The sequence below is a fragment of the Nothobranchius furzeri genome, chromosome 11 (genome assembly GCF_043380555.1).
Source record: "Nothobranchius furzeri strain GRZ-AD chromosome 11, NfurGRZ-RIMD1, whole genome shotgun sequence".
In the NCBI taxonomy this organism is placed as follows: domain Eukaryota; kingdom Metazoa; phylum Chordata; class Actinopteri; order Cyprinodontiformes; family Nothobranchiidae; genus Nothobranchius; species Nothobranchius furzeri.
The window spans coordinates 49,400,722-49,544,900 of NC_091751.1; the positions used below are offsets into that span (position 1 = coordinate 49,400,722).

General features: G+C 40.4%; 4 protein-coding genes across 6 annotated transcripts; 1 reads left to right on the plus strand and 3 right to left on the minus strand.

The window, feature by feature from the left end:
- The first annotated feature begins 232 nt into the window (after positions 1 to 232).
- On the plus strand, positions 233 to 59,274 carry pth1r (parathyroid hormone 1 receptor). 2 transcript variants are annotated; one of them, XR_001572802.3, is made up of 14 exons: positions 233 to 1,356; positions 31,362 to 31,464; positions 39,311 to 39,421; positions 44,116 to 44,237; positions 46,157 to 46,251; positions 50,688 to 50,874; positions 54,624 to 54,777; positions 55,149 to 55,209; positions 55,905 to 55,971; positions 56,078 to 56,172; positions 57,168 to 57,309; positions 57,639 to 57,680; positions 57,755 to 58,335; positions 58,437 to 59,274. XR_001572802.3 is itself a non-coding variant. In XM_015956677.3 (13 exons), the coding sequence occupies exons 1-13, from the start codon at positions 1,288 to 1,290 to the stop codon at positions 58,115 to 58,117; spliced, it is 1,611 nt and encodes a 536-aa protein (XP_015812163.1). In that variant the 5' UTR covers positions 233 to 1,287; the 3' UTR covers positions 58,118 to 59,274. The 2 variants fall into 2 exon arrangements, 1 of the variants encoding a protein (XP_015812163.1); XM_015956677.3 differs by having other exon boundaries at positions 57,755 to 59,274.
- Positions 59,275 to 68,558: 9,284 nt separating this feature from the next.
- Positions 68,559 to 82,740, minus strand: tmie (transmembrane inner ear). Its single transcript, XM_015956680.3, has 4 exons — positions 82,118 to 82,740; positions 77,432 to 77,549; positions 72,704 to 72,853; positions 68,559 to 68,845 (listed from the first exon to the last, which is right to left on the minus strand). Exons 1-4 carry the CDS (start codon positions 82,226 to 82,228, stop codon positions 68,586 to 68,588), a joined length of 639 nt encoding a protein of 212 aa, XP_015812166.3. The 5' UTR covers positions 82,229 to 82,740; the 3' UTR covers positions 68,559 to 68,585.
- Positions 82,741 to 103,952: 21,212 nt separating this feature from the next.
- Positions 103,953 to 110,069, minus strand: ccdc13 (coiled-coil domain containing 13). Of its 2 annotated transcripts, none has more exons than XM_015956681.3 (14): positions 109,878 to 110,032; positions 109,319 to 109,467; positions 109,099 to 109,247; positions 108,877 to 109,019; positions 108,736 to 108,810; positions 108,522 to 108,635; positions 108,150 to 108,254; positions 107,906 to 108,076; positions 107,656 to 107,832; positions 107,387 to 107,566; positions 107,194 to 107,300; positions 106,990 to 107,052; positions 106,796 to 106,918; positions 103,953 to 104,154 (listed from the first exon to the last, which is right to left on the minus strand). In XM_015956681.3, the coding sequence occupies exons 2-14, from the start codon at positions 109,462 to 109,464 to the stop codon at positions 104,040 to 104,042; spliced, it is 1,668 nt and encodes a 555-aa protein (XP_015812167.3). In that variant the 5' UTR covers positions 109,465 to 109,467; positions 109,878 to 110,032; the 3' UTR covers positions 103,953 to 104,039. The 2 variants fall into 2 exon arrangements, with proteins under 2 accessions (XP_015812167.3, XP_054597265.2); XM_054741290.2 differs by lacking the exon at positions 103,953 to 104,154 and adding an exon at positions 105,785 to 106,530 and having other exon boundaries at positions 109,878 to 110,069.
- Positions 110,070 to 112,448: 2,379 nt separating this feature from the next.
- On the minus strand, positions 112,449 to 114,794 carry higd1a (HIG1 hypoxia inducible domain family, member 1A). Its single transcript, XM_015956682.3, has 4 exons — positions 114,663 to 114,794; positions 114,128 to 114,205; positions 113,881 to 114,015; positions 112,449 to 113,298 (listed from the first exon to the last, which is right to left on the minus strand). The coding sequence occupies exons 2-4, from the start codon at positions 114,198 to 114,200 to the stop codon at positions 113,243 to 113,245; spliced, it is 264 nt and encodes an 87-aa protein (XP_015812168.1). The 5' UTR covers positions 114,201 to 114,205; positions 114,663 to 114,794; the 3' UTR covers positions 112,449 to 113,242.
- Positions 114,795 to 144,179: the final 29,385 nt, after the last annotated feature.

A 144,179-nucleotide genomic window follows, 5' to 3' on the forward strand; every position in this document is an offset into this window, starting at 1 on the left:
TCCAGGAGGAAAAAGTGGTTTGGCAGAGGCCCTGCGATCTGAATGTGGAGTTTGTTTAAAGAGTGAGAAGAGAGAGAGAGAAAAAACTGTCATTTTGGAGTCGTGGGTTATTCCAACGCAAGAGCGGACGCACCAATCAGAGGTGTGAACGCTCCACCCTACCTGCCTCTTTTCCGTACCCACGCCTCTCCCCTCACACACACCCACCCTCCCTTTTCCATCCACATACTCACTACTGAACACGACCTGCCGCTTGCCACATCTGGAGACGCTTCCCAGCGCAAGAAACATCAACTTTTTATTACGCAGCGCACACAAACGCTCAGGCGACCTATCAGTGCGTCAGGGCGAACGCTGTCTTTCTCTTGATAGTAAGTAGAGATCCTTGAGTAAAAGTCGGCGTTTTCTCTCTCCTCCTCCTCCTTATGGCTTTTTTGGGTATATTTTTCCATCACCATTGGTAAACAGAGCCCGTTTTGCGCTTTGATACATCTAGACATGTTGGCGCGTCACGCGTAATTAAAATTTTTGGACGAATTCTGTAAATAGCACGTGATTTTGTTTATTGTAAGCAACGGAAAGCAAAGTTAGGACGTAAATTTAATCGAATGGGTCACAGATAAGTGCTTTTTTGAGTAGGTATGTCATAAAATTGTTAATGTTTGCATTTAAATGCAAAAAGTGAAGTCTGTCTGAGATCCTGGCGTCCGCAGCGCGTTGATGGTGACATGAGTCAGAGAGGAATGAAGTTGTGAAATTCAGCAACCACCGGTGATGGACTCAGCCTTATAGCCGCTCTTGTTTTATTTATTTAGTTTTATTTTTAGGGAATCCAGGTCTGATTTTTTTAAAGAGAGACTGTAAGAACCCCAAAAGTGCACACAGCTCCATACTGAAGTGTTTAAGTTAGTCTGCGGGGAAATAAAAAAAAAGACCTAAAAATACAGCGTTGGTTTCTTCCCTACAAAGAATCATTTGAACTTCCCACCGCAGAGGGAGCGAGCGACATAAATAGTTCTGACATGTGGATGTAATTTCAGAGGAGAGAAAAAGAGACAGATGCAGAGAAATCAAGCGAGCGGGCTGAACCGGACTACATTATAGGAAATGAAATAGGAGATTTACTCAGTTATGATTTCACAAGCAGTCAGAAGCAGCCAGAGGCCAGATGGAGTAAAACGACGCTCCACTTTGAAGAGAGTTAAGTAGATTAAATCGCTGCTTTTGAGCTTCATCTTTTCCATCGGTGAGGAGGAGGAGGAATCTTGGAGGTGCCTCGGGTCCGGGATGGCATCCTCTCTGATGCTCCATCATCTGGACTTTCTCCTCATCGCGCTCTTCGGCAGTCTATGCCTGGTAAGTCACCCCATTCATTAACAAGTGCAGCCTTTTTATTACATACACAACAATCATGTTTATTGGGATGCTGCACATGAGAAGTGTAGAGATCCAGATGTGCCTCCTGATCTCTGACAGCATCAAAACAAACTGTTCACATGTGATTTTCTGTACATTCATCTCAATTTCACATGGATTTGTAAGGTCATTTATGTTTTGCATGCACAAACTAAATTATTCACATTGGCCTTGTATTTCTACTAAAGTGCTCATTTTGCAGTAGCCTATGCATTCAATTAAATCGGTTATCAAATTAAACGTTTTTAATCTTTTAGATTTGAATTACAACAGAAACATCGACTGACTTCTTTTTTTTTAGTGGCACATGTTGCGATTAGACTGAAGATGCAAAGGTTTCTGCAAAACTCTTGTTCTTTAATAGAGGTTTGTGTCAGATCTGCAGCATCATGTTAGGTAAATACTTTATTACCTATTATTAGATCATGTTTATTATGATAATTTCACATGTTCCTTTATCAGAACGCTAACAAACCTTTTTAGGTGAATGCTAGTTGGATTTTGTATTTCACACAATGATGGTGTGTGCTGTTTCGATCTGAAAGCCATCAACACATTTCTATTATGCATAATGAAAACTCCTCATTCAGAATGTAATCCTGCACTCTAGTGAATGTGACATCATAATATTTATGTTATGATTTGACACTTTTACTTTCTACTCACACATAACATGATGCTTCATTGAAGCAAGAGCCTCAAAACTCCCTTTGATTCAGCTGCATGGACGACTTCTGGATGATATTGTGATTTTTAAATATTGTTGTAGCTGTATCCATAAAACTTGTCTCAGTCACACACACACAAACACACACACACACACACACACACACACACACACACACACACACACACACACACACACACACACACACACGCTGGTTCTGTGTGTTTTGGCTGAGGCTGTCGTGCATTCAACAGGCAGTTCGCCCAGGCTCTGAGGTACAGCTCATTTTCCCAGTGATGTGGTTCATCACTGCACCACAGCGGACCTCTGGGCTCGTTGGTTTAGATGGCAGAAGAAAACAATTAAAATATAGCCGTGTATTTATAGCTGATTCGTCATTAAACGGTTCTGTCTGTGACTGATGTTTACCCGCTTTTTAGCAGATGTTTTCTTAGTTGTTCTCTCCTCCCAAAGAAAGCACGTCTCCTCCAAACTGTGGCCGTCTAAATGAAGAGTGGAAAAACTGCATTTAAAGGCAAACATTAGGCTTCTCAAGTCCAGACATCCAGTTGTCAAACTGCAGGACGATCAAGAAGTCGGCACGAAACGGAGGCAACGTTAAGTGCTTCATGAATAGAAACATCAACACGCATATGGGGGAAGCATCTCATTTTGTTTGGAATGCACATCCAGCATCTTAATCCAAACGAGCTGACACTAGGCGAGGAAAAAGTTGATTGTGTTTTACACCTCAGCCAGCAAGCTGCAGTGACAGCAAATGGACAAAGCTCACTGAGCCTTTTTTCAGTGTGACATGGCTGCCTCGCTCTGTTATTATATTTATTAGGAGGAAGCAGGGCTTTCAGGAAATCTTAGTGGGGATTTAATTTGTACCTCATGACTGTGTTTTTCTCAGTGATGACTTGCATGTGTTTGGATTTTTTGTGTATCTGCCTGCTTTAGCGGAGCTTTAAATAGGAAAAAAAAAAGAGAAAAGAAATGGGATGTATTTTGTTGAGTTTTAGCACGATCTAATCTGAAATCATTATTATCGAAAAAGTCAGCGGTGTGGTTACAAATTTGGTTTAAAATACCAGTTCTCAGGAATATTTGTTAGTTTATCACTGAGCTGAGATGACTGATGCAGAACTATTAAAATCACAGAAGAAATATTTTATATTTTTCTCCATAAAATAGCTTAGTTGAAGGTGATGGACACAATCAATCAGTTAGACACTCCTGGATCATGCCTGCAGCCTGCAGCTTCATCATAATGATTGCAACAACAGAAAAATGCACAAACAACTCGTTTTCTGTTATGAAGCCTTCAGGTCATCATTTTAAAGCCTTTACATTATAACCATATGAAATGCACACATATGCACCCTCATAATAACCTGTCTGTATACTTTCATCTACCTCTGTCAAAGTTTCCCCTCGCAGAACTTTGCATTGCAAATTAGTGTTGGATAATCTCTGCTCAATCTGTCATTGCTGATTAGGGAATGTAGATATTTTTAACACTAATTCAAATTAACTCATTTGCAAAACATGCTTTAATATGAAAATTATTTCCACATGTCTTTTCTGACTGATATTTAAATGATTTATGCTGATTTCAACGGTTTATTAGGTTCTGTGAGCATCTGACATGAGTTAGAAGATGAAACACATTCAATACAGGATTCCACAAATCTGTGGGATCCAATCTAGAGGAAAACACTGTATTATTATTATTATTATTATTATTATTATTATTATTATTATGCATCTAGGACATAATAATCAATCTGATCATGAACTGTTTTAATCAGACGTTATTGTTTGACATGCTTGCAATGGTTTGAGTAAATCTAATTGGTTTGTTATAATTGTAATTATGATTATATTAATTACAAATTGCATGTGCATCTTTGAAGCAATTGAAGTTGAAAATAGAAAGCCCCTTGAATGCAATGCTTTGGCACAACTTGCCTCATTTTGGTAGCAGCGGTTTTTGCTCTATGACATTTGCACAATACATGCAAGTGTTTGCATCACCAGATGAGCTCCTTTCTGCAGGTGATTGGTAATGATTATGAGTAAAATCTTAAAATGATGTGAAAATAATAACCAACATAATTCAAATTGGTACATTTTCTCTTGCGTATGAGTAGACAGAACATTTTCTACACCTGTATTATGGGAAAATTTCAATTAGGAACAGTATTTCTAACTGACTAAATGCATGTTTAGTAATTTGATTTTATACACTGACGCAACTTTATAGTTGATTTTTTTGTCATAAGAAAAAATGCACAGAATAACTAAATCAAATAAGTTTTTGATTTGTTTAGCAGGATGTGTACAGTCATTTTATATATTATTCAGTTAACCACAAGATCAATTTTAAAATTCCCAGGACAGACTTTATTATAGCTGATCATCCACATCATAAAACATTTCATTAAAGTCTAAAATGCACATCCTCCTGAAATCCAACACATTTATCTCCCAATATTAGTATTAGATATGACACATTTGTTGTTTATTGAGTCATGCTATGAGAAGTGATAGACAGTGGTTTATTATTCCAAGAAATCAGATGTTGTTACTATAGGAGCCGAAACAGATTATCAATGAAGATCAGAGGGTGGTTTGAGGTAACGGTAGTCTGAAAGGCAGTGAGATTTTCAAGTGAAGCTACACAGAAAATCTCCAGGAGATAAGTCATTTAGGGTCCTCGGCTGATATTTTTCATTTTTTAATGAGACCTAATTTATTAAAGGCAGTAAAAAACACTTCAATAGCGACACATCTAAATTGGCAAAGAGCTAGTTGGCCTTCAGAGGTGGCTGGTTGTAAGGTAGCAAGCTTTTTATTACTCTGACTTAATTAACTTAGTGACATGATGGATGAGTTCAACTCCAAACCACCCAAGTAATAGATTATACAAAAAACAGCAACTTTAACTGTCAAAGTTGCTTTTGATAAAAGTGATCTGACCCACTTTAGATTAAATGTGACACTTTTATTCTCTCTCTCTCTCTCTCTCTCTCTCTCTCTCTCTCTCTCTCTCTCTCTCTCTCTCTCTCTCTCTCTCTCTCTCTCTCATATATATGTTTATATTAATCAATGAATTAATCGATTAATCAATCAATACATTAATCATTTGATCAATCAATACATTGAAAGATAGATAGATAGACTGATGCGAACTGGGGTCAGTTATTAGACCCTGTTAGAACACAAAGGGTTCACATTGACCTAAAATGTGCAGGGTCAGCGACTCTATCAGTCACAATGAGCCCTTTTCTCAAAGGCAAATCCTTCCCTTGTTTCTACTTAATACGCAGAACTATATGATGAAACATGGTGCAAGTATGGAAACCCCATTGAAAAGAGACTTTTTGAGCACCACTAAACAATAAATTGATTTAAGTCAAGAGGTCACATTGACACATAAGTTACCCTTGCCATGTTTGATGATGCGCCCTCTTGAATACATTTTGTCTCAGTGTCTATTTTCAAGCATTCAAGTTTCTATTATGTTTTTAGTTTAGTTTGGTTATTTCAGTAGCTTTGGTTTTCAGGATTATATTTGGGTTTTTCCTCTGCTTATTTCTGCTTCTCCTTAGTTCAATGTTTTCACCTGTGCCCAATTCCCACACACCTACCCCTCGTCTCCTATCACCCAGCGTCTGTACATATACACCCTGCCTGTGTCTCTCTGTGTTGTCGGCCCATTGATGTCAGCGTTTTTGTCCCCCTCTAGTTTCTCAGGTTCTTCGTGCCTTACCCTCCTTAATGAAATGAATTTTTTTTCTTACAACCTCTCCTGCCTTGAGTCGTTCTGTGTTTCTGCATTTTGGGTCCGACCTCCTCCTACCTAATTGTGACAGTTTAACATCTCATAACAAGGAGAATGCTCTAAGGATTGAAACACCAATGTCTCGCAGAAACTTTGATTCTTGTTCTGAAGAAAGAAAGATAGGAGAAAGCATCAGAGAGAACTGCTTTAAGCTTTTTGAAGAAGCAGTGATTTATCAGAGAAACACATTTTGGTCAAGGAACCCTCCACGTCTCTTGGATTTCTTGTCCGTGCAAATTTGTGGTACTTTCGCTTTCTTATTGAGGTGCAGCTTTCAAAGTAAAAGTTTACTTCCTGTTTGTACTTTTTTACACAGAAAACTTTGAAAACTTTTTACGTTAATAAAATGCGATGCATAAAAAGTATGTCCTGATATTGCATTAGACCAGTTTCCTTTGTGTGGGAAATCTGGTGGGTGTTTTTGTGTTAAGCGCTTGTTACACTTAAACACAATCTCTCAGTATGAGAAGCTGTCAGTCAGTTTCCTTGGCAATGCGGTATGCATGGCAGAACTGGCAGAATAATTTGTTGATTTATGCATTGTTGTGCGGCCGTTTCTCCTCCGTTGTGCCACTGCTGCTGCTGTGCTTCCTAAAGTTAAACATCAAGAACTGGTGTAATGAGCTTGTTCATTCTGAACGTATGACAGCCATTTTACCGTTACTGCCTTTCTCATTACAAGATATTACAGACTTTATTTTGAGAAGCATTCTCAAAGTCCCATTAGTCATCACACACTGGTGAAATTTATCTCTGCATTTGACCAATCCCCGTAGTGAGGGGTGAGCTGCAGCTGTGGCTGCACTCGGAAACCATTTGGTGGTTTAAACCCCAAATCCAGCCCCTCAAAGGCATTGGGTCCCATCGTTAAAGACTTTCGTATGACCCAACTGGGATTTAAACCCTACCTCCCAGTCCCAGGGTGGATACTTTCCCACTAGGCCACTGAGAAGGTTATTAATACGAGATATTGCTGCTACATTTTTCCTTGCACTGATGGCAATCTGCTTCCGTATATTTGCATTCTGCTGATTGTGTTCTTATATAAGTGCAGCAAGGCAGGTCATCTGGCTAGAACTAGGCAGTAATATGTGTGTGTGTGTGTGTGTGTGTGTGTGTGTGTGTGTGTGTTTCTTTTGGACCCTGCCTCTCACTCAATGACTTCTGCAGGTTAACACCAACTCTTAATGGCCCTCAACAGGATTATATAAGCAGAAGGAATAGATATTCTTTAAACATTTTATATGCTTAAATTTGTTTTAACTAGTTTATAAGATAAAAAACATTTTGACATTAATGTATGGAAAAGAGCTTGCAAATTCCTCAGATTAAGTAGCCATAGAGATATTATTAGACAAATGCACAAACTTCTGCAGTTTTTACAGATTTTGTGTAGAGCAGATTGCTAATTACATTAGGAGAAACACAAGACCAACATCCAACTGGTTATGTCAGTCCATCAAAATGCACCAGTGAAAAACTAACATTAATTTATAATCTCACACATGTGGGCTCTCATTAGCTAGAGCTACTGTGTTCAGGAAAGAAAGGAACCATGATTTTGGATGTAGTCCTAAGAAAATTATGTGAATTATTGAAGAAAAAAATCCAGTTTATGCTCATTTTTGTGTTAAATGATAAAAAAAAATAAGTTTTCTCTTTAATTAGTCAGAAATGAAGCAGCTTTTAAAACTGAACTTCTCATCTCACTAAATTCTAAAGATGAAGTTTTTAAAGGCCTCATTAGTCTCACCTCTTTTATACATCATTTATACACAGTTTAATATAACATCTAAAATACAGTAAACCTTATTGTCATACAGCAGAATAAAACATACTTATGAAAAAAAATCAAACATCAGTTTCTGATGATAATGTGTCAATGACTGAAGGAATGTAGATACGTTTTGTTTTCAAACTGGGGTCACAAATCGTTTTTCTGGTGGAAGCAATCTATTTTATACAGTGGCAAATGATAAAAGCCTATATATATATATATATATATATATATATATATATATATATATATTGGTAAATGTGTAAAACAAAAATGATTATGAATGGCGAAAGTTTTGTTACCGCTTGTTGCAAACCAGTAAATGCATTTTGTCCTCATAGGCTCCCATAGTAGGAAACATGGAGTCTAATATGGTGTTGCCCAGAGACTGAGACCCGCTCCCATGAATTTTAGACACAACTTTTATGGTTATATGTTACGAAATCGCCAATATTTTTCAACAACTGGGCATCTTTTCATTTATTTTCAACAACACTTTCATGAATATTTCCAGACATTAATGATAAAAACTCCACATTGTCTCTTTAAGTTTTGATCCATCTTGTAGGATAATGTAATCTATTTTATTCGATTATTATAGATTAGAATTTATACGTTTTTATCTAAATTGATGGTACTGGAGATTTTCTTTATCGATCCAACTCCTTATCAATTCCAGAGTAGTTCAGTAGGTGGCAAGAAACATGTACATGGTCTCCTGATTTGAACTGTCAGTTTATTAATGATAAATAATCAATTGGAAAGCTCTTTCCAAATTTTCTCCTCTATACTCATTGTGAAAGCAGAGTCATCTTCTAGCTTGGTGTAGCATAGCTGTAGCTTTTGCAGAATGGGAAAAGTCTCACCACAGGTCAGACTTTAATTGCTGGAGTCTGCTGGAGTCTGCTAGTGTAATATATTACACTAGCAGCTCCAGCTTTCTGTGATATATATATATATATATATATATATATATGTATATATGTATAAATGTTATATTAAACTGTGTATAAAACTCTAAGTCATCACATATTTTGTGCCCAAAGTATTTTGCATATTTGTAGTGTTTCCTCCCCGTGATGAAATATTGCCCTGTTTTCATCCTATTGTGTAAAATATAACCATACCACCAAGCGTTTGCTCCTCTTAGGCGCCATGTTTCCTGCTTCCGAGAGCTACGCAGCGTGCATGGTGATGTCATTCATGCTGACTGGAATTGATGAGGGGAATCATTTGCAAAAGTGAAAAACAATTCCAAGGAATTGAAACAATGGGAACCGATTCTCAACAAAGATCTAGGTGTCAATTCCCACCCCAGTCTACATTGATTTTGTGCACTTTTAAACTTGATAGAGTAAAATGGCTTTAATACTCTTTAACACTTTTTTTTATTGTGTCAGCCATATATGTCTTGGGCTTTTATGTATGCCCCAATAATGATCTTTCTCTGTTTTCCATAGAAATCTTAGTAGAAAACCGCAAGATATATACAATATTTTTGTTATTGTTAATGCTACCATCATTATGAAGATCAAGTCTAACAACAAGAATTTTTGTCTAAATGTGCTACATGGAAACATTTTACCGGTTCTGCAGACACAACAATATTTGGTGTATCACAGACCCGCCCTGATTGGTCAAATGGGACCATGGTGATAACTGATGATTGATTGGGTGAAATCCTGTGATTCTAAGAGTTTGTGAAAATATACAATGACATCATTTATGATGTGAGAGGAAGGGTTTGAATATAGATGCTGGTTCTATAAAAGGTTAAGGAGAACAACAAAGTTAGGCAATCTGCATAAAAGACCCCCCCCCCCCCCCCCCCCCCCCCAGTCCAACCTCAGACCTCTTTTCTGTCAGGCAACAGCACTGGCCACCACTTCAACCACGTTTCAGTACAAAACAAAACAAAAGCTCTTCTTAAATCTTAGAGGTCAAACACACTCCTTCTATGATGATTCTTAATTAAGGATTAAAATAGTGTAATCCTCAATAACCCTGTAAAATGTCAACAATCCAGCAACGTTATTTTTTAGCTCAAGTGCTGTTTTAATTGTTTTGAGTGTGTGTGTGTCACACACCCACACGCGTTGAGAAGCTCTTGTGATTCAAGTTAAATACATTCACAGAGCAGATTTGATGTTTTATAGAAAGCATAGAAGAAAATAGGAGTCAGCTGTTCTCAATATAATTCACAAAAACTATTTTCATCAGTTTCAGCCATTTTATCTGCTAATAGTAAAATTAGCTTTTTAGTTTGATACATTTGAAAACATTTTTACAGTTGGGAAGTTTAAAAATTCCAGCTCTGGTTTCTGTGAAAAAAAATAACAAAAGGTTTTCCTAGAATTTCTAATATTTGCCTGTAAATCATCAAATGAATAGACATTAATTTTAATCCCCTGCATGGAGTGCATGGCCCATGCAGTCCGGTTTGGGACATTGATCTACCCGACACCGGTCCCCGTCTGTTTCAGGGGTTAGAGACACTGATGGGTCTGGAGCAACATCCCTGTCAGGTGGAGAGTCAGACTGGACACCTGTCAAAGGCACTGGTCCAATTAGACCAGCTCTAGAATTCCTGGGTTTAGTCGTGAGACCATCACCTCCTGTTGTCATCACCCAGTTGTCAACATGGAGTGTTCCAGTTAATCTTTTTGTTTCTCTTCCTCTGTTATGTTAAATCATGCTTTTTTTCTGTTTGTGTACTTCCAAATATCTGCAGCTTACTTTTTGATGTACTGTCCTTGTACTAGTACTACTTTACAGGTTTAAATAATCCATGAATCAGCTTTCAGGATTGTGATTTAAAAAGGACTTTAAACATTCAGGTTTGTGCCAAACTCTCTAGAGACCTTCCCCTCTGCTGCTGTCCTTCCGCCTCCAGTTTATAAAAAGTCCTTGAAAATAAGTTTGACTGTGTTTGAGATACTTTAACAATTTAATTTAATAATATAAATTTGATAATTGAAGATCATACCCTGCAACAAAGAATACTGGAAATAAAATGGCATCATGAAAAACACTTTAACATGCAGAGATGCTGTTCTGCACGAGTAGGATGAAAACTGTGTAATTTTCAAGATGGCATCTGTGTGTGCATGCATGCGTGTGTGTGTTTGTGTGCATGCATGCGTGTGTGTGTGTTTGTGTGCATGTATGGGTGTGTGTTCCACTTGCAAATCCTCGTTAGATTTTTTTCTAAAGGTATTCATAAAGAAACATTTCCGGGCTCTACATATTCTTACTCCCATGCTTTCGTAATTATAAACTCTTACAATTTTTCCAACATACATTTTCTAACGTGACAGTCAGATCTGGTGTCTGGAACTCAAACGTTTTACTTCCTTTTACTGTAGCCGAGCTTGAACGTAACCCTGAAAGTGAAAAATGACCCATATCCTCAGTTCCACAGAAAATCTATCACGCTTACTGAAGGTGAGGAGGTCAGGCGAGCTTTTAGGTTTAAAGTATTGATCGTGCTCGTCGTATTCTCAGTTAAATCCTTTTATTTTCCACCCAGAGCCACAGAAAAACACAACTGAAGGTTTGCGTCTTCTACGAGCAGCTTTCAGGCAGTCGTGATGTTGGTGAAGACTGGAAGCACTCTTCATGAATGTCGCATATTTGATGCGTATGGAGGTGTGAACCTTCCCAGCTGCCGTACTCGGCCCGTCACAGTGGACTGTGAGCTGCTCACCGTCTTTAGCATGTTTGCCCGAATTTTCCAGTGATGAACATGGGATCCAGCTCACAGAGGCAGCTTGTTGCGGACCCCCATCCCCCCCCCCCCCCCCCCCCACACACACACACACACACACACCCTTGCCCACATCCTGCATTTCCTTACAGAGCTCTTACATTTAGTGTGATAAATACTAAGACAACTGATGAAATGTAGGAATTCTTGAGTTGCTCCATTTTATTTTTTATTTTTTTGCTTTTGGGTATTGACTGACATATTGCTCCATTTTTGTGGGTTTTGTGAGTCAGACTCATAACGTCTGTGTTAATTGAGGAGTCTTCTGTTTCAGCAGCATGGTAAGATTATACCTGGGCTCTGGAAAGGGTCTGTTTTCTTAACTTAGATTGACCCCTGCCTTTTTTTCTTCTGTTTTCCACATAAAGAATGTGTAACTCAGTGACCTCACTCCCTTATAAAACAGCAGATTATTAAAATGTTGCTCAAATAAACAAAACACTGATTAGTGAAAGTTAGACAGGTGTTTAGTAGCTGTGGTGCAGATTTCCTTAAAGGACACATGTTTGGATTCTCCCAGTAGCTCAGTTGGAGCTGACATGTGAAATCTCTCTCTCTCTCTCTCTCTCTCTCTCTCTCTCTCTCTCTCTCTCTCTCTCTCTCTCTCTCTCTCTCTCTCTCTCTCTCTCTCTCTCTCTCTCTCTCTCTCTTCCTCTTTCTCTTTCTCTCTCTTTCTCTCTCTCTCCCTCCCCCCCCCTCTCGCCAACATGTGAAATCTCCCCCCCCCCTCTCTCTCTCTCTCTCTCTCTCTCTCTCTCTCTCTTCCTCTTTCTCTTTCTCTCTCTCTTGCAACACGTGAAAACTCTCTCTCTCTCTTCCTCTTTCTCTCTCTTTCTCTTTCTCTCTCTCTTTCTCTTTCTCTCTCTCTCTCTCTCCCCCCCCTCTCTCGCCAACATGTGAAATCTCTCTCTCTCTCTCTCTCTCTCTCTCTCTCTCTCTCTCTCTCTCTCTCTCTCTCTCTCTCTCTCTCTCTCTCTCTCTCTCTCTCTCTCTCTCTCTTCCTCTTTCTCTTTCTCTCTCTTTCTCTCTCTCTCCCTCCCCCCCCCTCTCGCCAACATGTGAAATCTCCCCCCCCCCTCTCTCTCTCTCTCTCTCTCTCTCTCTCTCTCTCTCTTCCTCTTTCTCTTTCTCTCTCTCTTGCAACACGTGAAAACTCTCTCTCTCTCTTCCTCTTTCTCTCTCTTTCTCTTTCTCTCTCTCTTTCTCTTTCTCTCTCTCTCTCTCTCCCCCCCCTCTCTCGCCAACATGTGAAATCTCTCTCTCTCTCTCTCTCTCTCTCTCTCTCTCTCTCTCTCTCTTCCTCTTTCTCTTTCTCTCTCTTTCTCTCTCTCTCCCCCCCCCCTCACGCCAACATTTGAAATCCCCCCCCTCTCTCGCTCTCTCTCACTCTCTCTCTCTCTTCCTCTTTCTCTCTCTTTCTCTTTCTCTCTCTCTTGCAACATGTGAAATCTCTCTCTCTCTCTCTCTCTCTCTCTTCCTCTTCCTCTTTCTCTCTCTCTTGCAACACGTGAAAACTCTCTCTCTTCCTCTTTCTCTCTCTTTCTATTTCTCTCTCTCTCTCTTCCTCTTTCTCTTTCTCTCTCTCTTGCAACACGTGAAAACTCTCTCTCTCTCTCCCTCTTCTTCTTCTTCTTCTTCTTTCTCTCTTGCCAACATATAAATACCAATTATATATATATATATATATATATATATATATATATATATATATATATATATATATATATATATATATATATATATATATCTTTCCCCACCACCACACACACACACACACACACACACACACACACACAGAGAGAGAGAGAGAGAGAGAGAGAGAGAGAGAGAGAGAGAGAGAGAGAGAGAGAGAGAGAGAGAGAGAGAGAGAGAGAGAGAGAGAGAGAGAGAGAGAGAGAGAGAGATTGAACTGAACAGCTACCAGTTTCATTTTACTTAGCTAAGAATTAACAGTTAGACTATCAGGAGTAAGTCCTTTAATTAGAAGGAAGAGTTGGATTTCAAAAATGTAATCCAGTTGTTTACGCAATTTGGAAGCGGTTCAGATTCTGGGGTTGAGTGTTTCCATTGCTAATGCGTGAGGGGAGGCTAGTTTTCTTTAAAAGACCTTTTTATTAGGTTCACAGAAAAATTCTGAAGCTTATGGGTTTTAAGTATGCATTTCACAGTTCTAAAACTTTCCAGTAAAAGTAGGGAATACTCGCAGTGGCGTCCAGCAGTGGAAGCCTTGTCCAGTTTAAATTTAGATAACAGTGTGAATGCTGGCTTGAGTTGTGTCAACGCCGGAGGATTTAACACTTTAGCCAACAAGCACAAACCCCAACTTAGTAAAGACTCAAAGTATAACATTTACAGGATATTATACTTTTATAATCCAAAACTGATATTGTTTTTCCCACTACTACAGATGTGTTGTTAATTGTGTATTTAGGTGAAGTTTCACTTTCAGACCAAAAGCAGTTTCTCTTCCTGCTTCATGGTGTCTGCGTTGAGTTGTGGGCAGGGTGATGAAGAAAATAATGTTATCATAAATTTGGCTGCATTGAAGTAGTCTTTTTATTTAAAAGTTAATGACATTTATTAATTTATTAATATATTTTTGAAAAGACGTGCAACATTAATCGTAATTATTTAAAAATCAAAAGCGTTGCCTTTGACAGGCACAAGAGCACTGTCTAAAAGACAAAGTCCTATTTTTGCTAATTAACTACACCTGAATTCCTTTTGATGCATCTTTGTTACAGTGAATTAGGGATATGGCAGGTTTCATCGCCTGACTTCTAATGCTTCCTCTTCCCTATAATTCTGAGTAATATTTGATTAAATAACGACAATTTCATTCAAAGATCGCAGCTGCAGTTATGTTGGAAATTTCAGGTCGGCAACAGTTCTTCTATTTGTCAGGTATAATCTGTGTCCGTCAGCATTTTCTTCACTCACACGCCTGAGCATCTTCATTCATTCCTAGATCCATTAGCATGTGCCTGTCGGATAAACACCAAATGGTTTAAATGCATTTATAATGTGATCTGCTACATGTGTCTCTTTGGTTACAATCCTGAAAGGTTTCAGTAAGTCATTTAACAGCTATATTCAATCAGATTTGTAAAAGAAAACCAACTTCTTGAGATGAAAGATTCACCAAAGATGGAGTAATCATTGTTAACACAAATGAAATTATAAAAGAGATAATTATTAAACATAGTTCCTTCAAGAAATATTGAGAAAAGACTTTAAAGGTATTACGTAACAGGAGTGTTTCTAAGGTGATGGTATTTTGCTGCTCATTCCGTACGCCCAGGGATCATTAAAACCATGTTGCTTCTGTTGCTGTTTGCCTCAGAAATCAGATGCTGCAGAGGACAATCAGTGCTTTTCCTCCTCCTCCTACCTGCACAGCTGCACTCACGTGGGCTGATCACCTCATGAGCACCATAAAAGGGAGAGCTGCCAGGAGGAAGGGGGAGACTAGATCTGTGCCAGTTCTCTCGTGTGCGCCATTTGTTTGTTTTAATGGCTTTTAAATGGGTTTTAGTTGTTTAAGCTTGGTGAAGCTTAACAACTTTTAGAGGTTTTTAACAGATGAGGGGCCAGAGTGCTGGTTTCCTCTTGGCTCCCAAACTTGTGTTTAAGTCAGTGGACTTTGTTTTGTGAATGTTTGGGAGCATTCAGATGTCTGTTTTAAACATAAACCCATGGCCATTTTAACAATGTGTTTTAAGTACTTTTAGATTTGGAGCTTTTTGTCATTTTAAAATCCCTTTAATAAAATCAATGTTTACAATTTCCACACCTGAAACACATGCCTGTGTTACTCCCCGTTCTTCTCCTTATCCACCAATAGAGGACGTAACACCAGAAAGTGTGTTATCAAGCTCCCAGAGCACCGTGGGGACGTTTAAAAAATAAGTTGGAAAGGTTCATAACAACCTGGTTATGAAAGAAAATATGATTTTCAGAAATAATGAGTGTCAACATATTTGTGACATAATCTGTATTGTAGTGTTGTTGGGCTGCTTTTGAAGGGCTCATTATGGAGTATTTGTACCACTTTTTTCATACTGGCATAATAATAATTATTGGAATACTTTTTTTCTCCAAAGATCATCAAATAGACAGTAAATATTTACATATATTTACTCTATGGGTAAATACAGCTTATAAAAACCAGTGTCCCCACTGAGGGACATTGAAGGGATTTTCTTTTCTATTTCGTTTCTATTCTTCAATCTGAAGCCTTTCCTGTTCCTGTTTTAAAGTAGGTTAAATCTTTTTTTCACAGACCAATAACAAAAACAAAAATATAGTAATTCTCTTAAATAAAAATGCAATATTTCAGCTATTAACTTTCATACTTTGGAGCAGAAAAAGTGCATAAAACCACAATAATTCAAGCTCAGATAGCAGGGTATCCGCAGGTCCTTAAAAAGTCTTAAATTTCCTTTTCCAAATTTAAGGCCTTAAAAATCCTTAAAAATGACAAATAATCCTTAAATAGAGTTTCCGAAGGTCTTAAATAACCAGAGACCCAATGAACAAGATTCTTTTATTTCTATAAAAATTTAGTGAATTTCTAGTTAGTGTTCAGCATTTTTTGTGTATGATATTGGCGTAAGCTGAACCATACACATTCAGCTGGTTGTGAAAGGAGGCTATTTTTAGATGAGCACATTAGCTGGTTAAGCTAGCGGGAGCTTGCGCCATGGGGAAGTGCAAGTTTAATGGTAGCTGGATGGCTAATCCCATGTTCGCGACGTGGTTAGCACCGGTTCCAGGCAATAGCTGGAAATTATAGCTTAAATGTAATTTAATAAAATTGCTTAAATCTGGTCAAAGTGGCCTTAAAAAGTTCTTAAAAAGTCTTAAATTTGGCACTCTTAAACCTGCAGATACCCTGGATAGCTCCACTGTGACGCTCACCTGTTCCAGCCAGATACCTACATCTCTGGTTGGGCTATGAGCTGAGGAAGGTGTTCCTCAGTGAGACTCCTGTGTTTTGTTCATCTTCATCACAGACAACAGTTACTCACACAGGTGTGTGCTGCTGAGCATGGAGAGCATTTCAAAAGCTAGGTGTTGGGTCAGTGTGTCGGGGAGGAAAGATAAAAACTGCAGCAGCCACAGAGTCATCCTCTGACTTGAGCGTGTCGCTACACTGGAGTCTAATCAGCATGTGGAGGTTGGTTGGTGAGCTGGCCATGTCAGCCGCGAACGGACTACTGAGCGGTTGAAATCTCCATTTGTGTACTTCAAAGTCGGCAAATTGCCGAGCAAACTCACTTAGGAGTGTTTTCAGTTTGTCCAAAACTGAGTAGAGTAACACTGCTAACGCCGAAGGGTAACACTGCTAACGCCGATACGAGTAGCATGGACGCTAATGACTGTAAACAGAAGGAGGGGACGCTTCGACTGATGCATCAATGCCGCAAAGCACTATAGGAATTGTTGTCTTCGCAGCAAATATTTGTTCTCATAGTCTAAATAAAAATAGACTGCCGGCCAAATTTGGCCCGACGGACACCTGTACTTTAGATGGTCTCTCAGTCGGATCTCAGTTGGCTTATAGAAAGAAATAGACTTTTTCACCATATTCTGATTTTTACAAGTTCCCCCAAAGCTTATTTCCATTTTAGCTTTTAGAAACTGTCTTAAAAATAAAATTTGCACATTTTAAATAATGAATAATTTTCTACAGTAAAAATTGCAAGACTTCTCAGAATGTGTGTAAAATATCATTCAATTAGCTTATTAATAAACAAGGGACCTACTGATGAATGCTTGAGTTTGGCTATAGTCATCATGCTCTGGGTAGTTTAGATTTGTTCTTGTACTGATTTGTGTCTGTTTTTAACTGTTATTATATTTCATGAATAACTTCAGGTGTAACAAGTTTGAGGGTTTTTTTTTCTCTCTTTTTAACATAAGACATGTTACTCATCACATTCTACCAGTTTATTCATTGTAACATTGCCTGTTTATTAATGCTTAGATGTGTTCCACATGTATCTTTTGGATTTAGATTGTACACCTATCACTAATGTGTTTTAGTTTCCTGTCGTGGTTTCATGTGTTTATTCTTTGTTTTTATTTTTCCTGTTTGGGAATCTTTCACATCTTCCAGTCTCGAGAGTAGGGGAGTTTGTTGGTGATGCATCTCTATTATGCCTCCATCTAAAAGAAGCACGTGTTCAAAGATAATCATAAGAATATTAATATAAATCAGCTCTGCAGACAAGCTTAGCATCTTGACAGTGAGTCATCTACTAAACAGTGTTCACGATTCAATCATCAGACGTTTCTTTTAAATGAATAAAGTCTGTGTTTTAAACAGTATTGTACATTAGAGTTGTCCATGACACAATGGTTAGTTGGTTAGTGGAGGTTTGTTTTATGTTAAAAGTGTTATAACAGATTTGGAAAAGGTTAATCTAAAACAAAATGAATAAATTAAAAAAACTTAAAAATAAACAAAAATAAATAAATAAATAAAGTGATTTACTCGCATTTGTCTAAAAACCTCGGATCAAACCAAAAGAAACCATTGGACCATCTGGTTGTCAGTCTCGCCAGACCGCCGTACTTCCCAGGGTTCTCCATTCATTAGGCACTCATGTATTTATCAACAGAACACTGTCGGTGTGAGAGTTTCTCTGCTCAGTATTATCAGAGAAAGAGAAGCAGCCGGCTGCTACCACTTTAACTTTAAGACAAACTACCAGAGTCCCAAAAAAAAAACAGCATCTGAAGTCATGGACAGCAAAAGACGTTTGGACCTAGAAAACAGCGACTGGTGTTTAGTGTTCTCTCGTTTCCTCCAGCATTGTGGGTTTCTGGTTCTGGCAGAAGCGTCTCAGGGAAGATACCCGAGGAAAGATGTGAGCATTCTCTGACCGTGTTTGCATTAAAACTTAGCTTTTCTGTGGATTCGCTGTAGCAGCTTTAAGCATTTTACAGTTTGTGTGTTGGTTTAATTCTAAATGGAAAAACAGGATTTAAGGAAAACATTTAGGGGAAGGCTAAAATTGAACAATTTTCTTGTAGTTCTGAATCAACCAACTTAAACTAAATTATCACCAAAACAACCCAGAGAATGTTCCTCCGATATATTATGGTTTACACATGTAATAATTTACTGTAGCTCATCTTCGTCTGATTCCCTGTGAAATATTATACACAAGGAAAGAAAATTATAACAGATCAAATGATTTAATATCTCAGGAATCTGGAATTGGGACAGTGCGTTTTATTAAATCTGGCATCACCAGAACATGTTACTTTCTCATATGATGTTTTGTTGTTGTTTGATGTATTTTTTTTTTGTTTATCTTATTTTTTCAGAAAGAGAACTTTATTAACACTCACGTGTCTACTTTTTAAATCCAGTCAACATGCTGTAGATTTTCTAAAATGTGTGCAGCTATTGATTAATTCATGGGTGTAAAATTATTTGTCTTTCTTGTTTTGAAAGAATAATCTAGAAATAAAAACAACATTTACTCGATGATCATCTGTGCGAGATTGACTCATGACATCATTTTTAATGAGTCAAACCAGAAGGGGGCAATGCTAGCAGCCAATGTGAGAGAGCTTGGATAATTAAAGGCTATCTAATTAGTCCAGGATTATCCGGCTTCATTTGGTAGGGGGCCACAATCAGGAGCCTTTTAGAAAATGTGTCCTTGTCCTAGTTTAAGCAGACAGCAGGATACTTCGTTTGCCTTCAGTTCCCAGTGCACTAATGGCTGATTGGAGTGTCACCCTCTACGTATTTAACCATTTAATCTCTGCTCAGATCTTTCCTGACCATTGATGATACGTGGAGCCCTCTTTTCATTATGTTGCACCAAGATGACAGTTTTTCCTCAATTTATTGCTGCTTTAATTGAGACAGTAAAGAATACAGAACATTATTTTAAATGTTGTCTTAATAGATTATAGTCAGAGCATCATCAATGGCTCAATGCTGATTTTTGTTATTGTTGGGTCTCTTACATCCTTAGGAGTGGCATTTAGAGTGTCATACAACTTTTAATCATAGGAAGGTTTTACGTTTAATAATATCTTAAACTGCTGTTGTACTTTACTTTGAAGAGCAACATATGATGGTTTCTGGTTTTATGTGTGCAGTGGTGCTGTATAGGGGGGGAGTTAGGATAATTAGTGCCCATGACTGACAGGGGGTCAAAATTTGTTATTTTAATTAAAATATATATATTTAAATTTATAATGAAAGATTTTTCACCAAAAATTTCTGGCGGTGCTCCTGTAAGCATGCCGCTGGCAGTAGTCCCCTAATGGACTGAAAATGGCCATTGCAGTCTTGCATATTTACAAGTATAAAATTATAGTATTTTCATTAAAATGTAACAATCAAGATTTGGCTCAATGTAAAAAAAAAGGTTTACTTTTACAAACTCAGGATGTTCACGTTAAAGTCAAGTGTGTATTTTCCCTGGCGATAGACGCAGTAGATACCTAAATCATTGCAAGAATTCATTTTGTTCAAATTAGACCTCACCAAGAGGTGGCCATTAGGGTAAAAAATCCTCGGGAGTGCAACCTCCAGCAAAATAACAAGATCTTCATGTACCCTTTCATCGCTTGCAATGAGTGAAGACGTAAATGTGTTAAAGAACAAAGTTTATTAATGCTGAAAGTTTTGTAACCATTTGTTTTAAATCAGTAAATGCATTCTGTCGTCACGAGCTTCCGTAGACGGAAACACTGCATCCAATATGGCGTCGTCCAGAGACTCGCTCCCATGTATTCTAGGCCCGATGTTTATGGTTATATGCTATGAAACCTTGAGAAAGTTTTCAGATATTGTGCCTTATGTTTCTTGTGCAGTGGCACAGCTCATCATGAAAGTTTATTATAAAATGAACGAGTCCTGATGATTATTGCATACCCATACGTTCTGCTGCTTTCTTGCATCATGTAATTGATTATCTCAGTTGCTGCTGGTCAGCGTAATTGGCAGGTTTTTGAGTAGACAAGCATCATTTAATGGAATATTCAACTTGTAAGGTATTTGTCATTTCAAGATTTTACAATTAAAATAAGGGATCCTGTGCTACACAAAATTCCAACACACGTTCTTCAAAGTAAAATCCAATCTGAGATGTAAACACATGATCCTCCCATGAGAGAAGCTGGGAAGTCAAATGAGAAAGTAAGCCTCAAACACATTCTCTCTAGTGCAAAAGCCATTAGCCTATGGGTAAAGTTTTGAAAAAAAAAACGGCAGGCGCATCCAGCTGTGACACATGTCATCTTTTCTCTTTCTGCTGTGTTTCACATAGAACATGACAAGTTAAAAAGACCCTTCACTTCCAGTTTTCAAGTGTAATGGGGTAAAAACCTCGCACACACAGTTCTAACACTGTGCTATTCAATGCTAAAACTAGGATGACACAAACTAGTTAATATATGAAGCTTCTATCATATATCAATATAAAATATTAATATAAGCGATAGACGATCATATACCAACGGGCTTGGTCTAGGATTAATCTACGGATTAATACTTAATTTAAGATACTTAAATTAATAGCAGAAGTTTATTTATTGAACCGAAGATTCAGTAAGATTCTTTTCATTCGATAAATGGAAATGCAACCCTTTTCTGTGTTTCGTTTCAATAATGAGGCAAGTTTAAAAATGAAGAAGTTTTATTACCAACAAGTTTTAAACTGAAAATTTGAAATGACAATTATAAAAATGACAATTCATGGATGGCAATTTTAATGACAATCCTTAACAGCTTTGATATTACTTGTTTAAAAGCAAACCTGTGACTGAATGGAGCTAAAATGAGAATCAGAATCAGAATAGGTTTATTGCCATTGTCAGTGAACAAACAATTCACAAACTAGGAACTTGCTTTGGTACTAATGTGCTACATATAACATGAATAATAAGATTAAAAATAGAATAAAATAGAATAAAACTTTCAGCTATAAAAAATGGCAGGTAATGGTAACATGGCCGATAACGTGACGCTGTGTCGAGTACAGAAGACCAGCATGGTTGTGTGTTGATGAGGAGGAATGATGCGTTTTGGATGTGTGAATGGAATTCTCAGAAGGTTTCTTTCAGAGAGAATGAAAACGTTCTGGGTGAAAATGATGTTTTGCGGATAACTGAGTTATTTTGAGAGAAACAGCATCAAACGTCATCTATCGTGTTCTACCTCACCCAAACACCAAATATTATCTAATTATTATCATCGTGGCTTGAAGTGTCCTTCTTGGGACGGAACAGCAGATATGATGTTATGATCTTGAGCAGACATCGTGGCTCCTTGGGTTAATCTGTGGATTCAAAAAGTACTGTTTGACCCAGCTGGGCAAATGCGACCTTTGGCACAAATCAGAGAGCCTTCATCACGCTACACAAGAGAACATTTTGGGCCCACATTTGATGAAAATCACTCTAGAATCTAAACTTTAGATATGTACATTTTCTACTCTGGAGGAGATTTGAGAGAAGACTTTAACTCTAGGGAAGAGAGTGGCATAATAATTGCGCACCTGCCTTGTAACTGGACGGTTGCAGGTTTGTGCCTCGCTCAGACTCTTGCAATCACAGGGTCCTTGGGCAAGACACTTCACCATCCTTGCTGCTGGTGGCACCTGTGCCTGTGCCCCAGGGCAGCTGTGGCTACATTGTAGCTCATCACCACCAGTGTGTGAATGTGTGTATGTGAGTGAATGACTGTTGTGTTGTAAAGTGCCTTGGGGGTCATAGGACTCTAGAAGGTGCTATATAACTTCAGGTCAGTTACCATCTTACCATTTACAGCAGGGGTGTCAAACTCATTTTAGCTCAGGGGCCACATTGAGGAAAATCTAGTCCCAAGTGGGCCGGACCGGTACATTAAAAACAACATCAGATTGTTTTCTTTGTTTTAATACAATCAATATAAAACAAAGCTGGAGCCTGAGGACAGTGTATCCAAAATAGTACAAGTACAACACCTGAAGTGTACTTGAAAATTTGAAAAATAAATAAAAATAAAAAACATTCCTTAGTGATTCAAAGAGCTTACAGGTCACATGGCTGGATCAGTTTCATGCAGCACTTAAAGTCTATTTGACTCATTTTACTTAACGTCTTTTAGCTTTCACCAGCACATCAATATCAGAAGTCACATCCTGAGTGGCGGCCAACTTCAGGATGTGATTCAAGTTCTTGTGTGAGCCTTGAGTGCAGCTTTGTTTTATTTATATTCATTACAGAGGAAACTTGCTCACAATGATAAGTTTATTGTCACTCTACATTGTAAAGTATGAAAATAAAGTTTACACAACCATCTCGCGGGCCGGATGTAACCCGTTTGTGGGCCGGATCCGGCCCGCGGGCCGTATGTTTGACACTCCTGATTTACAGAAATTTACTGTTTCACATAAAAGGCAAAAAAGTATACATTTGGGAGCATAAATAAAATAAAATATTTAATAAACAATTTGTTAACTCGTTTTTAACACTGACATTAGTTTATACAAAATTGGAATATTGTCTAAGACAGCAAAGTTTTTCACCACTTTCCTAATTTTCGAGAAATTATTGATGTGTTTGCTCATGACTGAGATGGTATAAAATACTAAAGAGTGTGTAGTAAAACAGCATGATCTCTGGGGAAATCTGATCAGCGCCTTGGGCTTCCCAACAGTGTCGCGGAAGGCGCTTTATAAAGCTTTGATTGATTGATTGATTAATTGATTGATTGATTGATTGATTGATCACTGATCTAACAATCTGCCCTAAATTTTATTAGCTGTTTTGTTAATATATTATGAGACGATTAACATGTGGGATTGTTACAAAAGCAGCAGCAGTTGTAAGCATTTGTTGAATAAAAATAGCAGTTTTGCATGGCTGAATAGGAGCATCGTCTTATAGTTTTTAAGAACAACACGATCATAGCTACGCATGCTGCCTCAGAAGAAAAACAAAGAAAACACACGTAATGTTTCCATCTGGGACAAGGGTGCCGTTCTTAAAGCTTACAACCAGAGCAGGGTATAATTAGGAGCTAAATGCTGCTTTAAGTCAGAATGTGGTTTGCAGGCATTTTCAAAGGACAGCCAGTCTTGTGGTTTGTGGTTTTTATCATCTAAAGTAAAATTGCACACTTGAAGAGGAGTGGCACTGACTCATAGAGTTCAGAATATCCAGGAGCCTCATCCGCTAAAACTTTTGTGTGGTAAAATATGTCAAAAGTAGCATATTCATGTTTTTCCAGATACAGGACCAGCCACAAAAATACATTCAGTAGTGTTGTAATTTTCTAAACTTCTCTACATTTTGAAGAGAAAAACACACGGAAAAGTCCAAAAGCCCATGGGACTGGATTTTTTGAATGAATGCCAACAACAAGGAAGTGAATGTTGGCCTATGGTGTAAAGAATGGCAAGTGACCAAAACAAGTACATAAAATAAACATTCGACTGAATTCTCATAAGAGAAACGCTTTGCAGCAACCACAGTCAATATTATCAGAGTCTTATGTGTCATTCATGTGATGAAGTGTGATCTGGAGGGTTTAATTTCATTTTTTAAAGTAGAAGTTACCTCAAATCTTATCCTCACTGAAGGATCAGCTGACAGTGGGGGGCATTATGGGATGGCTCTGGGGCAACAGATACAAGGTTTGTGTTTCCAGTCAAACAGCTGTCAGAGGTTTATGCTGAAAAGAGAACTAATGAGGTGGGGTTGAACAACTTGTGGTTGTTGTGTGTGTTTGTGTGTGTGTACTTGTCTATAAATCACAGTGAGGACCAGTGAGAAACGTTTTACCTGCAAACGGAGGACATTTTGCTGGCCCTCATTTTGGTTTGTCACACAGCAAATGTATACTTCTCCATCAGCTTTGCAAGGAAAAGATGCTCTCGTACTGACAGAGACATTATGCTTTCAGACTTCTCCGTCAGCTGGGGATTGCTGCAAAAAAATCCCCGTCAGGACAAGAGAGGGCGTAGAGCTACTCTGCGGTATCCTGCCACCATAACACTCGTGTATTTGGTCCACGATAGTGTATTTACTATTGTGTTTACATTGTTTTAACACGGGCAAATATGTCCTTCATTCCCCTCCACCTCTTCATGCGATCGGCACCTCTACACTCACATTTCTCATCTTTTCTCTCCACGAAAAAAACAATTGCTGTATATCTTTGTACTCCTTGGGTGAATAAATGTTCATATTTTCAGACTTTTTCTGTGATACGTTCTTCAGTCTGCTTCGTGTCTGCTGCTAAATATCTCTTTGTTTTTGAAGCAGCAAAGATGACACTGTTGACGAATGAAAACAAGGCATTACAACCTTGTTTGGTTGTAATGCCTTGTGAATGCGCTTTATAAATAAAATTGGATTGGATTGGATAGGAAAACAGGGAGCAACATCCTGACCAATCACAAGCTTGATCTCTGGCTTCTTTTTTGATGGATAGTTAAAATTTGAGGCGTGTCTTCCTCCGCTAGCCCGTCAAGGGCTCTTGCATGGACGTATAATGGCGTTGCGTGTGTCTGTCCCGACGCAGATGGAGAAGTATAAATTAGGCTTTACTCATTTGTTTGGTATGGCGGTGATTTATCATGTTCAGAACTTTGTGGTCTTTGAGGTCGTTTTGAACTCCTTTGGTTAATCAAGGTTTTTCTTTGTGCGTCCCAATGAAGAAGAAAAAAATGGACCTTGCAAAGCATTTTATTTGCCTATTCACTGCTTGGAATAGGGACAAACAAGAAAAATCACAGCATGTTAGTACAGTCCAAAAACCACATTGTATAAGTAGACGCCCAGTGGACTGGAACTGCCATAGTGGCCGCCCGCCATCTTAGATGGGTCTCCATTTACCCCCAGTGCATGTATTTTTACTGAGGAAGGTGCTTTCCCAACTAATCATGCTTTTTCACAAACACAGACATAATATGTCTAGGTAGACAACAGGTAGGCTTAGAAAAGTCAACAGTAATCCCATGTGATCTATGTTCAATAGTGCGCCTGTTAATGCAACCGTAGGCTGCACAAAAAATGGGCATAGTTGCTCACTCTGTGTTGATTCCAGTTGGGTTTGGAGAGAGAGGAGACCCACCTAAAATGGTGGCAATGCTGTTATACTCTCCAGAGCTCAATGGGACGTCTATGTTTTCTTGTCTATGCCAACAACATTGTCTTTGATTCAATTAGAAATCTTGAGTTTTTTGACAGATGGCACCACCTAGAGGCGATGATATTGTATTGCTCCTTTAGCCCCTCTCACAGATGTGTACTGTAACGCTAATAGCTAATGCTAAGTGGTGCTCATTTCAAATTTCATGGGACTCTACAGAATGGGTGCATGTTTTCTTTTACACATAAGCAGATTGAAATACTGAAGTCCTTTATTTTGGAAAAAGGATATTTTTTCTTTTTCTTCTTTAATGCATTACAGACTGATCCATTGACTGATTTCTGTAGCAATGATGATGTCATGTTGCTTGTTGCTCTGATTGGTCCTAGTGGTATCCAACTGCATTTGAAAAACAACCGCAGATTCTGTCCCTACAATCAAGCTCTGTCTATGCGTCATGGCCAGACTATATTTACATATATAGGACGACTTGTCAAGCTAACATAATTCCTGAAATGGGAAAATTCCATATTTTATGTATGTATGTATAGCCGTCCATTTTTTGTATTTGTATCCTACATTACTTGATATATAAAAATAAATAAACATGTCCTCTGATAGACAAATTTGTCTTCATTTACAAAAATAATACAAGGAGAAATAGAAATCTTGACTGTAACTGTAGCTCTGCTTTACATTCTGTGGTTAAACTCAGACAGTGCAGCCTAAATACACACTCTCTTTGCTCATTTATTCTTACCCAGAGCTGCAGTTTGTGAAGACAAATACAAACTCGTGGTTTGCCCAAGTGGAGTTTTATTCTAGGGACCGGGGATGGAAACACACAGATGTGTGATGTGTATTCCTCTCTCTTTTTTTATTGGCTCACATTCAAAAGTAGGCAACAAAAAGAATACTGTGTCGGAATCGAATGCTGTAAATAAGAATGTCCATGTTCCTCTCCGTGATGGCTATGTTTACTTTCTGGAGGTTTGGACGCCGACCAGCAGAGGAGGAATCGTTTTCTGAAATAATCTGGGGGCACTCTTATTACCCAGGATTCTCCTCTTAAAACCGTAAATGATACTCCTATGCAAGCTTATTTTACTTGAAACCTTTACAGGGGGCTTGGATCAGGCTGCAGATTAGCGTTTCCTTTTAGCTGACGTTCTATGAGATGGGTGCATTCATTGAAACTATAAAAAAAAAACACATGTATTTACATATTGAGTGTTAATGACAGATCTGTGCTTCCTGGATAATCATTTCACCAGAAGTTCTATTTGGTTGAACTTTCACCTGAACTAACACCGTTCCGTTATTAAGATTAAAATAGTGTTAATGTCTGGAGCTGTCAGTGGAATATTCTATATTAGCATAGTTAGCACAGTCAACAGGTTGTATCTATCCTTGTTCGCCTGTGGTCAAATGTTGTTCCATCTGTGGTTGTTTACCGTGCAGAGCCATAAATGTCTTCATTCTGAAGCCCCATTCAGCTCTCAGACTGGACATCCTTATTTCTGCTCTGAAAGTAATGAAAATGTTGATGGATTGAGGTATTGTGGGTTTGTATGGAGAGAAACCACAACGGCTCAGTTTTTTGCAGTTTATTTTTGAGTTCACGAAGACTGTGCACAAGAGGACAATGTGTGCATGTCATCTTTTCACCCAGAATGGGCTCTTCAAGAAGACCTAAAAACTGGTCGAGTAGATTGCCGATGTCTTTGTCATTAACAAACTAGAATGATCTTAAATAAACATACATTTAAAGGTGCATTATGTGTAAATGAAGTAGAAATGACGTCTTGTGGTAAAATGTGGTAACTGCAACCACTTTAAACAACTCTGGAGCTTTTTACCAGCCGTCATCAAATTACAATGCCAGCGCTGCAGTATTAGCTTGCAGGAGAGATGGCAACCTCACACTTACTGATGGTAAACAGTAGTTACATCTGTCCTTTCTTTGTTTTGAAAGAAGAAAAACAAACAATATCCATGGCCAGATATGATTGAATATAACCTTCCTTCCTAAATGACTGAAACATTAGACTCTTTAGACATTTTCTCACTGTAAAATGTTCACTATATTCTTACAAACTGCAACTTTAAACTGTACACAAAGAAAATGAAGCATTAAAAGCAGTTTAAACACTGGAATCATCCAATTTTCCTTGGTAATATGTCTTTATCACATCATAAAGCCCATTTATTGTATTGATATAAATGATCTGACTTATTCATTACCTAGTGTGCCCAATGGTTTAGGTAATGGTGGAAATAAATTCACACTGTCATCATGCACAATAGAACATAGACAAAACATTAAAAGGCTCGTTGTTTGTGGTAATAAATTATGTGATTTACATTCAAGATGATTGTTTTTACCTATTTTGCTCTTAAATATATCATAAATCTTGTTATTGCAAATTTTCTTAAACTGTAATGAAATTATTCTAAAGCCTAGTTCATACTTCTTTATCCTTGAAGACACACAATGCCATTATCCATGGTCACAAGGACTCCCCAACTGGTATGCAAGGTCAGATGTAGAAAACCCAATTTTCTAACTATCCGTCAAAAACGACAGAGATCGCAAGCCTGTGATTGGTCAGAATGTTGTTTTCTTTACTTCTATCAACAGCACCGCCATGACCCCTTAAAAAATGAAATGGGAGCTGAAGATATCTAGCAGCATAGACAAGGAGCTGACTGAAAAACGTCACGCGGTGAAACATCAGACGATATATGAGAATAAAACAGTGACTGAAGGAGTACAAAGATATGCAGCAGACTTTTTATTCGTGTCAGGAATTTATGGAAAATGTGGGTTTAGAGGTGGTGAATGGATGGAAAGGTGAAGAACAAATTTGTTCTTGTTAAAAAGTCTGAAAACATAAGCACACAAGAGACATAATTGCAGTGATGGCAGGATACCCCAGAAATGCATTACATCCAATGTTGTCTTGGTGGTCAACACGGGCACACCAACAGAGGAGTACAGTTATCTTCTTTTTTCTTATTTAACACAGTGAAGTCATTAGATGTTTCTTTATCTTTGGCTGACATGTTTCTGCTGGAATTTCCGCCTTCGTCAGAGCCGCCAGCTGTTCATGACGTCACTTCTGTTTCTGTGTGGGTAGCAAAAGACGATGTCGCCCTCTGCTGCCCGCATCCTTCACGCTGATAACACAATGTGATCCTACCTATAAACACTGTCGTCTCTGTTTATGGTAGGAACGTTTAATAAAAAAATCAGCGGTAACGGACCATTGCACAAGGGAAAATCACATAATGGATTGGGACAGCACACGGATCATAAACACGGAACACCAAAAATACAGAAGATGGATTAAGGAAGCGATATAGATATAGAGACACAGACACAACACCACGAACAGAGACAACGGGGTTTACACGTCGGATCACACATGGGACCGTGTTATCAGCGTGAAGGATGCGAGCAGCAGAGGGCGACGTCGTCTTTTGCTGCCTGCACGGAAGGGGAAAATTCCAGATAGCATGACGCTACACCCTTTCAACTGTTTTAGTGATGAGGGGCAAAATAGTAACAATGGACTAAATTAAACACTATAGAAATGTGTGTGTGTGTGTGTGTGTGTGTGTGTGTGTGTGTTTTAGCTGCTCCTTCAGGCTCTATGAATTTTTGTCATTAAATAATAACACTTTTTGAACACTGAACTGTACTTTTACCCTCATCATCAGACTTTTTTTTCTTATTTCTTGTCACACTCTGGTAAAAATGAAGGTGTCGTACATTATTGTCTAAAATGTATTTGTTCGCAAACAGCAACAGAAAAAATAATCTCTTAGAAAGAAGAATGTTTCCTTGATTGGAAAACCACACCTGAAAAGTCATCCTCAAATGAAGTTCAAAAGCTAAAATACATTATCTGTAGAGATTAGGATGTTTGTTTTAACAGTTTTAATGTCCAAGCAGTCATGATTCACTGACCAGAGGAACCACAACACAAGCTGCAGCTATAAACAGGATATGGGCCTGAAATGATTCAGTCAAAAATAAAAAAAATAAAACATCACTTATCCTATTAAATGTTTGCTTTATGGCAGTGACGACAGAAATAAACACACCGCTAAGCTCATAATGCTTTTGACAAATGCACTGATGTGGTTCACTGCAGTCTGACCTTCCAGATACACAGAATAGGCCTTTAACATTCCAGGCCACCATGTTGCTCACATTCATATTCCCTTTGATAAAATGTCAGCAGCGTTCTGACCCTGAGGGGAAATTGTTTTTATCATAATTTCTTATTTTAGCGCTATGGTCAAGGACGCAAAGAGCTGTATCAGGATATTCAAGGATCTGTACAGAAAAGTACGCCAGCTTGCCACCAGCATGATGAGATCCCTTCTTATTGTGCTCACGGTTTTAAAGCAGCATCTACAGCAGAAGCAGGTCATGTGGCTTGTTGATGTTGCAGCAAGCAAAGCTTTTTATTTGGGTTTTAGATGAGAGCATGTATTATATGGACAGTGTTGGGAGTAACACGGTACAAAAGTAATTAATTAATGTAATGCATTACTTTTAGCTGTAATGTGTTAATGTAAGGCATTACAGGGAAAGAAAATGGTAATATTTACGCGGTACAATTGTCAGTAATGCGGTAATTACAATGCATTTTTAACCCCAGAATCAAGATGTGTTTCCTAAAAATTCAAATTGCGGGAAGACTGAAAAAAGATCCAGTATTCACATATATGACATCATTTATGGACTCAGCTTTGCGGGCATTCTATGAGCAGAGAGGACGCAGCGGTAACGGCTCAAATACTCCATCTGCGTCCTGCGCGTGGCCGCTGTTATATTCACAAAATCGCTCCACCAAAACAAAGTTATTCATTTGCGATCATTTATATCAGCCTATATTCTCTGGTACTTCATGTACTTTTCAGCTTAGTTCATAATCTGTGCCCCGGTGATTTCAACTCATTGCTGCTGGAGCGCAGCTCATATGAAGTTATTTTATTTTTATTTGTTTATTTATTTATTTATTTGCATTGGTACATCCCTTTGGCTGATTAGTTAGAAAGTGGGAAATTTAGGAAACAGTTTTTCTGGAAGACGAAGAAAACATGCAGGAAGGTTAGACAGAGAATGGGCAGGAAATTATTCAAATAAAATCAAGAAAAAAAGCAGGTAGATTTATCTCCAATAGATATTTTTACCAGTGAAAAGCAATAACATGTAAGCATTTAATATTTATACATGTGATAGAATCAGATCTCCCCAGAAGTCAGTCCCACATCCAGGGCCGTATCAAGGCATTTGGGGATCAAGGCAAATATAGGCTTGGAGCCCCCACCACCTCACTCCCTGCTCAGTTAATATAAGATGGCAGCGTGCGGAGAGTACAGATTGTTGTTGTTTTTATTTAATAAACAATCATTTTAAAGCACTGTTATTATATCTGACTGTTTTTAACAGCAATCCTAGCTCAGACACCACATCACCTTCCACATGTATGTCATGAGCTCACTCAGCATCAGATTACCAGACTCATATTGAAGTGGTATTGGTGAAAGTAACTTAAAGTAATGCAAAAGTAGTGTAATGCCTTACATTTTAAAATCAGTAATATTGTAATGTAATGAATTACTTTAAAATGAGGGTAACAAGTAATAAATAATGCATTACAGTTTTGAAGTAACTTGCCCAACACTGTATACGCGTCATAGCCACTTTCCTTTTCTTTCCTAAACTTTTTTTCCCCTTCTGGATCTCTTCTCCAGGTTTGTGCAGATGATGTTCTGACAAAAGAGGAGCAAATAGGCCTGCTGTTCATGGCGAAACAAAAATGCGAGCGGAACATAAAGCTAAAGGCCAGAATTCCAGGTGAGTGAAGGAAAATCTTTCTTACTCTGGCCTTAGCTAACTGACTGTGCAGCTCCTTGCAATATTGACTTAGAACATGTGAAACATGATTTTAAAAATTGATAATAACAAATGTAACTCTATAAACTTAGTTTGGGCATGGAAATGAAATTCATAGCTTCAAAACATTGCCAAGCTTTTAGATTTTGAAGTGTTTATTTTCTGTTTGTTGGGTTTGAGTTTAAAATATATTTAGCAATTTTTTTTTGTAAAAAAAATGCTAATAAATTAAGATAAAAATGAGGTTGGAGAAACAGCTAATAGAACCCACAAATGTGTCTCTCATAGCTCCAGAAGGCTGACAGAAACCTTTATTTTGTACAAGTTTTGGAGTTAAGGCTGCAGGGTGGTGCAGTTAGCAGTGTTGCCTCGCAGCAAGAAGTCCACAGGTTCAAATACCAGCTGCAGCCTTCCAGTGCAGAGTTAGCATGTTCTACCCATGCATGCACGATTTTCCACTGGGTACTCTGATTTTCTTTTACAGACCAAAAACACAGCATGTTAGGGAACTCTAAATTAGGGTCACTAACTGGGCACCAGGGTGCCACCCAGTAACCCTATGAGGTGCCCACAGGTATTTTCTAATAAAAAAAACTTACCATGGAAACAAGAGTAATTTGTTTTCCTGTTGCCATTCTTTACAAAAAATAAGTCAATATTTAATAATAATCATTTTAAAAAAGCAAAAAATCGTGTTCATGGTGAAGTTCAATTAAACCGATCTATTCTAGTTCAAAGGTCAGTGTTTTTCCCATAATAAAATGTTGTACATTTAACTGTTAGCCCTTTGATTGGCTTAAGACAGGTTAGTGACTCTAGTGTGTGTGAGTGAGTGTGTAATTTGTTGTTTGCCTCTGTCCCTGTGATGCACTGAAAATCTGTCCAGGGTGTCCCCCTCCTCTCGTCCAATGACCACTGGAGTTGAGCACCATCTTCCTGCAACCCAAAAGATGAATAAGCACTTTAGGTGAATGAATGAGTGAGCTTTGGAGTTGCTGACTGGGGGGTTTATAAAATGACACCTTAGACAGCTCATTGTTTCAGAGGTTCAGGGAGGTTGATGTCAGGAAGATAGAAACCAAACACACAAGTTTTCAAACAGCAGCATAGTTAGCAGGGCTAGCAGGACGATCACAAGATGTCTGAGAAGATGAATTTGTTTTCACAACTGAATGTGGTTTGTGGGTTTTTTTTTTATTGTGAAAGCTGATTTATAAGAGCTTGCAATAACAATCAGTTGTTGTGCATAATTTAGCTCTTCACAGTAATGATCTTGCTTCATTAAATGTTTTAAATATAAATTAAATGTTCTATTCAACATCCTCTTGGGTAAAGCAGCTAAACTTTCAGTTACAGTAAAAAAAGTCTTGGCTTCCGTTGTCCTCCCAGTGGCTTTCCTGAGGCTGGGATTGAAGGTAAAGCTGATCCTCGGGTGTATTTAAGCCCCAGTTTTGTGTATTATGGGTATCCAGAGAGCATCATTTTCCACCAGTCTCCATCCTCCACCCCAGCTGTGGTTTCTGTATTATTATCAGTTGATTGTTCAGGAAGGGATTTCGGATCCTGCAGCCAAGCCACTCATATTTTCTCTTCAACCCCAGTAACATTGTGGTCTCCTTAAGTTTTTTGACCCTTCAAATAATCCCCTTTGTAAATGAAACTCATAATTAAGAACATACCATTCTCAGAACACAAAGGCTATTGTTGACTTTTCCCTGTAGATGCATTTCTTGTTTGGTATTACCCAACATTTAGTGGTTTCAATAAATGTTCATGAATCTCAAATTGGATAAAAAAAATATATTGTTACCGAGGAGAACTTTAGGGGCTGAAAAATGTATCTTGTATTTGTTGAATGCCTGTGCATTAACGCCAGGCTTTAGCTTAAAGTGACAGACGTCCAAAGGCAATAACACGGAATCGCAGAAACTACTCAGACATCTGGACTCTTTTCTCTACTGATCAGAAGCCAGTTTTGTTTCTTTTTTAAATTTTAATATTTTGAAATATATATTATCTTGTAGAGCATTATAGCTATGTGGTACACATGTTAAACTCCAGAACATCCACAGCAGGCTTCGGTTTCCCCCTTAAACATCTTCAGCTGCCGTCCTTGGTTATAAAAGCTGCTTTTCTCACGAAAGCCTGCAATATTCTGGTCTCCAAATGAACAAGACGCCAATCCAGCAACACGCTTCAATGCAACTGCTTTTCTTAGATTTACATTTATTTGAGCTGATTTAGCAGTTGACGCTGCACATTAAAGGACATTACTGTAAATGATCCAAAATCAGCTACAATAATAGTTTACATCTGGACAGGTGCTGCAAGCAGGACAAAACAAACTAAAAAGAGTTTATATTATAAAAAAGCCTTTGATATTAAAATCCTTGATCTGGATTATTTTGATTAAGAAAATGTCATTATGTTAAATGATGCACACTCCTTTAAGGTAATTTTTCCAAAAATTCCAATATTTTTAGAAGTCATTCCAGTGCTCCCAGTTTTATTCCAGTTCCATAAAGTAACAAGGACTGAATTGCGACATTTAAATGTTCAGAATGACAAATCAGTGGGATGATTAATCTTTTGCACAGATGATCTGAAACTCTGCTGTGGAGGAGTGCGTGTAGCCTCGCTGATCCAACCTGGATTAAAGTGGGAAGCTTTCATGACACTAAAAACTCTGACTTCAACCTCAACATACCTAGTTAAGCCATTAATCTCCTTCTGAAGAACACCCTTCCTGTGAAGGATCGTTACAGCTGCTGTCAGTCCTTGTGTGCAGCTGAGGTTCTGGTGAACTTTGTGTTGGTATCAAAAAATCATCGGAAAATAAAATGAGCAGAAGAAAAACAAAAAATAAACAATTCAATAAATTACTTAGAAGTGTTACAAACCAATCTGATGAAATACATAAACTTCTTTTATACTTTTCTGTATAGCAGCTCTGCCCTTATGTGTCAGCATGTATGTGTGTGTGTGTGTGTGTGTGTGTGTGTGTGTGTGTGTGTGTGTGTGTGTGTGTGTGTGTGTGTGTGTGTGTATGTGTGTGTGTGTGTGTGTGTGTGTGTGTGTGTGTGTGTGTGTGTGTGTGTGTGTGTGTGTGTGTGTGTGTGCGCGCACGTTTCCATGTGCTTGCATGAGATATAATCTAGGTCAAGATATAATATGAAAGCAGGCGATTGATCATTTAATGTCTGATGTGAGTTGTGCTTCAGGTTTAAAATCTGTTTATGTCTGCAGGATTAAAAAATACAGATTTTTTTTTACCATTTTCATGGAACATATGCTCTGAGTGTGGCGGATTTCAATAGATTAATAACATCTGTTTATTTATCCATCCATTATTGTCCTCTTATCCAGGTCGGGTCACAGGGGCAGCAGCCTAAGCAAAGAGGTCGGTCCAGACTTCCCTTTCCCCAGCCACTTAGGCCAGCTTCTCCAGGGGTATCCTAATGTGTTCCCTGGCCAGCAGAGAAACATAGTCCCTCCTGTGTGTCCTGGGTCTTCCCTTGGGTCTCCTCCCAGTTGGATGTGGAGGCGTCCAGGAGGCATCCTAACCAGATGCCCGAGCTACCTAAAAGTTAAAGTCAAATTCCCATTAGTTATCACACACTGGTGAAATTCATCTCCGCATTTTGACCAATCCTCATGGGGAGCGGTGAGCTGCAGCTGCGGCTGCGCTCGGGGACTATTTGGTGAGTTAACTCCCCAATCCCATCCCCTGAAATTTGAGTGTGAAGCAGGGAGGCAGTGTGTTCCATTTTTAAAGTCTTTGGTATGACCGAACCGTGATCCCTCAGTCCCAGGGCAGACACTGAGAAGGTCTAACTAGCTTCTCTTGATGTGCAGGAGCAGTGGGTCTACTCTGAGCCCCTCCCAGATGAGCGAGCTTCTCACCCTATCTCTAAGGGAGAGCCCAGACACCCTGCAGCAAAACTAATTTTGGCCGCTTGTACTTGTGTTGTGATTCTTTCGGTCACTACCTAAAGCTCGTGACCATAGATGACAGTAGGAGTAGCCTTACGGCTCAGCTCTCTCTTCTCCACAACAGACTGGAACAACACCTGCATCACTGCAGACGTAGCACCAATCCGCCTGTCGATCTCGTGCTCCATTTTTCCCTCACTCATGAACAAGACCCCGAGATACTTAGACTCCTCCACTTGGGGCAGGACCTTGTCCCAAGACCATGGTCTTGGATTTAGAGGAGCTGATTCTCATCCCAGCTGCTTCACACTTGGCTACGAACCACGCCTGGGGAATCTGGAGATCACAATCAGATGTACCTAACAGGATCACATTATCTGCAATAAGCAGAAACCTGATCCTAGACCACTAAAACAGATCTCCTCATCACCTTGGCTGAAATCCTGTCCATGAAAGTTATGAACAGGATCGGTGACGAAGGGCAGCCTTGGTGGAGTCCAACTGTCATATTACATTGTTTATAATAAAGTGGTTCTCTCACATTCAAAACCTTCGCCAATAACACGATTCGGACCAAAAGCAACTATTGGACCATCCAGTTGTCTGTCTCTCTGCACTTCCCTGCCTCCTCCAATCATTACGCACCCATGTATTTAGCAACAGAACACCATTGGTTTGAGAGGTTCTTGGCTCAACAGCATCAGAGAAGGAGAATTAGCTGGCTGCTACCACTTCAATTTTAGGACAAACTACCAGAGTCCCAACCAGTTGGGGGTTGAAGTCACAAACAACAAAACATTTTTGGAGAAAACGACGACTGGTGTTTAGCGCAGTTTTGTGTCTTCTGACAATGTGGGTTTTCGGTTCCGGTGGACACGGATCCAAGAAAGATACCCCAGAGGAGGGGCGAGCGTTCCGTGACCATATTTGCTTTCACAACCTTCAGTAGCATGTTTGCAGATTGAGTACAGCAGATTTAACGTTCTAACGAAGTACTGGAAATTAAAAAAGACAAAAAATGAATGAAGTGGTTCTCTCGCATTTCTCTAAAAACCTCTGCCAATAACAGAATGGAAAGTGGTTGACTTCCCAGGAATTTTGAGACAAAAATGAAAAAGAAATACATAGCTCTCCATTACATGTTTGGTTATCCTGACTTCTGCAGCTTTTGTATATTTGCTGTGTAACTGCAGATATGTCCTCTTCTTTAATGGTCTAATAGCTGTTACATGCAGCAGGTCAGCACAAGACAGCTGATCTGCGTACCTGTAACACTTTATACGACTCATCATGCATGATGTTTCTGACCTCTTTTGGAACATTGAACATGTCTATTTTTATCAAGATGTCTATTAAAGCCAGACTAATAATATAACCAAATTATGTCCTGACATATGCATGGATGAACACAGTCTGAATGCACATTTTACATGACTGATTGGACTTTTTTTTACTTTGTACCACTTATATTGCTCATATTTTGTATCATTTATTATTGTCATTAGTTCTTAATCTTTTTATGCATCTTAGTTCGAGTTTTTACTCTTCCTCCATCTGTCACCACTTCCTTCTTCTGTGGTTTTGTTGACCAGCCATCATTCATTTCTATTAGTGAGGATCTGGAAGTCCCACAAGATCCTAGCTCGCTCATTCTTTTTAAATCTTTGCAGCTATTTTCCTTGTCGACACCCTGCTGTTATGTGCTGAACTGTCTCAAGAGCATATACAAAACCTGGGGTCAAACCAATTTTCAGATATATTAAGTTTAGATTGAAAAGAGAAATGATGGATACCCTCTGAGGCTCCAAACCAAGTTCTATTTTAGCTTTTAATTCCATATTTGTCCATGAAATACACAAAAAAGTTATCATTAAAGTGCTGAGACAATGTTTTCTTTGAGGGGGAATGTTGAGGTTTGCTCAGGCAGGACCGTGGAGGGATGTGGGTTCAAATCCCCAAAGTTTTGCAGTGTGAAAATAGCTCAGCCCTGAAGCTTGTGGTTTTGAGTGTAGAATAACACTGGAAGTCACTATAAAAAAGGTTGCATGCATCAGGAGAAAATGCAATTTGTGTTTGGACAGGTCAGAATCAAATAAGTCAGGGGAAGGAAAAGAAAATGTTCTCAAAACCCCAGTGACATCACTAATACCAAAGTGCATTCACAGTCACGTTTATATTTAAATCGTGGTGGAGGAAATTTACGGGAAACTGCATACTCGTGTGTTTAGCGACTAATTTAGGCCTGTTTGTAGGTGGTCCTATAGAAATAAAACTCTGGCAAAAGGAGAGCAGCTATTCTACTTTTACTCCCAGGATGTGTGGTCAGTGTGATTTTTGAAAACTGAACTCTGTTTTTTCTCAGAGATCTGTGGGACTCTGCCAGCTCCAGTCAGTATGCTCTTTAATTTCATGCTCGCAGTGACAGGCAAATACAAACACAAGTGGCCAAAGCGTCAGATGCTTTTTCCCCCCAAATAACGGATCTGTTGCATAGAGATCATTTGAGTTTTATATACAACTACTTATTAGTGGTTAAAGCAGGGCAGATGCTTTCAATAATGCAACATGAATGCCAAGCCATAAGAGAGATTTTTTACAAAGACTTTGTGGGGATGGAATTTTGTTTCCATTATCAGAGATCCAAGTCTATAGACATCCATGGTCTGAAATAATATTAAATAGACAGAATGATAAGGCAAGATAAGAACTGTGTCTCTATAACCTAGTAGTTGGATTTATCCATAATAACCTACTTAAAGAGCTTCAATGCGTTCACTGTTGCAGGGAATCTTATAAATGAGATCCATGCTAAAACCATTTCCATGCAACATAAAACCTGCATGATTCCATCAACAATGAAGCGCTTGTAAAAATTCAGAGAAGCTAACAATCGTGCCTTAACACACTGGATTCAATTGACAGCTTGTTATAGGGAATTCCATTCGGCCAAGTCTTTATGTTGCAACAAATAGGAAGTGCTGTAATGGTGTGCTTCCTGGTGGTGACCCGAGTTTTCTTAACCATTTTTTGGTGAGACTCACCATAAATTACAAGGCACATTGAAAATGCTAATTTACATAAACATGCAGGTCATGCATCTAACCTATGGCAGGGGAGTTCAGTTCCAGGAATGGAGGGCAGGTTTTCAGTACGTTTAATTTTTAACTCTGTTAAACGCCTGATTTTAATCAGCAGGTAATTAACAGGCTTCTGCAGAGCCTGATGAGCAGCAACACAGGTGACTCAACCACTGAATCTAAAATGTGCCGAATACCGACCCTTGAGACCTGGCATTGAGTAGGCCTGGATTAAGGCTTTAAAAAGACGAACGCACAGCAAGGAGATAGTTTTGCTTCTACAAATGAACACCGGGGGTGTCTAAAGCAAGCAAAGCTGCTTAGTATCCCTTTAAATAATTTTCTTGTACCAGTATGTGGTAAAATGGCCCTTTACAGGGTTAATGAAATGTCACTCAGACCCCACTGCTTCCTGAGTCAATTTCAGAGTAGCGGGTTGCTACCTGTTGGACTTTGTCAGCATGTCAGCTTTTTGAGCTGACATGCTGACGCTGCATTTCCTGCATGTTTTAGATCATGAACACGGCTGATTTGTTTCATTTAGTGATGAATCACTCCTCTAGATACGAATGAAGGCTGGAGAGGCGCTACAGTAGTTAGATTAAGTTGTTAAAATGACAAACACACAGCAAGGAGATACATTTCATTTTCCGTTTAACCACAGATAATTATTAACGGACACTAGGGGGTGCTAAAAGCAAGCAAAACTGCCATTTGTGCCTTTAAAGATGACGGACAGCTTTAGAATACGCAGTGCTTTTATTTTATAAAAGTCTGTTCTGATTTTGTGTGTGCAGGTGGTTTCTGCCCACCAGAATGGGATGGCATTGTTTGCTGGCCTGAAGGAGCTCCTGGAAAGCGTGTATCCACGTCTTGTCCTGAGTACATCTATGACTTCAACCATAAAGGTAAAATTCAATGGAAGTGCATTACCATCAGTGCTGGTAAAAACTATAGAAGCAGTATCTCGTAATAATCAGAACATTTCTCGTTATAACTTGAAGGATTTTTTTTCTAATTGTGTTTTTTATCTCGTAATAATGAGAAAGTTCGCCAATCACACAGGATGTCTGAATTTCATCCAGAAGAAACAAAGGTAGACGATAGAGTCAGCAAGAGATACTTTGTGCCTTTTTATGAAGCAGTAATTTATCAGATGGACATATTCCTCCACACTTTGGTCAAGGTGTTCTTCACATTAAAAACAATGAAACAGTCTTTACGTGGATTTCATGTAATATTTCCTTTTTCTGGTTGAGGTGCAGCTTTCAAAGTAAAAGTTCACTTCCTGTTTTTGCCTTTTACAATTTTAAAACTTTGAAACCTTTTTACATGAATAAAAGGATATTGACATGGTCCCCTTGTGTGGGGAATCTATTTGTGTTACAACCCCCATTGTTGTGGCACTGCTACTGCCATACTTCCTAAAATGCTGCCAAGAACAGGAATAACTAGCTCATTCATCTGGACTACATCGCTACAACATATAACCACAATTTTACTATTACTATTACTCCTCCTTGAACCGTCACCTTATCGTGGTGGAGGAGTTTGAGTGCCCTAATGATCCTAGGAGCTATGTTGTCTGGGGCACTTAGTGCCCCTGGTAGGGTCTCCCATGACAAATTGGTCTTAGGTGAAGGGTGAGACAAAGAACGGTTCGAAGGATCTTTCATGGCGGTTAAAACGAAGAGTCGGAGTACCCGGCCCGGAGGGTTACCGGGGTCCCACCCTGGAGCCAGGCCTGGGGTTGGGGCCCGTGAGCGAGCGCCTGGTGGCCGGGCTTTCACCCATGGGGCCCGGCCGGGCCCAGCCCGAACCGGATACATGGGCTCGTCCAACTGTGGACCCACCACCCGCAGGAGGAACATGAAGGGTCCGGTGCAATGCGAATCGGGTGGCAGACCAAGGCGGGAGCCTTGGCGGTCCAATCCCCGGACAAGAAAACTAGTTTTTGGGACATGGAACGTCACCTCGCTGGCGGGGAAGGAGCCGGAGCTTGTGGCAGAGGTTGAGCGGTACTGGCTAGATATAGTCGGACTCACCTCGACACATTGCATTGGCTCTGGAACCCGAGACCTGGAGAGGGGTTGGACACTCTACTTTGCTGGAGTTGCTCTGGGTGAGAGGCGGAGGGCTGGGGTTGGCTTTTTGTTAGCCCCGAGACTCTCTGCCTGTGTGTTGGGGTGTACCCCGGGGGACAAGAGGGTAGCTTCCTTGCGCCTTCGGGTCGGGGAACGGGTCCTGACTGTTGTTTGTGCTTATGGGCCAAATATCAGTTCAGAGTACCCACCCTTTTTGGAGTCCCTGGGACGAGTGCTAGATAGTGCTCCATCAGGGGACTCCATTGTCCTGCTGGGGGACTTCAATGCTCACGTGGGCAATGACAGCTTGACCTGGAGGGGTGTGATTGGGAGGAACGGCCCACCTAATCTGAACTCGAGCGGTGTTTTGTTATTGGACTTCTGTGCAAGCCGCAGTTTGGCCATAACGAACACCATGTTCGAACATAAGGATGCCCACCGGTACACTTGGTACCAGGGCAGCCTAGGTCACAGGTCGATGATATATTTTGTAGTCGTATCATCTGACCTGCGGCCGTATGTTTTGGACACCCGAGTGAAGAGAGGGGCGGAGCTGTCAACTGATCACCACCTGGTGGTGAGTTGGATCAGATGGCAAGGGAACATGCCGCGTAGACCTGGCAGACCCAAACGCATAGTGAGGGTCTGCTGGGAACGCCTGGCAGAAGAACCTGTCAAGACGGTCTTCAACTCCCACCTCCGGCAGAGCTTTGACCACGTCCCGAGAGCAGTGGGGGACATTGAGTCCGAGTGGGCCTTGTTCCACTCTGCGATTGTCGAGGCGGCTGTTGCTAGCTGTGGTCGTAAGGTGGCCGGTGCCAGTCGTGGTGGCAACCCCCGTACCCGCTGGTGGACACCAGAGGTTCGGGGAGCCGTCAGGCTGAAGAAGGAGGCCTACAGGGCGTGGCTGGTCTGTGGGTCTCCGGAGGCAGCAGACAGGTAACGGATAGCCAAGCGGGGTGCAGCAGTGGCAGTTGCCGAGGCAAAATCTCGGGCGTGGGAGGAGTTTGGTGAGGCCATGGAGAAAGACTATCGATCGGCTCCAAAGAGGTTCTGGCAAACTGTCCGGCGCCTCAGGAGAGGAAGGCAGCAACTCGCTCACACTGTTTCCAGTGGGGATGGGGAGCTGCTGACGTCAACTGAGGATATAGTCGGACGGTGGAAGGAATACTTTGAGGAGCTCCTCAATCCCACCAATGCGCATTCCGAGGAGGAACCAGAGCTGGGAGGCCTGGGGATGGACTGTCCGATCTCGAGGGCAGAAGTTGCTGAGGTAGTCAAACAACTACACAGCGGCGGAGCCCCGGGGGCGGATGAGGTTCGTCCTGGGTATCTCAAGGCTATGGATGTTGTAGGGCTGTCATGGTTGACACGTCTCTACAACATTGCGTGGTCATCGGGGGCAGTTCCTAGGGAGTGGCAGACCGGGGTGGTGGTCCCCATCTTTAAGAAGGGTGACCTGAGGGTGTGTTCCAACTATAGGGGGATCACACTCCTCAGCCTCCCTGGAAAGGTCTACGCCAAGGTACTGGAGAGGAGGGTCCGATCGATAGTTGAATCTCAGATAGAGGAGGAGCAATGTGGTTTTCGTCCTGGCCGTGGAACTGTGGACCAGCTCTATACCCTTGCAAGGGTGATGGAGGGGGCATGGGAGTTTGCCCAACCAATCCACATGTGCTTTGTGGATTTGGAGAAGGCTTATGACCGTGTCCCCAGGGGCACCCTGTGGGGGACGCTCCAGGAGTATGGGGTGGGTGGCTTTCTGTTAAGGGCCATTCAGTCCCTTTACCAGAGGAGCGTGAGTTTTGTCCGCATAGCCGGTAGTAAGTCGGACCTGTTCCCAGTGAGGGTTGGACTCCGCCAGGGCTGCCCTTTGTCACCGGTTCTGTTCATCACTTTTATGGACAGAATTTCTAGACGCAGCCGTGGTGTGGAGTGTGTCGAGTTTGGTGGCAGGAGAATCTCGTCTCTGCTTTTTGCGGATGATGTGGTCCTCCTAGCTTCATCCAGCTCTGACCTTCAGCTCTTGCTGGGTAGGTTCGCGGCCGAATGTGAAGCGGCTGGGATGAGGATCAGCACCTCCAAATCTGAGACCATGGTTCTCGACCGGAAAAGGGTGGCTTGCCACCTCCGGGTCGGGGGAGAGGTCCTACCTCAAGTGGAGGAGTTTAAGTATCTCGGGGTCTTGTTCACGAGTGAGGGTAGGAGGGATCGGGAGATCGACAGGCGGATTGGTTCGGCGTCTGCAGTGATGCGGACGCTGAGCCGATCTGTCGTGGGGAAGAGGGAGCTGAGCCAGAAAGCCAGGCTCTCGATTTACCGGTCGATCTACGTCCCAATCCTCACCTATGGTCATGAGCTTTGGGTAATGACCGAAAGAACGAGATCGCGGATACAAGCGGCCGAAATGAGTTTCCTCCGTAGGGTGGCCGGGCTCAGCCTTAGAGATAGGGTGAGGAGCTCGGACATTCGGGAGGGACTCGGAGTAGAACCGCTGCTCCTCCGGATCGAAAGGAGCCAGTTGAGGTGGTTTGGGCATCTGGTCAGGATGCCTCCTGGACGCCTCCCCGGGGAGGTGTTTCGGGCATGTCCTGCCGGCAGAAGGCCCCCGGGTCGACCCAGGACACGTTGGAGAGGTTACATCTCCAATCTGGTCCGGGAACGCCTTGGGGTCCTGCCGGAGGAGCTGGTGGACAAGGCCGGGGAGAGGACGGCCTGGAGCTCCCTAATTGGGATGCTGCCCCCGCGACCCGGACCCGGATAAGCGGAGGAAGACGAAGACGACGAAGACGAATTATTATTATTATTATTATTATTATTATTATTATTATTATTATTATTATAGTTATTTTATGTTTTTTGAGCAACATTGTTACATTTAAAGTGCTATACAAAAAAATTATTTGATTGGTTGATATTACAAACTTTTTCATTATTATTAAATATTTAACACATTATTTTGAGAAACTTTCTCTGTAAAATGACTTTTATATTTTGTTATTATGAAAACGTTAAAACAAGATTCATATCATGTTGTAACAAAAAGCTTTCTCATTGTTGCGAGATACTCGTTAATGTTTTTCCTCACACTGACGGCAATATGCTTGGTGCATGGTTAACATCATTTTAGAAAAAAAAGTGCACATTATTTGAACATTGGATCACTTCAGAATTTTAGTAGTTTTCAGATTTGGATTATGTTTATTTATTGTTATTTTGACTGATACCAGCTGAAGTAAATAATAAAAAAGATGAATTTTGTACATAAAAAAACAGAATTATCAGTTTTCGTAAACAAGCTCTTTAAATGAATACATAAATGTTAAGGATCTATTGAAACATCTAAGAAGTGAGTAATAACTATTAATACTACATAATACATGTAAAACTATCCCATTATGTTAATGCACCTTCCCATAATTTCTAAATCTTTATTACTTTTTTGTGTGTGTGTGCACATTTGTTCCATTACATATTTTCTTACGAGACGGTGAGTTGTCTTGTCTTCTGGTATCCAGGACTGGCATACCGGCGATGTGACAACAATGGAACGTGGGAGCTGGCCTCAATCAACAAGACATGGGCCAATTATAACGAGTGTACAAAATTCCTTTACCATTACAACTATAGCCATGAAAAGGTGAGATTCTTCTCCTTCCTATTTGCATGCTTAGGATCACAGAAACACTAGTTCTTCTCATTAGGATGACTGAATGCATCACCAGTCAAAGCAGTCCTTTAGTATTGCACAATTAAAGCCTGTCATCATAATAGGTTTGGAATGTGTAACACATTAGCAATAGGCCTTCTCATTAATGTGAATTGTCTTTTTTTATGACATGGGGAGATAATGGCAGACTAGCAGCGGGGTTGCTTTGTGATAATATTCTTTAGTTAAAATTCACTTCAAACACAATCTGAAAGCCTGTGTCACATCAGTCCTCATAGGAAATTGCAAAACTTGACAGGGAGCACTCCAGAGAGAATTCACATCAATCAGAGTGTCCTTCACCCCTAGTTGTTGTTGCTGCATGTTTTTAATATTTATTAAATAAACTTGGATGATAGTATGTGCATGTTAAAGTGTTGCTTTAGAATATAACGACTGAAGATGACAAATCACAAATCCTGTTGGTCTTAGTTTTCAGATTTTTTAGGACATTTCTAGAAGGTTTTATGCAATTGAGCTGGTATCATGTAATCCCAGGTTTGATTGGGTTGAAGCAGGGCCATGTATGTCACTTCTGACCAGTGTTATAATAAAACATGTCAGGCTTTTCTAAAGCTGGACCCAGTGATCACTGGTGCCTCTTTCACTACTCATCATTGTGATTTGTACTCACTCGTTAATTGGCCATCACTCCAGTCCTGCAGGTTGTTACATTGATATCAGTTCATACACAAAACAATCATCAGTAGAACTCCATCATATCTTCTCTCAATACTCATCACATCCAATAACCAGAGCAATTTACGTTCCAGTAACTTCATCTCTATGATTATTCCCAAAGCTCGCACCTCCTTTGGATGCTCCTCATTCCAGTTTGCTGCTTCCAATGACTGGAATGAGCTGCAAAAAATCACTGAAGCTCACTACCTAGAAGCTCACTACCTATGTTTCATTTTTCTACCTTCAATAATTCATTGCAATCAATAGCCTGCTTCTGAGTGCAGACAGTTTTAAGTCTGTTTTGTTTGCGTGCACATTTTATATATGAGAACAGTCCTTTGTCTTTTTTTTCTTATTTTTATTCTAGTATGTTTTTTTATTTTACATGTTTTTCTTTGATGTGAAGCTAATTACTATTAAGGTTAAATAAATAAAATAAATTTAAAAAATAAATATCAAGACATGGAGCCCTTTGGCCCCTTTGCACACTGGGACAAAGAGGGTTTAGTGAATGGCCTAGTTTATGGTGTCCTCTTGTGCCAGTTTGCTGCTGGATTTTCTCTCTCTCTCTGTCTCTGTCTCTCTCTCTCTCTCTCTCTCTCTCTCTCTCTCTGTCTGTCTCTGTCTCTGTCTCTCTCTCTCTCTGTGTCTCTGTCTCTCTCTCTCTCTCTCTCTCTCTCTCTCTCTCTCTCTCTCTCTCTCTCTCTCTCTCTCTCTCGTATGGAAGTGTACACAAGATGACAGATTCAAACTTTGTAATTATTTTTAATATGAAAAATGAAGATACAATTAAAAAGATTTATTTCGGTAAACTAAATTAAAATAAAATAATAATTTATATGAATTAAAATAAAAAAAAAGTTACTTTCTAAATACTTGTTTACCAAGGCATAATTAGAAATTTGTTTGCATAATGATAATAAAATGTAATTTAGAAATTTTCTTAATATAATCATTTGATGCTTTAGTATGGTTTTTAAGTCTCTCTGTATTTTAACTTATTTAGCCACATCTGTTTGGAAAATTGTTAGAAACTCTAAAGAAAATATATTTTAAGATTTTGATCTCTCAATAAAAAATTCTAAAATCTAAATGAATAAAGAAGTATTCCATGTTTCTGTCTGTTTTTGTGCCTTTCAAGTGTCTAAAAAACGATCCTTCTCCAACAGGAGGTCTTTCACCGTTTGTATCTCATCTACACAGTCGGGTACTCCATCTCTTTGGGATCCCTCATGGTGGCTGTCGTTATCTTGGGTTATTTTCGGTGAGTCTGTGCTGTCACCATTAAAACATTTTCATACAAAATAAAACATTTTACTGCATCAAATGAAGGTAGCAGCATTTGCATGAAAGAATCAACAGGAAGTCTCATGACATTTTATTAAAAATATAGATTCAAATATGGGTAAATCTCACAAAATGGAGCATCTAGGCTCCATCAAATGTGACATTTGACCTTAACAGACTAAAATGATGAGAAGCAGTCTTCTTTCAGGCTTGCACTAAGTCATGCCTTCTTGCTTGACATGTTATTGTTTTCAGGCTGATTTGGGGTTTAGTTGAAAAGCAACTAAATGTTCTGTTTTGAGTTTTGTAATTCCACACAGCTTTCTCAGTATTTACCCTCCCACAGATCCACTCTGGTTTTTTCTATTTTCTCACCCCTAAACAGTTCAGATGAGCAACAAACTTCAGTATCAGACAAATACAAAATGCAGCTTTTATGCAATGGTTTTATCAATCAGGAGACAAAACCTATTCAAACTAACCTGGTTCTACGTGAAAACGTAATTGCACCCCGTTAAATCATGAAATAATCCTGATTAACTGTATTATTTTGAAGGCTGAGTTCAGTTTCACATGCCACACCCAGGCCTTGTTACTGCTGGAGCTGTAAATTGAGATAGAACCTGTTTGATGGCATGAGGTAGGCTAAAAGATGTCAACACATTGTGCCCAATTTTTAAACAAATAAAAGAACTTAGTCATTTGAATTACTACAGGAAGTCGGGGGTCACGACACATAATAAGAAAGTGACCAAATATAACACATAGGACAAGAAACTATTTCTTTGATGAGCCCTGCTGGGAAAATATTCATGAAGCAAAAGTGGAACGTTTTGGAACATCTGTGTCTTGTTACATCAGCTGTGAAACTAGCACTGCGTTTCAGGAAAGAACATCATAAGCCACGTTTCCACTAGGAGTTCCAGGAAAGTTATTGGAAGGGGGAAGCGGGCAGAGGAAATACGATGGCTCGGTCATCTCAGTTGTCGTGTTTCTATGCAAAATCGGCCCTTTTCAGGAATTAGCTAAGACGTCAACATATCGCAGCCATTTTGAGTGATGTCACTGATCAGCGCTTTAAGGCATCCATGTGCATTAATAACGTTAAAAGTTTTATTCTCTCGAAGTAGAATAAAAGTAGGCATTCCGCCTAGGACAAGGAGATTGGCTCTGGGATGTAAAAAAATGACATTCAATGACCAGAAGAAGTGTCGTTTTTTACGGTGCTCTGTAAGACATCACAAGAAACCATATTTACAGTGTTTGGGAGGGATTTTTGCCACATTTTTCATCTTTGTGATTTAAAAAAATTGTAATTTTATAGCAGTGTGACTACTGCTTACTTTCTTTTCTTTTCATTCAGCTTTACCAGCAACTCCTCCAGTATCTCAATTAAGTTGCCATATCTGCTGATATAGTTTCCTTTTGAGTTACAACCAAGCAGCATGAGTTAACCACAAGTCCCGCTCAGCAACTATACAGAGTCAGTTGCGACTACATACCCCATTTGAGGTACTTGTTTGGTTCCTGAAATGGCCCGGAAAATGGTCCTTTCAGGCCAGCCCGGTGAAATGGAAACACGCATGTTGCAAAGGTCCAGTAAAAGGAAGTTCCAATGGTGGAAAAATACCTATAGTCAGACACCGTTGTTGGTCTAGGGTAGGGTTGCTGGTTCAGGACCTTGACAACTCAAGATCAAGTTGGTTAAAAATGGTTAAAAAAATAAAAAGTTTTGAAATGAGCAAGTCAAGGTCTAGATTGAGATTCGATTGTAAATGCTTTAAAACCTTGCATTGTGGCTGAATAAAAGTAGTTCTGCTAGCCTGGCAAGCCATCCCATACTCATGCATACCGCATATAGTCTGGTTACAACGCATAGACAGAGCTCAGTTATGGGGTAGCTTCTACAGTTGTCTTTCAAACTGTCCATGGATTCTATTGAACAACAAACGATGTGACATACTCACCACTACAGATGTCAAGCAGCAGCCCAGTCCACCATATGCTGTCGAAGAAGACACAAATAAATTATTATTCTTTATAAAGGACTTAAGTGCCTCTATTTGCTCTTGACTCAAAGAAACACCCAAGCCTAAATAGTCCAACATTGATGCCAAAGCGGTTTCAAATGAGCCCTATCAATTTTAGTTTTGCTCAGTTGCAGTAACATCTCACCCACCAAACCAATTGCGCTTACACATTAGCATTGGTTCTCCCCCAAAAGATATCGAACGGCATCGGAATTTGGTTTCACACACAGGTCAGATTTGCGTTTTCGGTGCTGAGGCGACTTTTTCTCAAACCTTCTCCCCAGCGGTCAGACTGGGACCGAGGCGACACTACGGACTGGTTGGCCGGCTAAAATTACGCCTACCGCCTCCGATCTGCAAAAAGAATGAGCCAGCGGGGGGTTTCCCGCAAGCGCGATTCATTTTCATGATGGGTGCTGTTGAGTAAACTTTTGTCGTTAAGTGTGGGAACGGGAGAAGAGAATAGCTGTGTGTGTGTGTGTGTGTGTGTGTGTGTGTGTGTGTGTGTGTGTGTGTGTGTGTGTGTGTGTGTGTGTGTGTGTGTGTGTGTGTGTGTGTGTGTGTGCGTGCGTGTGTGTGTGTGTGTGTGTGTGTGTGTGCGCGCGCGCTCACCTGTTCTCCACATCAGAGCTCTTGCCCTAGTGAGCAGGCAGCTGCTCATGGGAGAAATCAGTGTGTGTGTGTGCGTGTGTGTGTGTGTGTGTGTGTGTGTGTGTGTGTGTGTGTGTGTGTGTGTGTGGCACAAGTTTATGAGGACACACACAGCAAATTAATAAAATAATGTGGTTCAGAGTCTCCAGAAGCAACACAGCTCATGTCCGCCTTTTATTTACCTTATGGAGCGCATTAAGCGCCGCCCACAGGCTCAGGGATTTCTGCATTCCTGAGAAGTTCCTCGGATTTATATGTGAACACTACACCGCCCATCCAAGACTGAACCCACGCCACCCAGCCTGACCAAACCCTGACCGTGCCGACGCTAATCCGTAAGTGCCACAATAGAGCCCTGTGACTGGCCCACCAAAGAGATAGAACGCCGTGATTGGCCGTGATTGGCCCACCAAACTGATAGAGCGCTGTGATTGGCAAGCCACAAGACCGGTCTGGCCTGCTGAGGTTCTAATGGAGCATGGCGACTGAATTCAGAGCAAAAACAATTTGCTTCTGCTATTGTCCATTAAGATTTAAATTATGTTTAATATGATTATAACAGCACATGTGTTTTTTTTATTTATTTTTACAGAAAAATACTGAATATTTAGATGAAAGCACTAAAAGTGAAAAAGGGATTCATTTTTACTTCCAAAACAGAAAATGCTAATATGTAAATCATTTATTTATAAGGTAAAAATTTGTACAAAGGAAGAGTATTTTTGCTTAGTTTCAGATGCCATAAATCTTGTATTGATAATACAATGCTTCCTAGATGGAGGAAAGATCCCTTCAAGGGGTTAAATTTGGATCATTTTGATAAATTCAGAGCAGATTGGTCTGTGTTTGCTTTTTTATGGGCATAGAGAGTATCAGGAATCGATGCAAAGCCGCTGTTTACTAATGTTCCCACTGGCGTAACTTACTGTACAGGCAGTCAGTCAGATTTTAAGAACATTTCCAACTGGAACGGGGAAACATACGTGCCAAATGAGTTTAATAAGTTATCCCAGGGGCCCATCTGACATTCTGGCACCGCACTCCGAAGTGCTACAACCATGTCTCCCCTTCAACACATCAGCTTTTCGAAAGGAGAGCTCATAAATGTTTTCCAGAGAAAGCAAAGGGATATTTTACATTAGCACTTGTGTTTTGTTTATTTTTCCACCTGGGATACGTATGCTAGATTAGTTTTCCTGAATCAATGGGTCTCTGAGGGCACCGTGTCAGCTCATTAATGAGATTAAGTGAAAGAAATTGTGGACGGGGCTGATTGTAGATACAGTGGTTTAATTTCAGTATCCCGTAAATGTTTTAAAAATCTACAGTTTTAGAATATTTTGGCACTAATAAACATTCAGCAAATATTATCTTTGCCATTTTTTGGACTGTAATGACTTAAGGTTTCTGTCCATTGACCCAGCAAATTATGTCAAATGGATCGTGACGTCAAAGGTCAACCCACATTAAATGTGTCGGATGCTTGACAGGCAGATAATTTGCATGTTTTCGCAACTGCTCTACACATGCTTGCAATTTGTTTAACAGCAGAACTGGAGCATAGAGGTCTGATATTTGTGTGCTTTTGCAAAATCTGAGGAATGTGTTAGAGTCAGTTTGGAATTCAGCTGGTTTTAATTAGCTTGGGTATGTGTGTATGAATGTGTGTATTAACACTGTCTTCATTTCATTAACAGTTTGACCTTTTAGTCGTATTTTTTCTCCTCCCCAGACGGCTGCACTGCACCAGAAACTACATCCACATGCACTTATTTGTGTCCTACATGCTACGCGCTATCAGCATTTTTGTGAAAGATGTGGTTCTCTACTCTGGATCAGCATTAGAGAACATGGAAGGAGTCACAGTGGAGGACTTGAAGTCCATTACTGAAGCTCCATCAGCAAACAAAGCACAATTTGTGAGTGAATCTTTCCAAAAAGTTATGATTTAGAGCACAGGAAAATTATAATAAATAAGTAAATACATATATTATTGTTTTTCACAATGAAGGGAAATAAAAGATTTTAGTATAGTGTGTGGTATGAAAAAAACATTTTTTAATGATTATTTCTGATTATAATGGTCACTCTGAGATTTTTATGCAGGCTAAACATGAAAATAGTCTCTTACACCTATCTCCTGCACTAGCATCTTATAGGAAAAAGATGGTGAAACTCTAGGATTAGAAAATCTTGACAGATCTACGTCACACAGTCGCTTAACATTCATGCACCCACCCATTTTGACTCACAAGGATGAAGGCTGGTTTTGGTTTAGCATCCAGGAAACAGCGGAGAATGTCTCGGCTGGTAGAAGCTAACCGTTAGCATGTACAGTTCCACCATACAGCAGAACTCCTCCAGGCTAATGTTATTTGTGGAGATAAAACATCAACGTTGCAAAGCAAATAGAGTCAGTGTTCGTGCCATGTTGCTGTTGTCCATTCCATGGTGAGATGTCTGGAAATAAAACTCCAAATCTGCCATCTGATGCTACTTTCTGCTCTAGCTTACTTGCACTTCCTGATTCAGTCGCTTTCTGTGAGTTTTTCCCCTGAGTATGACTTACAAGGTATTCATTCCTACTAGAAACTGTGTTGCATAAACAAGTGTTCAACCCCTTTAAAACAACATATGCAATACAGGTAACCCTCCAAACTGAGCATGTCTCACTAGAACTGCTTGTTAAATTCATGCAAATATAGTCAACCTAGTAGCAGAATTTACACATCTGAGTTATGCTTGAGCGTTCGTTCAAGTAAGTAAATTTTAATTTGAATTCCCTCTGAATAACATTGTGACAATTATCTTAATTAAACAAGAAATGACCTATTCCTCTATATTTTCTTCTTTCCGTGATAAGAACCTAAAAATTCCCCAGCTTTAGAAATTCATTTAATTCCTGGTTATGGAACATAGACGTTCAAATTACAGACATGCTTCTCCACCAAAATAATAAAGCCTTTATTAAAGCAATGCCCTCTTCTGAAACCTTTTGCTGAAGCCTGTTAAAACATGGTCAATAACTAACTGACGGACAGCAGAATAGACGGCAATAATGTGACAGCACTGGGAGGAAGATAAAGCTGTGGAGATTCAACCTGAATTTGGAGCCAGTATTGACTTTTGGGTCTCCTGCATGAGCTAGAGAGATACCGGTAAGAAAAAAGTATCTTTTGAAAAAAAAAAAAAGAAATCACGGAAAATAAAGCAATTAATCCCTGAGTGAGATTAGTTGAGGTTACAGATGTTTGTGCAATATTAAATAAAAATCCATGCACCAGATAACAGATAATTTTTATTCCATAAATAATTTCAATACAACAGTATGGTTCAGAGTTGCTTATATAAATACCAAGAACACAGTTTGTCATTATGTTGAAAAACAAGCTGTGTATATAAAGGTTAGTTGTAAGGTAAGTTATATTTAGTGTAGACTAAAGTAGATGCCTGCTGAATGTTCTGGCGAAAAAAGAATGCAGCATTCACAAAACCCACATAAAATAATAATTTTAAATAATTAATTAATTATTAAAATAAAATTTTTACTTATTAAAAATAAACAAAGATGCAGCGCGTTAAGAGCATGCCCCCCTAATGGACGATTTTTGCTGAATAACTATAATTGTAAAGCTTTAGACATGTAGTCATTTAGTTATTTCAGTGCATCTTATTTAAAAACAACAACAAAAATCCTAAAGCTGACATTATGGCACCCTCTTAAGTAGGGGTGCAAGAAAATGTCAATATGGCAACATATCATGATATTTTTTCCTGCAATATTATATCGATATTCAAAAGCTGTGTATCGGATTATTGGAAGAATTTACATGCAAACATCTGTGTGTTTTCTTTTCTTTTGGTGCAATTCAAACGCTAACCACTAGTTGGCAGAAGTGTGCAATGGGTTTTCCACCACTGAAATGTAAATCCCTCTATCTACATGTTACATATCAGTCTAGGCTGTTAATTTAATTTTCCTAAAATAAATTCAGTCTAAGAAAATTGCTAATATCGTCTGGTTGATATATAATGATACATCGCATCATCTCCACTTGTGATATGTATCGTATTGCCAGAATTTCACCAGTACACATCCCTACTCTTAAGGTTAAAACTCAGCACTACATTGAATATGAATCAGTCATTGCTTTGGGCTAAGAGGTACCCATTGATGTTGCCATTTCCGTATATGAGGCTGCACTGGACTGCAGCCGAGTCTTGGCCACGCCTCTAGCTGGCTCGGCCAGTCACGAGTCAATATGAACCGATACGGCTCAGAGCCACTCACCTCTTTAAATAAACATCCTCCAACAGAGCAGTTTGTTTGTGTGCATGTGTGCTCAAACGTGTGTGTGTGTGTGTGTGTGTGTGTGTGTGTGTGTGTGTGTGTGTGCGCGCGCGCGTGTGTGTGTGTGTGTGTGTGTGTGTGTGTGTGTGTGTGTGCCTGCGTGTGCACGCTTGTTAACGGATTGTTTCTCGGACGGGAAAACCCCAAGTGGGGTTGAGGGGGCGATTTTGTCACTAACTGTCTCGGTCCGCTAGATGATGCCTCCTTCAGGAGCATTTTTAAAACATGAAGTGTGGGTGGAGTAAGACTCTGGTAGGGGTGACTTGCTCTTTAAAGAGACAATGTGTAGTTTTTAATGTAAATCTCTGGATATATTCATCAAAATGTTTTTGAAAATGACTGAAATGATGCCCAGTTGTTGAAAAATATTGGCAGCTTCGTAACGTATAACCATAAAAATCGGTTCTAAAATACATGGGAGTGGGTTTAAGTCTCTGGACATCGCCATATTAGACAAAATGCATTTACTGATTCATAACTAACGATTACAAAACTTTCACTTTTCATAAATGTTGTTTTACATATTTAGCTCTTCGCTCATTGCCAGTGATAAACGGGAGTCTGATGTGCTTGTCATTTTGCTGGAGGTTGCGCTCCCAGAGATTTTTGACCCTAATGGGCATCCGTTGGTGAGGTCTTACTTGAACACATAAATACAGCCTGATTTAGATATGTCCTGCCCCCTATCGCCAGGGAAAATACACATCATCACGTTAACACGAGGACAATTACAGTTTAAAAAAGATCAAAATTGAAACTCTTAATCATTTTTTTTAGTGTAGATTTCTCTTTTTTATAATACCAGATTCATACCACAGAACCTCTGGATGTTGAGGACAACAGAAAATAGAAATAAATTTCACAGACAGCCTGAATGACTGTAAAAGCTCTGAATGTGGCGGCAAGCGCATAAGACAACATGGAATCCTCCCCCTATTTGAATATTTTTATTTGCTTTCAATGGAAAAATCAGCGAGCTTGGGATTTCCCAGATTTTTGCAGGAATTTTGCCGATGTCATTCTGATTTAACTGAAACTGACTTAATTTTTCTTTTATCAGTGAGGTTGGGTTATGTTACTTTGATCAGCAGCTTAATGCAGAGACTAACAATCATGCTTTACTTGTAAATCACTGCAAACATCTGGCCTCTTTAAAGGATGTTTTAGTGTTAAAATCAGAGTTGTGATTGAGTTAATTTAATAGCATTCCTACAGGTCTGGGTTATGTTCAAATATGTTAAAAAGTGACAAAATTAATCAAGTTTCTTTTTCTCCTCATGATTAACTGGCTCCTCTTGCCTGGTGTGTTTTGTATAGATTAGCTGCAAAGTGGTTGTGACCTTGTTCATGTACTTCCTGGCGACCAATTACTACTGGATCCTCGTGGAGGGCCTTTACCTCCACAGCCTCATCTTCATGACCTTTTTTTCGGACAAAAAGTATCTCTGGGGATTTACTCTGATTGGATGGGGTGAGTTCTGCTTGATTTACTTTCTACATACATCCACTTGAGTGTAACCAGCTGACCTCAAAACTGAACTTCAACATGAGAGACAAAACATCCCAAAACGTTTGCATCTGTAGGAGGTGTTGTCAGCATATTTTATAGTACTGTTGAATACAGACACTTTAATGGGCAGCCTATAAATACTTGAATGTGGGTTTTACAGTTCCTGCATTGTACACACTGTGCGTATAGCTTACAGAAGCACAGCGCATACAATGTGGATGCTGTCCTGCCTCAGTTCCACTCATATGACCTGAAATTAAAACTTGAAGGTGTTCTTTACCATGTGATGGCAATTTAATGACAATTTTCACACATTTTGTGTAATTTTGCAGGCGTCCCAGCTGTGTTTGTGACCATCTGGGCCACTGTTCGAGCCACGCTTGCCGATACAGAGTGAGTCATTCTTGTCAAAGTTTTTCACAGAAATGCCAAAGTCAGATGATTGATGATGAACAACAAAACTTCAGCTTTAAGGTCTTAATTTCCATCTGTTATCTATGCATTCGTTTGATGAACAGTCTGGAAAGACTAAAGGTCCATTAATACTGATGGGATGTATTCACAGCCACATCTACGGTTTATACACTAAACATTTAAAGCTTTAACTTTCACACCAAAACCTTTTCACAGGAATTTTTTTGGTGTAGCTTACAGCAACCGTTTTGGATGGCAACAAATGCCAGAATGGAAGTTGTCATCCATTTTTCAGTAATCAGACTCATCCAGCCATTCCTTAATCCATATTGCTTGATCCTGTGTAGGGACTCGGACAGTTGGTACCTATCTTCAGCCGTCATTTGGCCAAGGCAAGGGCAGCAGTTTCACTCATCAAGGAGGAAATTGGCCCAAACTAACTTTAAGCTACCTCAATCCCTCTCTGATAATCACTATTTGCCTTGCGTAAAATTGGTTTGCTCTGTGGAGGTGAGACCTCGGAGCCAAAAGCCGGGCCTGCATCCACCACCTGTTGACAGGAACTAAACCCCATGTCCCCACTAAGGCAGTAGTATTCATAAAACATGACCAAAGAGATTAATCAATAGAGTCATCTTTTCTCTTTTCCTCCCTTTTCCTGTTTGTTTCTGCAGGTGTTGGAACCTGAGTGCAGGAAATCTGAAATGGATATACCAAGTGCCTATCTTGGTAGCCGTGGTGGTGAGTAGAAACTCAGTTGGAACTGGAACTTTACCCCTTCACGTTCAGGATAATCAGTGTTTCAGATGATAATGTAATTGTGTCTCTGTGTTATTTTTTCCTTTAGATAAATTTTTTATTATTTCTGAACATCATCAGAGTTTTGGCAACTAAACTACGAGAAACAAATGCTGGACGATGCGACACCATGCAACAGTACAGGTATGTATTATCATACCAGTGTATTGGGCCAAATAAAATGTACTTACAAAACCCGTCTTTTCACCGAATGCATAAATAAGCATGACATAAGCTCCACAAATCGTAATACGCAGCAAATTACTGCTAATAGTGAATCGGTTTGTTTTCACCATCCACTAAGTGGCATGTCTCGGACACGCCCCACAAGCATAGTGGTGCTTTGATCTGCTAAATTTACGCTTTGAGTATATTTCTTACCAGGCCTTTCCACCAGGCACATAAATGTCGCAGAATGACCGTGTCTCTGTCCAAAGCGATTTGGACGCATCCCAGAAATATAAGGGAAGGTTGCTTTGCTAATTCACACATTTTGCCTATTTTTACATGCCACGCTTCCAAAATGCTTCCATATTGCATCTGAAAGTCTCCCAGTGGGAGGGGAGCTTGCTGGGAAAACACTAAGGGATACTAGGCAGCTTTGCTTGCTTTCAGCACCCTCTAGTGTCTGTTATTAATTATCTTTGGTCAAAGTAAAAATGAAACTTATCTCCTTGCTGTGTGTTTATCTTTTCAACACTTTAATCTAAAGCTGAAATGTCTCCTCAGCCTTCATTAGTGTCTAGAGAAGTGATCCATCACTAAAATAAACAAATCAGCTGTTGTCATGATCTAGAACATGCAGGAATCGTGCAGGAAACATGCTGGAAGCAGACTCCAGCTCCACCATATCAGCTCCGTTCCACTCCACAGCTCCAGCAGGGACAAGATCGGCAACTCTGAAGTTGCAATTATGGTATTTTGGCCACCAAGGGCAGTGGGGTTCGAGTGACATTTCATTAACCCTGTAATGGGTCATTTTAGCACATACTGGCTGGTGGAAAGCCTGGTTATTTTAAAATCTAACCTCAAAACTGTAAAATTGACTAATTTTCTTAACACATTTTGATGAAGGTGTCATCCAAAACCATTTAGCTCTTCAGAGAATTTGTTTCAGCTTGTCCATTGTCCTGTTACAGAAAACTACTAAAGTCCACGTTGGTCCTGATGCCACTCTTTGGGGTCCATTACATCATATTTATTGCCATGCCATACACAGAGGTGTCTGGCATCCTGTGGCTGATACAGATGCACTACGAGATGCTTTTCAACTCCTTCCAGGTGAAGTTACAGTGGTAGAAAACCTGAGCATAAGAATCTGTTACTGAAAGCCCTTCATGTTTTTGATGTCTGAGAAATCTGATTAACTTGGTGCGTTTAATCCTTGGGGTTAGCCATAAAAACAGTTGCCAAATGCCAAGTAGTTTTATGTTATTTAGCTTTTGATTTCTGTTGAGATCCTGATAAGGATAAAGCAAACGGCAGGGGTAGATGAATTAAAATATCAGAGCTAATGTCAAATTTTACAACTGAAATGTCATGTTAAGCGTGTCCTTATTGGAGCTGGGTTAGAGATAATGTTAGTAATATCACTTTGTGCTCTTTTTCAGGGTTTCTTGGTTGCCATTATATACTGTTTTTGTAACGGAGAGGTGAGAACTCTCTTTTTTATGTGTTTTAAAGTAAGGCGTTTCATTCATACTAAATAGCCTTTTTCTCCCTTGAGGTGAAAGCTGAGATCAAAAAGTCCTGGAGCAGAAGGACGCTGGCCCTGGACTTCAAACGGAAAGCCCGAAGCGGCAGTAACACATACAGCTATGGACCTATGGTTTCACACACGAGTGTTACTAACGTCACAGCCAGAGGACCGCTGGCCCTGCACCTCACCACGAGGCTGGGACCGGTGCCTGTGAACGGCCACAGGAACCTCCCTGGTTATGTAAAGAACGGCTCCGTCTCAGAGAACTCCATACCTTCCTCAGGACAGGAACTCCACATTCCCGAGGAAGAGCAAACTAATCACACAAGGCCCAGTGAGGAAGAAAAACCTCCGTCTGTAGTGGAGGAGGAGCGCGAGACGGTCATGTGACCTCAAGGAATTGGTGTACAGTAACAAAAGGTGGGACACTCAGGACAATGTGAAGGAGATGACTGCATGCATCAACACTGCCAGTTCTTTATCTCTCCTGTGAATCGAGCCAGAACATTGACAACTGATGAGGCTCAAAAGGGTGCATCACTCTGCAAGCTTACCTGAAGGATGATGAGATCGAAACGCTGTGGCAGATACGCTTTCATCAACCACCTGTAAGGGAGAATGTCTAAAAAGCTAAAGCAAACGTTCTTACTTTGTCTCCACAGCCAAGAGTCTCCGTGTCAAGTATTTGTTTTCCTTTGTATATAAACAGGAAGTTGGCGGGGGAATGGAGTTGCCAAAATCAGCATTAGTCATGATGAAGTCGGGCAAACTTGAAACAAACACAGGATATTTCATCTACAAGATTTAGATCATAAATGCTTCCATCTCCAAATGTCGCGTTTCACCTGCGTTGAATCATGTCAATGTTAAAGGTAAGTTACTCAGGTCATTGAAGTCCTCTGTTGTTGCACCACCCAAGGACGCTGGTGGGTTATATGAGGTAACAATATAGCATGCTATTTGTACAATTTCTGCTGTTTTCAACAGATTCCTCCTATTTAAGATGGCTTTTGAAGGGTTGAAATGAATGTATTATTGTAAAAATTACATAAGTATGACACACATACAGGAGCAAAGTAAGCATGACAAACGGAAATTTTTTATTAAGGCTTTTCAGTGTTGCTTAAAACAAAACTGGACATTAAGAAAATTAGAACAAGGTTGTTTTGTTTTTTTTTTTAGTTTCAATATGATTCAGGGTGAAAATGTGGAGCACACAGATTTATAGTCCAGTAAAATTCAAATCAATGTGAGATCTCATTTCCCTAGAAGGATATTTGTGGTGGACATGAAGGAAAAACAGATTTTTTTCAGGTTTTTCTTTTAAGGTACAATCGTGCTGCTTTTGTTTGTTTCATTTTATTTTATTATTTTTTGTATTCAAGTCACAATGTTTACAGAAATACGTTTTATTGTGAGCTAACTGTAAATGTGTATGAATATATTATAAAGATGTTGTATTTTTGCTTTGCTATGCTCGTTGGACATATTCTATTATGTATATAATCCAAGCAAAACTTGTGAATAAATTTACAGATGAATGAGAAGACTCGTGTGGTTACTCACCAAAACATCCAAAATACATGTATTAGGTTACAAATATGATTTACCTTTGAGACTGGAAAAAATTAGTCTCGATATTTAATACACCAACTCAAACTTTATCTCAAATATCATGTTCTGCAAGTTCTTTCCTTTACTATGTTAATTAATATCTGCCTACCAGTGTTTACATGCTTTAGTTGTTTGATTTTTTTATCCTCATTCAGTGCAGTATTAACACTATTATCCAAATGTTTAATTAGGCCTGAGCAGCGAAAGCACTGGGCCTATTGCATCTGCTCTGTTTATTTTTCTTCTGCCAAGTAAATAGGCTTTTTGGAGGCCTTAACATAACCGAAAACTCAGGAATGTTTGCACACATGTCAGTTGCGGTGTAAAATTTTGTATTTTAAAGGTCCCAAAAAACTCGTAATAAAACTAGCTCCACAGCACCCCCTAGAATGTGAAAAATACCCCCCTCAGTAAACCTAAGATTGTCATACAGTTATGAAATTTTGTACACTTGTAGTACTCAACAGTCTGCACAAAAAAGCCTCTTGCAACCATGACCAACATCAAACAAGAAGTCGGCCATTTTGGTTTGAAGTGGTTATTTTGACCCCGTTTTGGCCATTTCTAGGGTCTGCTTCTGATTGATTTACTCAATCATTTTTTGCACGATCGTCTCGAAAGTTGTGGGAAATTGCTCAGAAGGGATGGGCGATCAAATAGAAAAAATAAAACTGACTTTTTTATATGCTGAGGGGGCGTGGCCAGGCCTCGAAGTTCAACTACTTGCCAAAAAATATAAATGGCTATAACTTCATATTCGAATAGAGTACAGTTAAAAAAAATTCTGTGGTCATTCGACATCCAGCCACAAACTAATCTGAATGGTCGGATGATGACATCACACAAGCCCGCCCCCTCAGGACCAAAAAGGTTTACTGTGATAGGTCCCAAATTGCCCCATTTCACTTAATCAACACAAATTTGTAGCTGGTACCTCAAGACAAGTGGGTGTTTCTTGCCGTCACTTTATGAGAGTTGTCAAAAGAGGATGGGGCTGTGGCAGCCCGGCGAAGTCAGGTGTACCGCCGTGGCCATACGTTTGCCTCCCATTTTGTCATTTCTAAAGATATCGCCACGAAACTTCTGGTGAGTGATCCTAGTCTGGCCCCCCAAAGAATCTAATGTGAAAATCCAGTGGGCGTGGCCTATTTTCTTAAATGGTGCCCCCTAGGACCATTAAAATTGTCAGCCCCAAGCCATACTTTGACTGAGGATTACGAAATTTGGTACACTAATGTAGTGTCTCAGGACCTACAAAAATGTCTCTTGGAGCCAAGCGCAAAGTCGCACTGGAGGTCGGCCATTTTGGCAAGTACTCGATTTTGTGGCTTTTGCACACGTTGTTAGGAGAATGATGCCCCGTTGCCCTTTTCACCGATCACCTTCAAACTTCTGCTACATACTCTTAAGCTATAGGGGGGGGGAATCAAATGTTGTATATTTCAAAAGTTGAAAGGTGTGGGCGTGGCTAACCCTCAAACTTTGACCTGTCGCCACGCCACTCTTTCACAACTCCCTGTTGGACTCCTTTCACCCAATGACCAGCAATCTCTAGCAAATAGCTGTAGACAAGTTGAGGTAACTTGGTGTCCAGTATTGGCAGGTTTCAAAAAAAGGCGGGGCTTTGGGAGCATGGCAAAATTCACCATCACGCCATGTAAATATGTTTGCCTCTCATTTCCTCAGTTATCATGATATCGCCACAAAATCTCTGGTGAGTGATCCTAGTCTGATCCCCAATAGAAATGAATGTGATAGGTTGGTGGGTGTGACCTATTTTCAAAAATAGCTCCCCGTAGGACCATTAAAACTGTCAGCCCCAAGCCATGCTTTGACTGAGGATTACGAAATTTGGTACACTAATGTGGTGTCTCAGGACCTACAAAAAAGTCTCCTGGAGCCAAGTGCAAAGTCGCACAGGAGGTCGGCCATTTTGGTCCAAGTACTCCATTTAGTGGTTTTCGCACATGTAGTTTGGAGAGTGATGCCCCATCACCCTTTTCACTAATCGCCTTCAAACGTCTGCTATATACTCTTAAGACATAGGGGGGGGGGGGAAATTCAGCCGTCCAATTTTTCAAAAGTTGAAAGGTGTGGGCATGACTAAGCCTCAAACTTTGACCGTTCGCCATTATATTACCTTACCCTACCCTAACCCTAACCCTGTGGTCATTGGTTGATATTGCTTTAGCTCCACCCCTGACAGATATTAGGCCCTGAGTAACACATGCATTATGCAATTCACACCAAACTGCACACAAATGATTGTTGTCAAACTACAAACTTCTTCATGGAGTATTTCCTAAATTTGGGACAGTGCCCCCTAGATACAATAAAACCTTTGTAACTTCTGCAAAAAAGCTCCAAAATATATCAAACATGGTGGGAGTCATCACACAACTGCAATCAACAAATGTATGTGCTCACTCGTTCAAATAACTTTAACTCCGCTCACTTACAGCTTTTTGTCTCTAGATGACCCATGCAACGTTTGACTGATGCCAAATTAACAGAAAACCATCATTGATTACCAAAGATGACCTCTATGGGATTTAGTTGTAAATGGTCACAGCGCCCCCTAGATCGGTTCAAACTTTATCAACTTCTAAAGATAAGGTCAGAATGGCATTATACTTGGCTTGTGTCATCACGTGACTGCACCAAACACATTGATGTGGTTGTTGGTTCAAACCCCTTTAGCTCTGCCCCCTTTCAGCTCTTTGGCTCTAGAAAGCACACGCACTGTCTGACTGATGCCAAACTACCACAAAACCATCTTTGACTCCCTAAGAGGTCCTTAATGGGATTTTTATGTAATCGGTCACAGAGCCCCCAGATAAGATTAAGAGTGAATTACTTTCTAATACAAGGTCACAATGGCATCAAACTTGGCTTGTGTCATCACGTGACTGCACCAAACAAATTGATGTGGTTGGTGGTTCAAACCCCTGTAGCTCCACCCCCTTTCGGCTCTCTGGCTCTAGATAACACACACAACGTCTGATTGATGCCAAAATTACAGAAAACCATCTTTGCCAACCAAAGCTTCCCTCAATGGGATTTTTCTGTAATTGGTCACAGCGCCACCTAGATAACTTTAACCTTCAATGACTTCAAAAAACGTGGTCAGAATAGCATTAAACTTGGTTTGTGTCATCACACCACCAGTGTGGTAAAGATAGAGTATCCCCTAGTTTCTGGTGTCGGGGTGGTCGATGTTTATGTTCAGCGGATGTGCCCGGGTGCACCAGACTGTTGGCCAGGCTGAAGCGGCGCGGAGCTGTGAGGACTGAACGACACTGCTTTCAGCTTTAATTGAAACTTCCTCCCTTTTTTTGTTTATTTCAGTGCATGCTTTACTATAGTGTCCTTCACACAAATAGTTGCATCAAACATCAAAGAAGAAATAAAGTTAGATTTTTTTTTACTTTCTTTGCCCCAAAGTGCAAAAGTAGGAAATGCATGCAACTCTTTTGTATCCAAAGAGCTTTTTTTACAGTGAGCTTTTCATCTATAACTTGCTTACTTAATAATAAATGACTGTCTTAAACAGGCAGCAACTAAAAGGAAATATTGAAACTGAACTGCACAAAGTTTTGCAGAATGAAAACAAAACTATATATATATATATATATATATATATATATATATATATATATATATATATATATATATATATATATATATATACATACATATATATACATACACATATATATATACATATATATATATATACATATATATATATATATATATATATATATATATATATATATATATATATATATATATATACATATATATATATACATATATATATATATATATATATATATATATATATATATATATATATATACATAATGTTTTCTGTCTTTTATTTGCGCCTGATGCGTTTCCCTGCATGCTGTGGAGCGGGGCGCTGCGTGCATCACCTTGTCCTCCGACGCACTGATCACTGATACGGCCGCCAAACAGCGAGCGCTCCGCTGTTTTTGCGGTCGGTAGATCTTTTAGAACTGCAGTTCAAAGGTAACTCATGAGGTGAATATATATGAACCCAGGTAGCAGTTTCTCTTTAGGATTGAGAGGAGATGCAGGAAGATAATAAACAGACAGGACAGAAAAATAGTCAAATAAAAACAAGTTAGTTTTTGTACCTGCTGTTGCAACAAACAGACACCATTGAAGGTAATCAGAAGTGAGGAACAGAAAATGAAATAATTATTTTAATGTTTAGAGCAGCAGGAACTCCGAGAGGCTGCAGGCTCATCAGTGAGTTTGCGGCTGCTGCGCAGGGGGAGGGGGGAGATGGCTGAAGCAGGGGGAGGGGGGAGATGGCTGAAGCAGAAACTACCATTGTTAAAAGAAATGTGTTTAACTTTGAAAATGTGGGCGCAATTTTAATTGTCAAAAACTCCAGTGAACCATTAGTTCATTTTGCTCAAATAGAAATAGAGGCCTGCCTCTAATACTGGCCCTCCTTCCAATAAAGGCCTGGAGCTTGATGGGCTTGAGTCAAATACAGGCCCGGGCCTGTATTAGAGGATTTACGGTATATACAAAACCAAAGGAGCAATATTGAAAAAGGAGAAACCAAAAACGCCAACCCAGAAGGGGATGGGATGAAAACAACTGAGAATGTTCTATTTACACACAAGGGGAGATCCGAGGTCAGAGTCTAAAGCCGGTCTGAAGTCAAATTACCAAAGTGTCTAATCTAAGTCCAAATTCCAAAACCGAGTCAAATACCGAAGTCTAATGAGCAAACCAAAAGCGAACAAGGAGAAGAGAATAGTGCAGACTCTTGCGAATTTACACTACCCTTGGACCTTCTCCCTGAATGAGACCCTGAATGAGACCAAGAGGGCAGCTTTTAACAGCTGAGCCATGATTAGGAGCGATTGCCCACACCTGTTCACCGGAAGACAGACGAAGCAGAAGGCCGCTGAGTCCATCCTGTGGCCGAAAAGGAGCGCTGCACGTACCCACACAGTCGTCAATCCTAGGTAACGGGAACGAGTCAGGAACAGTGGTGGCGTTTATCTTACGGTAATCTGTGACAAATCTAAAAGTGCCATCAGGTTTATTCTCCAACAAGCAGGATGAACTCCATGAGCTGGTGCTTGGTTTTGCTAGGCCGTTCATGAGTAAGTAATTTACCTCCTGCTTCATCAACTCACGCTTATAAGGACTGGCGTGGTAGGGGTGCATCCGTACAGGCGTAGGGTCAGAAAGGGTGATGTCGTGGGTGATGAGATGAGTCTGGGAAGGAATATCTGAAAATAACTCAGGAAATGAGTGGATTAATTCTTGTGCTTCTACCTGTTGTGCTGGAGAGAGATGTTCTAAGCAGCGCGAAAGATTCTTAAGGGTTTTCGAATTGCTCAGACAAGGAGTAACAGGAGGACCCATGGCAAGAGGAGGAGAGGACATTTCTAGATCGGGTGGCTGCGAAATAGCGGTGGCTACAACACCAGACATAGATGGGTTCGCGCCTCTACTACGAAATAACTTAAGCCTGTTGATGTGGCACACTTTGGTCTTTCTACGCATCAGCGGGGTTTTTATGACATAATTACGTTCATCCAGTTTGGACAACACTTCGAAGGGACCCTGAAACTTAGGAGAAAGCGAGGAACCAACAGTAGGACTTAGGATCAGTACTTGATCCTCTCCTTGTAGAACACGGGAGCTAGACTTTCTGTCAAAACGCCTCTTCATGGAGGCCTTAGCAGTTCTGAGGTGTTGTCGTGCTAACTGATTAGCTGCCTGGAGTCTTTTCTGGAAGGAGCTCACATAGGACAGAAGACTAGTAGTAACAGGTGGAACTCTCCAAAGAAATTGTTCTTTCAGAGTCTTCAAGGGGCCCCTAGGGGCATGACCGAACACCAGCTGATTTGGGCTAAAACCGGTGGACTCCTGCACCGCATCCCTAGCAGCAAACAACACAAACGGAAGACCTTATTCCCACAAATGACCGGAGGAGGAGCAATGTTTTCTGAGCATGGTCTTTAGCGTCTGATGCCACCTCTCGAGGACACCCTGACTTTCGGGATGATAACTAGATGAAGTGACGTGCTTTACGTTCAAAGTTTTTGTAACCTGAGCAAAGACCCGAGAGGTGAAGTTAGTCCCTTGGTCCGATTGTATGACAGTAGGTAACCCGAAAACAGAGAAGAATCCTGTTAGAGCTCTTATCACGTTTTTAATAGTGATGGAGGACAAAGGAACAGCTTCTGGAAAACGAGTGGCCGAACGCATGATGGTTAATAAATATTTACGGCCTGACTTAGAGGGAGGAAGAGGCCCCACACAGTCTATGACAATATGGTCAAAGGGAGTTGAAACCACAGGGGTCGGGTGTAACGGAACCGGTCGAATAGTTTGGTTTGGCTTTCCTACGACGTGACAAGTAGCACAGCTACGGCAAAAGTCCGACACGTGTCGTTTCAGACCCGGCCAGAAGAAGTGGCGCAGTATGACCAGATAGGTTTTATTCATACCTAAATGTCCCGCCCAGTCACACTCATGAGCCAACGAGAAAATATCATTTCTAAAAATTTCAGGCACCACAATTTGGCTAACTTGGGCCCAATCGGAACCTTTTTTGGAGACCGGAGTCCAGAGGCGACACAAAATATCACCCTCAACCACATACGAAACCTGACCTTCAGGGGACGTCGGAGCCACACCAACTAGCGCAAAATAGGGTTTCAGAGATTCATCAGCTTTTTGTGCTTCAGCCAAGGTCTTACAGGAGATGGGATAATCCGTTAGAGGTCCTTTGTAGGCCAGATAAGGCATTTTTACAGCCGAACCTGGTTGGGTGACATCATCAGCTGACGGCGAGAACAACACCGAATCACCAAGTGAGATCTCTGAGTCTTTCTTAAGCTGAGCACGGGTTAAGACACAGGCAGGCAGTAAGTCTGAGTTAACACAGATTTCAGGCGGGGATATAAGCTCAGGAGGAGGTAAAACCAATCCACCAGCAGCGTCATTTCCTAAAATCAGGTCTACTTTTAGGTCACCAGAAATCAAGGGACAAGTGAGGCGAATACGATGCACCTCCGCCGGAGCTGAACCCATTTCAATTCCCCGCAACAACACCGAATAACCAGCCTGGCTGGCGACAGAAAATTGTAACACATTCCATTTTATCAGGGTTTGATAAGCTCCGGTGTCTCTTAAAATCACCACTTCCTTGTTAACATCATCGCCAATCAGAGACACCACTCCCGTAGACCAAAATGGTTTAAAACTCGAGAGAGGGGCTTCACATTTATCTACACTGTGTGAGCTCTTGTCACAAGCAGCTATGGAATCCAAACGCTGGGGAGGGATCAGGCAGGCAGACAAACTAGAAAACGTAAAAGGTTTTTAATGATCACTGGACACAGGACATGGAAACAATGAGGCAACAAGAGACACAGGACTGGAGGGGTTTAAATACAGGAGGGCTGGGAGCTTGGGTGATTGGGAAACGAGAGGCAGGTGGGAGCAATCATCAGAGACACAGGCTGAACCAAATGGGGAGACAGGACAGGGTGTGACACATACTGACCCGTTGTTTTCAAAATCACCGATTATGAAATTAGAAGATCTATACTATTATAAAATAATGCAATTTATGTTTAGAGTAAAATTAACGGCTCTATCAGAAAATATACTAATGTTTTTTGCAAAGAGGGAAAGTAAATATGATTTAAGAGGTGTATGTATGTTTGTTCTACAAAAAGCCAAAAAGGGCATGAAAAGGAGATGTATCTCTGTAATGGGAGTAAAATTTTGGAATGAGGCTAAAATAGAATTCAAATTAGCAACTTCTCTTTCAGTTCTTAAAAAACTTATCAGTAAAAATATTTTTGAAGAGTATTAATTTGATGTTGATGGATGGATTTGTGTTTTATTTTTATTTGGGTTGTTGGTTCATTGCGGGAAATTGAAAATTTGTTTTGTAAGTAGGTTAGGCAATTATATAAGCTATTGCTTCTGCCTAAACCTATTCAGTCATGAGATACCAAATAGACACCATATACAAATGAATGCATATGTTAGTGAGAAATGGTATTTGTATCTATTTGTATGACATGTTATTGTACACATTATCTTAAGATGACTGAATAAATTGATCATTCATAAATTGATCATTCATTCAATAACAAATAGTCTAGCTGTGGGCTACTGCCTGCCAAAATGGCGCCGTTCGATTTGAACTGTTGCATGCCGGGAGAAGTGACGTCAACTCCCGGAGCTCTATTGCCCAGCCGTCAGACCTGTGGGTCAGCTGATCCAGCTGCAGAGAAAAAGGAGAAACCTCTAACCCTTTTTTAATATTGTCATCAAAAACACAGCAAAGTATCGTCTTACCTGCAGTTATTCCCCAGTGAAGCAAATCTTTACTTTCATGAACAAAACCCCATAAAAAATGATTCAGTGAATAAGGAAAGCAGGAAGAAATCTTATTTCTGTTTTTACATTTTTTACTTCAGTTCAACCTATTTACAAGTTTGTGTTTTCATCACATTAAACTTGTATTTTATTTAAAATATCTTCCGCTTTATTCCTTTTTTGAGTTTTGCAATTTTTGGGAAAATAATCATAACACAACATAACAATTACTTAAAAGGTTTTGTATTAAATGCCATTTAAATTATGCTTTTATGGATATATAATCCAGAATATTTAGCTGACATTTATTGTATTCCTCAGCCAAATAGAGAAACCCGTATGACGACTACAGAGAGATCAGTCAGCATCAGAGACGAGAATCAGTCATTAGAAAATAGTATTTGAACACTATTTCTCTTTAATTGAGTATTCTGCTCTGAGTGGAAAATCGTGTCATTTGTTTTGAAAGTAATAAATGATCACAGAGCTTATGGACGGATAATATGTGTTTTTTTTCTCTCTCAAGAATCAGCTGAGCTGATAATTGTAAATCGCTATAAAGACTTCAGCATGCCAGCAGTGTGTGCTGATGCACACCTCACCTCCTCATCATTTATTTCTGGTGTAATGATGTTTTAGAAGACTTATGTTCATCAGTAATTCATAAATAAGACAATAAATCTTTAATTCATGACTTTCAGTCTCTGAATCCAAATTAAAGACAAAAAACAGAATTTTCATATTTATATAGAAGTTTTAATTTTAAATAAATAATTGTACAAATTCTATTTTAGAAAAAAAAAGACAAAGTGTCTGGAATGTTTCTTGTGTAAAATGTAATTTTAGTTCACTTTTGAGACTTCCTGCCTCCGCCTTTACCCCCTCCTTTGCCTCCTGTGTCACCCTTCTTTGCTTTTTCATCTCCTCCTTCCTTCTTGGATGCTCCCGTTTCACCTTTCTCCCCCTTTTTCTTTGCCGGCTCTTCCTTTTCGTTTCCTTTCCCTTCTTTGGCACTCTTGCTCTCTTTCATGCTCTTCTTTTCTCCTTTTTCACTATCCACTTTTCCAGACACTGTTGATACCTCTTCTTTTTCCTCTGCTTTTGCAGCTGTAAGAAAACAAGCAAACAAGCGCCTCATGATTTTTATCTTGAGAGGCGCTATAGAAATTATACTTTCTTCTTCTTCTTCTCCTTCAAACATTTAAAAAAAGAAGGTGATCTTATTATAGTGAAGACATTTTAAAGCTATTTTAAGACCAAAGACAGAAAAAAATGTTAATGTATTTTTAATGTGATTCCGCTAAAGGCATGTGTCTCTTGTGGATGACATGAAAACATACCATATAAGGAAAATGAGCAAAAACTATGGAAAAACAACAAAAAGACAATGGAGATCCAAATCTATCGTTAATGCAAAATAAAATAGACACTTTTCTATATGTGCTTCAGGTTTTGGGGTTAGGGTTCGGTCAAATTCCCATTTCTTTCAAGTCTTGTGACTTTTTCTGTAATAATCTACATTTTCACAACAGCAGGAAGAATTACACTGTAATGTTTAAAGTTTTAAAACTCCAAAACCTGCTTATTCAGTTTGAGTTATTGCATGCTTTACTTTTCTTTTGCCAGTAATAAACTTTTGTTTCTCAAAAACAAAACAAAATAAAATAAAAGTGCCAAGAAACTAAATTTCTAACATAAAAAATCAACTCAGTCTAGTTTTATAATTTTGATAAAACAGTAAAAGTATTCCACATCTTACTTGTCACGTCTTACTGTCTTTTTAGGCAAAGTTGGTGATTTGATTCATCATTCGGTCTTTAAAGGTGGAGCAGAAAATGTTTAGAGCTGCTTCATCGCTACATCAGGTTGGAGCTTGTGTAAAATAGAGATTGGAAAAATGGCGTTTCTTTAAAAAGCTATTTCCATGAGGTTTATGTTTGTGGAACTGAGCTAAAGATCTTAGTACACCCACTTAAACTAATCAGATCAAAACTAACTGCCTTAGTTTGAAGGCTATAATTTTTTAAGTTGACCTAGTTGTTAAGATTTATGTGAAATGTAAATTATTTATGTATCGGACTGGCCACCAGGCTACATTTATAATCCTTCTACAGAATCTGTTGGATAGTTGAAAAGCTTAGAGATTGAACTCCGTTGTAATTAAAAATATATATTTTTGTTAACTTTGGTGTCTGAATCTATAAGACATATGGGGACTAGGAGGTTGACCTGCATCTTAATGAGATACCCTTTTGTCCAAAAGAACACAGTCTGTAACGATTACTAACTTTTATCAGTATCCTACTTCTATAAATTCTTTCAGAATAATTTACAAGTTTGAAGAAGAAAATATCATTTCTATAACACCTCTCAAGATAAAAATCACAAGGCACTTCACAAAAACAAAAATTGTAAAAATATAAAAAAGCATTTAGAAAATGTTTAAAAATCTATTAAAATGAGCAAAAATAGACAATTGTGACTAAAAACAATGTTAAGAAAGAGAGAAAGTGAATAGGAAAGAGGGAAATCAGTGGATCCTGAGGAAGGTGGAATAGGTGGAGAGAGCAGAATAAAGAGAGAGTGGTGAAGAAGGTCATACAAAAGCCAGCTTGAACAAGTGAGTCTTCAGCTGCTTTTTAAAGGAGACCACTGAGTCCACTGATCTCAGGCTCAGGGGGAGAGAGTTCCAGAGTCTGGGGGCCACAGCAGCAAATGATCTGTCACCTTTGGTCTTTAGCCTGGTGCTGCACAACCAGTAGACTTTGATCACTGGACCTCAGGGACCTGCTGGGGGTGTAGGGACTAAGAAGATCACCAATGTAAGATGGTGCTTGTCCATGTAAGGCCCTAGACCAGAGCCAGGATCTTGAAATGAACCCTGAAGTTGACTGGCAGCCAGGGAAGCTGGAGGAGAAGCGGGGTGATGTGGGTGTGTTTGGAGCTAACTTTGGCTGAAGTCCATCGAGTTTTCTGACTTAGACTAGAAAAAATCAGCAGTAAAACATTTTTTTGTTGTTTGTTTTAAAGGAAACTGTCCAAATGCTTGTATTTCAAAAACCTCTTTAATTCATCTAGATGAACTTGTTAGTGCTGCAGGTAACCCTCCTCATTAAGGCTAAACCATTTAGTGCATTTAAAAGTTTTACAGGTTCTCTTTTTTCCTTAATAATCAGCCTGAATATCACATTAAAGTATGCACCACTAATCAATGTGTTGGAAGAACTACTTTTTTTCTTGCTCATTAATTTTTAGGTGCATCATCCACTATAAGTGAGAGCACGGTGTAAAATTGCACATTTTTTTCTCTTCATCGGGTTCTGCTCAAATAATCCAACAAAACCCAGCAGAACTCATTATGTCTGAGGTTCTTGACACAAACATCACCTGATAAAAATAATTCTCACCTTTTCTTGTCTTCAGACATCATACCCCCCTTCTGCTCATTTCCCCGCCATGTGGGTAATTAGTTTTATAGTCAAACAGATGCGCTTTCCCTCCATTGCACATCAGACTAACACTAGAGATTTAAGTAATCTGGATCGTCTCGCAACAGTGGCTTGATTTTATTGTTTTCGTCCTCGTTGTTGAATGCAAATTTTATGCAAAATTATCCTATCAACAGTTCAGTATCATCCCTAATATTTTTCACCGTAATTAATGATTGCATATGGAAATATGAGCAACTAAAGACAGTTCCCAGTTCACACCTGAGACAATTTTAAGCTAAAACAGAAGCAACTGTGCAGTCAATACTTCTTAGAGAAAAGACAGAAGAAAAAGAACATTTGAAATGATGTAAATCTGTGGTGTCAGCAGGAAATTGCTTTATTCAAAGATGAACTCAGGGTTAAGAATGCAGGCAGTAGAAAGACAGTATTTCCCACATTTAGCATTTGTTGCATGCAAGATAGTTTGCATAGATTCTTGTATGTCTCACAATCTTCTGATAAAGTATCTACTAAACTTATCATGCAAATTTAAATTAACAAGAAGAGAATAAAGCCTTTCAAAATGCAAAAACTATAAAGTTAAGCTTCTAAAAATAATATATATTTGTAAATGCAGCACAAATGCAGTCAACAGCTCCAGTAAAAAGTTTGATTTTCTAAGACAAACGCCAAAACCACATTACTAACAAGCAGCATTGGAAATGTTTTTAAATTGGGTCTTTTTCAGCTACAATTTAAAGATTGATGTTCGTGGAACTCTCTCCATTTGCATCCCTGGTGTATTTCAAGAAGGACAAAGGGACTGGATCTGTTTCAGAACAGAACCAAAGTGATAAATGACTGAAAGAGTGATTTCAGAGTGGCAGCAAGTGCATATGCTGTGTTTTACAAAGCAATTTAGCTGACGAAGAGTGTCGGGTGGAAGATAATGGTAGAACAGAAGAAGAAAGAGAGCGTCATCCCGTCTCTGGTAGAGTGATGGAGCTGGACGGTTCCTCGCTGACCCTAACTGACGGAAGGCTGTTAGTGCTTTGGGTTTGGACCTGCTCAGATACCGTCTGAACTGCAGAGGTATCTGCAGAGGTAGCTGGAGGAAGGAAACCAAGAGGAAAGAGAGGAGGAAAAGTTACAGCAGTAAAGAAAGAAGAATCTTACCAAATGTAGTTTGTGAAATGGGAAAGCAAGAAACGTTAGATTTTGGACAAAATGTCCTTAAAATATCATGAGGCAACTTTCATTTACTAAAGTGTTTATTGTAATTTATATATATATATATATATATATATATATATATATATATATATATATATACACACACACACACACATATGTTTATATGAATGTGTGTGTGTGTGTGTGTGTGTGTGTGTGTGTGTGTGTGTGTTTTGAAAACCTCAACTAAGTTGAATATTAAGAAAAAAGACACAAGCAGACATTTTTCTAGTAAAGTTAGAACCTCCAATGTACTTTAGTGTAACTGAAATTTAAACAAACATCAAAGAGAGATACTCACCTCCTGGTATCTCAGTCAGCTCATTCAGCGGTGGCACTGTCTCCAGTGTGTTGGCATATTTTTTGGCAGCCTGTCGCTGTGCATGCCGTGCCTCTATTTCTTTTTTAGTTCTTGGAATTCGACATTTGAATATACAACACAGAGTGATGACTGGAAGAAAGAGGAATAAAAAAGAATAGTTATGATTAAACTCATCTCGACAACATATGATAATCAACTGTGGCCTCCTAATTAGTCGTTAAGATAAACTCAGATTCAAGTCAGTTGTTTGCTTTATAATAAAATCAGATTTAACTGATGAAACTGATGGGTAACTGTGTCTTATTTACATAAAGAAACCAGCCGGTAGCTTGAATTATCCTCAATCCTGATCATGGATGGATGGATGGATGAACAATAGATGGGTGGATGGGTGGATGGATGGATGGATGGATGGATGGATGGATGGATGGATGGATGGATGGATGGATGAAATTCCGGAACTGCGCTGCTCTGGGTGGCTGCATGTTGGAGTAGCTCTGTTGACTATATTTACATGTAGTTAACATATATATAGTTTTGCCATTTCTTGGACATTTTATCATCTAGTTTCTCAAGAAAAACTGTATTTTTTTTGGACATTTTACTTTTCTGTTTCTGGTGCTGTGAAGCTTGGAGGATTTTTACTGCTATTTTTTCACTTTTTGAGCATTTGTTATGATGCGTAACCATGCAACAAGCTGGTTTACAATCGGGAGTAGCTGATTAACATTGGGAAGGCTGAAATAATACCTCAACTGAAGCCACAAATCCCAAATGAGCTAAAACGTAAGAAGCATGGGTGCAGAGCGGGAGCAAAACAAAGACAGAGAAAGAGGAAATTCAAACCATCTCTTCCATCGATCATAATGGGCAATGTGAAATCACTGGCCAGCAAGATGGATGAACTCCAAGCCCTTTCAAGGAATCTGCCAGAGTATTGGCAGTGCAGTGTTATGTGTTTCACTGAGACGTGGCTGCAGGACCATTTCCCAGATTCCAGCGTCTCTCTGCCAGGATTCCTGACTGTACGAGCAGACAGAGATCTGAAGAGGTGCGGGAAAAGAAAAGGAGGTGGAGTGGCAATGCTTGTCAACAACAGATGGTGCCATCCAGGTCATGCGTCAGTGCAATGTTGTCTCTGCAGCCCAGATGTTAAACTCTTGGCAGTAAGTTGTTGCCCATATTATTTGCCAAGAGAGCTCACCAGTGTTGTCTTGGCAACCATTTATATTCCATCTTCAGCCATTGCTGAAAATGCATGTGGTGCCATCAGTTCTGTTGTCGCTAAGCTACAAACCCAGCACCCCAATGCATTTGTGGCTATATCTGGTGATTTTAATCATGCCTCGCTCTCTGCTACTCTTCTAACATTTCAACAGTCTGTCTGCTGCTCCACCAGAGAAAACAAGACATTGGATTTGTGTTATGCAAATGTAAAGAATGCATACATGTCCAAAACAAGACCTCCTCTGGGACAATCAGATCACAATCTTGTTTTTCTCTACTCAGAATACAAACTACTTGTTCAGAGGCAACCTGTGACAAGACAAACTGTGAGAAAATGGTCACAGGACACTGAAGAAGCCCTGCAGAGTTGTTTTGAGACCACAGATTGGATGGCTCTCTGCCAAGGATATGAAGAGGACATCAATGCCATGACTGGATGTGTCACTGACTATATACACTTCTGTGTGGACAATATCATACCCACCAGAACAGTGAGATGCTTTGCTAATAACAAACCCTGGATCACCAGTGAACTGAATAATCTGCTAAATGAGAAAAAAGGGCCTTCAAGGGGGGAGACAGGGAATTATTGAGGACTATACAAGAAGCAACTGAAGATCAAGATCAGACAGCAAGGAGGCATACAGAAAGAAGCTGGAGAACAAACTACAGAGGAACAATATCAGAGATGTCTGGTCAGGGATGAAGAAGATCACAGGCTTCAAGCAGAGGAAGGATTGCACAGATGGCAGCCTGGACACAGGAAATGAACTGAACAAGTTCTTCAATAGGTTCAGTTCAGGAACAAACCCAGCATCCTCCTCGCCTGTCCCCAGCCAATCAGACATCCCATCCTCCTCTGATCCAACATTTTCCTGTCACACACCAGCTCTTTTGTCCTCTAACGCAGTCATGGACTCTTCTGATTCGATAAATTTGTCTTCAACCAAGTCAGGAGATGCTGCTGCCCCATTTACCTCCCCCTCCCACCTATCTGTCTCTAGAAGTCAGGTGAAGAGGCAGCTGGAGAGACTGAACAGGAACAAGGCTGCAGGTCCAGATGGTGTCAGCCCCAGAGTACTGAGGGCCTGTGCAGAGCAGCTCTGTGGGATTCTGCAGCACCTCTTCAACCTCAGCCTGGCCCAGGAGAAGGTTCCAGTCCTGTGGAAGACATCCTGCCTTGTTCCAGTTCCAAAGAAAACTCGCCCATCAGTCAATGATGACTACAGACCGGTTGCCCTGACGTCCCACATCATGAAGGTCCTGGAGAGACTCCTGTTGGTCCACCTGAATAAGCAAACTAGGACATATCAGGACCCGCTGCAGTTTGCTTATCACCATGGAGTTGGAGTTGAAGATGCCATCATCCAGCTGCTTCAACCAGCCCACTGTCATCTGTACAAAGCAGGCAGCACTGTCAGGGTCATGTTCTTTGATTTCTCCAGTGCATTCAACACAATAAAGCCTGATGTACTTTGCCAGAAACTCCAGAAGACACAGGTGGGGGCCTCAACTATCGCCTGGATTAAAGACTACCTGACAAACAGACCACAGTTTGTGAGGCTGAAGAACTGCACATCAAACCAGGCGATCAGTAACATTGGAGCACCACAGGGGACTGTACTCTCACCATTCCTTTTCACCCTGTACACCTCAGACTTCCAGTACAAATCAGAGACCTGTCATCTACAGAAATACTCAGATGACTCTGCAGTTGTCGGGTGTATCAGAGATGAACAGAAAGCTGAGTACAGAGAGCTGGTGGAGCGCTTTGTGGCATGGTGTGGAAACAATCATCTGACCTTGAACGTGAGCAAAACAAAGGAGATGATTTTAGACTTCAGAAGGAACAGGGTGGGGTCAAACACTGTTTCCATCATGGGAGAAGAAGTGGAGGTGGTTGAGGAATACAAATACCTTGGAGTTCACCTGGACAACAGACTGGACTGGAGAAAGAACAGCAAAGCCGTTTACAAGAAGGGGCACAGCAGACTGCACTTCTTGAGGACTCTTAGGTCCTTCGATGTCTGTAGCAAGATGCTGCAGATCTTCTACAAGTCTGTTGTTGAGAGTGTAATCTCTTCAGCCATCGTCTGTTGGGGTAGTAGCACAAGAAGCAGGGACCTGAAAAGGCTCAACGGCCTAATAAAAAAGGCTGGTTCTGTTCTGGGGTCAACTGTGGGACCACTGGAGGAGATAATGCAAGGAATGATTCTCCAGAGAATCAAAAAAATTATGGACAACCCTGAGCATTCTCTTCACAAGACTGTCTGACAACAGATGAGTGTCTTCAGTCAGAGGCTTCTTCAGTTTCGCAGCAACACTGACCGCTACTGGAGATCCTTCCTGCCAACAGCCATTGTAATATACAACAACTCTTTGATGACTTGATTATTATTGTTATTATTATGAGCTGCTACAGCAATCAATTTCCCACTGGGATTAATAAAATATTTTTGAATTGAACTGAATTGAATTGAATTGGATGGATGGATGGATTGATAGATGGATGGATGGATGGATGAATGATAGACACAGACAGACAGACAGACAGACAGACAGACAGAGACAGATAGATGAACAGATGGATGCATGAATGAATGGTGTACTTTTTGATAAACACCTCTTTTTCTTGAACCAAAGGATCGTCCCTAAAACATTTTTCAATTACTATTTTCACTACTTTGTCACAGTCTTTAAATTTTAATGATAAGGTTTTAAATTCCATCAGTTAACGCGTGGCCCTTTTCATGATTCATCATGAAGCACTTTTGTTTTATCTGTTCTTCCATATTTTAGTGATTGGATCAGAGGCGCGATTCATCCTCTAAAACGCTTCACAGATTTGAGAGTGGAGAGCTTTATCTGATTCTTCTACCTTTTCTGAGCTAATACCAACCCCCTGATCAAGATTTTGAATCTTACATTCACAACCCTTGATACTCTGACGGTGTGGGGTTTACCAGGTCTGTCGGGTCAATTAAAAGTTAATAATAATCTCCAGAAAGTGCTTCAAGGTCCCTCTAAGCTCTTTAGACCAGCTCTGATTTGATTCGAAGTATACTTAGCTTTTCTATTGGTTTGTTTGAATTACAATTTACTGACTTTTCTTTTTCTCCTCAAAAAAAAATACCTAAATGTTTTTAGGTTGTTTTAAGTATCTTATATTACATGAAACACTGTAAACTGTGATTTTAACAACTTTTTGCAAAAAAAATTGCATTAAAAATACTACTAATTCCAGCAATATGGAAACCAAATGTCTCGCTGTCTCAAGGTGATTATGCATGAGTGACTCATGACGAGCCTCCGATCTCAGTCTTTTCCCACACAATAACAGTTTTGTACCAGTCAGCAAACTTTGCCAGAGAATCTCTTTTCATTCAAAGACATTTAGTTCTGTATTTTGTCATAAGCTAAATAACGTCTTCATTAAAAGAGGGGCTATACCAACTGGGTGATTCAGTGAGATCTACTTACTGATCGCCAGCACAAACACAGAAAAGATGCCGATGACCTGCCACAACCGCAGCCCCCAGAAAACAACGGTCTCTGAAGTGACGGGGTCTGGCTTCTTTGGAGGATCTGTGGGTAAAAGCTGTAGAGGGAGAAAATGAGAAACTAATCTTGAAAAAGCTAATTCCTTTTCTCACTTATTTATGTGCAGTTTTGCTCATTTTCTGCAACATTGAGTCAGTTGATTCAGTGTAGAAAAGAGATCATTTCAGTGTCTGGCTTGCAACCAATTAATCTTATACTTCAACAATTAAAGACGTGATGTAACAAAATTTCAAAGAAATAGCATTTTCTGTCGGTGCATGGTGGTGCATTTGGTTGCACTGTTGCATTTCAGTAGGTTGCGGGTACAAATCTCAGTTGCTGTATTTCTGTGCAGTTTGCATGTTTGTATGAATGTATGGATCCTTTTTCTGGGTTTTCTGGCTTCCTCCCATAAACCAAAAATGTGCACATCAGGTTAACTGGATAATCTAATTCAGTGATGTCCAGTCCAGGTCCTGGCATGTTTTAGTTGTTTCCCTGCCCCAACACACCTGAGGCACTGACTGAAACAATAATATTAATAAAAATATATCAAACTTACATATTACTTATATATTTTTAGGTCACTCAAAGACGCTTCACAGAAAGACAATAAACACAATGAAACAAAATGTAAAATAATGAACAAAACTGGGGGCATGCTGGGTTAGTATTTGGGGAAGGCCATTTTGAAGAAGTGGGTTTTAAGCAGCGATTTGAAAGACGTGAGAGAGACTGCATTCCTGATGTTTAGTGGGAGAGAGTTCCAAAGTGTGGGGGCAGCGACAGCAAAGGCTCGGTCCTCCGTGGTGCGGCATGCCATTTGAAAGAGGAAAGGAGGTTGGAGTCAGCAGAACGAAGGTGCCGGATAGGAGAATGGCGATGGAGAAGGTGTGTGTATGCATTTGTAGGTGATGAGGAGCAATTTGTAATAGATCTGGTAAATACCTGTTTAGCTTGTCATCAAGCTCTACAGAGACCCGTTAATCATGGACTGATTAAAATCAGGTCTGTTGAAGACGAGCAACCTCTAAAATAAATCATGATGGTGACCCTGCATGTACCATCAGCTTCCAAATACTCTACGGAGGAAAAAGATGTATGAACGGATATCCGTTTGTGTTTTACCCAAATTTGTGTCTTAGCAACAAGACCCAAAGTATAAAAACTTGACCCTATCTAAAGAAACCATTTATTTTTTTAAACAAACAAATAAAAATGTTGTCAGAGCTCTTGTTTTATTCCGGTTCACTTTTCTTTTAATACAGAATTTGCAGTAAATATCCTGTACCGCCACAGCTCAGAGGTTTAGGAACAGTTTGTGGAAAATCAAACCTTTGTGTACTCTATGTTTGTCTTTCTGTTGGATCACAGCAGCAGTTCCCTGGATACAACCATCAATACGATTTATCACTGGCTGCTGTTTATTGATCACTAGATTGGATAATAGCAGGCTGTTGTGGAAACGCTATACGCTGAACCAAGAGGCAATGGCTCTGAAAATGGATACTTATTGTATTTGTTGCATTTTCTGATAAGATGGTTTTGTGATAAAATAGGAGAAAGGGTAGATCAGGAGCTGAGATGCAGGTAAGCTCCAAGGACTGGTGCAGCACTTTACGAGGTAGATCAAACGCACCAGAAAGGTGGCCTTTCCTTGAAAAATAAATGAGTATTTATGCTCCATTTTCTTTTGTGTGTGTTTCATTGAGTTCAAGTAAATATCAGCTTTTAGCACTGGAACAAAATCAGAAAAATGGTGGTTACTGCTCTGTTTCACATTGTTTCTTTCTCTGACTTAAAGGTGTTAAAGCAAATTTTTGGAAAACAAATAATTCAATTTTTTTTCATGCCTCTTAACAACGTTCTAACACAGGGTAGATAAAAATAATTGTGGAGATTGAAAAAATGTTTAACTCATTAACTGCTAGCCATTTCCTGATCAGAAAAGGTCTTCGCTGCCAGCGTTTTGTCAGAGTTTTCACAGTTTTTTTAAGAGCCACAGAATTTTGGGCTCTATGATGATGTCAATGCCAAAACTACCAAAACAAAGAGTGGACTCATCTCTTATCTCAGGAAGAATCTGCGAGCTTTGAGCGTTTTCCATTCTTTCATAATCCGTTGTCGAATTGTGATCGGCATGAGCTTTTCCGATTTGCTCGTTCCGACGCCCACACAGTAAAAAAATGCAAATGACGACAGTTGTCTAAAATCTCAGCCAATAACACGTTTTGGACCAAAAGCAACCATTGGACCATCCGGTAATCGGTCTCGCCAAAGCGTCGCACTTTCGCACTTCCCTGGGTCCTCCACTCATTTCGCACTCGCGTATTTAGCAACAGAACACAACTAGTGTGAGACGTTCTACACTCAATAATATCAGAGAAGGAGAAACAGCCGGCTGCTACCACTTCAACTTTAGGACAAACTACCAGAGTCACAAAAAGTAAAATATCATATGAAGTCACGGACGACAAAAGACATTTGATCCTGTTGTTTAGCATTATCTTGTTTCCTCTGGAAATGTGGGTTTCCAGTTCTGGCAGAAGTGATTCAAAGAAGATAGACGAGGGGAGCAATGTTCAGTGACCATGTTTATGTTGAAAACCTAGCTTGACAACAGATTCGCTATAGCAGCTTTTATAGAGAATTTTGAGATTCTGTGCTTTGATGTTTGCACTAAAATTAGTAAACATTGCAAGAAATTCTACATTGATAGGTGTGACTTTATTTTACTGGTGAACCTTGGAAAAATGTGAATATTTAGCAAAAGTTCATTTATTTCATTAATTCTACTTAGACTGAGAGACCATCTAAAGGCTCCAGGAACCTATTGCAGGTGTTTTGGATTAATTATCTGATTAGGGTGTGACACTTTGAGTCGAGAATATTGAACCTTTTCACAATACTCTAATTGAGATTTAGAATTTTGGGTCACATAGGCTGTAAGCCACAGTCATCACAGTTATAACAAACAAAGGCTTGGAACATCTGGCTTTGCTTGTAATGAGTTTATCTCATAGATTAGTTACACTTTTTTATTTGAATTACTGAAATAAATTAACTTTTGCACGATGATCTAATTTTTGGAGTTTCACATGAAATTATGGTAAATGGCCTGTATTTGTATGGCTCCTCCTCAGGGTTCTACAACCCCCCCCCAAGGCGCTTTACAACACAATCAGTCATTCACCTATTCACACGTTGGTGGGGATGAGCTACTATGCAAGGCTGGCCGAGCACTGGCACCACCGGTCCCTCAGACCACCAGCCATTAATGAGAAATAAATACAGATTTTGTTTTATTTCCAGCAAAACATTCATGTTTTTTGTGCTGGAGCAAAAGAAGGATCCACAAAAAATAACTTAAAAAGATTCCGACTGCAAACACGCATTTAAAGAAACTTTGTTTTTTTCCAAGATTCAGTAGATATGGCAAAAAAGAAACTAATTCAAAAACAGCTAATATTCATGATCGGTTTTAGACTACTTAACACACCTGATGTTTGCATCTCATTATGTTCGTACACACAAAGGAGTATTTTAAAATATTTATTTATTGTTTAGCCGTTTTTTTAGACCTGACTTCATCAATGCACGTGTCTCAGTACAAGACGTTATAAAACACCTACACACATGCCTACACCTAGTGCTTGTGGGTCATCTCTTCTAGTGCAATTAATAATCAAGGTTAAAAACTTCAGTTTTTCTTTTGGTGGAGCAAAAACCACAGAGACTGAAAGACATGATGACCTCAAACTTCAAACTATTGTATTTACCTAAAAAAATCAGAATTCTCATTCCAAATAGACTTTTGACTAGTTAGTTGGTTTTTGGACCTCCAAGGATAGTTTTGATTACCTCCTTTTATCTAAGAATTTTTGTTTTAACCTTCTGGAGACTGTTCACGAGAAATTCAAGGTTATGATCTCCAGATCAACCTTCCAGTTTAAAGGACAATTCCAAAGATGTATTCTGTTTAAAACTACTTTATTTCAAATGTATGAAATATTTGTGATTTTTCTGTGTTAATATGCAATCCAATGAGCATGAGGTTATTTAGTCAATTTGGTTAAAGCTGTAAGTGCATCATGAGGGCAGGTAGAAGGGGTGGGTTAGGAGATTATGGTATTTTCTGCCATCAATTTCAATTTCAATAAATAAAAAAAGACAATGTAATATTACTTGTTCTCTGACTAATAAAACAATATTTCAACCCAGTCTATTTAGTAAATATTTTACCAGCTTTTCATACCCAGTCTCACTCACTTCATGACATAACCAGAATTCCACCAAAAGCGCAGATTTTCTGAACCAAAACATTACCACTGAGCTTCTTTTAAAGCCAGTTAGTCTGGAATGTATTTCTTTCTTTCTGCTGAGCCCAAATGCTGAACAGCTGCCAGTTACACGGCTACATTTGTAAGCCTTTAGCCAGCCCACATCCATCAGGTCTGAACACCGATCCACTCAGTCCTGTAAGCCAAGTAACAACCCTAGCCACCAATCAAATGACATCAATTCATGCAGGTCATATATTAGACAGCAAAGGCAGAAATCGTTTAGGTTACTTTTGTGGGATAAAAAAAGCCCAAAAGAGGATTTGGTGCATTATCAGGCTCTTACCGCTGGATCCGGGACCTGGGAGACCACGGAGGACAGGCACTGAGACAGCAGCACTGCTCCCCAGCCCCGCAGAAGGAGCTGAGGTGGGCACACTGGCTGTTCCCCAACCATTCTCTCCCCTTCTGTCTCCCTGCAGCCACCCTGACTCCTCTTCCCTTATCCTTTTTGCTGTCTGCTTCTTCCTCTGTCTGCCCACCTGCCTCCACTGGCGCCGTTTACAGGACAGGACCAATAATGGCCACTAAAGTTGATTGACTGTGAAGGCTATCTACAGTTGTCTGTTCCTCTGCCCCCTGTATCTGTTGCTTTTGTACCTAAAACACAACAAATAATTCCTCCATCCTAAAGACAAACACACACACACACAGACACACAGAAAGTCACCACTGCAGCCAGTTGAAAAATGCTCCAGTATAAAGGAGGGAGCCAGCCTTGCAGTTAGGGTCCATTAATTAATTAGCAGACCTGGTGTAGTTTACAGCCAGCTCATCCACCAATGGACAGGCAGTTAACTAACAGAGGGGGGATGGGTGGTGCAGTTGACCATGATGAGGTTGGCCTGTGCAGGGATGGTGGAGCAAATGGCTTTGCGTCATCCTCTTTATTACCTCAGAAGCCGGCCGTGTGAAATTCTGTCCATGCACAGCAGTAAAATACGATAAAGGCAAGCTGGTGCTGACTCTGATGTTTTCAAAAAGAGAAATAAAAGAGAAGTAAAGGAGAAAGTGCTGTGCTGCAGCAATCACTCGTTTTCCACACAGGGATTTCCATGTTTCCTGAGGAAAAGTCTTGTTGGGATGTTTTTAATGAACAAATATCATTAATAGAAAATAATGACTGGAAATACAGATGGAAATTATATACGACACCAGCCACTTGGGCCAGCTGCTCCGAGGGACTCCTTAAGAAATTCCCAGGCCAGCTGAGAAACTTATGGGCCATTCCCATCTGTACCGGGTCGGCCCGGGCCGGGTAGCGTAGGTTGTTTACATATCTGGGTGGCCTGGTATTTTTCCGGGCCAACCAAGGCTCATTCTCAGCCCTCTTCTCGAGGGGGTCTGCTTCAGGCCGACCAGGGCCAACACACCCACTGCTGACAGCAAATGCACACCTTCCATTAGAGCAAGCCTCTGATTGGTGGGTAGAATCAGCCCACATGGCCTTAAGGCAAGGATGTGTGGAATCAACCGGGCCAGGCTGGGACCGACTGGGGCTACCCGGTCCGGGCCGAACCGGTACAGATGGGAATGGCCCAATAGTCCCTCCAGCATGTCCTTGGTCTTCCTTTAGGATTCCTTCTGGTTAGACGTGCCCTGAAAACCTCACCAGGGAGGCATCCAAGAGGCATCCTATCCAGATGCCCGAGCCACCTCAACTGGTTCCTCTCGATGTGGAGGAGCAGCGGAGCCCAGACACCCTGCGGAGAAAACTCACTTTGGCCACGTCTAACGCCCAGCCTGCTGGTGGTGGTCGGAGGGACCGGTGGCACCTGTGCTCAGCAGCCTCACCTTTGTCAGTGTCCCCCAGGGCAGCTGTGGCTACATCAGCTCATCCCTATACCAGGGTGTGAACATGTGTATGAATGGATGCATGATACACTAATGTAAAGCACTTTGGACTCATCAACCTCTGAAAGGCGCTATACAAGTGCGGGTCATTTATCATTTATCTTGATGCAAATATCTAAAATATTTAATGATAAAATGTAACATTTTTCAAATATCTAATAGAATTTGAGGAATTCTCACAAGAAAGTGACGGATTTGAATTGATTTTGGTCACTGAAAACCATTAAAACCTCAAAACCTACAGACCTTTATAAGGAGTCGTGAGTTGCCTTTTGGAGTTTTAGAAATTTGTGTCAGTCACTCCTGGTGGCTGCCTGGTGGGGTCTGGATCCCTGTTATTGAACACTCATATAGAGAAACCTTACATATACAAGCGTGTGTACACACACAGGTGCTCACATGGTGCTCTCACAAGGATGGACTTGGGCATTTTCAACACATCACCTGTGTGGTGGCTGTGGTTGGCACTAAATGCACCATGAATTATTATTGTATGTTTCTCAGCAAAATGTGTTACTTTTGTATATCCTCATGTTGTTGAAGCAGTGATATTTTGGTTATGTTGTATTTTTTGTGTCCTTTTTCCCCTCTCTTTCTTACAGAATTTTGTTGATCATTTATTGTTTATTTTTATGAATCCCCTCCCCCACCTCCTACTTCTGTCTCCCCTTTTCTCTTACACTTCAGTCTCCGTGTCTGTTGGTATAAAAAATAAAATTATATATATATATATATATATATATATATATATATTTCTAATAAAGTTTTGGTATCAGGCGTGGCATTGTAGATGATCTATACCGCTCCACCTGTAAGACAAAAACTGTAAGGCTTGCCTTCAATATTCAGACATCAATTCTGATTGCCTCACAGCCAGGACACATTAAATAAATAAATAAATGTGTCTGAGCTGTAGGTGGAAGGTCAAGGACTAAAAAGGCTGTAGTGTACGGTTTGTGTTCTGCATCGAAACCACTTGAAGACCTCTTGTTAGATCGGAGCGGTGTCACCATGGAAACAACGCCTTCATCTGCAAGAAAGAGTTTTCTGCATCCATCTGACATTTGCTGACTCTTCCTGCTTGAAGCAAAAAGCTCTAAAGAAAAGTTCTGGCTGTTATTTTTGACATTTCTCTAATCATCAAGTGAAATTTTTAACAGTTAAAAAAAGCTTTAGGTTTTCGTTTTGAATTTGATGGCTTCCTTATAACTGAATTATTTCTTGACCAAATCCCGAGAGGGAAATCTGGCTCGGTGTGTTCAGCTGCCGTTGGCTCGGCTTGGCTCCAGCTGGGTCTGTTTGACTTTTACTGCTGAGCCCTCAGCAAGAGGCTGATTTACTGTTGTCACTGTAAACTGCTGCCTGCTGCATATTAAAAATAACATAGATAAGACATGGGGTAATGAGGATGCCAAAACCTCATAATGAGGTGAGGACACGTGGACTGAAAGGGGAGGGGCTTAAGCAGATGCTTGTGTTTTTCTCCTGGGTTTATAACTGAGTTTAGCTCATGCATCAATTAAAATAATTCCATCTTTCCTTCTGCTTTTGTGAAAAAAAACTCTGTTTCCTTGGCAAAAATGTTTTTACAGATACAAAATTTTAATTGTTCTTGCATTTTAGCATAAAAATGGGATACATTTACATTATTTCTGAATAAACAAAGAACCCAACTTTCCTGCTGAAGCAGCTGGGAGCCCCAGCCTGAGGGATGCTGATCATAATTAAAACCCTTGAGTCCTCATACAAAAAAATAGTTCCTTGTTTATGCATTTCTTTGGAATCTGCAGTCAACCTTCCTCATCTTTACTCTTTTGAATGCTTTCATTGCTGTAATGTTTAAAATGTCCTATACTTGCCAGAAACTTTAAAAAATATTTTCTTTATGTTGCTCACATCATTTCACTTTTTACATTTCTTACTTCCTGTACATTTACGAATTAGTACGCGGACACATTGTGCAGGTAATCCAGGCACCTCACAGCCTAAAGGATGTGACTCTTGGCAACTTGTTGGAGACACAAATTGTCACAGAAACTTCTAAAACTTTCTTGTTAGAATCACACTGAATTAAAACATGAAACTTTTGCAAATGTCATACATGTACATGCCTGCTGGGACTTATGACTTAGTTATAAACACATTAAGAAAATCTCATAATATTTTAGCAAATTTTCTTGTTGCAATTTAAACACAATAAATCCTAACTATTTCTAAATGTGTACAAAATTTAACCTCCACCAGGTCACCCTTCTCACTAAATGTACACTACGATCAGATCGGTCTGGGCTGGAGGAGGTCACTCCATTTACATTAAAGATGTTTGTGAAAAATCAGTTAATTTCATGCTGAGCTGACCACACACATCCACCTATGGCCTGATTGGCCGGCTGACGTTTTGTCACTCCCACGCCTCCTACTAGTGGGAGCCTCTATTCATTGGTGCAGGTAGTTTCAGCCAGCGACGGCTTTCTGTGTGCGCAAGTCACTGACAGTCTAGATAGGTTAAACATCTTTTCTGACTGCAGCTTGGACTGGGTGGACCTTCAGCCCCACTGTGAGGACTGACCATCTGCTTTGGGCGCTCTTGGATGGGAGCTTCATGTCAGAGTCTCTAAAAGAAACGTTGCTCATGCACACTTTTGTTTACTAAATTGTAGCATTTAGGAATGACATCACAGGCTCTTCCGCACCTCTGTAGCGAAACCCACCCATGTCCTCACTCACGTTTCTGAGAAGGCTGTGTGAGCACAACCTCCCCATGTAGGGGTGAGCTACCCCCACCCGTCCCAGAGGTAAAGATTTAAGAAAGCGAGCATCCTGCTATGCCTTCTCATCTACAGTCCACCTTTCCATGGTGAAGCTGCAGCTTGCAGACACACTTACTTAGCAGATGTGTCAGTTGCGTCAAAACTAATATTCTGACACTCATGAAACATTCATAGACAGCATTTCTGTGAGCAATAAGCAGCCTCCTGGGATGTTGTGACATCTCCGTTCGAGTGTCTTCTCCTTTTGTCACCACAAATTATTACTGTCTCTCTCCACAGGGACCCACCAGAAAGGGGTACATCTAGATTCTGCAGCTTATCATCTGCTATGCATGCATTAACAGAATGTGTAAATGCTAAAGCCTTTTTCTCAGTAACTGCTAAAGGACTGTTTAATCAACTATGTTCATGAAGGAACACGTTCCCATGTTACCGATTTCCCTGCTGTGCAGCTGTAATCAGCAGACGTACTGTAAATGTCCACTCGCTTTTTAAAAGATAAAAGATGTACATGCGTGCCATCATTATGCAAAAACAAACTGTGCTTCTTTTCTGAAAGCTGTCATTTTAAACAGGCAACCATGCAGGAGAGGACAGAAGCAAAGGAGGTTTTGCAATCTTGTCATCAAAAAGCCAGTGGAGAAATTGATTGTTTGACAGAATCTGTGAGAAATTCAATCTAGAGTGAGAAAATTGTTGAGACGATGAGATAAGAGAGAGGCAGGTGTCAAAAGTGAGATCTAGGTTGCAACGAGAACCACTTGGAGAAAACAGCAGGGTTTAGTGGCAACAAGGAAGACACTGTAGGGAGTTTTTTAGGGAAAAAAATAGCAGATCTCCAAGCAACATCGTCTCCGCTACATAGTTAGATTGCTGTTGTGTGACACGTGTGCCCTTGCAGTGTTACCTAGCAAAGTCTCGGGAGGAACAATGTAGCAGGTGTGTTCTGCAGCGATATCTATTCTTGTACTCGTGGTTCAAGACAAAAACTGAGGCAATTCTGTTCCTGCTTTTCCCCCTTTTAGTATAAAAGCATGAACATGGAAATTTTATTATTATCCAAGTGTCTTATTGTGGTTTCAGACAGACATCAGCAATAAAGAAAGCCATGTTTCAAGTGAAACAACATTCTCCAAAATCTGCATTAATTTATGTAAAATAATTCACGTTTGTGTCAGAGTTGTCTGAGGGAAATGTGTAGGTTGTGATGGAGACTCGAGATTAGGTCCAGCCTTCTGTGATTGATGCTGCAATATCAACACGTTCTGCTGCTGTGAAACTTGTGAAAATAAAGTAAAATCTAGTTTGTATGCCTAAAAGAAACGTTTCATTTTGGGACAAATTGGTTTAGAGTCTTCCGTGTTTTGGTTTGTTTGTAAAAATATCTATACGGTTAACCAAATACGGTCTGGGGATCTTTTACTTTGGAAGGCAATTTCCTGCACCAGAAAAAATAAAATAAAATAATAATAATACATTTTGTTTGAAGCACCTTTCTAAAAACTCAAGGTCCTTATACGGTGAGGGGAAATAAAACATTAATAACAAGCATAACTGAGGAAAATAATTTCAGTGAATGAGTAGAAAATGTAAAAACAAGATAGAACACTTGAATTAGAGTTCATCGCCATAGGCCGTTTTGAACAGGTAGGTTTTGAATGTAGCTTTGAAAAGATGAAGGGTATGGGTGTTCCTGAGTTCAGCTGGTAGGGAAGTCCACAGGGACGGGGCAGATCTGCTGATTGCTCGACTTCCCATGGTGACAAGTCGAGCAAGTTGATGGAAGCTGAAGATTTGAGCACGTGGGAGGGTGTAGATACTAGAGCTGAGAGAGATATGAAGGAGCAAGGTTGTGAATGGTCTTGTATGTGAGGGGCAACGTTTTGTAATCAGTTCTGAATTTTATCATTACCTAATGAAGCTGCTGGATAACATGGGTGTTGTGATTGGATGAGGGTGTTTTCGTGGCAATATGAGCTACAGTTATGGACTATTTGCAGTTTATGTAGAGAGTTTAACAAATGTGATATTTATGTAGACATTTAAAAACCAAGTTCACTGGGAAACCATTTTTACTTGTAATATTTGAAATTTGATGTGTAAATAGTCTTCTAGCACTATTTCTCACATTAGCCATATATAGAAAATAGACAGGGAAATGCTCGGATTAGACAAGCCGGTCAGATCAACATCATGCTGTCGCTTAGCATTCATGGACTCATCCATCTTGGCTCACTACAGGGAAATGCTGTTGTTGATTTAGCCTTCAGGAGAGAGCAGAGCATGTCTAAGCTAGTAGATGCTAACTGTTAGCATTAGCAACATAGCAGAACTCCTTCGGGTTTGTGTTATTTGTGGTGATAAAATATCAACGTCGCAACAAAAACAGTCTGTAACTGTTGTTGCTGTTTATTTCTTAGTTTGTTTTCCTTTTGTAAGACACTGGGTTGAAAAGGAAGGTTGTTTTGTTTCCTACACTTGGACTTTTATTTTGAAAGGCTACATTTGAGCTGCTCTGCCAGCCACACCTTTAATGATGGATGCAAACCAGGTGTGAAGAACACAACCTTCTTACTATTTTATAAATGTAATTGTTTTATACTTGGTTATCTTTTATCACTGTGTTTTATTTAGATTAGTATTTAGCAGCTGTTTATGTTTAATTTGTTTCTTAACTGTTATCTTAGTCTCATTAGCAAACTAGTGTTTCCTCTGTGGGGGCCGACTGCGGTGGGCTGTGGCAGCCGGGGTGCTTCCCAAATCTACTCTTGCCAAGGCTATTGCTGCCAATCTTGGTGCTCCCGGTGCAGCTGGCTCCTTTGATAGCGTTTTCGTCTTCTTTATAACTACTACATCTGCATTCAGCCAGCTGCCCATTCTCTATTATGTGTGTGTGTGTGTGTGTGTGTGTGTGTGTGTGTGTGTGTGTGCGTGCGTGCGTGCGTGCAGGAGTTTGAATCTGCTTGGGACGGGATTGAGGGTGGGAGGAGGGAGAAACAAAGGGGGATCTCTTATGTGAATCTGTGTGGGAGGGGTGGGAAACTGACTGCTATCTGGTTGTTTTTAATATTGTAAAGTGCTTTGAGCTGCATTTGCATGAAAAGTGCTTCACAAATAATATATTTTTTTGATTGATTGAATCAGGATGAATTGCTGGCAAGCAGACAGCTGAGAATGGACTGAAAGCATTAAATCTATTGCTAAAGGACTAACTAATAAAAGGACTGAAGAAGTAAGATGGATTCCCTTTTTGTTTAAGCAAACAGCCAACGAGGTATTTATTTGTCTTTTTTTTTTGCACATTATTGTATTTGTCCCAACTGTAAAATTCTGTATATTCAGTTTCACTGTTTAAAGGAGGTCTAACAAAGAAGGAGACAAGAGGTCAACAACGGAAAGACATTCAATAAACCCGTAAAAGAAATCACTTGCATCTGCGTTGCTTGGAGGGAGTCATAGAGTCAGTGGTAGAGTCATTGTTACGGCTACCAGCCTGGCCATTGGGATGCAGGAGCCAGGATCACCCAGCCCTGGTGATCAGCCCTACACCGCTCCTCCTTCTCCTGTCTTCCAGGCTGCTGAGGAGCACAGCTGAGCTGAATCCTCCTGATGACCCACACCTGGTCGCATGCTGTTAGCCAATCAGAGGCAAGATGTCAGAATATCCGTTAAAAAATACTTCAAATCCTGCCGTCTTTAGTTCCCCACTCCTCTAGCTCACTTCTACTTGCTGAAACAGGAGCGCCAGAGCTTTTTTCCGCACAGAGATTTACTCACAAGACGTTCATTTAAACTAGAGACCACTACTGAACAAACAAGTGAACCAGGTATTTAAAGTAGATCTAAAACTGATTTTCAGTACTATCCTTCTAAAAAAATCTGAGAATGACTATTTTAACCAACAGATTAAGACGATTGAAGCTCCAACCATGCAAGTTATCCCAAAGAAATTTTTTCAGTGCTCAAGTCCTCTTGGAGCTCCTGCTTCCTCTTTATTGGGACTTTTTTTCTAATAAACACATTATTTACTGTGAAATATTTGTTTGATCAAACTTAACATTTACATGCAGTTACAGGTTGAATTTAAAACATAGACACGATAGCAACATCTAGTGTGTGGAGGTTGTAGTTGCAACAATAGAACAAGGTTTCCAGCTTTTGAGATGCCAGGTGCAGATGCATGAAGAGATGAATCGTACAGGGTAAGGACTAATTTCTACTAATACGTTGATTTTATAGGTTCATGACACTGGCTTGAGGTTATGGTTTTTAAGGTATTTTAATTTGTTCTTATTCTTGACTTGTTTTATTTTACTAGCCTCATCTTTTACTCCTTTACTGTTTTTGCAGTTGCTTTCATCGTTTATATTTGATTGTTTTGCAATCTTATGATCTTTTTTTTTTTTTTGTTCATCGTCGCCTTGGGCATCCGGTAAGGTAGTTTGAGGCTTTATAAATAAAAATGAATTGAACTGAATAGAATTTTACAACAACAATGCTGCTTGATTTACTGAGTCCACCATTTTCCACAGTGCCAGCCTTCCTGTGCTGAGCGGACCATATTTGACAGCCCGCAATAGTGCCCTCTATTGGCTGGTAGATGTAAACATAAACCCAGCGTTGTGCCTGTCAAAATAAATATTTGATTGGTTTTTTTTATTAAAATAGAGCTTTTAAAGTAAATGCCTGGTGGGTGCATTTTAAACTGCTTTTTATTAAATTGTTCCATATTCATCCTTTAAACTCACTGAAATAAACAAAACCTTTGAAGAAGGCACACAATGACTGATTGGTATTCGGGTCATTAAGAGACTTCAAAAAGGTTTGTGAATTACTTTGATCAATTGAAAACATAGAAAAAAAGCTTCCCTTAACGTCTTAGCAAACATAAGTCTTTTTTTCTATTTCCTGTAAATGAGCAAATTAGGGTTTATTTTATTTCTATGTGAACAGGAGTCGCAGGGAGATAAATAAACTAACAGAGGTACAAACTGTTTTCTGGCCTGTGCTGAGTTCACAGATCCTTCATATACTGATTGCTAACTTTAACCTCTGTGTCCACCGCTCCGCTGTTTACTTTAGTTCCTGGATGCAGTCAATGGTCTGCAGGAAGCATTGGTCCAGAACGAGGGAATACCTCTGAGGAGAACGATAGAGAAAGGACTCATTGAAAGCTGGAATGACAAATAGCTGAGGCTGTTTACGTTTGCTGTGTTTACATAAGTTTGTGTTTAGTTTGGTGGGTTATTGGGCATTTTGGAATAAATCTACACCTTTCTGCGTAATACGGCTACAAAAAAAAGAATACAAGAATAAGATTGTATGCTGAAAAGTAATTTATTTGCAGGTGATGACACTCTTAAATAACTAAAATCCACAGTAGTCAAGTTTAAGATCTGAGTTTAGTTGAACAGAAAACACCTCAGTAGCACACAGTGGGAAGCTTTATTTTAAAGCATGTCAAAAAGTGGTTGTTCTTCTCAAATGGTGTGAAATAAAAGAAAATCATTCATTTAAATATGCATCATATGGGCTTAAAACTGTTGACTTTTAGCTGATTTTGAAAACATAAAAATTAGTTAAACTTATTTCCCAAATCTGGACTGTTGCTCTTACAACACCCGTTCGGATGCATCTGATAAAATTCCTGCAGAGACTCTTCTGTGACACATAAAAGGGCGTCTCTCCTATCCAGGAGTTTACAAGCTGGCTTTTGTTACTTTGAGCATACAGGCTTTCTTCATCATGCCCAAACTCTGATATTTTGGTCTTGTGGCACTTTCTCACTGGGTCTAAAATGGACTTGCCAATCTCCCGCAGGGTGCTGGAAGACACAGTGTGGTATTTGAATCAGCACACTAACTCAGCTATGGTGTTAAATTAAGCATGATGGAGGAGGAGGGGAGATTTAGCTGAAGAAAGAAAAATACTCCGATGTTAGCATGAATGTAGAGACAGCTCCCATTAGCCACTTCCATACGGTGTACACATGTGACACACTGCAGTCAGAGTCTGTAACTTGAGTTCAAATTCATTTCTGCCCTCAATTCCCTCACAGCTGAGGTCAAGTCCAAATAGATTAGTGTTAATGTGTAGCAGGGATGTTGAACTTTATAGTAGTTTTGTTCCCGAGCGCAGCCACCACTGCAGCTCACTGCTCCGCACAGGGATGGGACAAATGCGGAGACTAATGAGACTTTAAAGAAACTTCAACTTGAAGAACAACAGCAGCAAAACTTGACAAAATAAAGGAAAATAAGTTCATAATCATAAAGAAAACATAATTTCTTCTAATTATCTGGTGTGGATATGGTTCATATTTTTTCTAGTGTTTCTAATGTTTTCATTTAATTTTTATCCAAGTATAACTAATAATGCAGTTAGTTACTTTCAGTGGAAAATATTAATGTTTTATTTAAATAAATAAATAAATAAATAAATAAATAAATAAATAAATAAATAAATAAATAAAGCTGATTAAAAGGAAACTACAGGAGATCTTATTATTACAAGAAACCCTTATCTGCATGGCAGATGGACTTCAGTCCTCAAGTTCATCAGGCCAGTGGTGCCCCCGAGGGTTGGCCAGTGGGGCCATGGCCACCCAAGTAACACCGTTGGCCCCCCCACAGGGAAGGCAACCCCCTCTTATCTCATTCGCTGCCAGCATTTCCTGATCAGTAAAGCCCTTCGCTGCCAGCATTTATCACTGTTTTTTAAGAGTCAGAACGTTGCACGCTAGGATGATATCTACGCCAGAACAACCAAAACAAAGTGGAGACTCACCTCTTACATCAGGAAGAATCCATGTGTTTTGAGCTTAATCCGTTCTTTCATAATCCGTTGTTAAATTGTGATCGGCAGAAACTTTTCCGGTTCGCGCCTCACTTTTTTTTACAGCAGCGGCCCAAAACGATCTCCTAACACATGGATTTTCAGCTTCCTGATTATGTGACGTGTGACGTATGCAGATGAAGATCGGCGTTAGAGCTGAGATGTTTGTTCTCACGGTGCGAGGGCTCGTTCCAATGCCCACACAGTAAAAAGATGCAAATGACAACTTTATTCGTCATTGGCAGTGAACGGTTGGATTTAAAATGACGACTTTAGTCGTCAATGGCAGTGAATGAGTTAATAAACCACATTCACCGTACATTGAGCATCTTTAAACGAGAAATTAATGATAAAGCCAATAAATTAATTAATTTTAATACACAATTTATTTTTAAAAAATCACAAATTTGTTATGTAAATATGTCACTGACATCCACCTTTTTTTTTAAAGTATAAACCCCAATAGTTTTTTGGATGTTTTTTTTTTCAAACAGCAACAAACAAATACAAGAATTTTTGAATTTTAAAGCAATAAAATTTTAAACCATGAAGTATTTTTTCTGAAATGTTTGTTTCTTAAGTGTGTTGGATGCATTTTGTTTTTAATGAAAAAGAACAACAAGGTAAAGCAATGCACGGCTACAAGCTGAACTCTGAGTTACCACAGGGACCAGTTTAGCATGCCACCCCAAATTTTTCTCTGGCCCCCCGTGTGAAAATCATCTAGGGACACCACTGCATCAGGCTTTACAACAAAATCCTTACAAATCATTAAGTACTGGGGAGAAGGTGAGGTATAATTTTATATGGCTGAAGACGAGAACTTGTTTCCTGCAGCTGCTGTTTGTCACATGTGACAGGAGATGGTAAGACTCCGCTGCAAGTGAGGCTGAGCAGGGAGCAGCCAGTTCCCCTGGTTAGCATCTCGTTGGGGCTTTGATCACTGGACCTCAGGGACCTGCTGGGGGGTAGGGACTAAGAAGATCACCAATGTAAGATGGCGCTTGTCCATGTAAGGCCCTATAGACCAGAACCAGGATCTTGAAATGAACCCTGACCTGGGACGTAATTTTGGGGGGGGACGGGTGGGACATGTCCCCCCCACTTTTTCAAAAGGCAGTTTTGGTCCCCTGCACTTTTTTCTGTCCAAAAACAATATTACGCTCCATTAAATGGATTTGGTTGAGCACTAGGACCGAAACGGAAACCGGTTTCCTATTAGACCCGCCCAAAAGCTAATCTATTGGCTCTGCTGATACTTGCTAACGTATTATTGGCTGTTGCTGCTGTCACTCCAAGTTGTAAACAGTCAGAACGTGCTCATGTTGTTTTGCTAGTTTGGCGCCGCTAGGGAACACCGGTACTGAGTCACATCGTCAACTAGACGCTGTGTAATATCAGAGCTCAGCTCAGCTTCCATTACATAACATTTGAACAACTGTTCATTTGTGAGTCTTTGGTAGTTAGGCACAGCCAGGCGGCAGCATGTCAAGAAAACGAAAAGTGGATATAAGAGACTTCTTTCAAAGTCAAAACGTAAGTTGGAACATGTGACACCCCTGCATTAAGCTCAGACTCACCTCCTTCACAAACATACTCAAAACTAACTTTTACAAACTAATCTCCTCCACATAACTGACTCCTCAGACACAATTTATTCGTATTATTATAATTATTATTATATTTTTTTATTATTACTATTATCATCATAATTATTATTACTATTAGTAGTAGAAGAAGTGTAACTTCAAAACTTTTATCATTTAACTTTATTGTAAACTTATCTATTGCAATGTATATGTTCACATTAAAAAGCTCTGAAAAATGAACAGTATCATCATCGTCAACAGAGATTTTTTAAGCTTAATGTCAAAGATGTACACTTCATTAGATTTATCTTATTTTTTCCATTTATTTTTTGTGTGTTGAAATGCAACAACTGTTTAAACACTTTTAAGGGAAAACACATATTTAATATGTTTTATACACTCAAATTGGTAATGAATAATTTACACATTATATTAATAATAATTGTGAATCAGACTAGAACCATCCTGTAAATATTTCTGTTTGTTCCATTCCAAAATCTCCCACTGTTTATAGTTCATGCATTTTTTTTCAGGTGACCGACAGAGATGCAGGAGGAGAGACCGGTGAAGGTATAGCAGGAGAGGCTGTAGGAGATGGAGGACGAGAGCCTGGAGGAGATGGAGCAGAGGCTGGAGGCTCACAGGTGAGGTTGAAATAATGAAGATACAATAGACATAAAATTGATCATTGTGACAAATGTTAGGGTGATGATCATGTGTAAAACATTAGTTCAGCATGTCCTCTAACACAGCAAATGAACAAACGGACAGATCTCAGGAGGGACCGTTTATGTATTAATAATTTTTATACTTTTGACTAGGCCTGGGAAATTAACAAATTTTGCTGGACAATATATTGTCCAACAAATTGTTGATGATAAACAATATCATTGTCAACATTATCTAGACCAAAATAACCACTAATATAATGTTAATATATCATAATAATGCAAGTACACCCTTTAAAATGCAACAAATAAACCTTCATTTAACATTGGAATGTCCAGAACCAGAACTTCTAAATGAATAAAAATAACAAACAAAAATTAAATAAAAAAAGAATCTCACTCCCTGTTAGAAAATGTTGCACCAAAAACAATAAAAAAGACCCAAAACAGTAAATACAATGGCCTATCTTTTGTCAACAGCCAAAACTGCACTTCAACAATGATAATAAATAAAAAATAATAATAGAGTTGTACATTTATTAACTTTGATATATATATATATATATATATATATATATATATATATATATATATATATATATATAGAGGATGGAAAAATTATTGAGATGGGCACGTGACGTGTCAAGGGGTGTTTACATAACACCCCCCACCCCAAATCCACACAAGCCTGCTGTGTCCCCCCCACTTCTGAAATCAAAATTTCGTCCCTGACCCTGACGTTGACTAGCAGCCAATGAAGCTGGAGGAGAAGCGGGGTGATGTGGGTGTGTTTGGAGGACTTGGTCAGAAGCCGAGCACAGACATTCTGAACCACCTGCAGACGGTTCAGGGAGGTTCTGCTCAGACACGTGAAAAGAGTTACAGTAGTCTAAGCGTGAGGAGGTGAAGGTGTGGATAACTGTCTCAAGTTCAGAGCAGGACAGAATGGGACTCAGCTTTGCAATGTTCCTGAGATGGAAGAAGGAGGTGTGAACAAGAAACCTGACATGAGAATCCAGGGTGAGAGCTGGGTCAAAGGTCACGCCAAGATTCCTGATGGAAGGTTTGTTGTAAGAAGCAAGCTGACCAAGAAAGTCTCTGACTTTGGGAACCAGATTGTCTGGGGCACAGATGAGGATCTCAGTCTTATTCAGCTGTAGAAAGCTCCAAGCCATCCAGGGTTTAATAGAGTCTAAGCAGGTGAGTAACAGCGGCAGCTTAGACATCTCATGGGGCTTAAAGGAGATGTACAGTTGGATGTCATCTGCATAAAGATGGTAGGAGATTCCTTTGAAGAGCTCAGGATGTGCTGAAGAGGGAGCAGATAGAGGAGGAAGAGCAGAAGTCCCAGCACAGAACCTTGTGGGACACCATGGGTAAGAGAGGTGGTGGAGGACCTAAACTTGGAGACGGCCACAGAAAAGGAGCGCTCAGAAAGATAAGCGGAGAACCACTCCAGAGCAGTTCCTGATAGGCCTACCCAGTCTCTCCAGTAGTAGGTGATGGTCATCAGTGTCAAAGGCTGCAGTCAGGTCCAGCAGGACCAGAACAGAACAGTCCCCTGCATCACTGTGAGTCAGAAGGTCATTAGAGACCCTAAGAAGTGCTGTTTCAGTAGAATGAGCTCTACGAAAACCTGACTGGAAGCCATCATAGATGTTATGTTCATCAAGAGCAGTTCTGAGTTGTTTAGCCACAACCATTTCCAAGATCTTGGAGATGAACGAAAGTTTAGAGATGGGTCTGAAGCTGCTATGGAGAGAGGTGTCAAGACTCGGTTTTTTAAGAAGCAGGTGGATTACTGCGTTCAGGTAAGCAGGGACCTGACCAGAAACCAGAGAAGCATTATTTACAGAGAGCACGCTGGAACCGACGGACTGAAAAGCACTTTTAAACAAAGATGAGGGTAAGATGTCGAGGGAGCATGCAGAGGTCAAGAATTAACTAGTTTGGTTAACTCAGGCAAAGAAACAGGAGCAAAGCTATCTAGGATGATGGGCCTGGTTGGAGTCAGGAGAGGCAGCGATAAGGCTGAAGGAGAGATGCTAGATCTAACCTTATTGACTTTGTCCACAAAGAAAGATGGAAAGTTCTCACAGTCTGCAACAGAGTGGATGGAGAATGTAGGAGAGGCAGGAGAGACGATACTGCTGATGGTGTTAAACAGCACCTTGGGGTTCCCTTTGCTCTGGGACACCAGGTTGGAAAAACAGGAAAACCTAGAGTCTCTGACTGCAGAGTTAAAGGATGTCAGAAGATCCTTTAGGTGCAGCAGATGGACGTGGAGATGGGTTTTCTTCCACAAGCGCTCAATTTTTCAGCATTGGCGCTTTAGGCTGCGAAGGCTGTCAGTAAACCAGGGAGTAGGGTTCACTGCAGGAACTGATCTGGTTCAGACAGGACAGATAGTTGGATAAATTATGGATACATTATTTTAAACTAAACTCATCCAGCTTATTCTTCCCTGGCAACAGACAGGTGCTTGACCTTGCCTCTTCCCAGTCCTAGCTTATCAGTAAGAACGCCCTGTGCCAGCGCATGCTTGTCTCCCTAAATGTGTGTGTGTGTTTTATCATTTCTGTGTGTCTTTTAATAAATACTCTTGAGAGGGCTTTGGTCCGACGAGAGCAAAGAGACCACCGACTCGTGCGTATCATTTTATCTCTCTCTCCACTTTAAAAGTCTAAATGGTTTATTGTTAATAAGATTAGTATGGGTTAAACTGATCAGCTTAATAATAAAACCCCTGCGTGGTGAGCTTTCCCTTCAGGTAACCCTGGATGGGAAAATGAAAATACCTAACACAGATGTTGTCCAGAATGGAGAGGCAGTGCTCGTTAAACTGAGAAGTTAAGGAATCTGGGTTGTTATCAGAAGAACAGGGTGGATCAAAGCAGAAGAAAAATTTCTAGCTGTACTCTCATTAAGAAAACGAGAACTAACCATACGGCGAGCAGGAGCTGGGGACGCAGAAACTGACAAGTTAAAGAAAATGCAATGGTGATCTGAAATATAACCGTCCTCAGGACAAACACTGTCAGCATTTAAACCTAGGGTATGTAACGTGATGAAGGAGCTATTCCACCAAGGATTTAACCTCTTTCCACAGTGCTCGAGTGCATGAGACAGCCTCAAGGTCACACATTTGCTTCTAAACTGTTTACTTTCCAGCAAGAGAAGAAAGATAAAAAGACTCTTTTCTTTTATTAAATCAAAGAACTCTATTTTTAATCAAGCTAATCAAAACAATTGTTAGTCAATAATACAATGTGACCGATCTGTGAAATCACAATGTTATGATTAATATGTTTTAATAAGTAAATGACTTAATCTAGTTCACTAGACACACTGACACACGTAATATCAGCAATCGCATGATACATTGCTGTTACTGATCCAATCAGAACCTTCCTAGTATGAAGCGTGGCATAGTCTGTGGTGTTTATAAATCTGCCAGCTTTGATTCGACCAGAATTCAAAACATCCAGATTAATGTAGCGTTGTGGTTTTATGCTCTTTTATGAAAGAGGAACCATGCTACGTATTAATTCGGAATATTAATTTTTAATAAATCAATAACCAAGTTTTATATTGTTCAGAAGACTCAAAGGTTGTTTTCATCGATAAACTGCCGATAATATCTGAGTGTCTGTGTTTCAGTTCAATGAGGAAACCAGTTTGACGATTAAAAGTTTTAATTCTTCAAATTAAACTAATGATTTTGAAAATTGACAAACAGGAAATACAATCAACATTGATAACTTTGTGGGACAATCTTTAACAGTTGATATGCTGTTCTTGCTCAAATAGACCTTCTGGTGAATTTATGAAGATTGAGAATGTTGTGAGTTGTGAGAGTGATATGATGTGATTATGAATGCGTGTGGGTGCAAAGTGTGGTGAGATGAGGTGAGATGGATGCGTGTGTGCATCTGATTTTGCTTCAGGAAGAAACAGGTGTCTGAGTGAAAAGTGATGGTTTGAATAAACTTAGGTTTAGTTGGAAAAAATGCATCCAAACGCTAAACACCGTGTGCTGTCTCACCGAACTCTTGTGGACCCTCTTTCGAATCCGGGCCGTGGAGGATGTTGTGGTTCATCCAGATGACACTCAACGGCTGACAGGGAAGACGTAGGTGTCGAACGGAACCGGTCCAGAGTTGCCCTCGGTACACGTTGATGGTAACGCGTTTTGTCGACGCGCTTTCTTAAGTTAATTCACTCAGAAATCAAAAGACTCGGTAATGAGTCTGCGTTAGAAGTTGCGATTCAGCTATTCTGCCTGGCTTGGCAGGAACAGCGTGAAAGGGGGGAGAAACGAGCCAGCCGGCTCTGTCCCCCCCTTTGGTTCTCTCTCTTTCGTTGTCAAGCCCGAACTGGAATCATAAGACTGAAACTTACCAAAAACCTTTCTCTTCTCAAAGCAAACGTGTGCGTCATCAAATGTGTCTGGAGTTTACTGTGGGAAGATGTGTGTGGGTGTGTGTGAATGTTTGTGTGCTTGAGTGTGTGAAGGTCAGTAACAAACATTCTCAACATTATTTAAGAATGGATTCATTAATCCATATAATTACCCAAAAGCATAAGAACCATTCATTTGATTAAACACATTTATAATGAGCAAAATGATAATGGTTACTTTAACATTAAAATCAAGAAAAAGAAGTTTAAACTCTATGTTTTGACTTGGTCTGGGTACAACTCATGGAAACACATCTTCTGGTAGACTGCAGGTGGCTGATGTTATGGTTTCCTCCCAGACTCGCTGGCGTTCAGGTCTTAATCTGTGGGTGAAAGTTCTCAATGACCCAGCTGAGTCCAGCACCACCATTGTGCCAGAAAACCCATATTTCCTCACGTTACAGACCCCCCCTTTTTGTGACGACATGGAGGTCAAGCAGAGGCCACCTGACGTCACAACCACAATAACGTGATGTACTCGTGAAGGTAGACATCCCAGATGAAGGCAGGAACGATGAAGCGTCACCACAGGTCTCGTGTAGAAGGGAGTCTATCCTGATCAGATGATTAAGGCCAAAACTGTTGCAATCATTGTAAAGTAATCCACTTAGGGAATCTTGAAAGCAGAGCTATTTCAATAGCAGTTAATTTCATCAGCAATAATGCAAAGGTATGCAAAGGATAAGCAGCTCATGTGCCACACGGAGCTGGGAAGGTGATGTATTCCTCAGGCATAGTCCAGGCGAAGTCCAGCGCAGACCTCGACCCATCTCGAACCACGACTGAAGCCCCATGCGACAGGAAACCAGTTGAAGGATGGTGAAGACGACCCCTCTGGTGGGATGTAGTCCATACGAGCTCGGAGAAGGAGACAAAGTGAGACAGCCCACACGATAGATAGCATTTGATGCAAATCAAAGAAATCAATCAAAACCTATCTATGGGTGCCTCTGGGAAAATGTGGATGCATTTTGTGAATTATCTAAAGAAGAAATGTTCTGCACCCTGTTCTACATGTCATGTAAAAACGTGATGCAGAGAAAACACAAATAAAAGAAAGTAAATCCTAACTGATATGTGAAACTCAGCAGGCTGCACTACGTAAAGGCATATATATAACAGAAATAATCATGAAAATGAAGGGCAAATTGGCTTGTGGCCCTTTAAGGGAAATAGTAACAAAATAAAATTAAATTTGCAATCAAATATAATCATGCTACACAAAGCACTAATAAAAAGATAGAGATGTAAATCGATTCTAAAAAGGTAAATCAGTAGGTTAGTAATCCCTAAAAATATGAGTTAGTAACAGGACCCTGGCTGGAGGCAGGTAACCTGTAAAAAAAAAATTCAAAGGATATCACATTTGTTAAAAATTCATCCCACAAACGAGAGAATTTGTAACGGTCCACCAGTTAGCGGAAAAGAATCCGGTCAGAATAGAGTTGGTCAGAATAGAGTTGTTCAGTATAGAGTTGGTCAGAATAGAGTTTTGAATCTGGTATTGCGGACCCACAGAGACACGAGTTTGGACGTATCTGTGGGAGCAGGTTCATAAGCAATTTGGTAATCAAACTGTTTGTATCTTGTGTTACGAACCCACAGGGAAACTTGTTTGAATTTACCTGAGGGTTCCGTTTGGAACTGGAGCGAAGCTGATGGTTTAGCTGTTAGATCAGAACCTGATTTTACCTGCTCAAAGTTGGGTTGCAGCTTTATGGAGGCGACTTTGTTGTGATCAGAAATAGTAGTGAACTGGAAATGCGAAAATGATGCTCGCAAAGCAGGAGGAGGCTCCCCACCCCCCTTTTGTTTCTCAAACTTATGCCATGTCGGTGAGATAGGAGAAGCATAACAAAGAACAGTTCTTAAGCTCTTAAAAGCCCTATTACCAAGAAGATGCACAGTGTCACCTGAATTGTGCTGAAAGAGTAGGTGTTCAGATGTCCAAAGACCTGGAGGTGTTGGACTTTAAAACCAGTTCCAACGCCATCTTAGTTCAGTTCTCAAGATCTCACTGGAGTTCACCGCATGCTAAGCGAAGTAACTGGACCGGCCATCCGGACTTCCCTTTTTAAGCGGAGAACCAGCAAGCTGGGAAAATCTGTTGCATTTTACCAACCAAGCAACGGTTCCTTTCAGAATAAAAGCTGAACTCACTGACCCAAGGAGGGCCCCCTTTTGATGCTGTGAACCACCTGTTGCTTTTTACCTGAAGACAATCCAGTTTGTCGTGCTGTGACGCTGTACCACTGGCTCCAGTACCGAAAGGAGGGTCCGTGGACCTGACATTCTGGATCCGTGAAGGAGGTCTCATTCTAAGGGTATGTGTGGATGCGACAAAAATGGCGTCTCATGTGTTTATGAAACTCCGGTCAAACTCTGATCATAGTTAAGAGCAAAACATCATATCTCACTCAGACTTGCTTCTCCGGAAACGAGAGTTCTGATTAACATGACTCACACACACCATCCATCTCACATCTCATTCAAACAGATACATCCATCATTAGAGAGTTAGTATTGTTTAAATTGTTTAAAATTATTTAGTAATAAATCATCATAAACTTTTGAAGGACTCTCTCTTCTCTTGTCTCTCAGTTAATACAAAGTGTTACAAATCCCTACATTAAAAAGTTCCGATCTTCTGGTTAAACAACTCGGTGGTCCGCAAGATTGATCCCATACTCGATATGGAATTGTAACGTCTTATGGTCCTTAATTAGATGTAAATTAACTTTATTACAGGTAAAAACAAGGTCCAGAGTGTGTCCCCTGGTGTGTGTGGAGCCAGAAACATACTGGGTAAAGCTGAAGGAGTCCATAAGGCTGGAGAAATTCATGGCAAATTAATCAGATGGATCATCGACGTGGATGTTAATGTCACCCACAATCACCATTCTGGACAGCTTCACAGTGGAGGATAGAAAGTCACTAAACTCCTGAAAGGAAGAACCGTTTGGACCAGGTGGACAATAAACCATAGCACAGTAGAACGGGTCCTTACGCCCGACTTTAATCAAAGGAAGCAAATTGACCAGAGGTTGTAGAGCTACATGGAAGATGGTCTCTGAAAACAACAGCTAGGCCTCCATCACGACCAGAACCCCGGGGCTGGCTAAGAAAAGAAAAACCACTCGGGCAGAGTTCAATCAGACCAGAAGTTTGCTGCCAAACTTCTGTCAGAAACAGAAAATCCAGATTTTTAGAGAATTAAATCATTGAGCAGGAAGGACTTATTGTTAACAGAGCGGGTATTTAATAGTCATGCTGAGTGAGGTGGAGGAATCAGAAACTACAGAAACAGCTGGAGTTAGTGGACGCAAATAAGCAGGGTTAGATCCACGGTGTTTATAAAAACCACTTATGGAAGGAACAGGAGGAGAAACTACTGAGGAATGAGGATAAACCGACCTTAAAAAACTTGGACGGAGAAACCGTGCCGCAACGCGGCCTGGCGGGAATGCGTAAGTGGCGCTCAAGTCGCCAAACAAAGGACAAGAAGCTAGAAGATCACGCCGATGTTTACTAGATAAACCACGCTTTAAGAGAAGTCTTATTCTCACCTGGATTCCTGCTCGTTTACCTCTTTTCCTCCGATGTTTTCCCGGGACCGGACAAACATCGCTGGAGGCGTGCTGGTTGTGATCGTCGTTTGGCTCCGGGCCAGTGCGCCACTCAGATAAACAAACAGGGAGATACGTCCTCGGTGCATCTTGGGCGATCGTGAATGAACGGAAGGACAAAAGAGTCTGGCGATCATAGGAGATGGTAGCAGGGACACTACTGAAGAGGATAGCAGACTGGAGCAAGGTGGAAAAGAGGAGGTTAGTGGAGAAAAGTTTGAAAAAGTGGCCGGTGACTGCGGCTAAGCCAAGCACAGGGGCCAGCTTGTTACCGACCGGAAGCGGAAAAGAGGACAGAATGCCACGAGCAAGACAAACTGGAGCTTTAACAAAACCGTAAAATTTATTTGAAACCATCAAATCAAACTGTCAAGACTATTTTTGTCCCTGCTGGATGAAGAATCTTTACTTTGCGTCTGCTTTCATCCTCTGCAACTCCTCCTGCAGGATCATCAACTTGTGACGCTCTTCCTGATACTTTTTCTCTCCTTCCAAACACTTCTGGTTCATCTCCATCTCTCTGGCAGATAAAAAACATATATTTGTTAGTTGGATTGATCCCTGTTTGCACTGATTGGAGACCTAAATGAAATTGTTAGCTTAATATTTCTGAACAATAACTCCTATCAGATAGGTTCGTTTTCTTTTTCTCATCCGTGATTTAGATTAAAGCAACTCTCCAAACTCTTGAAGTGAAAACACACCCCTTCACTGAATATTTATTCTGATCACAGTGATACACAAAAATATCAAGAGTTCCTACAGAAATCCATCCATCCATCCATTTTCATCCGCTTATCCAGAGTCGGGTCGCGGTGGCAGTATCCTAAGGTGAGAGGCCCAGACATCCCTCTCCCCAGCCACTTGGGCCAGCTCCTCCGGGGGAATCCCAAGGTGTTCCCTGGCCAGGTGAGAGACATAGTCTCTTCACCGTGTCCTGGGTCTACCTTTAGGTCTCCTCCCGGTTGGACGTGCCCGGAAAACCTCACCAGGGAGGCCTCCAGGAGGCGTCCTGACCAGATGCCCGAGCCACCTCAACTGGCTCCTCTCGATGTGGAGGAGCAGCAGGTCTACTCCGAGCCCCTCCTGAATGACCGAGCTTCTCACCCTATCTAAGGGAGAGCCCAGCCACTCTTCGGAGAAAACTCATTCTGGCCGCTTGTATCCGTGAGCTCGTTCGTTTGGTCACTACCCAAAGCTCGTGACCATAGGTGAGGGTAGAAACGTAGATCGACCGGTAAATCGAGAGCTTTGCCTTCTGACTCAGCTCTCTCTTCACCACGCCCGCATCACTGCAGATGCAGCACCAATCCGCCTAACGATCTCACGTTCCAGTTTTCCCTCACTCGTGAACAAGACCCCGAGATACTTAAACTCCTCCACTTGGGGGCAGGACCTCATCCCTGACCCGGAGAAGGCATTTTACTGTTTTCCGAATCAAGACCATGGTCTCAGATTTAGAGGAGCTGATTCTCATCCCAGCTGCTTCGAACTCGGCTGCGAACCGCTCTAACAAAAGCTGACGATCACGTTCTGATGAAGCCAACAGGACCACATCATCTGCAAAAAGCAGAGACCTGATCCTCAGGCCACCAAAACGGATGCCCTCCACACCTTGGCTGAGCCTAGAAATCCTGTCCATAAAGGTTATGAACAGAATTTGTGACAAAGGGCAGCCTTGGCGGAGTCCAACTCTCACTGGGAACGAGCCCGACTTACTGCCGGCAATGCGGACCAAGCTCTGACACCGGTCATACAGAGATCTAAGAGTCCGTATCAGAGGGCCTGGTACCCCATACTCCCGGAGTAGCCCCCACAGGGCCCCCCGAGGGACGCGGTCAAACGCCTTCTCCAAATCCACAAAACACATGTAGATTGGTTGGGCAAATTCCCACGCACCCTCCAGGATCCCCCTAAGGGTATAGAGCTGGTCCAGTGTTCCACAGCCAGGACGAAATCCACATTGCTCCTCCTGAATCTGAGGTTCAACAATCTGACGGACCCTCCTCTCCAGAACCCCTGAATAGACCTTACCAGGAAGGCTCAGGAGTGTGATCCCCCTGTAGTTGGAACACACCCTGCGGTCCCCCTTTTTAAATAAGGGGACCACCATCCTGGTCTGCCAGTCCAGTGGGACTGCCCCCGATGTCCACGCGATATTGCAGAGCCGCGTCAGCCAACACAGCCCCACAACATCCAGAGCCTTAAGGAACTCCGGGCAGATCTCATCCACCCCTGGAGCCTTGCCACAGAGGAGCTTTTTAACCACCTCAGTGACCTCAGCACCAGAGATTTGAGAGGCCAACCCAAAGTCCCCAGACTCTGCTTCCTCACTGGAAGACGTGTCGGTGGGATTGAGGAGGTCTTCAAAGTATTCTGCCCACCGATCCACAACGTCCTGAGTAGAGGTCAGCAGCACCGTCCCCACTATAGATAGTGTTGGTAGTGCACTGCTTTCCTCCCCCTGAGGCGCCGGATGGTGGACCAGAATCTCCTCGAAGCCATACGGAAGTATTGCTCCATGGTCTCACCGAACTCCTTCCATGCCCGGGTTTTTGCCTCGGCGACCACCCGAGCCGCGTTCTGCTTGAACTGCCAGTACCCGTCAGCTGCCTCTGGAGTCCCACAGGCCAAAAAGACCTGAAAGGACTCTTTCTTTAGCTTGGCAGCATCCCTAACCGCTGGTGTCCACCAGCGGGTTCGGGGGTTGCCACCACGACAGGCACCGCCGATCCTGCGACCACAGCTCCGGTCGGCCGCCTCAACAATGGAGGCACGGAACAGGGTCCATTCAGACTCAATGTCCCCTGCCTCCCCCGGGTTTTGGAAGTTCTGTCGGAGGTGGGATTTGAAGCTCCTTCTGACAGGAGACTCTGCCAGACGTTCCCAGCAGACCCTACAGAAACAATAAAGAATAATGTTTCAAAAGGCCCTTTGGGAGGAGAAAGTGTGTTTCTACTTTAGAAGTTAATGCCACTGACTTTTTTTCACACCAGCATATTTAATGCCTTAACACACTTTTTATGTATTAAATTAATAATAGCTTTTAAATGACAAACATTAACTTGGATTATTTCATGCCTCTAACAGATTGGAAATGCTAAACTTTAAAAATGTGGAGAAAAAAAATTAAATAAACCAAAGCAGTCATAGATTCCTACTTCATCTGCAGATCTTGAACCATCTCAAGGAGTCGGTCCTTCTCCACACTGAGGATTTTATACTCATCGCTCTGGGTCATCAGCAAACTCACATCAGCAGAACAGTGTGGACAACACAGGCTCCTAAAGACAAAACACACAATAGACGAACATATCAAATAATAACAAGAAAGAAAAATAAACAGCCCACTTACTTGTATTCTATGTTGTGTCCCATACCAGGTACCACAAGTCTGTGCCCATATTTAGAGACTGAACTGGAAAGAAAATGTTAAAACAGGGTCAAACGACAAGCCAGCGTGCATTAAGCCTTTTTTTTTTGGTCAGAACATAGAAGATATCGACCAATTCTCGTGATAAAATAAAATAAAACACTAAGGATTCTGCTGAAAACCTACTCTGAAGTAATTCTTTTGTTAACGTCGCCATCTTCTGGTGACATATCTGAACTGCAGCTTGTTAACGTGGAACTTGAACATCTGTCCACACTCTCTTCCTTCCGAAGCTTTAAACACAAATTTTATTGCAGATGTTTAAGGCAGCGGGGTTTTGTTGAAACAGCACAAACACACATTTGTTGTTTCTATTTACCCTACTGAATTGTTGCAGCCGCTTTTGCAGCTCTTTGATCTTTACGTCTTTCTCAGCAACCACCTGCTTCAGCTTCTGGATCAGAGCGCTGCTCTCTACAGACTCAGTCAGGTTTAGTTTGTGCTCACTCTGCTGTTGGCTGAACTGTTTCAGCACCATCTGAGTCTGACTCTGCTGCTTCTGCCAGAAGATTAAAAAAAACAGATGAATGGGAAGGTTATTGGGATGCGTGAAGGCGTTTTAATGCTACTTCTCTTCTAATGCCTTACCAGCATGGCACTGATTAGTTCCTCGTTCTGTTTACTTGTCTCCAAAAGGGTGGTGACCTGAGCCTTCAGCATTTTTATTTCAGTGGATTGAGATTTGCTCCGAGCTTTAGAAGCTTCCAGTCTTTTCTTCACATCTTCATGTTCTTTGAGGAGTGCTTCATAATCCGCTGAGAGCCTCTGCAGAGTTGTGGAAGTAATTAATGAACCAGATAATAGTTTCAATTTATCTTGGAGTTAATGCTCTACAAACCTCAAACGCTTCCTTCTTTCCTTTCTCAATAGTGCGGATGTAGTTGAGGTTCCTCTCGCTGTGAGGGCTTTTATGATAGACACCAGCGCTCGGAAGCTCTTTCTCTACACTGAGGTCACTCGCCTGTTTGTGCCGAGTTGCCAGGCTGAGCTGCTGCTCAAGATCTCGAACCTGTTGCATGAATCATTCAGACATTTGCTCTAATAATCATAAATTAGGCTAACTCTGCCTACTTTTAGCGTACCCTTGTCTGAAGTGCCAGGATCTGCTGTGATCGCCCTCTAACGCTCCCAGGGCAGCTCAGTAATTGCTGAAAGTTAACTTCCTCTCCAACCTCACTGATTATCACCTGCAGGAGGTCATAGTTTGGAATCAAGAATTTACTGGTGATGAAACACGCTTCTATTCCAGCACAAACTGAGTATTAAATAGTGCATTTTTTTTCTTTTTGTTTTGCAGGTTTCTCTTTTATTCTGATCAGATTTTTTTTCCTTTTGTGATCAACTGTTCATATTAAACTTTCCATTTTTGCCCCACAAACAAAAATTCTATGGACCACTTTTAACCAATCAGCTCATCTGGCCTTTAAAATCAAATTTAAAAAGACAAGAATTACCCTCTGTGCCACTTTTAGCTCCTGTTTGGTGGATTGAACCTGGTTGCGATATTCAGCCACTTTCAGTTGAGCAGCTGCTAATTTTTCCTGCAGAGGTCTGACTGCTGGACTTTCCTGTTTTATTGGGATGCGGTAGGGGGGGGGGGGGGGGGGGTTATGATTCAGGGTCACAAAAGCAAAATCTAAATATGCATTTGACTGGTTTCTGTTTCACCTTTTCAGATGAGTTATCTAGTAACTTTGAGTCACTCTTGTGCCCAGGTTGACAGTTCACCAAAGCAGCCTGCAGCTATACACAAAAAGCACATTAGTGATGCTCTTTCATCCAAAAAACTGCAATGTAAGATCGTTTTACCTCTTTCTCAAGCTCTTTGATTTGGTCGCTGCTTTTCTTGGACCTAATCTTCTCTCTCTCAATTTCAGCACTTAGTTCCCTGTTCTTTTTGGAAAGCTCAACAATTTTGGTGGTAGCTATTGCTCCTGTCAAGCCAGATGTGCCTAAACAGATGAGTCAAGAAAAGCTGTAAAAAATCTGTAACTCTGGTGTAAAAAAGGGATTAGAGTTACACCATTTCACCTGAAAAGGCCAGCCTTTCTTCTTCTCTTTTCTTTTTTAGGTGCTTAATCTCAAAATCCTTTTCACCCAGAAGTTTAAAGAGTCGGCCATTTTCATCTTTTAGCTCTCTCAATTTGTCTAAAAGTGTCTGATTTTCTTGCTGCAACACCCTATAGGAAAATATAAAATATATTGTTTATATAGGACTTGTTTCAGCCGAGGATGACAGCGATTCACCTACCTGTCATCAGCACTGTCAGCCTGATCATATTGGCTGCCACTGACATTAAAATTGTTGGATACTGTCTCTCTTTTTCCATCCCGCTTTATTTTCTCCTGCTTTTGGAACTGAAGCCCCAAATCATCAGAGAGATCACTTTGCTCCATGATCTGTGATAAAAAAAATCACAAAAAAATCAACAGTGTCCCATAATTAGCATTTATATGTATTTTGCATTTAGTAAAACATAATTTGTTTTCGATCTGTATATGTTCACTGGTGCTTTATTTTGAAATTCTGGAAGGTCTACTCTATAAAATAGCATTGCCTAATAAATATTAGCTATTTATGTTAAAGGTTTAATAACAATATTTATAAACTGCTTTTAAGATTAATCAAGATAAATGTCATTTTCCTGTTGCGCTCAGAAAATAAGTTATTAATGAATACCGGCGTATGTGTTAGCATACGAGCTCATTCGGTTTTAAAACAGCGTAACCTGCCAGGTGTAAAAGATGTTTCTGAAATTTGAAACCTAATCCTAAACGTTTTTAAAAAAACTGCAAAACCCGTAACTCACCTGTGACTTATCTAAAAAATATCCGTTTGAACATTATAACTTGTGTTTAACTTTATTGTTTTCGTGTGCTATGAAGCTAAACTTCCAGCTTCCTAATAAGTGCGAGGCTTTTGTATCCAATAACAACGGGTTTACAGTGACTTCGCGCATATTCTCGCGTCAACAGAAAAGATGTCGCCATTACTCAAGAGGTTCGTTCTTCCGGCGGCCATCTTTCTCAGGGTGTCACGCTTAGACTTTTCCAATGAAAAACGGAATAAATAAAAATAAAATGTGTCACAAATGATAAGGGCTGAAATCAAGGTGAAAACCTTTGCTAATTTTGATGTAAAAATATTATTTAAAGTGTATATTTGAGAAAAATTTTAGACCAAACCTCTGGATATTTCAGAAGTAAAATATTGTTTGTGCTAAAACATAAATTTAAATTTAAATGTCTAGGTATGTAAAGATAACTTCTTTATATAGGTGTGTAAAGATAACCTTTTTGGGGGTCTTATCCCGACCCCCAAAAAGCAAAATAAAAGTAATGATGGCAAATAAAACAACAGCTGATAAAAACACAAGACAACCTGCAAGTTTACAAACACTCACCAAAATGGAGCTTACTCATTCAATGTGCATGCTTTCATGCAATACGACCTTAAAATTTAACATGAAATGTATAATTTGGGCTGTGAAAAATACAAGTATCCAAAAAAAAAAAAAAAAAAAAAAAACATTCATATATGGGGAGAACACGCTCCATGCTTAAAAGCCACATCTCAGATTTAAACCTGCAACCTTCTTGCTGGTGGGCAAAAATGCTACCAACTATTAGACAGTCATGGCATCTTTTATCACATCTAGCTCACAGAACGTTGTGTTTTTCAGTGTTGTCATCTGATCATTTGAATTCATTATTCATGAATATTGAGAAGTTATAATTTGAAAACAGAACAATGGTGTGACTTTCTTCAGCGTGTGTATCTTCTAAACTGAAAAAAAAAACAGTTGATATTTGGTCAGACTTCAGAAATTATAAGCCAGACTTATCAAAATCCAGCACTTGTGTCAAATGTTAAATTCATAAAATATACAATCAGCACTTCAGTCCCATTTGCTTTATATATTCAAAAATTAAAATTTTGATGGTGGTTAAGAGCATTTTCTTTACCAACTGTAATGTAATAGTGACATATAATTCTGACAACACAATCTAAATGTCATGTAACTGTTTAATCTTTTCTCAATGAAGCATTAAAATGAAGCTAGAATGAGAGAGAATAAGAGTGAGAATCACTCCAAAATGTTCACAGTCATGCTTACACAGGTCTGGAGTGTTGTGGTGAAATCAGCACGTACATGTGTTCCGTTTGGTGCCACTAGATACACATCAGAGCAGCTGCTCACGATGAACAGACCCCAAGGTGATTCTTTATGAAGGGTTAGGGTTAAAAGACTTTAATGAGGTTTCCAAAGAGGAAAACCTAAAATAATCCAACAAATGTCCAGATTGGTCAAACAGTCCCTCATACAGTCACAGAGAACTGGGCAGTTTCATTGTGATGTAAAAGCAACAAACCAGCTGTTTAACATACAATAAAGATGTACCTGCTGGAACAAGATTGTGAATCTTAGATTAAGAAGTTGGTGTCATCAACTCCTTACAGAGATCTGCAGATATGGCAACATTCATCTAAAAACAAGTGCATCCCAAAAGCAACTCCCACAGCTATTTGTTGTGACCATAATTTTGAAAAATGTGAGTACAAAATAGAAATTGAGTTCTTTTTTAAAGTGATGTCTAAAATAATAGGTTCTCCAAAACAGTCCCTTTAGTGAACCATGTTGAATTTTAATGAACAAACTAAGACAGACTTCTCTTAATAGAAAGGCTGATTATGTGCTTCCATCTACTACATTAACTCAAGAGTACACATATGTATTCCCTTGTCTAGGTATAATAAATGTATATGAAGATAACCTATTTTACTTTAAAATAAAATGTACAGAAATGAGCTAAATTATAGGGAAGGAACATGAGCTTCATTAACTTCTCTGCCACTTTCAGTTGGGAAACCTTTGAGGATGCTGATTTTAGTAGAACAGCCTGCACGGCCAGTAGAGATTTGCAAAGTCATGCTGATGTGCATCCTCACACAAACACACCCCACAGGTATCTCTGTGTTGGTGCATGTCATCCGTACTGTAAGTGGTCCGCCCTGATTGAAACACTTGCTGGAGCTTCAGGAGACACCATGTAGTTCAAAATAAATTCCCCTTCAACTTCTAGAATCACTGATATTGTGTGAATGGATACATGAATGGACTACATAGTCTTTTTGAAACAATTTCAAACAAATCAGTGGGATAGAAGACTTTATTTGATAACAAATATGTAGTTTTTTTCTTTAGAACACTTGATGAACACAGAAGTTAACAGAAAATAGGTGAAAAGCTGTTGGACTACGTTTGTGTGAGCAGTCAGAAGTATACTTATGGTTTTAATAAAACTGGTATAAAATCTCAATTTGAGATTCCAAAACAGAATTACAGCAGAAAAAAAATCAGACTTCTCACAAATGTATACACACTGTAAAATTATGCTTTAATAAGTAATGTATTTAAAAATATCTCAGAAAGGTTTACTGCAGTTGATATGTTACTACCGTATGTGTATCCAAGTGTATTTAGATTATTTTTTGAATTATTCTTTTGGTATGAAACACAAACACGGCAAAAACTGAAAAATGAAAGGAAAATTGTTACAGTACACCTTTACAACTCTGGTGTTTAGCAAAAAATGCTGTTTCCTATGTCCATGGGGTGAAGTACCTTTTCTGCTACGCTGAATCAAAACCCATCTGTAGTGTTTTTGTTTAAATAATTAGATTTTATTGAGCCATGTGTTATAAAAGCCTTTCTCAAGGTGCCCCAAATGCAACTGGATGCTCACAAAAATACAAATGCTTTGATTTGGCAAAAATAAAATAAAATCAACAATTACTAAACAAAATGGTATTAATAAATGTTCATATTGCCGTAAGTAGTCAGCTAAAACACAGCCTTTCTACACAAATAATCTTAATTTATCTTCTGCAAATTTTAATATATTTTTAACAAAATCAGTATTAACATCATCCTCAAAACACCCACTCATCTGTACAGTAATCACAGTCACAAACACAAGATGTGCCAAGAAGAGCACTAAAAGCATTAAATACAGGTTTAGTGTGACCACTGGAACACTTTGTTTAAAGTTGGAGGTGCCATTAGTTGGTTCAAACTTGTCACTTCAGACTCTGGTCACACATGTAAATATGTGAAGGTTTTAAGGAGAACAGAGGTTTATTCTAAGGGTCCATGTGCACGTGTTTCACCATTTACTTCTCATTTCTGGGTTTCTTTATGTAATCTGTGTACATTGAATATATGACTCCTGTGAAACAAGAGAAAATAAAACAAATTAATTATTTTACATTAAAAAAAAACACTCATTTTTGTTTTTTCCCCCCCAGATGATTTCTCAACCACTTTAGTAATCTCAATTACTTTATTCCACAGCTCAACTCAGGCTGGACCTTCTACAGTGGCTCTGAGTAACTTTAGCTAGTCACTTTAAACAATCAACTGATTTTATAAATATAGACAGGCCCACTATAAAATAATGAAGGTTTAAGCAGCTTTTTAAAGTTTTCACTGAATATTTGTGCTGATTTTCCACAACAGAATCATAATAAAAGTACCAGGAATGTCTTTAGATCTATTTATGTTTATTTTCCACTAATAACATCTCATTAAGAACAGATCCATACTGTTTCTCTTATATAACATGTAGGGAAGACGTGCCTAAAGGGTTTAGCCTGTATGCACCTGAAACAACAACCGCAGCACCTTGTCTGTCAGAATCTTCTTTAGGTTAGGATGGACCTGTCTAATTACTGTGAAACTTGTTTTTGACCAACACTTGAACGCAACACAACCCCCCCCCCCCCCCCCCCCCCAGTTTCTGCATACATACCAACTGTCATGGCTCCAACCACAAAGCCCTGTGCAGCTACACGCATGTGGATCAGGTGAACTGACATCTTTGTGTCCCCCCGATTCTTCATTTTATACAGCTGGTGTCCAACAATGGCAACAAATCCTGCCAATCCTAGAAAAATAAATTACACAAGTCAATAGATGTTTGCCTCAAACTAAATATAAATGCAAGCCTAACACAACAGGGACACCTTCAAAAATGTTCCTGAACAGAATGTACTCACCAAATGGGACAAACGGATTCTCCTTTACTTTCCTCATTAATTTGGAATCGTTCCCTTCTTCGTATGAAGACATTTTGTCTACAAAGTTCAGAGAAGGACAAATATCAGAATGTTGATTTTATTTGCAGTTATTTTCCCAAACTATCCTTTAAAAAGAGTTCATGTACTCAACAATGAGTTACTTAGATTTAAAATACGTTAAACTAGCCGAACTTAAGCTAATCCGTGACAATCTAATGAAAACACAAGGTGTAAAGCAAGCACCCCAAACTGATTTATAACCCGGAATTTAGGTCCATGACCTATTTGAAGGTGACCCACGAAGAGCAGAGACGACAGAGATTTAGCCTGCCCAACAATAAAATAACTACTTTTACAACTTACTTTAAACTTAGCATCCGTTGTGAAACGCTACATTCTGATTCCTAAAGAGATTCGTGCTGATTCAAGACCAAAAAGGCCAAATAACTACTAGCTCGGACAGTTAAATTAGCGCCGGTTGACAAATCTCCCATTCCAGAGTTAAATTCCTTACCTAAGTAGATGTTAAAGACGCTTGTTCAAAATTGTCCGGTGATATTTTATTTGAGTGTTTCCAAGCTAGCCGGCAAAGGAAGTATCAACCCGGTGAAACGGTGATATAATCGACAACGTAGTGTGACGTCGGTGCAAGTGTTGTGTTCAATGCTTCAATAAAAAGTTGTAAATTCAACCAACACCGCTTGTTTATTGGCTTTGCTTTGCCTTTAAACACCCAATTTGAATCAGAAAAATAGAAATAGATTACTGATAAATGTATACCAGGTTAAGAATTGTAAAGTAGTAAATTTCTACTAAGGACACACAATTGGTGGGGTTTTTATGAATTATGTATGATGTACATAAACGCAACACAAAAGTACGTGCTGAGACGTTCAAAGACACCACTCCCATTTCTCAAACCACGTGGGATTGTAGCCTGTGAATGTCTATTATATATCTACCGGTCTAGCAAGGAACATGTATTTTTTTAAATTTTTTATTTATATATTTTTATTTGAGTAATAGAAATTTACAATGTCTCAGAGAGGATAGTAGCATCGTGAACATGTGTACAAAGGCAATCAATAACAATTCATAAGTAACAATACAGCAGTTGGGGAGCAGGTAAATGAAATGGAGAAAGGCAGACATTTAAAGGTTGACATTTGTGGAGCTGTGGAATTATGAGTCATTAGAATTTAGAAAAGTAAGAGACGGGCGATATCTTGGGAGATTTTTTGGCACGTCTGTTCTTCATCTTTGTGTGATGAGTAAACATCTTAAATTCATTTAAGAAGCCCAAGAAAGATGACTTGGCACTCCTCCATTTAGCGCAATGAATATGATATTTAATAATAACAATAATTAATAATAATAATAATAATAATAATAATAATAATAATAATAATAATTAGGGCTGCACAATATTAGGAAAACCTGCGATATTCGATAACAGTGCTTAATATTGCGATATCGATATTACTCACGATAAATGAACAAATACTAAAGTATGCAGTGTTGATGTCGTCTGGCGTGTGACGTCTGCTCTGGGTTCAAAGCAAACAAAAACTAATGCATGAATTCCATTACAACATAACATTTTTATTGCAAAAATATGCAGCTGCACCTGCTACTGTATTAGCAGCAAAACAACAAACTGCATGCATGCAGTTTCTCAGTGACTTTAGAACATCACCTCCACCATAAAACTTTTTCTGATGCTCCAAATACAGAAAAACATCCCTTACCAGGGTTTTTTGAATAAATAAAATAATCTGAAAATAAGTTTAAATGTTAAATAATAGTTAACATCATTTAAATGCAACAGCAAATTCTCTCATTGCTACTGAACATTTTCTCCACTTATGTAGTTATGATATAAGGCTGTTGCTACAATTGGAAAGTGAACTGTGCTGGGCCAAACTAGGAGAAAATTAAGAATTTCTGAGGGAAAGAGAAAAACAAAGAGGAACTGGCAAAAAACTACATGGAAAATATGTGAAAACGTTTGGTTTTAACCCCAAATTGAACAAGTTTACCTAGATCTTAAAAAGCAGCTCAGATGATGAAACTGCAACTATGATTCTGATAACAAGCTAACAAATTGAACTAGCTCCTCTTAAGATAACTGGCTAGCAGAGCTTCTGACTGACAGTTTATGTGCAGCAGCAAATCAACCGTCCTGATTAACAAGGTAATAAAAGCTCATAAAGGAAAAATCACTTTGATGTGTGGGGGAACTTTTCCAGGCCCTCTTTAGCAGGGTGGGACTGGGAGGAGAGTGCTGTAGCCTTTTAGCTGGAAGCTAACCGGAGCCTGGGGCTAACACTAGCGACATGAAGGTGGGTTGGTTCACCGGCACATGTTAGAGTCAGCCCGGTAAAAATGATTAACGACACAGAGCAGAGTCACGTTCACGTTTGAAAGCAGCGCTGAATCCAGAAACATCAGCACAAAGTGCGTTTGTTGCTCTGAGCCAGCATGACGAACAAGGGAACGGCGCCGCAAACTCTGTTCGGGTGTTGCTTTCCAAAAGGGTCTATGTAGGGGGCGGGAGTATTATGTGAATGGAACCATCTGATTGGCCGCATATCAGAAGGACTACATTTGATTGGTCAAATAATACTTCCACGTAAAAAAACAGAGCTGGTTTACAAAAAGCTGATGTATGACACAGATGGAAATGTTTGAACCAAACATTTATCATAACCAAACATTTTTGCCGTGTTTTGCAATGGGCCTATTGCACGTCCTGTTATCGCGATGACAATAATTTTTCGATATATTGTGCAGCCCTAATAATAATACATTTGGTTTACAAAGCACTTTACATTAGAAACAAATCTCAAAGTGCTACAAAGTTAATTTAACCCGAAAGCTCTGGTAAAAAGATGTTTTAAGACCATATTTAAAAGCACCAATAGTCTGTGGCATCTTCAGGTGCCCTGGGAGGGAATTCCAAAGTCCGGGCGCAGCTGAGCAAAAACCACGATCTCCCATGGTGCGAAGTTTAGTCTTTGGAGTTTTCAAAAGATGTACTGATGCAGAGCGGAGGTTGCGTGTGGACGTCTGTGAAAACAATCGACATAGGTGAAAACAGAAGTTCTTTAAGGTGGTGGTGGTGGGGGGGGGGGGGCATCCTTATAAATACTCTGGTGGGTGAAAAGGGCAACCTTGTAATCAATTCTACCCATCGACATATAAATATTGGACAATGGGTTTCCATTGGCTCCAATAACACGTTTTTAAAGAAAAATGGGAGGTGGCCACCACCGCCATTTTGACCGTGTCACAGGTTCCGTCAAGCCTAGACAATTCCACAAAAGGGAAGAGAGGTGGAGCTGAGGGTGGGGCTGTAAGGCTGGGATCAACTGATGACACCCGGTCGAACTAGCTACAAGCTAACCTGAAGGTAACCCAAAGCTAACCCCAAAATTCCACTATCTCCGCTCCGCTCCGGCACGAACTCCGCAGCAAAAACGGTCCTGTTGTAGTCAATCAGAGCTGTTCCACTACTGCGGCCGTGCGGCGCAGTGCGCCACCTTCCGTTCCGCCATTCGGCAAAAATAGGATAGATTCTATTTTTGCCGGACGCCGGAGCACCTCCGCAGTCAATGGACAGGAATCACAACCGCCCAACAGGAAAGGGAGCAAGCACAGCTTCCGTTATTTCACAATATATCGATAACAAAAAGCGTTTTTTTTGTTTCAAATGCACAGGTTTAACAACTTTTAACAACTATCAATGGCGGTTGAACTTTAAATGCACAAAAATAAGCCATAAATACAGTTTCCACTATCAAAGTAGTCACACTTTGTTGATTCAAACACTGCTGATCTCTCAACACAAATGATAGGCAGATTAAACAGTTCATTTCGATGCTTCTCCCACACAATGGGTGTTTGGACCTAACTTCCGCGTTTATTGCTCGGACTGTATCGCAAGATCGTGAAAATCCCGTGCATGCCCGTTTGAGCAACTCAGGTCTCCGCACCGGAGCGGAGCCGTTGTAGAGTGGGTACAGTATAAGTGAGTTCGGAAGCGAGCGGCAGAGGAAGGCGGAGCGGAGCGGAGATAGTGGAATTTTGGGGTAATGCGGAGGAGGGAGCTAAGCTAACGGAGGTAGCAACCTAGCTACAACCGGAGTTAACTGTGCACAACACCAGAGCTTCTGAGTCAGAGATACGCCGGGCTGACCGCTGGGTAAAACCGGGTGGAACACAGAGGTCTCCCGAGACCTCCACAAGCCAGCAGCCGCACAGCAGACAAGCGCCGCTGCGATCTGAGATGCGCAGAGCTGCCGCTGGGGAGAACCGGGTGGAACAGGTTCCATCCCAGAGCTCCACAAGCCGGCAGCCCACGCAGCAGACAGAAGCCGTGATCAGACAGAGATGCGCCGAGCTGCGGGGAGGGGAGAACTGGGTGGAAAACATCGGTTTCCATCCAGAGCTCCAAAAGCCGACACTGTAAACCCCGATAAGTTCAGTCTACTTAAAAAACCAAGGTAACCCGTTGCCTTAAATTTTTTTAAGTAATGAAGAATTAGTTGAATTGATGCAGCTGAGTATGTTCAGTGTACTGAAGGCCTTAATGGGATGAAATTAAAGATTTAAGTTGAATATACAAATAACAAAAGTTACATTAACTTAAGATAATTAGTTTAACCAATGCCCCACCATCCATTTAGTTAACTCAACTCATCAAGATCAAGAAAGCCTTACTCGATTACTTATCAAACTACATTGTGCATTCTAACTCAACAAACTTAACTTTTATAATACATAAAAATCAAAATATAATATTCAATCCAAAGAGCCAATTAAATACATACAAAATATTTTATTAAACATTTAAATCTCAAATAACACATTTGTCCATGGAATGACAATAGAATAAAGAACTGAAGGGTACAACAATATCTGAGGTTTAGTTATAGAGATATTTTACTATATTAATATAATGTATTATTTATTGGTTTCCAGGGCCTGTCACTTACATTTTTGCCCTGTTGTACATCATCCACTTCAAAAATAATCCAAACAGGAAGGGGAAGCTCAAATGCATAAGTGAGTGTGAAACCTTCAACAATAGGTACTGAGCACCAATGGAGGCTCCAGCTCTGTGCAGACACATCTGTGAGTACTGTTGAACCAGAACAGCTTCCAGACTAACAGCTTGTTTCTGACTGCAGTAATAATATAATTTGTCCTGCTGACTTCGCAAACACAAGGCTTTTACACTGCTCAGGATCATGGAGAGTTTACTTACTTGTTTCACCTCTCTTGGTGTGTCCTAAGGCAGCTGTGGCTACATCGTAGCTTCATCACCATCGGTGTGTGAATGTGTGTGTGAATGGATGAATAATACACTGTAGTGTAAAGTGCTTTGGAGTCCTCTGGCTCTGAAAGGGACTAGACAAGTGCTGATCATTTATCATTGATCATAATTTACTCACATAGTTGTGACACTCCTGGGAATTGCGTTAGTGTTAGGGTTTTTAACAGCCAAACCACAAGTTCAGTAGGAAACCACCTAAAAGCATCACGTGTGTGCTGGCATCTCTACGCTGGCTCCCTTTAAGGTGCTAATTCTGGTGTATAAGTCTCTTAAGGGAACTGCTCCACCTTACTTGGCCAGCCTTTTGAACAGGCATGCTCCATCAAGGACCCTTCGCTCGGCTGACAGGGAACTGCTAGTAGTTCCATGTTCCAGGTACAAGTCAGGGGGGGATCGTGTGTTCTTGGTGTAACGGAATGCAATGGCTGTTTTTTTCCCTCCTCTGCACAAGACTAGTCTGCATGAGATATGGTCTCAAGGTCTCATGCATTCCTTCTAACCTGCTTTTTTTCAGCTCAACAAAAGAATGAAGAATGAACTCTTTTCTTTTAATTAATCAAAGAACTCTGTTTTAATAAAGCTAATCCATCAAAGTGTTAGTCAATACATAAGATGTGACCGACCTGTGAAATCAAGTTACTAATTATTTTATTATAATCCTATAGAATATAAAGGTACTGTGACTTTCAGTGTTCCAACAGGACTCATTTCACGAAGCGTTAAAAGACATAACACATTACTTTCACTGATCCAATCAGAATCTGACAGATCTGACGGAGGCGTGGTTTTGATGGTGTTTGGTAATTTTTCATTCGACAATAAACCAAAACATCCGAAGTATAAAACTTTGCCACGTCAGCGCTAACGCCAGTTCAAGGCGTTCCAGAGAAAGTGACGGAGTGGCCAATCCTGATCTATACTCTTCAACCAAAAAGAACCAACGACAAGCTAAAAAATTTGTTTGCTGTTCCAACTGCTGCAACAGTTCCTTTCAGAATAAAAGCTGAACCATCAAGACCCAGGCTTGGGTCTCACCAGACGCCAACAAATTGTCGTGACCCGGACGTATCCCAGGACGGGTGATCAATTGCCGTGGCTTTTTCTACATGCTTCGGCTCCATAAGGTCAAGCTGGACCTTTACACCTCCTGATCTAGACGGGGACTTCCGCTCAGGGTATGTAGATCGGCAATTGGTGTCTCATGTGTTTATGGACCTCCTAACCAAAGCTTAACGCGAAGACATCACCTTCATTTCCCATCAGAACTAATCGCTTCTTCGGATTTGCTGGTTCTGATCAACATCACACGTCATCCATTCACCGTCTCATCCACATTAGTTACACCATACATTTAGTGTTTAAAGTCAGTCTAGTTGCCTTTGTTTTTAATAAATTTTTAAATTTTTAAACTTGACTCTCTCTCTTCTGTTGTCTCTCGAGTGAATACAAAGCTGTTATCTAATCCCTGCATTAAAAAGTTCAAATTTTCTGGTTTAAAATAACCTCACAGATTCATAAGGTGGATTTCATATTTCCTATGGAATCCTACACCTTAATCGCTTTTTAAATAACATGTAATTTAAATCATTACATCTGCAACAAGGGTTGAGGTGGAGAAACAATCCAGGATCATCTTCCAAATTGCATGAATCAAAAACTCCAGAAAAATATTGAGAATGTTAATTACAACCTCTACTATATTTTTTTTTAAATGGAAAGAAAGTATTAACTATTAGAGCACACAAACACAAAAACGTATAACAGTCAGGGACTAACAGACAAACAATAGACTGGTAGGGCTGCCATCTTGGAAAAAGAAGAAAACTGAATTCTTCCTGCTACCACCGTCAGCTTTCACCTCTCCTCATCCTTGTAGTCCTCCGGCCTGGTTTCCTCCCTGCCACAAAGATTCTACATCCACTTCACATTAAACTGTGCTAAATGGCCTTATCCTTCCTGAGAGCAGTGTCTTTGACTAAAATTCTCTTTAATTTTAGTCACACTTTAGTCTTCCAATTTATTTTAGTTTCAGTCTTCTTTTAGTCGACAAAAATAAATGTATTTTCATTCTGATGCAATCAGTTTCAACTTGTGTGAAGGAAAAGTTAACTACAGCTACTTGAAACTCAAAGGAAATATGTAAAACTCACATTTCACACTTTGGATCGATAAAACTCTGTATTTAGAATTGTTTTAATAACAATAACTATTGGAAAATACCAAAATGAAGTCTGACAGTTTGAAATTGTGCCTCTCAGTATTTTTAAAATAACAAATCTGTATAATGGGCAGGAATATTTGCAAGCATGCAGGAAATGGCTTCATACCATCAAATTATTCATATGCATTACTCTAATAATGTCAGGAGGTAAACAAAAGGTAGGAATTGTCCCTGAAAAGTGTCTTTTTTCAGGTAAAGAACAGTCTGAGATTTCTAGAAGAGCCAAAGACCTTAAACAAGCTCGTAATCTTAGCCATACAGCTGGATAACCGATGAATCGATTGTGTGTGTGCTCTTCAGACAGAAACGGCTCCAGACAGAGGAGATGTTTACTCCTCAGTATCTAGAATAATCATAAATGTGGATAGCTCCCGCTGACTGATTCTATCCGCCCATCGGAAGCTCTCCCCAATGCAGAGGTGGAAAGAGTACTAAAAAGTAGTTTGATGGGTTTTTACTCAAGTACATGTACAAATATTTGCCTACATTTTTACTCAAGTTAAAGTAAAAAGTATAGTAAAGAAAATGTACTCAAAGTAAAAGTTACTTGGATACTTTTTTGTCACCTTAAGGATGGCTACATCCAAGTAGTGTGTAACGTGAGGAAATATGGGTTTTTCTGTCACAAAGGTGGTGCTGGACTCAGCCGGGTCAAAGCTGGGTCATTGAGAACTTTCACCCACAGATTAAGACCTGAACGCCAGAGAGTCTGGGAGGAAACCATAACATCTACCACCTGCAGCTTCGTGCCAGAAGATGTTGTTCCCACAGAAGATGTTGTTCCCATAAAAGTAGTCATAACATAACAAGTCTTAAAACTTTGTTTCTTGATTTTAATGTTAAAGTAACCATTATCATTTTGCTCATTATAAATGTTTTAATCAAATGAATGACTATTATGCTTTGGGGTGATTCTGAGATTTAATGAATCCATAATGAAATAATGTTGAGAATGTTTGTTGCTGACCTTCACACACACTCAAGCACACACACCCACACACAGATTCTCACAGTTAAACTCCAAAACACATTTGCTGACGCACACGTTTGCTTTGAGAAGAGAAAGGTTTTTGGTAAGTTTCAACTTATGATTTCGGTTCGTGCTTGACAACGAAAGAGAGAGGACGTGTGAACAACCGCTAACGGGGGCACGGAGCCCATTGGCTCAACCCCCCCCCCCCCCCCTCTCACTCTGTTTCTGCCAAGCCAGGCAGAATAGCTGAATCGCAACTTCTAACGCAGACTCATTATCGAGTCTTTTGATTTCTGAGTGAATTAACTTAAGAAAGCGCATCGACAAAACGCTCTACCATCCACGTGTACCGAGGGCAACTCTGGACCGGTTCCATTCGACACCTACGTCTCCTGTCAGCCGCCGGTGTCATCTGGATGAACCACAACATCCTCCACGGCCCGGATCCGAAAGAGGGTCCACAAGAGTTCGGTGAGACAGAGCACGGTTTTTAGCGTTTGATGCAGTTCTCTGATAAGACCTAAGTTTATTCAAACCATCACTTTTCACTCAGACACCTGTTTCTTCCTGAAGCAAAATCAGATGCACACACGCATTCATCTCACCTCATGTTCAATTCTCACAACACTTTGCACACACACGCATCCATAACCACATCCTATTACTCTCAATCTTCATTCACCAACAGAAGGTCTATTTGAGCAAGAACAGCATATCAACTGTTAAAGATTGTCCCTCAAAGTTGCCAATGTTGATTGTTATTTCCTGTTTGTCAATTTTCAAAATCATTAGTTTAATTTGAAGAATTAAAACTTTTAATTGTCAAACTGGTTTCCTCATTGAACTGAAACACAGACACACAGATATTATCGTCAGTTTATCAATGAAAACAACCTTTGAGTCTTCTTAACAATATAAAATTTGGTTATTGATTTATTAAAATTAATATTCCGAATTAATACGTAGCATGGTTCCTCTTTCATAAAAGAGCATAAAACCACAACGCTACAAGTGCAAAAACACAACGTCAGCTCACAACACGCCTGTGCGCATGTGCACATGTCACAGAGTGGTAATGTTCTTATTTGTTTGCATGTTTTACTTGTTTTTATTCTAATGTGCATGTTTTTATTGATGGTGTGTTTTTAGTTTGTTTGGTGCAACATTGCGTTCCATTCTGTGTTAATCACCCCAATCATCTACACCTTTGGCAGAGTGTTGCCTGGACTGCCAATTAATGAACAGACGCAGGCAGGAGGCGAGAGCAGACAGGTTTTATTTAAAGGGAGGAACACGTGGACCAAGGGAGAGACAGCTAGGATGGCAGACAGGAGAGCCCGCTAACCCCCAAATTCCACTACCTCCGCTCCGGTCCGCCCCCGCCATCCGCAGCCGCTCGCTTCCGAACTCAATTTTTACTGGTACCCGCTCTACAACGGCTCCGCTCCGGTGCGGAGACCTGAGGTGGGCAAACAAGAATGCGCGAGATTTTCGAGATCTTGCGATACAGTCCGAGCAATAAACGCAGAAGTTACAAACACCCGTTGTGTGGGAGAAGCATCGAAATGAACTGTTTAATCTGCCCATCATTTGTGTTGAGAGATCAGCAGTGTTTGGATCAACAAAGTGTGATTACTTTGATAGTGGAAACTGTATTTATGGCTTACTTTTGTGCATTTAAACTTTTGCCGCCACTGATAGTTGTTAAAAGTTGTTAAACCTGTGCATATGAAACAAAAAACGCCTTTTGTTTATCGATTTATTGTGAAAAACGGAAGTTGTGCTCTCTCCTTTTCCTGTTGGGCATTTGTGATTTCTGTCCATTTGCTCCGGCGTCCAGCAAAAATAGGATCGATTCTATTTTTGCCGGACGCCGGAACAGAGGGCGGCGCACGGCGGCGCACTGCCGGAGCACGGCCGCAGTAGTGGAATTGCTCTGATTGACTACAACGGGACCGATTTTGCTCCGGCGTTCGTGTCGGAGCGGAGCGCAGCGGAGTGGAGGTAGTGGAATTTGGGGGTAAGAGGCAGAGACGCACCCCAGATGGTGTCTTGAGGACACATGTGCCTGAACCACCCTGCCGGAACAGAGGAGCACCCGGAGCACAGTCCTGGAGGATGGATGGCGGCCGAGTGCGGAGAAGCGTGGGTGTCCCTCTCTCCACACATGTGCGGCGCGTGTACAGGTGCCACTGAGTCCGGTTGGGGTCTTGGACCGAGGAGGGGGTTCACCAGCAGCATGGAGGGCAGCAGCAGCAGCGGAGGGAGATCCGCGGCCGGAGAAGCCAGGGCACAGAGCGCAACACGGCAGGCAGGCAGAGTAACCCCCAAATTCCGCTCCGCCCCCGCCTTCTGCAGCCGCTCGCTTCCAAACTCAATTTTTACTGGTGCCCGCTCTACAACGGCTCCGCTCCGGTGCGGAGACCTGAGGTGCGCAAACAAGCATGCACGGGATTTTCGAGATCTTGAGATACAGTCCGAGCAATAAATGCGGAAGTTATATCCAAACACCCGTTGTGTGGGAGAAGCATCGAAATGAACTGTTTAATCTGCCCATCATGTGTGTTGAGAGATCAGCATTGTTTGGATCAACAAAGTGTGACTACTTTGATAGTGGAAACTGTATTTATGGCTTACTTTTTTGCATTTAAAGTTCAGCCGCCATTGATAGTTGTTAAAAGTTGTTAAACCTGTGCATATGAAACAAAAAACGCCTTTTGTTTATCGATTTATTGTGAAATAACGGAAGCTGTGCTTGCTCCCTTTCCTGTTGGGTGGTTGTGATTCCTGTCCATTGACTGCGGAGGTGCTCCGGCGTCCGGCAAAAATAGGATCGATTCTATTTTTGCCGGACGCTGGAACAGAGGGCGGCGCACTGCGCCCCACTGCCGCAGCACGGCCACAGTAGTAGAATAGCTCTGATTGACTACAACGGGACCGATTTTGCTGCAGAGTTCGTGCCGGAGCGGAGCGGAGGTAGTGGAATTTGGGGGTTACTCTGCCTCCGCTTGTAAGTATCGAGCAGTGCCTGGCAGTGTTTGGAGTTGCTGTGGCTCGGTGTGTGGTCTGGTGCCGGGGACCTGTTATTGACAGAATTTTGTGTGCCCACGGTGGCTGGGCGGAGGAGGAGTAGACCCGCCGTGAAGTTATCCTGTGGCTCCGTGAGGACGATGACGCCGGCCTTGGAGGTTCCCTGGTCGAGAGCTCAGCAGGGCCGGACTGGACTGCCTTGTCCCTTGAGGCCCTGCGCACACTTGATTGAACGCTCTTTTTTTTTTCCTTGGCATCATTATCAGGGTTTTGTAATACATTTCCCTTTTCAATTTGCTTTGGCTGTCGCACTGCTTGCCTTGTTTTAGAACCTTTTTAGAACCTATTTAATCTCCTTTTAATATTACTGGCACCATGCACCTCGATCGTGTCACATACACACACACACACACACACACACACACACACACACACACACACACACACACACACACACACACACACACACACACACACACACACACACAGTTTGATGGAGGGATTTTGATGCAATTATTGAGAACAGGACATGCACTTTGATTGGATGAGATTTTTCCAGGATTGTACGTTTCTGTTACGTTAGATATCTTTCAGCGTGATACCTGCCACCAAAGTGGTTAGCTAACAATCACCGGAGGAAAAAACACAGATCGCCATCTTTCTCCTTTTGGTCTGAGTTAGAGAACACACACGTACTCGCACAGTTCATGTGATGTTATCACTCGAGTCACGTGACATGCCTTTGTTACACAATATACTCAACACTCCAACTCAAAGGCATGTCTAGTGATTCTCTATTGTACTAAATAACAAATGAGTAATACCCATACGACGTAAATTTCAATAAAGTGCGTAAAAAATAGAAGAACAGACTTAGCCTCCTCTACTTTTTCTCTTTTTTGTTTTTCTTCACCTTTTCGTTTGCATCTTCAGTACATCACGTCTTTTCAGTTCACATTATTTTCCAAACAAGTACTCTTTAAAAGTCTCAAACTTTGTTTTTGGTACTGGCTTTGTGAATACATCAGCAGCCATGTTTTCTGTAGAGCAATACTCGATGTTTATCATTCCGTTTGTATGCTGAGCGTACAAAACGATATCTAATATCTATATGTTTGCTTCTGTGTCTGGATACTGGGTTTTTGGATAATGCCATTGCCCCCTGGTTTTCTCCGTATATTCTGATGGGTACATGTTTGTTACAACTATCTATCCCTTTAAATAGCTGTACAAGGTATATACTCTCTTGAGTTGTGGCAGCTAATGCCATATACTTGGCTTCACATGTTTATAGCGCAACTGTAGGTTGTTTTCTACTTTTCCATGATACAATCGGACCCTTTTCAAATAGACTAAAACAATATGTGGCAGTGTGGGCATCCTGTCACAGTGTCCCGATTGATCATGCACCCTGGCTACTTGGCCAAGGGGATGTCCCTTTGGCTGACTGGTTAGCGCGTGCGACTCTCACCCGGAAGTCTGGGAATCCCGCCCGGGCCCTCGTGTCTCCACTTTGCCACACATATCTTGTAGTACTTCTTCTGTCGTCTTTATCAGCTGCCCAGTCAGCATCACTGTATCCTTCAAGTTTTAAGCTTTTCTCACTTTTTTTAAAATGTAATTCTTGATCAACATAGAGCCATAGTACCATAGAGCTCCGGACCCCACGTGACTCTCAGTTAGTAGACGCCATATTGGCAGGAAAAAAAGGTAAACAAACACGGATTGTAAACATGGACATGAATTTGTGTGCTCTAATAGTTAATACTTTCTTTCCATTCAAAAAATATATATAGTAGATGTTATAAATAACATTCTCAATATTTTTCTGGAGTTTTTGATTCATGCAATTTGGAAGATGATCCTGGATTGTTTCTCCACCTCAACCCTTGTTGCAGATGTAATGATTTAATTTACATGTTATTTAAAAAGCCATTAAGGCATAGGATTCCATAGGAAATATGAAATCCACCTTATGGATCTGTGAGGTTATTTTAAACCAGAAAATTTGAACTTTTTAATGCAGGGATTAGATAACAGCTTTGTATTCACTCAGAGACAACAGAAGAGAGAGAGTCAAGTTTAAAAATTTAAAAATGTATTAAAAACAAATTAAACTAGACTGACTTTAAACACTAAATGTATGGTGTAACTAATGTGGATGAGACGGTGAATGGATGACGTGTGATGTTGATCAGAACCAGCAAATCCGAAGAAGCGATTAGTTCTGATGGGAAATGAAGGTGATGTCTTAGCATTAAGCTTTGGTTAGGAGGTCCATAAACACATGAGACACCATTTGCCGGTCTACATAACCTGAGCGGATGTCCCCGTCTAGATCAGGAGGTGTAAAGGTCCAGCTTGACCTTATGGAGCCGAAGCATGTAGAAAAAGCCACGGCAATTGATCACCCGTCCTGGGATACGTCCGGGTCACGACAATTTGTTGGCGTCTGGTGAGACCCAAGCCTGGGTCTTGATGGTTCAGCTTTTATTCTGAAAGGAACTTTTGCAGCAGTTGGAACAGCAAACAAATTTTTAGCTTGTCGTTGGTTCTTTTTGGTTGAAGAGTATAGATCAGGATTGGCCACTCCGTCACTTTCTCTGGAACGCCTTGAACTGACGTTAGAGCTGACGTGGCAAAGTTTTATACTTCGGATGTTTTGGTTTATTGTCGAATGAAAAATTACCAAACACCATCAAAACCACGCCTCCGTCAGATCTGTCAGATTCTGATTGGATCAGTGAAAGTAATGTGTTATGTCTTTTAACGCTTCGTGAAATGAGTCCTGTTGGAACACTGAAAGTCACAGTACCTTTATATTCTATAGGATTATAATAAAATAATTAGTAACTTGATTTCACAGATCGGTCACATCTTATGTATTGACTAACACTTTGATGGATTAGCTTTATTAAAACAGAGTTCTTTGATTAATTAAAAGAAAAGAGTTCATTCTTCATTCTTTTGTTGAGCTGAAAAAAAGCAGGTTAGAAGGAATGCATGAGACCTTAAGACCATATCTCATGCAGACTAGTCTTGTGCAGAGGAGGGAAAAAAACAGTCATTGCATTCCGTTACACCAAGAACACACGATCCCCCCTGACTTGTACCTGGAACATGGAACTACTAGCAGTTCCCTGTCAGCCGAGCGAAGGGTCCTTGATGGAGCATGCTTGTTCAAAAGGCTGGCCAAGTAAGGTGGAGCAGTTCCCTTAAGAGCCTTACACACCAGAATTAGCACCTTAAAGGGAGCCAGAGTAGAGATGCCAGCACACACGTGATGCTTTTAGGTGGTTTCCCACTGAACTTGTGGTTTGGCTGTTAAAAACCCTAACACTAACGCAATTCCCAGGAGTGTCACAACTATGTGAGTAAATTATGATCAATGATAAATGATCAGCACTTGTATAGTCCCTTTCAGAGCCAGAGGACTGCCCCCGCGACCCGACTCCGGATAAGCGGATGAAAATGGATGGATGGAGGTAATAAGGAATATTTTTCACTCCAAATTGTTTAAAGGATATTAAAATAGTGCAATGGTCAGTTGGGGAGAAGCTATAATTTCGCAATTGTTGACTTCATTTATTAAATTAGTAGAGATTAACCAAAAGTCTATTCTCTATCATTGACCATTATTGGCCACATTGAGCCATGTGTAATTTTTTTATTTGGGTTTTTCGTTCGCCAATAGTCAATTAGATTACCTTTAGTCATAAAATCTTCTAAAGTTTCCTCATAATAATTTCTCTGTTTTCTTGGAGGTTGACAATCCATATAAAGGTCAGGCGAGGTGCAAGATTAAAGTCTCCACCCACTATTACTTTGTCAGTATTAAAGATCACTTTCCATCCCTCTAGCAACTTGATCAAATTTAAATTAAATTGTTTGTTCTGTGCCCTATTGTTGTATCCATACACATCAATCAGGATATATTTAACATCATTAAACTCAATCACCATCATTAGCCAATGTCCGTTGGTGTCACTATTGTGGTCGATTAAGGTTCCAGAAAACTTGTTGAACAAGATCATGACTCCAGCCGAATGAGATGTTCCATGACTGAAGGAAGCATAGTCCCCCCATTGTTGACTCCAAAAGTTTTTATCGCTTCCACTGAATGAGTCTCTTGTAAAAGAATAATGTTGCTTTTCTGCTCCTTACAAAAAAGAAAAGTTGCCTTACGATTAACACTATTGTTTAACCCCTAACATTTAAAGAAAAAAAATATAACGTTTCCAAGTTTAAGAGAATCCACTAATAGGTGATAAGCAGGAATGATTGGCACGTGCATCTCCATATAGCAAATTCCAGTATTAATATGTAGTGCAACAACCCTTAAAGTCCAAATACTTAAGGAAACTGATAAACTGAATTATGGAACCTGACCTGAACCAGCAATGTCAAGGCTGTTTAATTAAGATCCACCCGGCGACCATCAATCAGAGCATATCCATCCTTCAGGAATCCTCTTTTCCCCCTTTTCCTAGCCTCTGCAACCAGCGGCCATAGTTTGGAGTGAGCCTCCCTGCCCTCTTTGGAAAAATCTTCTCTGAATCGAATGTGCATTTCTTTGCACACCCTCGCTTCCTTCAATCATTTGCATACTTCATCCCAGACAGTGCGCAGCCCAATCTGGGTGATGATCACACTCGGTGTGTTGTTGGAGGTAGCTGCGTCGTTAGGTTTTCCCATTCGATGGATAGTATCCACTGTTTCTCGCACTCGGTCCATCGATATAGGAATGACTCTAGTGATAATTCCGATGACAACTTCGCTTGTGTTCTCCTCCTCTTTCTCAGGTTGCCCCGTCAGCATCAGATTCCACCTTCTTTTGTATCGGTCATGCTCCTCTGACACTTTTTTAAGCATGTTGCCTTCTTTCTGGAGGATAGTAATCTTCTCCTTCAGCTGGCTAATTTCTCTTTTGTTTTCATTTATAGCCATTGCGTTGACCTCGATACGCTTGTCGATCGTTTTTAACAACTCAGTTTGGTCATCCACTTTTTCTGTTAGAACTTGGACTGCATGAAGAATGGCAGCGTTTATGTTTTCATTTTGCTTACTGTTGTCTTTCCCCTAATTTTTTGGGGATTTGGGCTTTTAATTGGAGTATGATTCGTATCAACATTTTTTTTCTCTTTGGAAGTATTTTCATCTACCTCATTGTTCTCGATGTCACTGTCGTAGCAGGCCTCACATAGGGCATCTTGGTTGTAGCTATGGTCCGCCATGTGCTTCTCTGTTTTGTCTTCCGAAAAGATGAAAAGCTGCGGGTGTGAGAAGCACAAAAGGTAAATTCTTGAGGAATTTGAGGCAAAAGAGCTGAAAAGGGGTTCCTACAGTTGGATTTCAGTGCTGTTTAAGGGGTTGTTTGGTAAAAAACAGATTGTGGCAGTGAGCGTCCTGTCACAGTGTCCCGATTGATCATGCGTCCTGGCTACTTGGCCAAGGGGATGTCCCTTTGGCTGACTGGTAAGCACGCGTGACTCTCACCTGGGAGTATGGGGATCGAATCCCACCCGGGCTCTCGTTTCTCCACCTTGCCACATTTGGCGTTGTTGGCAGGATCCATGTAGTACTGTCAAGTAGGTCCATGGATGTGAAGTTTGCGGCACCCTACGCGGGAGAACGAGGACGTGCTTGTGGAAAGAGGGGGGAAGGTGTGGCAGTGTGAGCGTCCTGTCACAGTGTCCCGATTGATCATGTGCCCTGGCTACTTGGCCAAGTAGATGTCCCTTTGGCTGACTGGTAAGCGCGCGTGACTCTCACCCGGGAGTATGGGGATCAAATCCTGCCCAGGCCCTCTTTTCTCCACCTTGCCACAAGACAAAAACAGTCTTGTTCACAGAGCCTGCAAAGTGGTGCATCTCATTCTGCCATCTTGAGTCCTCCTCTAGCAAGGAACAGGTGTTACACCAAATTCTGCGATCCACCACAATTTGTGACCCCAGGGGGCAGTGTATCATTTTGTTGTGTATCCTGAATTGGCATAAAAGAAAAAGATGCTACGTTAAAACCGTAAACTATGTAAGCTTTGAGGAAGTTGTGCGGCGCGTACCATGGATATTAAAAAGAGCGTTTGTTAATGTTTATTGCAAACAAACGGGACAATAAATGCAGCAATACCCAGGGCTTTGACAAGAAATGTTTGCTAACATTAAACATTGATTTTACAACATGCGAGGTCCGCAGGTAAAATGTTCAGAACTTCCATTTATTGAAATAAATTGTTGTGATCTACATCCTCAGTTTATTAGAAACCACTGCAGATTATCTGGTTCCTACATTTTTTTTCCAGTCACTCCAATGTCACTCATATGTACTGTTGGAGATAAAAGGGAAATAAAATAGTGATAGTGATAGCCACTATCATATTGTGTGGCCTTACTGTAACTTCAGTTATAATGACTTTAACATTACACACACTGTTTCTGGTAACTTCTCTGATGATGTAGTTTATAAAAAAGTGCATTCGACCTCTGACATCTGCATTATTACTGAGATGCAGGAGATCACATTCTGTGATAGCCACTATCATATTGTGTGACCATGGTCCGCGCCGCACAACTTCCTCAAAGCTTTCGTAGTTTACAGTTTTAACGTTGCATCTTCTTCTTTTATGCCAATTCAGGATGCACAAATGCAACAAAATGCAACACTACCCCTGGGGTCACAAATTGTGATGGGTCGCAGAATTTGGTGTAACACCAGCCTTGCTAGACCGGCGAGTACCCGTACTCATAAGCATTCTGCCCGTGGATTTGTACACACACTATCTGCATAACAAAATCGTTTTGGTACTGCTACGATCTGTCTAGATTTCTTAGCTAGTGTTATTGCTTACCCACAGCAAATTTCCAGCCTATTGAACGTGTTGAGTGTGGCATTTCAACTTTTTATTTGGCATGAACCAAACCAAGGTAAAAGGAAGAGCAAAAAGAAAACATAAAGTTGGTTTTCTTGTGCATCCCAGTTATCTATATCATGATGTAACCTAGTCACGTGAAGTGATAGCTTTCCAACAAAGCTAAATAAAGGCAAATCTTGCCAGGCGTGAAACGAAAAATTTCTAATATGACATTTTACTGGTAAAAAACATGTTTCCAGTATATTTAAAGTTTATTTTTCTACAAGAAAAAATAAAACTTAAACATCTTTTTGGTTTAGCATCTTATTAAAGCATTAATACTACGTGTTGCGGCTCTCCACAAACCATGTCAGAATAAAATGTTGCAGATTATAAACATTATAAAATGCCACTTTAGATATCTAAAATAAAACTTATTGTTTCATTATCAAAATTAATGGCTGGCTTATTTCTATCAGCTAAATGAAATCATGATGTGGTAAAACCAAAATAGAATCAAAATGTCACCTAAAAACCTTTAAACAATATTTGCAGTGTGACCAAGTTTTATTTAAAATTAGCAGAATAGTTCCTTTTGCCTTCTTATCACAGCCGTTTGCCGTTTTTATAAAGAAAGCATCTGCACTTTGTTCACCCTCTAGAGAAGAGACATCAAAAAAGCATCTTTGAAGCCTTAATGGGCCTGTGGCATTTCCTTTATGTAATTATAGGCTCAATTTGCCTCAAACATTCACCAGATCATGGTGTTCACTCTAGATTAAATCAAATGTACAAAGGCGGAGGTGCAGATGTTAACTGATACTTACCCTAAAAAAACACACACACCCAAATGAATGTTTCATTTTTATTTCGATAGTCTTGACCAAACCTACTGCTGATGTTTTTATGTTAAGCTAAAACCTTTAACCTCATATGTTTTTTAAACTTTCATTACTATTTAGAACTCTAACAACATGGACAAAACAAAGGAGATGGTGATCAATTTCAAGAAGTCTAGCAGAAGTCGCCACAAAACAGAGGTGTTACCAAGTCACTGCTTTGCAAGTCACAAGTAAGTCACAAGTCTTTCACTCAAGTCTCAAGTCAAGTCCAAGTCAAAGACAACCAAGTCTAAGTCGAGTCCAAAGTCAATGGTCTGGAAGTCCAAGTCCTTAACTTTGAATTTTCAAGTCATAATCAAGTCATCGGTCCAACTTCAATTTAAGGACAATGATAATAAAGTCCAGAAATAAAAGCTTCTTAAAGCTTAATTTATTTGCTCTAACAAGCAGAAAGTGCAACTAACTGGTTATAAACAAAGTGCTGCTGCATTTAGCAGTACAAGATCAAACCCAGAACAAAGAGTGACTTATGATTTTTGTTCATGTCGTGCCACTTTTGTGCTAAAATATCAAATATGTTCAAGTCATCATCAAGTCAACAGATGTAAGTCGATTCAAGTCGCAAGTCATTGGCGTTCAAGTCCGAGTCAAGTCGTAAGTCTTTATAGATTTTATCAAGTCAGAAGTCATTAAAATAATGACTCGAGTCTGACTTGAGTCCAAGTCATGTGACTCGAGTCCACACCTCTGCTACGTAGAACTCTAACAACATGGACAAAACAAAGGAGATGGTGATCAATTCCAGGAAGTCTGACAGAGGTCGCTACACAGACCTCACCATAGATGGTAGAGAGGGTCAGCGGTGTAAAGTCCTTGGGGGTGCACCTAACTGAAGACTTCCCTCCTTTTCCACCAACACAAAGGAAACTTAGAAAAGCAGCCTTCCCACACTTCACCTAATAACTTTTTACAGAGGCACCATTGAAAACATCCTGACACAAAGTGTCACATCCTGGATTTTGTAGCTGCATGTCTCAGGAGAAGTGTCAACTCAGTTGGTGCCCTCTCCCATCCCTGGAACAGATCTATAAATAGTGATCTCCATCATTAGGGACCCCCTCCACCCCTCTCAGACTGTTCTCCCTCTTGCCATCTGGGCAACTCTAGTGTGTTCTTTTTTCTTAATGCATTTCTAAAGTATTGGATCAGGTGTTGGCAGATTCTTAAAACCAAATGATTCGGAATCGGATCGGGAGCAAAAAATAAATAAATAACTGATCGAAACATCCTTAGTTATAGGTAGGGCCTATTATGGGTAGCAGTGCCAGGGAGGAGGGACTTTTAAGATTTGGTCATATCAGTCTTCGAGCCGGGTTGTTTACTCTTATGGTAACTGTGGGGAACTGGGAACAGAGAATCGTGTTCTCTTGCCCTGTAGGAGGTATGCTGTGGAAAGGAGAGCTATGTACGGAGTCTTGGGGGCTGCTGGTGCGACAGTGTTCAGTTTGAGGTCTTTGTTGGAGCTAGAGGACTAGCAACATATGAGGGATATGTTGGGCTTCCTACGAGCTAACCAGGTGCATGAGAGGCTCTGACTGTGGATGTATGTTGTTCCTGTGCCAGCAATACACATCATAGATGTCTATCCTGCTTATTCCAGAGATGAAGAAGGGTCACAGAGTCACTCAACTGCTGTTTTCTGGCTAAAAGCATCCGCCAAAATATGTTAGCTTCGGTTAACCCAGCTAGCTCGTAGCTACATCATCTCAGAGTATGTTGGGTGTCACTCGTCTGCCTCCACCCTCACAGCCCCCCTTTCAGCTCTGTTTTTGTATTTTCTGGGAGGGACACGGTCAAGATGGCGGTGGCGGGAGCTGCCCATTGAGCTTCAGTTCAGCTCTTCAAAAACCTACGGGTGGTGGTGCAAAGGGTTTGTCCATCTTTTATTTACGCTAATTGGGGAAAACCACTAGCCTAGTGAACTAGACCAAATTCTTACTTTGCAAAGTTTGGTCTAGGCATGCTCCATTGGAACCTCTGCAGCTCCTACCAGGACTCTGGCTAGCCAATCACAGCTCTCTAGAGGGGTTTCAAACACATAAAGAGCTGTGATTGGTCCATAATGGTGGGCCGGTCATAGTGCTCTATCTGCTTGGTGAACAAATCACAGAGCTTTATCCGCTTTGTGGGCCAATCAGGGCACTCTATATGCCTGGTGGGTGGGATGATGCAACAGAGTGAAACAAGAGTATGTTACATTCATTGTCCAGTGGAATGCGGAGATCATTTGAAAGACAACGGTAGAACCCGCCCCACAACCGAGAGCCGTCAATGGAGCATGGCCAGACTAAATAATACATTTATTTAGTCTGGCTTGCCAGGCTAGAAAACCACAAGAAATTGTCTACAATTTTTGAAAATGGTGACACTCTAAAGAAAGAGCACACTGCCATCAAGTGGCCATAAATGGAATGAGTAGGGAAGAAGCTGCTAAAGAGAAATATTAAATTGCCATCAAAGCTATTATTTATAGGCAAGGCGGCTTTATTTATATAGCACATTTCATACACAGAGGCTATTCAATGTGCTTTCCATTAGCAAGAACATTAAAATCAACTTGACAGAAAATGCAATTTAAAAATTAAAAAGAAACAAAGTTAAAGGGTGAGCAAATAGGTGCAGCACAAGAACATTTATTCAAAAGCTGATGAAAACATGAAGGTTTTCAATTTTGATTTGAAATTTTCTAGAGTTGGGGCACATTTGAGGTCATGAGAATGCAGATTCTATCTGTGTGCTGCATAGTAGCTAAAAGCAGCTTCATCCTGTTTGGTTCTGACCCGAGGTTCTACCAGGTGACTGCCTCCTAAGCGGTCAACTGGTATTGACCCTTTGCATGTGACATCACGCCATTCATGTGACTGCCCCCTTTGCCATGATGGATGGCAAAAAGACCGTTTACACCCATTTAATCTCCTGTGAAGCTAGTCAAAACAACCCAGATTGTAGCCTTTTATCGCTTTTATTTAATTGATTTGACAGTAAAATGGTTTTAGCTTGCTGCTACGATTTGGTCATAGCAGTCTTCGAGCCGGGTTGTTTATTGAGACGGTAACTGTGGGAAACTGGGCACAGGCTGCACTAACAGACAAGGATAACTCAACTCATTTTGTGTTTTTTTTTAAATAACTTTGACGGAGACTGAGGACGGAGATGAACTGCAGCAATCAATCAAGCGGACTAGCAGCCCTCAGATTTACAGAGAACATTTTTTACCGGGTAAGATTAACGTTCTTTTTTTTTCACGAGGAAGACAGGGACAGGAATAAATGTGATGTGTTTATACTAGTTATTGATAATCCTGATGGATGGGTATTTCACCACGCAGGATGCGCGCCGTCCACTGTAGTGTAAAGCGAGACAATTATTAACAAAATTAAAGATCCAATGAATTATTACGTGTGTTAAAATTGCGTTCTTTATTTATTTATATGAGCTTCACCGTTCAGAGATCTTCTCATTCAGGTGTCAGAGCAGCAGCTGAACCCGGTGTACACCAAAATTCTGCGACCCATCACAATTTGTGACCCCAGGGACCCCAGTGTTGCGTTTTGTTGCATCTGTACATCCTGAATTGGCATAAAAGAAAAAGATGCTATGTTAAAACCGTAAACTATGTAAGCTTTGAGGAAGTTGTGCAGCACGGACCATGGATATTAAAAAGAGCGTTTGTTAATGTTTACTGCAAACAAACGGGACAATAAATGCAGCAATACCCAGGGCTTTGACAAGAAATGTTTGCTATCATTAAGCATTGATTTCACAACATGCGAGGTCCGCAGGTAAAATGTTCAGAACTTCCATTTATTGAAATAAATTGTTGTGATCTGCATCCTCAGTTTATTAGAAACCACTGCAGATTATCTGGTTCCTACATTTTTTTCCTGTCACTCCAATGCCACTCATATGTAGTGGTGGAGATAAAAGGGAAATAAAATGACACAAACATCACAAAATGCCTTTTGTTGTTATTATCTTTAGTGTAAATTAAAGACATCTGCATAATTACTGAGATGCAGATGGTCACATTCTGTGATAGCCACTATCATATTGTGTGACCTTACTGTAACTTCAGTTATAATGACTTTTACATTACACAAACTGTTTCTGGTAACTTCTCTGATGATGTAGTTTATAAAAAAGTGCATTTGACCTCTGTCATCTGCATTATTACTGAGATGCAGATGTTAAATTGCAGTACAACATATGTGCAATCCAGGGCAAAGTGGATTAGAAAATTACGTTTTTAGCCCCGTTGACTTGCATTCATTTTTTCATTCTTCCGGGGATCCATGAGCCGACTGGAAAGGGAGGAGACTTGGGCTCCCTATGGTAATTCTATTTTGTATTATAGTTTTAATATAATTTTTTAAGCTTCAGTTTAGGTTTAAGAATGTACCACTTTATTTTAGGTCTATTTTGGTTGTTTAATTTAGAATATTTAGAACTTAATCATTTTACTTCTTGATTTGAAAATTTCTTATTGATTTATTTAATTTACCAAAGTAAGGCTTTCATTGAGAAAATAATACTCCTGTTGAAGACCGAGTCTGGTCACAGCAAAGATCTATAGTTTTATCACCAAGTGAAACTGAACTTTTAACATTTCAAAATTGTAAACACTTGTTGCTGAGTGGGATGATCCAGAAGGTGGCACCACATGTCCAAGTGAACTGGTTAAATGTTCTATGTGTATACAGTGGAAGGGACTTGAGAATTTTATACTGATTTTCCTCTTTCCTCAAAAGCTAAAAGAAGAAATTATATTTTAATGTTTTCTGCACTTAGATCAGAGTAAACAAATATTAAACGAAGCAGGATGTTTTGTTCTTAAAGGCCATCAAAATAAACTTCTCTACACTAGTTTACAGCTTTTGATATATTTTGGTATATTTTGGTATATTTTGTAAAACAACACAAGTCTGTCCATTTTTAAAGCCAGAATAAAGCTTTATTTTTTGATCTAATTGCTGGTTTTATTAATGTGTAATTAATGTGACATCCCTACAGAATCTCCTCTCCCCTACTGTAGCTGCTACTTACCGAATCGCAAAACTTATGATGTTTTTTTCATCCTGGACAAAAGATTAAAAGCTGGTCTAACGGGTGGTCATTTTACCATTTTTTAGGCACACTTGATATTTTCTCTAGACATCTAGACTAAAATCTATTTACCTTTCTGGTGAGCAGTAGATCAGGGTCAACGTCTTAGGGTGATTAAAAAAACATCTACATCTACTTTAGGTTGAGATATTGTCATCCTGGTTTTTAATGTTTCACAAAGTTGTGACATGTTAAAGCAGGTCTGATCATCTATTTTGTGTTGCTGCTGGTCACTGAGTGACAGACAATAGTCAAAAAATCAGCAGCTTTACCTTTACGTTACATTAGGGTTGTTCTATTAGAATATACACATTTTATTTATATTTAATATCATTATTTTGATGCAAAATTAGTGGCTTTTATATTAGCTTCCACATTATGTGACTTAATCAAACTTTATTTTGACATTTTATTTTCAATGGCGTTCACTCTATTGTCAGAAGGTTGCAGACGTTTTGCAGTATTTTACCTTTTTTAGCATTATTTATTGAAAGACCAAGTTCACTAATTATCTCAACACATCTGCAGTGGCCACTTGTATGAATTAAAAAAAATGAAAGGAAAATATTGTTTATACAGCGGCTCTCAAGATAAAATCCACGAGGTGCTTCACATGAACAAAAAAAAAAGAAAAAAGAAAATGAAATATATATATAAAAATGAGAAAATAAAAAATTGTGATAAAAAATGTAAGGAAAAAGAAAATGAAAAAGAAAGAGGTCATTAGTGGATCCCAGGAAAGGCGGAATTGGGTTTTTATTGTTTGAATGCCTTATTGTTTTCCTGTTTCTCTTTACAGTTTGGATGTAAGTTTTATGATTTTGGTGCTACAAACCTCACAAGGAGAACTGTGCCAGCTTTCCTCCATTTTAGAGAAGGCTTGTGTGGCTCACCAACGGCTGAAATATTCTCCTCATATCTTCTAGAAAATTCATGGTAGGCACACAAACCTTCAGCCACCAAAGCCTTCTGCCGCTCACACTTTCTGAATTTTTCAAATCGGAGCTGTACAATTCAAATGGCGACGCGTTCTTTCAGAGCTGCAGGCTGAAATCTGAGTGAGGAGATGAGAGTAACCACATACAGCTCGCTCGGTAACTTTTAATGTAAGCCAGGGATTCCCAAAGTGTGGTGCGCGCACCCCCGGGGGTGCGTGAGCTGCCGCTAGGGGGTGCGCGAGGTGAAAAGTGTAATGGCTGCAGAGCTCAGAGAAGTCTGTCATATGTCACCATTAGCGTAGCCAGAAACTCATTTGTGGGTGGGCCTAAGAAAAAGTAAGTGGGCCCAATAAATGCAATCGAAAACAAGTATATTTTTGCGCGGGTGTGTCCTCCACATGTGCCCTAGCTTCATAATAACAATGCGCCGAGCTTCAGCACTCTGGCCTGCGCACACCGATATGTTCCGTATTTGATCATTTTTAACGGTGTTGGAGGAATCTGAAGGTGGTGAGTCATTCTGGCAGATTGTAATTAACACCCTGCCTCATGCAGGTGTTCTGACATTGTAAACCTCACACACAGAACATTGTGGATGTAACAAAATAAATCAAGAAATGATTCCCATTCAGGCTATTAACAGCGCGCTGAAGATCTGAAGTTCAGAGTGCGTCTATCAGAGGTCAGACGTGTTCCAGCAGAACCACGGCTCACGGGTGCACATGTGAGCACATCTGGGCTGGGCAGAAGTAATTATAACATTGGTTTAAATAGCGCCAATAACGAGATGCGGTGACTGGAGCGGCTCATGGAGCTGTGCCGCGCACACACACACACACACACACACACACACACACACACACACACACACACACACACACACACACACACACACACACACACACACACACACACACACACACACACACACACAGATTCAATAAGCGCGCACTCCGTGCAAACTCCGGCACACTGTCAGACTGAAGACAGAAATGAGCGCTGCCTCCTCTGTGATAAAAACTTTTAAGAGGTTTTATACATTTTTCATTCCAGGTCAAATTAAGATATTAGCTTCTATTTTGGGATGACGTATTAAAGTCGGGTCCGCTCCAGCCAGTGACTCCGAACCTGACTACACATTACTGCAGCATTTGTTATTCCAGTCCGCATGGCGGATCGCAGATTCAGCCACACCATACAACAGCAATAAGTCGGTCTGAGGGAAAAGTGAACCTCATGGCTATAGCTTTTCCATATTTTCCCCTATAGACATTTGATTACGCACAAGTAGGTGATCAGCTCAGGTTTACGCAGAGCAGAAGGAAGGAGAGAGCTCTGGCCGCACAGGTTAAACGTTCCTACTTTAAGAAAACCGTTAAATTGCATTGTTTATGTGCTACCTGGGCACTCTAAATATTTATTTAAAATTAAATCAAAGGAAATTGTAATGGTATTGAATGTTTATTAATTACTGTTTAAAAAATGAAAGTGATGGGGAAAAAAGGTCGATCATATTTTTTAACCCTGTCTGTTTAGCTTGACGTCTGATATATATATATACACACCCTTTGGGAATCCCTGGCTTACATTAACAGTTACCGAGCGAGCTGTATGTGGTTACTCTCATCTCCTCACTCAGATTTCAGCCTGCAGCTCTGAAAGAACGCGTCGCCATTTGAATTGTACAGCTCCGATATATATATATATATATATATATATATATATATATATATATATATATATATATCCATGCCCTGATGTGGGGGCTGGGGGGTGCGCCAACATGGTCAGGACATAGAAGGGGGTGCGCGGCTAAATAAGTTTGGGAACCACTGATGTAAGCGATTAAGAGGTCAAAGGATCAAAGTCTGCCAGTTTGTCAGCTTATATTTCTGTGTGTGTTGTTTATGTTCTCTCGTGTGTGTGTCTGTGTGTGTGTGTGTGTGTGTGTGTGTGTGTGTGTGTGTAACTGTGTTTAGGTAATCTCTCTCTCTCTCTCTCTCTCTCTCTCTCTCTCTCTCTCTCTCTCTCTCTCTCTCTCTCTCTCTCTCTCTCTCTCTCTCTCTCTCTCTCTCTCTCTCTCTCTCTCTCTCTCTCTCTCTCTCTCTCTCTCTCTCTCTCTCTCTCTCTCTCTCTCTCTCTCTCTCTCTCTCTCTCCAGATTTTCCCATTTATTTCAATACAGCTTCAGGACTCCAATATTAAGGAAAAAGGAGGGAAAACAGTGCTGCTCTCTGACTGGCTGGAGTGTTCAACCATCTTCTGCCCAAACAGGACTATGCACCCACACATATGATACATCAAATTGACCGGCTTGGTCTCCAGAATATTGTATTAACTTTTAAATGTGTTATCAGTTACCATTGCAAAAGGCTTAGTGACAACTTTTTGTAAACTTGTAGAAACTACTGTATCAACATACTTTAAAATACAAACATTATTTAAATTGTAAAAAGGTCATGGGGGATTGGACAGCACCATATTGAGGCAGATTCCTGTCATCTGTTACCATGGCAACACTGGTGCATAAGGATCACCCCAAACAAGTCTCATCGAAACAAATGTAAAAAGCCTAATACTGAGCCAATAGCATACTGCTGTTTCTGATCTTTCTGACCTCTCTGTATGTAAAACAAAAAAACGTAACTTGCATTCTATTTACCGCCAGAAGGCAGGAAACCGCCCAACCCCATCCCAGCTCTCTGATTGGCTGAGAGAGTTCAATCATCTTCTGGCTAAATGGAAGTACACACCCACACATATGATACATCAAATTGATTGTCTTGGTCTAATTAATCCATCCATCCCTCCATCCATCCATCCATCCATTCATCCATCCAATAAACCATCTAACATCCATCCATCCATCATTTTATCCATCCAACCATTCATCCATCCATTACACAATCTGAACATATGTTAATCTATCAGTTTCAGACATCAGCAAATGTTTCTAAAAGTCACCGTTCAGCTAATTGTGAAAATGTTATTAATTAAACTATTCTTACTCAAATGCCAGGTGTGTAAACATCTCAACTGTCTAGTTTTTAAACAATGTTCAAATATTTCAGTTTTTGGTTTGCTGTTCAGCATTTTTTCGCCATTCTTCACCTACATTATGAGCTTCATTACAGTTTTTGGTGATTTTTGCTTCTAAATCTTTAAATACATTCAGCTCATTTTGACAGTTTAGCTTAGTTTCAGCTTCACTTCAGCTATTCAGCAGTTTCAGCAATCAGTTTCTGAATTCGGCATATGCTGCTCATTTCACAGTTCAGCTAAATGTAAAAATTAAACTGTTAAACTAGTCCTACTCAAATAACAAGTGTTTAGACATTTTTTCTGTCCAGATTTTCAAATAATGTTCAGATTTCAGTTTTCTGCTGTTTAGGATTTTTTTTTCTCCGTTCTTAAATTTTTGTGCTTTATTCACTTTTTGGTGCATTTTGCTTCTAAATCTTTCAAAATATTCATCTCATTTTGACAGTTTTGCTTACTTTCAGCTTCAGTTCAGCCATTACGCTGATTCAGCCAACAGTTTAAGCTATCCAGCATTCAAACAGCATTTCTGCAAGAAATGCAATTTATCTAGTTCTGCCTGCATCCTCCTTATAAAGCCATCCCGCTGATGAGCTGACAAGGATCAGCTGTCGCTCCCTCTCCTGAAACCAAAAACACTCAGAGATGGTGAATGATGAGAAGAGTACTCACCCCGGCTCATGACAGTAACCCCCCCCCCCCCCCCCCCCCCTCAATTCTCTGTCTCCTACATCGTATCTGCTCTCTGCCAGGGTCAGACAATATGAGAAGAAGGCGCACGGGTGAAGTCTCTGATCCTTCTCAGACACCTGAGACAGAACTGCTCCCACTCTGGTGTCTGAGGCATACACCTCCAGGGTGAATTGACGCTGCAGGTCAGGACAGTGCAGGATGGAGGCATTGGTGAACTTCCGCTTCAGTGTCTGAAAGGCAGATTTGGCTCTTGGAGACCACTCGAAAGGTTTGTTGATGGAAGTAAGGCTGGTTAAAGGGGCTGCCGTCTAACTGTAGTTACGGATGAACCTACAATAAAAATTTGCAAATCATAGGAATCTCTGTAGTTGCTTTCTTGTAGATGGTGTGGGCCACTCAGTGACTGCCTGGACCTTTTCTGGGTCTGTCTTCAACCGCCCGCTCTCTATGATGATGCCCAAGAACTTGACCGTGGGGACATGGAACTCGCACTTCTCGGCTTTTACGTAAAGTCTGTTTTCCAGCAAGCGTTGTAACACAGCTCTCACGTGCTGGGTGTGCTGTTTCAGGTCTTTAGAAAAAATCAGAATATCATCCAAGTACACCGTAACAAACCTGTTGAGGAAATCTCCCAGCACAGTCAACCCAAACGGCATTACCAAATATTCAAAATGGCCCAGGGGTGTCTTGAATACCGTCTTCCACTCATCTCCTTCTCTTATCTTGACCAGGTGGTAGGCATTTCTGAGATACAGTCGACTAAAAATGGAAGCGTCCTGGACTGGCTCAAAGGTAGAAGAGAGTAAAGGCAGAGGGTACTTGTTACGAACAGTTATTTGATTCAAACCTCGATAGTCAATGCAAGGCCTGAGAGTTGCTTCTTTCTTAGGTACAAAGAAGAACCCTGCACCCAGAGGAGATGATGATGGATGGATGGTGCCTGCC

Bases quoted from the DNA above. Each gene is read 5' to 3' on its own strand.
- pth1r (XM_015956677.3), top strand. From the start codon at position 1,288: ATGGCATCCTCTCTGATGCTCCATCATCTGGACTTTCTCCTCATCGCG. The intron at 44,238-46,156 runs GTGAGATTCTTC...CTTCTCCAACAG, and splicing joins ACAACTATAGCCATGAAAAG to GAGGTCTTTCACCGTTTGTA. The intron at 54,778-55,148 runs GTGAGTTCTGCT...GTAATTTTGCAG, and splicing joins ATTTACTCTGATTGGATGGG to GCGTCCCAGCTGTGTTTGTG.
- tmie (XM_015956680.3), bottom strand. From the start codon at position 82,228: ATGGTTGGGGAACAGCCAGTGTGCCCACCTCAGCTCCTTCTGCGGGGC. The intron at 72,854-77,431 runs GTAAGTAGATCT...TCTTTCTTCCAG, and splicing joins TGTGTTTGTGCTGGCGATCA to TCATCACTCTGTGTTGTATA. The intron at 68,846-72,703 runs GTGAGTATCTCT...GTTTTCTTACAG, and splicing joins GCTGACTGAGATACCAGGAG to CTGCAAAAGCAGAGGAAAAA.
- ccdc13 (XM_054741290.2), bottom strand. From the start codon at position 109,464: ATGGAGCAAAGTGATCTCTCTGATGATTTGGGGCTTCAGTTCCAAAAG. The intron at 108,255-108,521 runs GTAATTCTTGTC...GACCTCCTGCAG, and splicing joins AGCTAAAAGTGGCACAGAGG to GTGATAATCAGTGAGGTTGG. The intron at 107,833-107,905 runs GTTTGTAGAGCA...ACAACTCTGCAG, and splicing joins GAAAGAAGGAAGCGTTTGAG to AGGCTCTCAGCGGATTATGA.
- higd1a (XM_015956682.3), bottom strand. From the start codon at position 114,200: ATGTCTTCATACGAAGAAGGGAACGATTCCAAATTAATGAGGAAAGTA. The intron at 114,016-114,127 runs GTGAGTACATTC...TTATTTTTCTAG, and splicing joins GAATCCGTTTGTCCCATTTG to GATTGGCAGGATTTGTTGCC. The intron at 113,299-113,880 runs GTATGTATGCAG...CTTGTTTCACAG, and splicing joins GGTTGGAGCCATGACAGTTG to GAGTCATATATTCAATGTAC.